Source organism: Haliotis asinina, chromosome 13 (assembly GCF_037392515.1).
Source record: "Haliotis asinina isolate JCU_RB_2024 chromosome 13, JCU_Hal_asi_v2, whole genome shotgun sequence".
Classification (NCBI taxonomy): Eukaryota; Metazoa; Mollusca; class Gastropoda; order Lepetellida; family Haliotidae; genus Haliotis; species Haliotis asinina.
In genome coordinates this window covers 23,904,340-24,048,518 of record NC_090292.1, presented here as the reverse complement: position 1 = coordinate 24,048,518, position 144,179 = coordinate 23,904,340, and the positions used below count along the sequence as shown (strand labels likewise).

The 144,179-nt window shown below is 38.8% G+C and overlaps 2 protein-coding genes across 2 annotated transcripts; both read left to right on the top strand.

Moving 5' to 3' along the window:
* The first annotated feature begins 33,832 nt into the window (after positions 1-33,832).
* LOC137259446 (ankyrin-3-like) lies at positions 33,833-118,594 on the top strand. Its single transcript, XM_067797102.1, has 3 exons — positions 33,833-35,799; positions 116,855-117,086; positions 118,529-118,594. Exons 1-3 carry the CDS (start codon positions 33,833-33,835, stop codon positions 118,592-118,594), a joined length of 2,265 nt encoding a protein of 754 aa, XP_067653203.1.
* An 83-nt stretch (positions 118,595-118,677) lies between these two features.
* On the top strand, positions 118,678-120,390 carry LOC137259445 (putative ankyrin repeat protein RF_0381). The gene has a single exon (XM_067797101.1). It carries the CDS (start codon positions 118,678-118,680, stop codon positions 120,388-120,390), a length of 1,713 nt encoding a protein of 570 aa, XP_067653202.1.
* Positions 120,391-144,179: the final 23,789 nt, after the last annotated feature.

Below are 144,179 nucleotides of genomic sequence, written 5' to 3'. Positions count from 1 at the left end.
TAAACATTCTTCCTCTTTAAATTATGTACCAAAATTCCAGCACTATCAAAAACAACAACAAAACTCTCCTAAATATGTTTAATGATATTTGGACATCGGGTAACTATCCTTCTTCATGGCGTGACGCCATAGTAGTACCGATACCTAAACCTGGACGTAATCATACCGATCCATCCAATTATCGTCCCATTTCGTTAACTAGCTATGTTTGCAAGACCATGGAACGCATGATAAATAATCAACTAGTTTCGTACTTGGAAACAAATAACCTTATGACTGATATACAATGTGGTTTCCGCAAAAACAGAAATACCGTCGAAAACTTAGTGCGTTTAGAATCATTTGTTAAAAACGCACTAATTAATAAACAACATTGTGTGTCTATCTTTATTGATCTAGAAAAAGCATATGACACAACCTGGAAATACGGTATTTTAAGAGACTTACATGACTTCGGTTTGCGGGGCAGTTTACGTCAATTTATAGCCAACTTTTTAAATGACACTGTTTCAAGTTCGAGTGGGTTCTACCCTGTCTGATCATTAGAATCAGAATCAGGGTGTTCCGCAGGGCAGTATTTTTTCTGTCACACTGTTTAGCATCAAGATAAACGGTTTATCAAAAGTTTTAAACGATTCAGTTCATGGATCATTATTTGTGGATGATTTTAATATTTGTTGTCGTGAGGAAAAATATGCATACTATTGAACGGCAACTGCAGCCTTGTTTAAACAAAATAGGTAAATGGTGTCTTTAAAACGGCTTTAAATTTTCTAAACCAAAAACTAATTGTATACATTTCTGCAGAAAATATCAGCCACATTGAAAGTTGAAGTTGAAAGTTGTTTCCAACTCAAAGTGGTGAGGGGATCAAGCAACCCTCTTACACCTATATCGATCACTGGTCCGTTCGAAACTCGATTATGGCTCCATGGTATTTGGTGGAGCCTGCAAAAGCAACCTTAAACTTCTTGATTCTGTCCGCCATCAAGGCTTAAGACTTTGTCTTGGGTCTTTCAGAACTTCAGCTATTGATAGTCTCTACCTTGATGCCGATGAAGCATCTCTTACTCAACGTCGTATAAAATTGTCTTTACAATACATTACTAAATTATATTCTAATGAATCACACCCTGACTATAACTGTGTGTTCAATCCGCATTATGGGGATTTGTTTCACAAAAAGGCTTCTCTTGTTCCGCCTCTTGGGCAAAGAATTAAAACCGCTTACATGTGGCATCGCCCTTGTTGGCGCTCCGTGGCGGGCAGGGAGCAGGAATGCTGAACCACAATACATATAACCATGGGAAAACTAAATCCAAAAAAACCAAAGCGGCAATTGTCTGACTCAGATTCAGAACTAGATTCCTCTGATGATGAAACAGTTACCAAATTACTTTATTCTGAGAGGGATACTTGGCCTCGGTTTCTAGTCATTGAAGCTAAGGGTGAACGTACCCTTACTTCTTATTCACCATTTCTTTTGGAAAAAGGACTTCAAGGTAAAGCTGGAGATTTAAAGGATGTGACAAAACTGCGTTCAGGAGGACTTTTGGTGGAATGTGCTAGGAAGTCTCAAGCAATTAATCTTATGACTTCAACAGGATTGGCTGATATTCCAATTACCTGCTCTGCTCACAAGACCTTAAATTTTTCAAAAGGTCTAATACGTGATAGAGACCGAAGCCTTGCCAATGAATCAATTGAAGATATTGTGTCCGAACTCAGATGTCAAGGTGTCATCGATGCAAAACGTTTCACCTTTCGAAAAGATGACCGTGTGTTTCCATCAAACACATATCTACTAACTTTTGATTCTCCAGTGCTACCTAGTTCTATTAAAGTAGGATGTTTTAATATGCGTGTGGAACTTTTCATCCCACGACCAACACGCTGCTTTAATTGTCAGAAGTTTGGTCATGGGCAAAAGTCTTGCAGGAATAAGCTCACTTGCTACAGGTGTGGAGAATGTGATCATGATGGTAAAACTAACAAAGTCAAGTGTTTGCATTGTGATGGCGACCACATGGCTTCATCCAAGGAATGCTCAGTGTTTAAACATGAGGCAACTGTTCAGAAACTGAAATGTGAGAAAAGAATCAGCTATGGTGAGGACCGAAAACAAGCACGTTTACTCACATCTGAAACCATCAGTCGTCCTTCTTATGCCGCTGTAGCTAAAAAGGTAACGGCATCAGTTCCTTGCCAAACAGATCTGACTTGGATAACGTCAGAACACCCAACAAATGTTTCTGCAGTGGTACCTAGTGCGTGACATTCAGAAAGTAGTTCCAATCATACATCACAGAGTAAACACAGAGAATCGTCATCATCGACGCAGACTGAATCAAAGATTAAGCCATCTACATCCACCAAAGTGGACTCTAAAAAACAACAAATTCAATCAGATCGTGTGCCAAAGGCCCTGAAAGATGTCGTGCAACTCCATAACAGATATGGGTTGCTTGAGGACATGGATATGGAGGTATCCGCCCATGTCAGCACCAACGTCCATACCAATGGCCACTCACCCAAAAAGAAAGGGAGAGCATTGTCACCTGTTACTGCCCCTTAAATGACTAACACATCCTTAATTCAGTGGAATTGCAGGGGACTACGGACTAATTTCAATGATTTACAGCTTTTAGTGCAAGATTTTACACCGTCAGCAATCTGTCTACAGGAGACATATCTCAAACAGTCTGATGTTTTTGACCTGCGTCATTTCAATGCCTATCACTCTTTTTCCCCTCCAGGTATGAGAGCGACTGGAGGATCTTCCATCCTTGTTAAGCAAAATGTTATTCACAGCCCTGTTACGCTCAGAACTAATCTCCAAGCTGTTGCAGTGCGGCTTACGTTGCACGTTACTTTCACGTTATGTTCTCTATATATACCACCCTCTTCTGCTCTTCAACCGAATGATCTACAAGCTCTTTATGATGAACTTCCTAAACCCTGCATTATTATGGGTGATCTAAATGGCCACAACCCGCTCTGGGGTGGTTCAGCTACAAACAATAAAGGCACAGTACTGGAAGCTTTCATTTTAAATAATGATTTGTGCATTTATAATGACGGTTCAAACACGTATTTACATCCCGGCACAGGAACATATTCAGCCCTCGATATTTCAATCACAGACCCAAACCTATTAAATGAATTTGAATGGTCAGTCCATGATGACCTCTGTGGTAGTGACCATTTTCCAACACTATTAAAACCTGTAACCCCGTCAGATGTTTCTTCATCATCCAGATGGAACTTCAAAAAGGCTAACTGGGCTTTATATGAAATGTTGTGTGCAGACAAGCTTAAACCTGAACTTTTTATCAATATTCCTGATGCTATACAACGTTTTTCTGATGAACTGAATATCATTGCTGACGAATGTATACCACAGTCCTCTGCTATTCCACATATTCGGAAACCATGGTTCAACAATAATTGCAAACAGGCCAGAAAGGATCGGAAAAAGGCGGAACACTATTTCCGTCGACACCCCATGGTGCATAATTTAAATAAATTTAAAATTTTAAATGCTAAAGCACGGCGTACTTTTAAACAAAGTAAACGCCAATCCTGGCAACATTATGTATCGAACATTAATTCGCGTACGCCAATGTCTAAAGTCTGGAACATGATCCAAAAAATCAAAGGTAAGGGCTCCAAATCTAGCATTCAACATCTTAAAGATGGAAACCAGTTGTTAACTAGTAAACCCGACATTGCAAATAAACTTGGTGAAACTTTAGCAAAACATTCTTCCTCGTCAAATTATGAACCTAAGTTCCAAAAATACAAACTACAACAAGAAAAGAAAGCTATTAATTTCAGTTCCGATAATGGGGAAGATTACAATGAAACCTTTTCCATACACGAGCTTTATACCGCTCTTGACCAGGCTCACGATACTGCTTCGGGAGCTGATAACATACATTATCAGCTCCTGAAGCATTTACCAGAATCATGTCTAGAAACTCTGTTACATATTTTTGATGATATTTGGACATCTGGAAAATTTCCTACTTCATGGCGTAATGCTATAATTGTCCCTATCCCTAAACCTGGACGTGATCATACTGATCCTTCAAACTATCGACCAATTTCACTTACTAGCTGTGTTTGCAAAACCATGGAACGCATGATCAATAATCGGCTCGTTTGGTACTTGGAAACCAATAATCTTCTAACTGATATACAATGTGGTTTCCGTAAAAACCGTAGTACCATTGATCATTTAGTGCGTCTTGAATCTTTTGTTAAAAATGCCATAGTTAATAAACAACACTCAGTGTCGATCTTTTTCGATCTAGAAAAAGCATACGACACCACCTGGAAGTATGGTATTTTAAAAGATTTACATGATTTTGGATTACGGGGTCGTTTGCCTCAATTTATCTCAAACTTTTTAAATGATAGGCAATTTCAAGTCCGCGTGGGTTCTACCCTGTCTGATAATTACAATCAGGATCAGGGTGTCCCACAAGGCAGTATATTGTCCGTTACACTGTTTAGTATAAAGATAAATAGTTTGTCAAATGTTTTAAATGATTCAATCGACGGATCATTATTTGTGGATGATTTTAACATTTCTTGTCGTGGCAAAAACATGCATACTATTGAACAGCAACTGCAGTTGTGTTTAAACAAAATAAATAATTGGTGTCTTGAAAACGGCTTTAAATTTTCTAAATCCAAAACAAATTGTATCCATTTCTGCCGTAAATACAAACCACATAAAGATCCTGAACTATATCTAAATGGTAACCCTATCAAAGTTGTCAAGGAGGCCAAGTTCTTGGGTCTTATTTTCGATTCACATTTAACCTTCCTGCCACATATTAAGTCACTAAAAGCTAAATGCCTGAAGGCACTCGATTTGTTAAAGGTTGTTTCCAATTCAAAGTGGGGACGGGATCAAACTACTCTCCTTCATCTATATAGATCACTCATTCGTTCCAAACTTGATTATGGCTCCATTGTATATGGTGGAGCCTGCAAAAGCAACCTTAAACTGTTAGATTCTATCCATCACCAAGGTCTAAGACTTTGTCTTGGTTCCTTTAGAACTTCTCCCGTTGACAGTCTCTACGTTGAGGCAGATGAACCATCTCTTGAACAGCGACGTATAAAACTATCCTTACAATATATTACAAAGTTATATTCTAACAAGTCTAACCCTGCTTTCAGCTGTGTCTGTAGCCCCCACTACGAGGATTTATACAACAAGCAATCTTCTCTTGTTCCACCTCTTGGGCATAGAATTAAACCTTTCCTTTTTGATGCCGGCATTGAGCTGGAAAATATAGCTCCTTTGCGTTTGCTGTCTTCTCCTCCTTGGCAGTTGGTTAGGCCACAGGTTGACCTAACTCTAACACGGTTTAAAAAATCAGAAACTAATGAATTACAATATAAACAGGAATATCGTCAATTAAATAGTAAATATGTCCATTACAAAACCTTATTTACAGATGGGTCCAAGGGTGGTGGCACAGTCTCTTCTGCCACTGTCATTGGATCCAGAACCATCTCTTCTAGATTACCCGATGACAGCTCAATTTTTACAGCTGAAGCAAACGCCATATTCACAGCTCTTAAATATATTCAAAGACATCCAAAACATAAACAATATGTTATTTATTCTGACTCGCTTTCTTGTCTTCAGGCTATCAAAAACATCTCTTGTAAACATCCACTTTTAATTGAAATTATTGAACTGTATAATACTCTTGCTACTGGCCAATACGACATCGTCTTTTGTTGGTTACCCAGCCACGTAGGCATTTCTGGGAACACAATGGCCGATCTTGCTGCTAAGGCAGCACTCAACAAATCTGTGACACCACTTCTTATTCCATACCCTGATTATAAAGCCGGCATTAGAGCCTACATCCGTGATCTGAAGCAGAAGAAGTGGGACACCCAAGTAGGTATAAATAAATTACACGAAATAAAACCATATATCGGTTACACCTACTTGGGTTGTCAGTCCAGATTTGAAGAGGTCATCATGCGACGATGTCGTATTGGACATACGAGATACACTCATAACTACTTATTGAAAGGTGAGGATCCTCCATTTTGCATCCCTTGTGATGAAAGAATCACAGTCAAGCATGTCTTGCTTGACTGTGTTGAATATTCCATCACAAGGGCTAATTATTTCAAATCACGTTCTATGAACGATCTTTTTAGCAACATAAGTTCTCATTTAATTTTTGCATTTTTAAAAGACTTAGATTTGTTGGCTGATTTGTAAATATATCAATATTTTATGATTGGAGGTTTGAATTAGTAACTTAGATTGTTAGTGGCTGTATCCTCGAGGGGGGTTAAAGTACTGTAAAATTATTGTCCTCCTGAGAGGGTACGTAAGTCCCAGGACATTCCAAGTACATTTAAACGTTCCACTTTTTTAATCGTAGAATATGTGTAGTTTTAATTTATAGCTAGATGTGTCTCAATTGCTAACGACTGAGGGGATGATGTAAATCCAGCTAGGGTCCATGCAGGAAGCAAATGCACTGTAAGTCCCCATGGCCTTAGTGTGGTGATCGACCTTCAGTCGTTGGCAATATATAGCTGGCTTTTACCTTGTATTGTACTGTATGGTTAAACGTTTTTAGATCTAGTTGCTAGTTTTACATTAGAATCTGTGATAATCTAGTTGTTTTACTGTCCTTCGCTGACAGGTTTATACAAATTACCATTACTTATTATGTAGGAAATTAATTGTTCTCGTCACGGTATGGCCGAAATATTGCCGATGTGACGATAAATTTTAACTCACTCCCTCACTCACAGAATTAAACCCTTTATTTCGTCTGCCGGGATAGAGCTGGAAAATATAGCTCCTTCCCGTCTTCTTTCTTCTCCTCCTTGGCAGTTGGTTAGGCCACAAGTTGACCGAACATTAACATCATATAGAAAAAATCAGAAAGAAATTACAATATAAACAAGAATATCATCAATTAAAATATAAATATAGCAATTACGAACCCGTATTTACCGATGGATCCAAGGACGGCGGCGCAGTGGCTTGTGCCACTGTCATTGCATCCAGAACAATATCTTCTAGATTACCAGATAATAGTTCTATTTTTACAGCTGAAGCTAACGCCATATATAACAGCTTTCAAATATTTTCAAAGACACCCTAAACATAAACAATATATAATCTCTTCCGATTCTCTTTCTTGCCTTCCAGCTATTAAAAATATTCCTTGCAAGCATCCACTTTTAACAGAAATTATTGAATTGTATAATGATCTTGCAACTGGCCAATACGACATCGTCTTCTGTTGGTTACCCAGCCATGTAGGCATTTCAGGTAACACAATGGCCGATCTTGCTGCCAAAGCAGCACTCAACAAATCCGTGACACCACTTCTTATCCCATATTCTGATTATAAAGCTAACATTAGATCTTATATCCGTGATCTGATGCAGAAGAAGTGGGACACCCATGTAGCCATCAATAAATTACATGACATAAAACCTTATATTGGTTATTCCTACTTGGGATATTAGTTTTAACTTTCCACACTAGTTTTAATCCCATTTGCGATGTTAGGGTTGTTTTACTGTCCCTCGTTGACAGGTCTTTATGGTATCCATATATTTCATTTCAGTATTTAACGTTCTCGTGATGATATGGCTGAGATATTGCCGATGTGACGTTAAATATTAACTCACTCACTCACTCATTATCTCCGGGTTCAGCAGGTTCGACACCATCAGCGATGTTGTCTGTATCATGACCATCGGTAACTTCGGGATAAGAAATGTCTGTAGCTGATGAAACTGACTGCTGAAGACTGAAAAAATGACCTTTCCAGGTGATTTCGCAAGACAATTCATCATTGCCTTGTTCACCTTTAACTAAGCCAATCTATGTGTCAAGCATTATGAAGAAATATTGAACGGGTTTGGAGTTCTGCTCCGGAAAACATAAATGTGCACAGACGTTTCTTACGTGGTTTATTTCAGTTTGGAGTGAGTGAGTGAGTTTTGTTTTACGCCTCACTCAGCACTATTGCAGCCATGTGGCGGTGGTATGTAAATAATATAGTCTGGACCAGACAATACAGTGATAGCAACATGAGCATCGATCTGCGCAATAGGGAACCGATGACATGCGTCATCCAAGTTAGTCGCCTCTTACGACAAGCACAGTCGCCTTTTATGGCAAGCATGGGTTTCTGGGGCCTACTCTACTCCGGGACCTTCACGGGTCCTATTTCAGTTTGGAGATGGTCAGAGTCGCAGACGGATTTGGCTCGTCTGGCTATGGTGGACACAATTCCACGTTTGATCCGGGGGATGATGGTTGGAGAGGTAGTGAACATACTGGTCGGTGTGGGTGGGTTTTCTGTAGACGGAGGATGTTGTTGGGGGTTCTGTCTGCAAGGACACATCTAGGAACAGTAGTTTCCGTTGTAGTGAGACTGTCTACATGACATGTTTAACTGAAATTCTGACCAGGGGAAGAATACATTTACCCCCGTGTTTGACACATTTAGACGAACATATTTGCCCCACAGGGCCCCTAGGTTTTTCCCCTTGGTTATTTTACCGCCGGGTGCAGAAGGGTGCATGTAAACAAGGCTATATATCCTCAAAGAGAGTTAAGAGTACTGTACTCAGGTCCTCCTGAGAGGATACATAATGCCCAAAACATTCCAAGTAAAAATAAAAGCACCATCCTTTTAATCGTATTATATTCGTCATTTTAGTATATGGCTAATCCTCAGCAAAATTGCCAATGGGTGAAGTTATGGTGTGAATCCAGGTAGATTCCATGCAGGTAAAAGTAAGGTAAATCCGTTTTGACCCTTGTATGGTGATCTCCGTTCACTTGTATTGTCCAAAATAAGTGTTTACGTTTAGAAATGTTAGCTTGTTTTAACTGATTAAATGATAATGTAGTAGTATTACTCTCCTTTCGTTGACAGGGTTTTATAAATTATGTGTATTTACTATGAAAACATAATTTGTTTCAGTCAAGAGACTTACTCAAAAGGTATTGGATCAGATGGAATTTAGTAATACATAACCGCCATAGACATTATACTCCTTAAATGTTGTATATGGTCTTTCTGACGTTTAACATATTCCCTCACTTGAGACGCTCTGACATTTAATACATTGTGCAATGACATGGATACTCTATCTCCATTAAAGTGAGTGATTTCAGTATTACGCCACCAATATTCCTGCTATATGATGGCGGTCTCTAAATAATCGAATCTGGACGAGACAATCCGGTGATCGACAACGTGAGCATCGATATGTGCAACTGGGAGTTTGATTTTACGCTGCGCTCAGCAATATTACAAACATATGGTGGCGGTATGTAAATAATCGAGTCTGGAACAGATAATCCAGTGATCAACAACATGAGCAACGATCTGCGCAACTGGGAACCAATGCCATGTGTCAACCAAGTCAGCAATCCTGACCTCATGATCGCGTTAGTTGCCTCGTACGACAAGCATTCACGGGTGTCTGCATTTAAGTCTCTGCTCCTGTCGACGTAAATGTTTACAATCATTATCAGCTCCTACCGTTTCATTAATTCATTAAATAGCCGTGATAGCACGCCCGCTAAAAGTGAAAGGACACTTATCTAAAAGATAACACACATCAGTTAGGTTTGGGTGGCAATATGCACGATTCTCTTTGATAGCTTTCTTTATGATAGTTCTAGGCGAACTTTCCACCAGAATCTCGGAATATACAGAAATTGGAATCTCAGATCCATCCAGTGCAATATCTCTAAGGATGTGGCTCACACCCTATCACCTAACAATCTTCCTGATATTCGTAGTGTCAATAGACCAACTGCGGCTTTGCCATTCTCTAAGCTTCGCGAACATTGGCATCAAGCTATGTCAATGCAAGTCTGCAGAGTACGGCTGTCGCCGTATTCGATACACTATTGAGACTCTAACTTGTCATCTATCAGACATGGACTCTAATCAACTGATGGAGGAGACTGGGCACTTCGTTGGACATTTGCACCTTTCAAATGTAAGATTTCCGATGACTGTCTTTACGTTTGATTGATACAACTTTCGCATTTATTATATTCCAGTCCTGTCCAGTGATAAATAGGATCCAAGAAGCCATCGCAAGTAATAAGTATTTTATTGCAAAAAAGGTGAAATATCTGTTCAACAATATTAACCATCAATTAGTTAGAGAAATATAGGTGCAATTGAACTATTTCATACATTTTGATTCATGCGTTTGTAGAAAGGTGCTGGTAGTTACAATATCAATTTAGATTATTAGTCCTTCCTCAAGGGAGGTTGAAGTACTGTAAAATTATCGTCCGCCTAAGAGGATCCGTAAGTCTCAAAACATTCAAAGCAATATACTGTTTCACATTTTTACTCGTATCATTGTCATTTTAATTTTGGCTAAAGTTGCCTACTGTTGCCAGCAGATGGGGACATGGCTTGAATCCAGCTAGTGTCCATGCAGTGCAGTCAGTAAGTGAGTTAATATTTAACGTCATATCCTCAATATTTCAGCCATATCGTGACAGGAAAAAACTCTGAAATGGAATACATGTGTATTATAAAAACCTGTCAACAAAGTACAGTAAAACAACTGCATGAGAACATGGATGTAAGGTCTAATTCTCTCTTTGTAATCAGTGTATGGAACAAGAAGTGGTGTCACAGATTTGTTGCCTTAGCAGCACGATCGACCACTGCGTTACCGGAAATGGCTACGTGGCTGGGTAATCAACAGAACACGATGTCGTATTGGCCAGTACCAAGATTACTATACAATTCAATAATTTCAGTTAAAAGTGGATGTTTGCGAGAAGTATTTTTAATAGCTGGAAGGCAAGAAAGAGAGTCGGAATAGATTATATACTGTTTATGTTTAGGGTGTCGTTGAATATATTTAAAAGCTGTTAATACGGCGTTAGCTTTAGCTGTAAAGATAGAATTGTTGTCTAGCAATCTAGAAGATATTGTTCTGGATTCAATGACAGTGGAACAAACCTCTGCGCCACCTTCATTGGACCCATCTGTAAATAAGGTGAGTGAGTTAACATTTAACGTCACATCGGCAGTATTGCAGCGATATCGTGACGAGAACATTCTTGAAAAAAGTAATCTTTGTATATGATAAAAAACCTGCCGACGAGGGACAGTAAAACAACTAGAACATCACAATAAGAAATAAAACTAGCGTGAAAGTTAAAACATATATCCCTATTCAGACAATACAATATGAAAACAGGCTATATAGATCACCACCAACTGAAGGTAGATCACCATACTAGGGGCGATGGGGACCTCAGTACTTCTGGTACCTGCATGGTCCCTAGCTGGATTTATACCATCAACTCAGCTGCTGGTGATTGTATGCAAGATTAGCCACAAATTAAGATGACAGAAATACTGCGGCTAAAAATGAGTGAGTGAGTGACTGAGTGAATATTTAACGTCACATCGGCAATATTGCAGCCATATCGTGACGAGAACATAAATGACAAAAACGAATATATATGCATGTTATGAAGACCCTGTGGACGAAGGACAGTAAAACCACTAGACTATCACAGTTAGTATTAAAACTAGCGTCCTTCATAGTTCTTGATTTAAAATAATTGTCCCTTGTGATGGAATATTCAACACAGTCAAGCAAGACTGTATCACAAGGGATACAGTGAGTGAGTGGGTGAGTTAATATTTTACGTCACATCGGCAATATATCAGCCATATCGTGACGAAAACAACTAATATCAAAATCAATTATATGTCTACTATAAAACCACAAGGGATACAGAAAGGAGGATCCACACCTTTCAAAACATATTCGTGCGTATACCTAGTGTGGCCAATACGACATCGTCGTATAATGACCTCTTGAAATCTGGACCGACATCCCAAGTAGGTGTAAGCAACAAATGGTTTTATTGTATGTAATTTATTAATACCTACTTGTGTGTCCCACTTCTTCTGCATCAGGACACGGATGTAAGATCTAATGGTGGTTTTATAATCACTGTAAGGAATAAGAAGTGATGATACAGATTTGTTGAACGCTGCTTTAGCAGCAAGGTCAGCCAATGTGTTATCAGAGATTCCAACATGCCTGGGTAACCAACAGAAGAAGATGTGTTATTGGCCAGTAGCAAGAACGTTACACAGTTCAATAATTTCAAGTAAAGGTGGATGTTTACATGCTAGGTTTTTAATAGCCTGAAGGCAAGAAAGAGAGTCTGAATAGATTATGTACTGTATATGTTTAGGATGTCTTTGGATATATTTAAGAGCTGTTAATATGGCGTTAGCTTCTGCTGTAAAAAAAATATATATTTTCTGGTAATCTAGAAGATATTGTTCTGGATCCAATGACAGTGGCACAAGCCACTGCACCACCGTCTTTTGATCCATCAGTAAATAAGGGTTTGTAATTGCTATATTGATGTTTTAATTGTTTATATTCTTGTGTATATTGTATTGTTTAACTTGTGGCCGAACCTATTGCCAAGGAGGAGAAGAAACAAGACGGGAAGGCGATAAACTTTCCAGATCAAGAAATAAATGGTTTAATTCTTTGCCCAAGAGGTGGAACAAGAGAAGACTTTTTGTTATACAAATCCTCATAAGGGGGTTTGAACACACAGTTATAGGCAGGGTTAGATTCGTTAGAATATAATTTAGTAATGTATTGTAAAGACAGTTTTATACGACGTTGAGTAAGAGATGGTTCATCGGCATCAACGTAGAGACTATCAAAAAAAGTTCTGAAAGACCCAAGACAAAGTCTTAGACCTTGATGGTGGACAGAATCAAGACGTTTAAGGTTGCTTTTGCAGGCTCCACCATATACGATGGAGCCATAATCAAGTTTCCAACGGACCAGTGATCGATATAGGTGTAAGAGGGTTGTTTGATCCCCTCCCCACTTTGAGTTGGAAACAATTTTCAACAAGTGACGACCCTTCAGGCATTTAGTTTTAAGGGACTTAATATGAGGCAGAAATGTTAAATGGGAGTCAAAGATTAGGCCTAAGAACTTGGACTCCTTTACAACTAGAGAGAGTTCAGGGTATTTATGTGGCTTATATTTTCTGCAAAAATGTATACAATTACTTTTGGATTTAGAAACTTTGAAGCCGTTTTCAAGACAGCATTTATTAACTTTCTTTAACCAAATAGTATGCTTAATAGAATGCATATATTTCCCACGGCAAGAAATATTAAAATCATCCACAAATAACGATCCATCAATTGAATCATTTAAACCTTTTGATAAACTATTTATCTTTATGCTAAAAAGTGTGACAGACAAAATACTGCCTTGTGGAACACCCTGATCCTGATTGTAATGATCAGACAGGGTAGAACCCACTCGAACTTGAAACTGTCTGTTATTTAAGAAGTTGCCTATAAATTGAGGTAAACGAGCTCGCAACCCCAAGTCATGTAAGTCTCTTAAGATACCATATTTCCAGGTTGTGTCATATGCTTTTTCAAGATAAAAAAAAGATACACACAGCGTGTTGTTTATTAATTAGTGCATTTTTAACAAATGATTCTAAACGCACTAAGGGATCAACAGTACTTCTGTTTTTCCGGAAACCACACTGTATATCAGTTAAAAGGTTATTTGTTTCCAAGTACCAAACAAGTCGATTATTTATCATGAGTTCCATGGTCTTGCAAAGACAGCTAGTTAACGAAATGGGACGATAATTGGATGGATCGGTATGATCACGTCCAGGTTTAGGTATGGGTACTACAATGGCATCACGCCATGATGGAGGAAAGTTACCCGATGTCCAAATATCATCAAAAATACTTCGGAGAGTTTCTAGGCACGATTCTGGTAAGTGCTTCAGGAGTTGATAATGTATGTTATCAGCTGCTGTAGCAGTATCATGAGCTTGATCATGAGCAGTATGGAGTTCATGAATAGGAAAAGTTTCATTATAATCTTCCCCATTATCTGAGATGAAATTAATAATTTTCTTTTCTTGTCAGAGGTCATCGTGGACTGACCATTCAAATTCATTTAGTATTTCTGAATTTGTCAATGACAAGACAAGAGCAGAATAAGTCCCTGTACCATGATGTAAATATGTGTTGGAACCATCATTATAAATACATAAATCATTGTCAGAACAAAAGTCCTCCAACAATTTGCCTTTAGTGTTTGTAGTTACACTACCCCAGAGTAGGTTGTGCCCATTTAAATCTCCCATTATAATACACGGCTTCGGGAGTTGGACATACAGAGCTTGAAGATCAGTTTTGGCAAACGTCAAAGCCGGCGAAATATTTAGAGAGAGCATAGCGTAAATGCAACATGTAAAGTAATTCTCACTGCAACAGCCTGCATATTAGTATTAAGTGGAACAGGGCTTTAAATAACGTTTTGTCTGACTAGAATGGATGATCCTCCCGTGGCCGTATCACCCGGAGGTGAAAAAATGATATGCATTAAATTGGCGAAGGTCAAATGTGTCTGTTTGTTTTAAATGTCTGTTGGAGACATATCACTGAAGGTGAACAAACCTTCGACTAATAGCTGTAATTCATGTAAATTAGTCCTCAATCCTCTCCAGTTCCAATGTACAATATTATTGGAATAAACTATCTTTTGGGGGGATTTATTGGGGATCTACCCCGCACTCTTTTGGAGGGCGACAAGCTAGGTTCCCTAGAATGGACGTTTTCAGAAACCTCCATGTCTTCAAGACACCCGTATTTATTGAACAATTGAATGTTGTTCTGTGACCCTTTAGGAGCTCTGCCACTTTGTTGTTTTGAAGCATCAGGCTTTGGCTTCGGTTTACTTTTCATCGTTTGTTGACTATCAGCTGTCGATTGAGACTTTGAGTGTGACTGAGATGATGATTTGTGATCAGAAGAAGACTTCGAGGTACTAGGAAGTGATTCCTCAGTCTGTGATGATATAGCAGGGTACAAAAGTTTAATTTATCCAAGTCAAGGTAGTTTGGCAGCCTGTGTTTAATGTTGTTTTTGGAGTTAGATCCCGATGATGTTTTTGCTACTCTAGCATAACTGTCTGGAAGATCAGATCTCTTTACCAGTTTTTTGGCCTCGGAAAAAGAGATATTTTGAGTAAATTTGATTTTTTTATCTCCATTTGCTCTTTCCAGATAGGACATTGCTTAGAAAATGAGGAATTATCGCCTGAGCAATTGGTGTTTTTTTTAATAATCACTGTCACAATCTTCTGTTGTGTGTGTTTTCTCACCACAGTGAGCACACACAACAGACAATGTGGAGGTATTTACACCGTGTTCATATTTCTGGCATTTAAAACATCACAACGGATCAGTTTTTTCATTCACAAACTATGGAGGATCTTTTTAGCAATATTAGCCCTCATTTAATTATTGCATTTTTAAAGGAACTAGAGTTGTTAACTGAACTGTAAATAGATAAATATTTTATAATTGGAAGATTGAATTAGTAACTCAAATAGTTAGTGGCTGTACCCTCAAAGGGGGTTGAAGTACCGTAACATAATTGTTCTCCTGAGAGGGTACTTAAGTGCAAAAACGTTTGAAGTAAATTTCAGTTTTCCAGCTTTTAATCGTAGGATAGGTGTTCTTTTACTATATGACTAGATATTTATAAATTGCTAACAGCTGAAGGGATGATGTAAATCCAACTAGGGTCCATGCAGGAAGCAAATGTAATGTAAGTCCCCATGGTCCTTAGTATGGTGATCCACCTTCAGTTGTTGGCAACCTATAGCTCATTTTATATATTACTCTCCTCTATAAATACATTGTTTTAGGTCTAATGACTAGTTTTACATTCTACTCTGTTATGTTCCAGTCAGTTTTACTGTCCTTCGTTGACAGGGTTTTACAATGTATGTGTAATTCATTTGTATTTTTATAATTAACCGTTCTTGTCACAATATGGCTGCAATACTGCCGATGTGACGTTAAATATTAACTCACTCAGACACTCACTTAAACCAAGAAGCAAAACAAGAGAAGATTTCTTATTGTATAAATCATCATAGTGAGGATTGACGACACAGTTTTATGCAGGGTGTGACGTGTTAGAATATAGTTTTGTTATATACTGCAAGGGTAATGTTATACGGACCTGATCAAGAGATGGTGCATCAGGCACAAGTAACAAGTGAAGTTCAAAAGGACCCAAGACAAAGTCTTACACGTTGATAATGGACAGAATCTGATAGTTTTAGGTTGTTTTTGCAGACCTGATCTGAGCTGTATACTAATTTCTTGGCCTCTACAAAACTAATGCTTTGTGTGAATTTTATCTTATTGACTGCCATCTGCTGTTTCCATACGGGACAGTCTTTAAGAGTAAAATGAACAATGTGCACGTATTTACACCATGAACGATCTTTAATCATTTGAAGGACCGAAGGTGATTGGGAATATACTTTCCTCACTGATATTACAGTGCCGTGATTTTGGAACAGTACGTGACTGGAAAGAAAACATAGGCATTAGTTTGAATATTTGCTTTGTTTTACGGGTTGAGAACTGTTTAACCTCTAGTTCACCCTGATCTCTCTTGTCAGAAAAGCCATCAAGTTCAGGCATGTCTACCAGCGATTGCTCACGATCTCGAATGATTCCCTTACTCGTGTTTAGCCTTTTGTCGGCCATGACTATAACGGAGTGTCAACAAAAGTGTCCGTGTTTAACCGGTTGGTTGACTGTTGCCTTTTGGCGCATTCAGTCAACAGCGCACCAGAACGTAATCTTCCGATGTTCTTTTCACCGCTGTCAGTGCTTTTGATACCCTATAGACACAGTAAAAGGGTTTAAATGTTTTGGTCTCAATGACAAGAAAATGTGTCCAGTAATGAATGTGTTTGGGCGGTCTGGAGTCGTCAACAGGATCATCTTCAAGAGGTTGTTTGCTCTTTTTAGTCGGGGAATTGTAAGCCATGGTACGTTATTTAGATTTTATCATCCGAGCTCCCCACCCACCACGGAGTATCACAAGGACAATGGTTAAGAAACACAAAGAATACCAAGTGGATCTCCAGCGTGCAGCACCAAGGATTCTTCCGATGATATGCTCCAGCAGAAAATTTAAAATTGTCAAGTGTGTGGCTTTTTTTAAGAGTATGTAGATCCCTATGCCATTTCAGGTTTCCTTTGTTGGCAAGCTGAAATGGCTGAGTTAGCATTAAATAGTCTGTTTATATCATAGGTCAATTAGTGATAAGCATGCATCACTAAAATGACATAATAATGGATATAGAAAGTCATTTACTTCAACTCGCATCTCTCTTCAGGTCAAGGCTGCCACTTGTACATTGGGCGCATGCCGAGGGATGAGATGCCTAGAGACGAATTGTGGGAAGGCTGTCTGTGTGAAAGGTACTTACCATGATTTATTGTTAAAACGCAAAGGTTGGGCCATTTTAATATTGCTTATTTTCAAAAATAGTTTTGCAATTACCCTCTCAGTTGAGTTTATTTTCAGCATATTTGTATATTTATTCAGAAATTGCAGGCACCATTTCGGTGGATGCTGGGTAAGGCTGATAGCTCTTGACCACCGTGTGGATCTAGGGGTATATAGGCCACAGTACAATCAACCCCGAATTGGGCAACCTGTGTGCTCTGGGTTGCGTCCCTATGTCAGTGTAGGAAGGGATTCTGGTGGTTGCGGGCATTGGTTCCAGGTATACAATGTCGGGCCCGACTTTACCTTACTTGGATGAAAACGAAACACTGTGTTACAACTACGTGATGCTCAACATTGTTCTGCACTTCACGCAGTGCTACAAACAAAACAACACATATGGTATGCCATTTGCAGCTTATATTTTCCACTAAACTTCATCAACATTATCATAATCGCCATCGTCGTCATCGCCCTCAACATCAAGACCACGTCACGGAAACTTAGTCACCATATCATATTCATCATTGCAAGTTTTACAAGTTATGACTCTGTTGTTCGTCTAATACAGAAACAGGATTAAATCAGCTCAGATCATATACACATGCTCACAGACATCATCATGGGTCATCAGCACATAAAATATACAGACGTGTCGTGAAGGCTCGCCACTACCCACAGCATACAGTCTTATTACCATAGCGCGACAGCATATATAATGTACAGATTTATATACCACTACCTGCACATATTATAATGACTCATCAGTGTATACTCTAAGCCAGTAAATGACATTATGGCGCTACAATAAACTGTTGAAACACAAGTGATCACCACATCGTGGCGGGCGCTGGGTAAGGCTAAGTGCTCAATCCCCTGTTGTGAACCCGTGGGCACATTTGGTCCACCAACCTGTTAGTCGAGGGTGACGGCCCTGTGTCTGTGGATCAAGCGATCCTAGTGGTTGAGGGTATAGGAGCAACACACCGCTTGGACCCTTACTTCACCTAGACGGGCCGTTGAATGGTCCCGGTTCAACCAGTCGGCTGGTCCTAAACCCCTTAGATGTTTTACATGCTAACAGTTTGGGCACGATGTTTAAATATTTGCATATCTGTTGTGTGTGATCACTGCAGTGAAAAGACACACTCAGCATGGATTGACAGTATTGATTGTGAGAGTAATGTAAAACAATACATATACTGCAAAGATGAACACCCGTCATTCTCAAATTATCCTGTTTGGAAAATGGACGAAAAATCAAATGGATGTCAATAGAATAGAAGTTACACAAACCTTTTGTTTTAAAGACAGAAAGAAACCGGTACAAAGCTAAGAACAAACACAAAGGTATGCTTCCATTGCCAGTACGTCAGCAGCCACTTCCACAGTTACTAAATTACGTGCAGTTTGTCAGACAAACGTAACATGGATGACAACAGATACTCCTCAACCTATTTCACCTGCCATGTCTACTGAAACAGCAGAACCACTTCCTAGTACATCCCAAATCCAGTCAGACACATCCTCTGATCATGAACCATCCCCTCAGTCAACAGTGAACTCTCAACAAATCGCTACAACCGAAGTTAAAAACCAGATTCCTCTCGAGACAGCTCAATAACATAATCCTTCAAGGATTTCAAAATAAAATTTCGTTGGTCAACATATATGGATCTCTTGAGAATATGAACTTGTGCGACAACGTCTGGTCTAGGACACACAGTTTCTCACCCACTAAAAATGTGCGGGGTAGATCCCCAGTAAATCCCCCTTAAACATGGGTTATCAGAATAACATTGCTTGGTGGAATTGGAGTGGACTAAGGTATAATTACAACAAATTACAGTTAGTAGTCCAGGATCATACGCCATCAGCATTATGTCGGCAGGAGACAGAACACAGAAAAATCCTTTGCGCCTATGTGGTTTCAATGTTTATCATTATTTCTCACCTTCGTGTGACAGGGAAACTGGAGGATCTTAGTGAAAACGAGTATTATAAATAGCCAAATTACATTTAATTCTAATCTTCAAGTAATTGCCTTCCTAATCGCTTTACATGGTACACTCACATTGTGTTCATTGTAAATCTCACCGTCTTCAACTCTTTAGAAGACTGAACTACGAATTCTATATGACCAACTCCCAGAACCGCGTATTATTATGGGAGATTTGAATGGCCAAAACCCAGTCTGTGGTGGAACAACTACTAATGCTAGAGGTAGTGAGTGAGTGAGTTAATATTTAACGTCACATCGGCAATATTTCAGCCATATCGTGACGAGAACATTTTGACATTGAAATGAAATATGTATACATTATAATCACCTGTCGTCAAAGGACAGTAAAACAACTAGAATATCACAGTTACAATTAAAACTAGTGTGGAGAGTTAAAACAAATACCACTATTTGGACAATACAACATAAAATACGGGCTGTAGATCGCCAACAACTGAAGGTAGATCACCATGCTAGGGACCATGGGGACTGACATTACTTTTGCTACCTGCATGGTCCCTAGCTGGATTTACACCATCCCCTCAGCCGTTGGTGATTGTAGGAAAATGTAGCCGAAATTTAAAATGACAAAAATACTACGTTTAAAAATTGGTCAGTTTAGATTTCACTTTGAAAGTTTTGGGACTTACGTATCCTCTCAGGGGGACAATAATTTTACTTTACTTTAACCCCCTTTGAGGGCACAGCCACTAACGATCGCAGTTGACAATTCTTACCACCATGGTTAAAATATCAGCTTTCTATTTACAATACCTATTTTTCAAAATTTATGTAATAATTCTATTTCCTTTAAAAATTCAATGATTAAATGATAATTAACATTAAAAAGATCCTTCATTGTTTTGACATTAAAATATGTATCCCTTGTGATGGCAAAATCAATACAGTCAAGCAAGATATGCTTGACTGTGATTCCCTCATCACAAGGGATACAAAACGGAGGATCCTCACCTTTAAGCATATATTCGTGAGTATATCTAGTATGGCCAATGCGACATCGTCGCATAACAACCTCCTCAAATCTAGACTGACAACCCAAGTAGGTGGAACCAATATAGGGTTTTATTTCATGTAATTTATTAATACCCACTTGGGTGTCCCACTGCTTCTGCATTAGATCACGGATATAAGATCTAATTGTAGCTTTATAGTCTGCGTATGGAATCAGAAGTGGTGTCACAGATTTATTGAGTGCTGCCTTAGCGGCAAGATCAGCCATTGTGTTGCCAGAAATGCCAACGCGGCTGGGTAACCAACAAAAGACGATGTCGCATTGGCCAGTAGCAAGAACATTATATAACTCAATAATTTCTGTTAAAAGTGGATGGTTACAAGATATGTTTTTAATAGCCTGAAGACAAGAAAGAGAGTCTGAAAAGATTATATACAGTTTATATTTAGGATGTCTTTGAATATATTTAAGAGCTGTTAGTATTGCGTTTGCTTCTGCTGTAAAATAGAGCTATCATTAGGTATTCTAGAAGAGATTGTTCTGGATCCAATGACAGTGCCACAAGCTACTGCGCCACCATCCTTGGACCCATCTGTAAAGAAGGATTTGTATGTATTATATTTATGTTTTAATTGAATGAATTCTTGTTTATATTGTAGTTCATTAGTATCTGATTTTTTAAACATTGTCAGTGTTAGGTCAACTTGTGGCCGAACCATTTGCCAAGGGGGAGAAGAAAAAACCGGGAAGGAGAAATAGTCTTCAACTCAATGCCAGCAGCAGAAATGAATTGCTGGATTCTGATCCCAAGAGGTGGAACAAGTGAAGTTTTTTTTATTATACAAATCCTCATAAAGAGGATTAAAGACGCAGTTGTGAGCAGGATTGGATTCATTAGAATATAACTTTGTGATATATTGTAAAGACAATTTGATACGGCGAAGTTTTAGAGATGGTTCATCGGCCTCAACGTAGAGACTGTCAATGGGAGATGTTTTGAAAGATCCAAGACATAGCCTCAGACCTTGGTGATGTACAGAATGTAATAGCTTTAGGTTGCTTTTGCAGGCTCTACCATAAACAATGGAACCGTAATCAAGTTTCGATCGAACCAGAGATCTATATAAGTGAAGGAGGGTAGTTTGGTCCCCTCCCCACTTTGAATTAAAAACAACTTTTAACAAATCGAGTGCCTTCAGACATTTGGCTTTGAGGTACTTAAAGTGGGGCAGAAAGGTTAGATGCGAGTCAAAGATGAGACCAAGAAATTTAGCCTCATTCACAACTTTGATGGGTGTGCCATTTAATGATAATTCGGGGTCTTTATGGGGTTTGTATTTCCTACAAAAATTTATACAATTGGTTTTAGTTTTAGAAAATATAAACCCGTTTTCCAGACACCATTTATGAATTTTGTTTAGACAAATTTGTAACTGTCTCTCAATAGTTCGCATATTGTTACCACGGCAAGAAATATTAAAATCATCCACAAATAATGATCCATCAATGGAATCACTTAAAACCTTTGAAAGACTATTTATGTTAATACTAAACAGCGTGACCGACAAAATACTACCTTGTGGGACACCCTGATCCTGATTATAATGAGCAGACAGGGTTGAACCCACTCGGACTTGAAACTGCCTGTCGGTTAAAAACTGTGATTTAAAGAGAGGCAAACGACCTCGTAAACGAAAATCATGTAAATCCTTTAAAATGCCATGCTTCCACGTAGTATCGTATGCTTTCTCAAGATAAAAAAATATAGATACTGCGTGTTGTTTGGTGATAATAGCATTTTTGACGAAGGATTCTAAACGTACTAAATGATCAATAGTACTTCGATTCTTCCGAAAACCACATTGAATATTTGTAATGAGGTTATTGGTTTCCAAATACCAAATTAATCTGTTATTTACCATTCGTTCCATGGTTTTACAGACGCAGCTGGTTAAAGATATCGGTCTGTAATTTGATGGGTCCGTGTGATCCCGGCCAGGTTTTGGTATTGGAACTACAATGGCATTACGCCACGAGGGAGGAAAAATTCCAGACGTCCATATTTGGTCAAATATATCTAAAAGTGTGACCAGACATGGTTCAGGCAAGTGTTTCAATAGCTGGTAATGAACATTGTCATCACCTGCTGCAGTATCATGAGCTTGATCAAGAGCCGTGTGGAGCTCATGTAACGAAAACACTTCATTATAGTCTTCACCATTATTGGAATCGAAATTAACTTTTGTCTTTTCCTGGTGTTTCTGATACCTCTGAAACTCAGGAACATAATTTGCTGATGATGAGTTTTTGGCAAGAGTTTCGCCAATTTTATTTGCAATGTCTGCTTTGTTAGTTACTAATTTGTCACCATCTTTAAGATGGTGAACAGCAGATTTTGAACCTTTGCCTTTTATTCGCTGAACCATGTTCCACACCTTAGACATGGGTGTACATGAATTAATTTTTGAAACATAGTTCCTCCAAGATTGGCGCTTGTTTTGCTTATACGTACGTCGTGCCTTAGCACTAGTAATTTTAACGTTGTTGAAGTTATGAACAGTAGGATGTCTGCGAAAATATTTTTCTGCTTTCTTCCTACGTTTTCTTGCCTGTTTGCATTCGTCAGTAAACCATGGTTTACTAATATGAGGAGTTGCAGAGGACTTAGGAATGGTTTGATCAGCAATTTCATTCAGTTGTGTTGAGAACATCAAGATGGGATCTGGTACATTACTGCAGTAATCAGGTGTTAATTTTTCAACGCATAATTGCTCATATACATGCCAATTTGCCTTAGTGAAATTCCACCGGGATGAAGGTGGATTGTCACCTGGTGCTATAAATTTCAGGAGCGTAGGGAAGTGATCGCTTCCGCAAAGGTCATCATGTACAGGCCATTCAAATTCATTGACAATGTTCGACTCTGTGAGAGTTAGATCAAGTGCAGAATACGTTCCAGTGGCTGGATGCAAGTAAGTATTGGAATCAGCATTAAAAACACATAAATTATTATCGGAAATAAAATCTTCAATAACTTCCCCTTTATTGTTTGTAGTTGTACTACCCCATAGAGGGTTGTGCCCATTTAAGTCGCCCATAATGATGCAGGGCTTTGGTAGCTGGTCATACAAACTTTGAAGGTCAGTTTGACGAAGAACTGATGAAGGTGGTACATACAGTGAGCACAAAGTAAGAGCAATGTGCAAGGTCAGCTGGATAGCAACAGCTTGAAGATTAGTATTCAGCGGAACGGCACGATGAATCATGTCCTATCTGACCAGGATACTAGATCCTCCTGTAGCTTTGTCCCCCTGGGGAGAAAATGAATGGTAGCCACTATATTGTCTTACGTTAAAAACATCAGTATGTTTCAGATACGTCTCCTGTAGACACAATGCTGAAGGTTTAAAGTCCTGTAACAATAGAAGAATCTCATTATAATTCTTCCTCTTCTAATTATTTACCTAAATTCCAGCAGTATCAAAAACAACAAGAAAAGAAAACTATTAATTTCAACTCAGTTAATGGGGAAGATTATAATGAAACTTTTTCTATTCATGAGCTCCATACTGCCCTTGATCAAGCTCATGATACTGCTACAGGAGATGATAACATACATTATCAACTCCTGAAGCACTTACCAGAATCCTGCCTAGAAACTCTTCTAAATATTTTTGATGAGATTTGGACATCGGGTAACTTTCCTCCCTCATGGCGGGACGCCATAGTAGTACCAATAACTAAATCTGGACGTGATCATACGGATCCGTCCAATTATCGACCTATTTCACTAACAAGCTGTGTTTGCAAGACCATGGAACGCATGATAAATAATCGACTTGTTCGGTACTTGGAAACAAATAACCTTATCGCAGACATACTATGTGGTTTCCGAAAAAACAGAAGTACAGTCGATCACTTAGTGCGTTTAGAATCATTTGTGAAAAATGCGCTGATTAATCAACAACATGCTGTGTCCATCTTTTTTGATCTTGAGAAGGCATATGACACTACTTGGAAATATGGCATTTTGAGAGATTTACATGATTTCGGTTTGCGAGGTCGTTTGCCTGAATTCATAGCCAACTTTTTAAATAACAGACAATTTCAAGTCCGAGTGGGTTCTACAATGTCTGATCATTACAATCAGGATCAGGGTGTTCCACAAGGCAGTATTTTGTTCGACTCTATGAGAGTTAGATCAAGTGCAGAATACGTTCCAGTGGCTGGATGCAAGTAAGTATTGGAATCAGCATTAAAAACACATAAATTATTATCGGAAATAAAATCTTCAATAACTTCCCCTTTATTGTTTGTAGTTGTACTACCCCATAGAGGGTTGTGCCCATTTAAGTCGCCCATAATGATGCAGGGCTTTGGTAGCTGGTCATACAAACTTTGAAGGTCAGTTTGACGAAGAACAGTGAGCACAAAGTAAGAGCAATGTGCAAGGTCAGCTGGATAGCAACAGCTTGAAGATTAGTATTCAGTGGAACGGCACTATGAATCATGTCCTGTCTGACCAGGATACTAGATCCTCCTGTAGCTTTGTCCCCCATGGGGAGAAAGTGAATGGTAGCCACTATATTGTCTTACGTTAAAAACATCAGTATGTTTCAGATACGTCTCCTGTAGACACAATGCTGAAGGTTTAAAGTCCTGTAACAATAGAAGAATCTCATTATAATTCTTCCTCTTCTAATTATTTACCTAAATTCCAGCAGTATCAAAAACAACAAGAAAAGAAAACTATTAATTTCAAATCAGTTAATGGGGAAGATTATAATGAAACTTTTTCTATTCATGAGCTCCATACTGCCCTTGATCAAGCTCATGATACAGCTACAGGAGATGATAACATACATTATCAACTCCTGAGGCACTTACCAGAATCCTGCCTAGAAACTCTTCTAAATATTTTTGATGAGATTTGGACATCGGGTAACTTTCCTCCCTCATGGCGGGACGCCATAGTAGTACCAATAACTAAATCTGGACGTGATCATACGGATCCGTCCAATTATCGACCTATTTCACTAACAAGCTGTGTTTGCAAGACCATGGAACGCATGATAAATAATCGACTTGTTCGGTACTTGGAAACAAATAACCTTATCGCAGACATACTATGTGGTTTCCGAAAAAACAGAAGTACAGTCGATCACTTAGTGCGTTTAGAATCATTTGTGAAAAATGCGCTGATTAATCAACAACATGCTGTGTCCATCTTTTTTGATCTTGAGAAGGCATATGACACTACTTGGAAATATGGCATTTTGAGAGATTTACATGATTTCGGTTTGCGAGGTCGTTTGCCTGAATTCATAGCCAACTTTTTAAATAACAGACAATTTCAAGTCCGAGTGGGTTCTACAATGTCTGATCATTACAATCAGGATCAGGGTGTTCCACAAGGCAGTATTTTGTTCGACTCTGTGAGAGTTAGATCAAGTGCAGAATACGTTCCAGTGGCTGGATGCAAGTAAGTATTGGAATCAGCATTAAAAACACATAAATTATTATCGGAAATAAAATCTTCAATAACTTCCCCTTTATTGTTTGTAGTTGTACTACCCCATAGAGGGTTGTGCCCATTTAAGTCGCCCATAATGATGCAGGGCTTTGGTAGCTGGTCATACAAACTTTGAAGGTCAGTTTGACGAAGAACAGTGAGCACAAAGTAAGAGCAATGTGCAAGGTCAGCTGGATAGCAACAGCTTGAAGATTAGTATTCAGTGGAACGGCACTATGAATCATGTCCTGTCTGACCAGGATACTAGATCCTCCTGTAGCTTTGTCCCCCATGGGGAGAAAGTGAATGGTAGCCACTATATTGTCTTACGTTAAAAACATCAGTATGTTTCAGATACGTCTCCTGTAGACACAATGCTGAAGGTTTAAAGTCCTGTAACAATAGAAGAATCTCATTATAATTCTTCCTCTTCTAATTATTTACCTAAATTCCAGCAGTATCAAAAACAACAAGAAAAGAAAACTATTAATTTCAAATCAGTTAATGGGGAAGATTATAATGAAACTTTTTCTATTCATGAGCTCCATACTGCCCTTGATCAAGCTCATGATACAGCTACAGGAGATGATAACATACATTATCAACTCCTGAGGCACTTACCAGAATCCTGCCTAGAAACTCTTCTAAATATTTTTGATGAGATTTGGACATCGGGTAACTTTCCTACCTCATGGCGGGACGCCATAGTAGTACCAATAACTAAATCTGGACGTGATCATACGGATCCGTCCAATTATCGACCTATTTCACTAACAAGCTGTGTTTGCAAGACCATGGAACGCATGATAAATAATCGACTTGTTCGGTACTTGGAAACAAATAACCTTATCGCAGACATACTATGTGGTTTCCGAAAAAACAGAAGTACAGTCGATCACTTAGTGCGTTTAGAATCATTTGTGAAAAATGCGCTGATTAATCAACAACATGCTGTGTCCATCTTTTTTGATCTTGAGAAGGCATATGACACTACTTGGAAATATGGCATTTTGAGAGATTTACATGATTTCGGTTTGCGAGGTCGTTTGCCTGAATTCATAGCCAACTTTTTAAATAACAGACAATTTCAAGTCCGAGTGGGTTCTACAATGTCTGATCATTACAATCAGGATCAGGGTGTTCCACAAGGCAGTATTTTGTTCGACTCTGTGAGAGTTAGATCAAGTGCAGAATACGTTCCAGTGGCTGGATGCAAGTAAGTATTGGAATCAGCATTAAAAACACATAAATTATTATCGGAAATAAAATCTTCAATAACTTCCCCTTTATTGTTTGTAGTTGTACTACCCCATAGAGGGTTGTGCCCATTTAAGTCGCCCATAATGATGCAGGGCTTTGGTAGCTGGTCATACAAACTTTGAAGGTCAGTTTGACGAAGAACAGTGAGCACAAAGTAAGAGCAATGTGCAAGGTCAGCTGGATAGCAACAGCTTGAAGATTAGTATTCAGTGGAACGGCACTATGAATCATGTCCTGTCTGACCAGGATACTAGATCCTCCTGTAGCTTTGTCCCCCATGGGGAGAAAGTGAATGGTAGCCACTATATTGTCTTACGTTAAAAACATCAGTATGTTTCAGATACGTCTCCTGTAGACACAATGCTGAAGGTTTAAAGTCCTGTAACAATAGAAGAATCTCATTATAATTCTTCCTCTTCTAATTATTTACCTAAATTCCAGCAGTATCAAAAACAACAAGAAAAGAAAACTATTAATTTCAAATCAGTTAATGGGGAAGATTATAATGAAACTTTTTCTATTCATGAGCTCCATACTGCCCTTGATCAAGCTCATGATACAGCTACAGGAGATGATAACATACATTATCAACTCCTGAGGCACTTACCAGAATCCTGCCTAGAAACTCTTCTAAATATTTTTGATGAGATTTGGACATCGGGTAACTTTCCTCCCTCATGGCGGGACGCCATAGTAGTACCAATAACTAAATCTGGACGTGATCATACGGATCCGTCCAATTATCGACCTATTTCACTAACAAGCTGTGTTTGCAAGACCATGGAACGCATGATAAATAATCGACTTGTTTGGTACTTGGAAACAAATAACCTTATCGCAGACATACTATGTGATTTCCGAAAAAACAGAAGTACAGTCGATCACTTAGTGCGTTTAGAATCATTTGTGAAAAATGCGCTGATTAATCAACAACATGCTGTGTCCATCTTTTTTGATCTTGAGAAGGCATATGACACTACTTGGAAATATGGCATTTTGAGAGATTTACATGATTTCGGTTTGCGAGGTCGTTTGCCTCAATTCATAGCCAACATTTTAAATAACAGACAATTTCAAGTCCGAGTGGGTTCTACAATGTCTGATCATTACAATCAGGATCAGGGTGTTCCACAAGGCAGTATTTTGTCAGTCACTCTTTTTAGCATCAAGATCAACAGTCTATCTAAAGTTTTAAATGATTTAATAGATGGATCGTTATTTGTGGATGATTTTAATATTTCTTGTCGTGGTAAAAATATGCATACCATTGAACGGCAATTGCAGCTGTGTTTAAACAAAATAAATAAATGGTGTCCTGAAAACGGCTTTACATTTTTTAAATCAAAAACCAATTGAATACACTTCTGTCGTAAATACAAACCCCATAAAGACCCAGAACTATATCTCAGTGGTACGCCAATCAAAGTGGTCAAGGAGGCCAAGTTCTTGGGACTTATTTTCGACTCACATTTGACCTTTATGCCGCATATTAAATCCCTTAAAGCCAAATGCCTGAAGGCACTCGATTTATTAAAGGTTGTTTCAAATTCAAAATGGGGAGGGGATGAAACTACCCTCCTTCACTTATATACATCACTGATCAGATCTAAACTTCATTACGGTTCCATTGTATTTGGTGGCACTTGTCAAAGCAACCTAAAACTACTTGATCCTGTGCTCCACCGAGGCCTAAGACTTTGTCTCGGTTCTTTTAGAACCTCTCCTATCGACAGTCTATACGTCGAAGCTGATGAGCCTTCTCTCAACTTACGTTGTATCACACTATCTTTACAATACATAACAAAATTAGCTTCTAATGAGTCTAACCCCGCATCTAATTGTGTTTTTAATCCTCTCTATGAGGATTTGTATAACAAAAAGTCTTCCCTGAGCCTCTTTGGCTCAGAATTAAGCAATTTCTTGCTGCTTCTAGCATTGAGCTGGAAAGTATAGCTCCTTCCCGTCTTCTTTCTTCTCCTCGTTGGCAGTTGGTTAGGCCACAAGTTGATCTAACATTAAGTACATTTAAAAAATCAGAAACCAATCAATTACAGTATAAAGATGAATATAACCAATTCAAAACATAAATATAGCAATTATAAATCCTTATTTATAGATGGGTCCAAGGACCATGGCGCAGTTGCTTGTGCCACTGTCATTGGATCCAGAACAGTATCTTCTAGATTACCCGATAATAGTTCTATTTTTACAGCTGAAGCTAACGCCATATTAACAGCTCTTAAATATGTTCAAAGACACCCTAAACGTAAACAATATATAATTTATTCAGACTCTCTTTCTTGTCTTCAGACTATTAAAAATATTTCTTGTAAACATCCACTTTTAATAGAAATTATTGAATTGTATAATGTTCTTGCTACTGGCCAATACGACATCGTCTTCTGTTGGTTACCCAGCTATGTAGGCATTTCTGGTAACACACTGGCTGACCTTGCTGCTAAAGCAGCACTCAACAAATCTGTGACGTCTCTTCTTATTCCATACACTGTTTACAAAGCTGCATTAGAACGTATATCCGTGATAAGATACAGAAGAAGTGGAACACCCAAGTAGGTATAAATAAATTACATGAAATAAAACCGTACATTGGTTACACCTACTTGGGTTTTCAGTCCAGATTTGAGGAGGTCATCATGCGACGATATCGCATTGGCCACACAAGATATACACATGGATATCTGCTTAAAGGTGAGGATCCTCCTTTTTGTGTCCCTTGTGATGAAAGAATCACGGTCAAGCATGTCTTGCTTGACTGTGTTGAATATTCCATCACAAGGGACACACATTTCAAATCCCGAACTATGAAGGATCTTTTTAATAATGTCAGTTATCATTTAATTATTGCGTTTTTAAAAGAAATAGATTCATTAAGTGACTAAATAAATAATTAGTAAATAATTATATATTTTATTATTGATAGTGTAGATTAGTAACTGATATTGTTAGTGGCAGTACCCTCAAAGGGGGTTGAAGTATTGCAAAATTATTCTCCTCCTAAGAGGGTACGTAAGTCCGAAACATTCAAAGTGAATTTAAGGTTACCAGGAGTTTTAAATGTACATTCTGTTTCTTTATTAGCCAAAACTAAAATTTCTGTTATTTTAGTTTTGGCTAAGATTTCCTACAATCGTCAGCAGCTGAAGGGGTGGTGTAAATCCAGCTAGGGTCCATGCAGGTAGCAAAGGCACTGTAAGTTCCCATGGTCCCTAGTGTGGTGATCTACCTTCAGCAGTTGGCGATCTGTAGCCTGTTTTATACTGTGTTGTCCCTTCTGGGTAAACTGTTTTATATATAATTACTACTTTTGCATGTGTATCTGTTATATTCTAGTTATTTTACTGTCCTTTGACGACAGATTCTTTAACATATGCATATATTCCATTTAAATGTGAAATGTTCCCGTCACGATATGGCTGAGATATTGCCGATATGACGTTAAATATTAACTCACTCACTCCGACATATCATCAAGCAATCGGTCTCGATCTCGAACGATACCTTTGCTTGACTTCAAGGTTTTGTGTGGAGAGACCATGACCGGAATGCCAACGAAAGATTTGATGTTCAGCAAATTAGCTGCTTGCTGCTTCTTCCCGCACTAGCAGGGCACCCGAACGTAAGCGTCTTATGTTCTTCACATCCCCAGCAATACCTGGAATACTATTGGATACAGCAAAGGGGTTCAGTTTTAACGGTGTCTTGTCTCAATCACAATGAAACGCTGCCAATATTCAATCGATGCAGACGGTGTATGGTCAGTATCAACAGGATCAGTATCAAGTGGACGTTTTGGGTTTTCTTCGTTGGGTTTTCATAAGCCATAGTTAGTGTAAATTGTTCATCATCCGAGCTCCCCACCCACCACGGAGTATCACAAGGACAATGCTAAAGGAAGCGGGCCTCCAGCTTGCAGCACCCAGGATACCCGGATGATATACTCCAGCAGAAGAGTTATAAATAATTAATCTAACAGATTGGCCCATGAGCCACCACGCTCTGGGCATAAGACTGTAGGTAAAAGTTCAGAACTTCACCAATGCAATCTAAAATCAGAAAAAGCTCAATGAACAAACAGACCTATAAAATTTGTGCAATGACATATATATATATATATATACTCCCTTGGCATGACCAACCGATTGCTCGAACCGGGCCCATTCAACCACCCGTCTGGGCGAAGTCAGGGCCAAAGTGGTGTATTGAGCAACAGGAACACAGAACACCACCAGGATCCCCTCCTCCACCCACACAGGGCCGCAACCCACGGCAAACGGGTTGTTGAACCAAATATCCCCCCGAGTTCACTACGGGGGTGTTGGCGAGCTCTTAGCATTACCCAGCACCCACCACAAGGAGGTGGTTCGGTTTCCGATGGTTAGTGGAGTTGAGCACCTCTGAAGATTAAACCTTTTGTTGTGTCCAAGGCTGATGAAGGGGTTCGTGGAGATGTCAAGAATGTAACGCGTCTCAGAAATGGATCTCTGCTTGTCGACTGTTCACTACATCAACAGCCAATTAATCTCCACAAAGCAGATCATTTTGAAACTACTGAAATCGGAGTCTCTGTTCACAAATATCTAACTTCGTGTAAGGGTGTCATCCGTGATCGTGCGTTTGTACTTCCCAAAGTACCATCATCAATTAAGGCTAGTTATTTCAACATCGGAGTGGATGTATATACACCAAATCCACTATGATGTTATAATTCTAAAAAGTTTGGGCATGGGGCCAGGTCGTGTACTAAGTCCCCAACTTGCTCCCGTTGCAGTAAAGATCACGAAGGCACTACCTGTACAGATGCCATTAGGTCTGCTAACTGCCACGGCGAGTACTTCTCCTCATCAAAATCCTGTCCTGTCTATCAGAAACAATCACGAATACAGAAACTCATGTATACCAATAATATTTTTTACACAGGAAGCGAACGCCCTAAACATAAACAATGTATAATCTATTCTAGACATCAATAAATTACATGCTATAAAACCCTATATTGGCTACACCTACTTGGGTTGTCAGACAAGATTTGAAGAGATCATCATGCAACGATGTCGCATTTGCCACTGAAGATATACACATAAATATGTGCTTAAAGGAGAGGATTATCCGTTTTGTACCCCTTGTGATGAAAGAATCACAGTCAAGCATATCCTGCTTGACTGTGTTGAATATTCCATCACAAGATATCAATATTCACGAACGATGAAGGATCTTTTTAGCAATATTAGTCCTCTTTTAATTTTTGTATTTTGAAAGGAATTAGATTTGTTAACTGAACTGTAAATAGATAAATATTTTAAAATTGGAATATTTTATCAGTAAGTCAAATCGTTAGTGGCTGTACCCTCAAAGAGGGTTGAAGTACCGTAAAATAATTGTCCTCCTGAGAGGGTACATAAGTCCAAAAACATTTGATGTAAATTTAAGTTTTACATCAGTTGATGGGATAATGTAAATCCAGCTAGGGTCCATGCAGGAAGTAAATGTTCCGTAAGTCCCAATGGTTCTTAGTATGGTGATCTGCCTTCCGTTCTGGCAAAGTATAGCTCATTTTTATATTGTATTGTCCTTTATACATACACTGATTTAGGTCTAATCACTAGTTTTACACTACATTACTCAGTGATGTTCTAGTTAGTTTTCTGTCCTTCGTTGACAGTTTTTAGGTGCTATTAATTTATTTGCAATTTTTATAATGAATAGTTCTCGTCACGATATGGCTGCAATATTCTCGGTATGACGTTGAATATTAACTTACTCACTCACTCACTCAAATAACTATTGAATCCCTGTATACCTCTGTTTCAGCTCTGTAGATGTACAGCATTTTGGGGTGCGTGGAGCGTAATGGGTTAAATTAACATGGGTCTAAAACTGAAAACTGTGTCATGTTTTCATCGTTTCTTTCAGATGAACATCATCAAACACATAACCGGGCCTTCGTTAACACTACTCTTATTGATGCCTGCAGAATAGGAGACTTGCATCAAGTTAAATACTTATTGTCTCATGATCCTGCCAACGTCAACTCGAGAGGACAAGCTGGTAGGACGCCAGCAATGATAGCGGCAGTAGCAGGACACAGGACATTGCTGGAATTACTTGTGGAGAAAGGCGCAAATTTGACCGTATTAGATGATGCGAATAATAATATCTTACACGTCGCCTGTATGGAGGGAAATCTGGGGATAGTGAAGTACATCCACTCACTGAAGATCATAGACATTGAAAGTAGGGGAGGAAACGGGACAACGGCTTTGATGTCAGCAGCACTGTTTGGGAAGAAGGACGTGTTTTGTTTCCTTATGAAAATAGGAGCTGATATATCAAAAGAGAACGATCATTGTGAAAATATCCTCCATGTATCCTGTCAGGGAGGAAATGTAGATATAGTGAAATATGTCCTAAAACATAACGTTCTGTATATAAACAGTACAGATGACAAGGGCATTGCACCATTGTTGTTGGCAGCTGGTTATGGGATTAAAGTTGTGTTTCACTTTCTGATAGAGAGAGGAGCTGACACCTTAACAAAGGATAGTACAAACAGAAATATTCTTCACTGGGCCTGTCAAGGAGGAAGTGTGAATATTGTGAAATATATCCTGACACAAAACATTGTTGACATTAACGGCAACGATGAAAATAACATGACTCCATTGTTGTTAGCCGCATATCATGGGAAAAAAGATGTGTTTGGGTTATTGATAGAAAAAGGTGCGAATACTTTAGCAGTGAACCAGAAAAGTAGAAACAGTCTCCATCTTGCCTGCATTGGAGGACATGTGGACACAGTGAAGTATGTTCTGAACCAGACCAGTGTGGACATAAATAGTAAAGATTGTGAAGAAATGACTCCAGTGCTACTTGCAGCATATCATGGGAAAAGAGAACTATTTGATATTCTTGTCAAAAAGGGAGCTGATCTGTCAGTAATTGACGAGGATGGCGACAACATCCTTCACTGGGCTTGTCGAGGAGGAAATCTAAAGATAGTGACTTACATCCTGATGCAAAACATTGTGGAAATAAATGGTAAAGGGGATGAAGAAATGACACCAGTGATGCTTGCAGCATATCATGGGAAAACCGAAGCATTTGATATCCTTGTCCAAAAAGGAGCTGATCTGTCAGAAATTAACGACGATGGTGACAACATCCTTCATTCGGCTTGTCGAGGAGGAAATGTTAAGATAGTGACTTATATCCTGATGCAAAACATTGTGGATATAAACTCTAAAGGGGATGAAGAAATGACACCAGTAATGATTGCGGCATGTCTTGCAAAAAACGAAGCATTTGATATTCTCGTGAAAAAAGAAGCTGATCTGTCAGTAATTGACGGGGATGGAGACAATATCCTTCATTTGGCTTCTCGAGGAGGACATGTTAAGATAGTCAATTATATCCTGATGCAAAATATTGTGGATATAAATGCAAAAAACAATGATGGAGTGACACCAGTGATGATTGCAGCATGGTGTGCGAAAAGAGAAGTATTTGATAATCTGGTGAGGAAAGGAGCTGATCTGTCAGGATTTGAAAATGATGGTAAGAACATCCTTCATTTGGCCTGTGAGGGAGAAGATGTGGAGATAGTCAAGCGTATCCTCAGGTTACACATTGTGGATATAAACTGTAGATTTAATGATATGACACCACTACTGTTAGCGGTAAAATATCAGTCACGCAATGTGTTTCAGTTGCTACTGGAAAGCGGAGCGGATCCTTCTTTAGTAAATAGAGATGGTGACAACGCCCTTCATTTGGCCTGTATGCGAGGGGATGAGGAGATAGTGAAGCATGTCCTGAAGCTACACACTCTGGACATAAACTGTAGAGGATCGAAAGGGAGGACACCACTGCTGTTAGCAGCAAAGTGCAGCACATATGGCGTGTTTAAATTGCTACTAGAGGGTGGAGCGAATCTTTCAGCAGTAGATAATGATGGTAACAGCATCCTTCATTTCGCCTCTATGGGAGAAAATGAGGAAATAGTGAAGCATATCCTCAAGCTACACACTCTGGACACAAACTGTAGAGGATTTAAAGGGAAAACACCACTGCTGGTAGCAGCAGAGTACAGTACATATGGCGTGTTTAAATTGCTACTAGAGGGTGGAGCGAATTTTTCAGCAGTAGATAATGATGGTAACAGCATCCTTCATTTCGCCTGTATGGGAGAAGATGAGGAGATAGTGAAGCATATCCTCAAGTTACAGGTTGTTGATATAAACTGTAGAGGGTCGAAAGGGATGACACCACTGCTTTTAGCAGCAAGACAAAGTACATTCGGTGTGTTTGAATTGCTACTAGAGAGTGGAGCGAATCTTTCAGTAGTAGATAGTGATGGTAACAGCATCCTTCATTTCGCCTGTATGGGAGAAGATGAGGAGATAGTGAAGCATATCCTCAAGTTACAGGTTGTTGATATAAACTGTAGAGGGTCGAAAGGGATGACACCACTGCTGTTAGCAGCAAGACAAAGTACATTCAGTGTGTTTGAATTGCTACTAGAAGGTGAAGCGAATCTTTCAGTAGTAGATAGTGATGGTAACAACATCCTTCATTTCGCCTGTATGGGGGAAGATGAGGAGATAGTGGAGCATATCCTCAAGTTACACGTTGTTGATATAAACTGTAGAGGGTCGAAAGGGATGACACCACTGCTTTTAGCAGCAAGACAAAGTACATTCGGTGTGTTTGAATTGCTACTAGAGAGTAGAGCCGATCCTTCAGTAGTAAATAGTGATGGTGAAAATGTCCTTCATATCGCCTGTACACACGGAGATGAAGACATGGTGAATTATGTACTGTCAAAGCGAATTGTAGATTTAACCACGAGGAATAATCATGGCTTAAATGCTAGCGAGGTAGCGAGTAAATGTGGGTACGTGTCTATAACAAAGCTACTATTACAAGCCTGCCAGTCAGAGCGTGAGTGAGGGACTACGAATGCCATATCAGTCATATCGTGCATATAAAAGCTATATAAAAACGCATAAAATGTTTGCCTGTATCAAGAACTTTTAGAAAAAAACATCGAAATGGATAGAATATCATAGGTGTATATTTAAACTTGTCCAGTAAAAAAAACAACTGATAGTTATTACAGTGGGAGTCAACCAGTGACGCAGAACGATATATTCTGCCGTGATGCATAAAAGAATGTTTCCGATAACAGGCAACAATACGTTCTATAAAAAAGTTGATGATTGCCAACAGTCTTCATATCACATTTAATACCGAAACTTCTTTCAAAACAGTGTGCCCAACAGTGTGTCTGTATAAGAAGAGCTTTGTTCAGTGTTTATGTCCAAATAACCAAGAACTGATTTCAGTCACCGAAATATTACACATGAACAGGTGAACAATTTGAAATCTATACAGGTAAATATAGTTTAAGGTAAATGGCAATAATTTAGGCGTCTTTCATTCTTCGATAGTTATTTGGTTCATGACAGCTTCCTTTGTTAGAGTAGAATGCCAACAGTAAAACTGCCAGGGAAAATGCCGCAATCTAGAATAGCTTTAAACAAGTTTACTATGAGCACGTTTGTATAAATCGGGTGGTGTTCCATCAATATATATGGATTTATCAGATTTCAACATTTTGATTGTATTTTCTATGTCCGTTCTTGAAACTGACGCAGACAAAAAGTCAGTATTGTCACAGTCCGTAATGTGTTTCCACTCCATGACTCAAGAAGCAGCAACAGCCTATTCTTCCCTTCGTGTTTGGCTATAGTAAACTTTTTGCATACGTAGACTCCTTCCAGGACGTCGGCAGCTTTTCGATGTTCACTGCATGGTGGTGCTGCTACTTCCAACCCCTTTGGCCCACCGTAGTTCCGTAATTGGCGCGGTATAATTTCCAAATTAAACCCTTGAGCGGGTTCTGATTCTCCTGATAGTAGCCGGTAAATACATTGATCATTCCTACACATGCTGTTCTTTGCTAAATTTCTAACGAGTTTTGTATATCGTAGGGCCCATCCAACACAGGCCTGATCATATAAATTTCCAATATTTTGGAGAAACTCGTGTATGATTAGGCATTCTGCAACCTCAAGTGGGAGGCGGCCCTGATGTTTGTAGTCTACGTCTATATTTTTTAATAAAACACATTGCTTTCTTCCAACGGGGTGATCAGTTGCACTAACATGTTAAGTTGTCTCAGGCTCCGAGCAGTTTGAGAGCATAACTAGCAGTTTTCCATTAAATGCGTGAAATTGGTTTTTTGGAAGAGGTGAACGAAATCAATTGTTTTGAAATTTGGTATCGTTCGTAGAATATGTATCCTGATCGCTCAAGGATTTGCTTCTCGCGGTCAGAGAGAAATACATGTGAAACACCTACATTTTTTCCACTTTAGAAGCGGCCCTTATTGGGGGTAGTGAGTGAGTGAGTTAATATTTAACGTCACATCGGCAGTATTGCAGCCATATCGTGACGAGAGCATTCTTAAAAAAGAATCTATGTATATGATAAAAAGCTGTCGACGAAGGACAGTAAAACAACTAGAATATCACAATACAAAATAAAACTCAGCGTGAAAAGTTAAAACTAATATCCCTATTCAGACAATATAATATAAAAATAGGCTATATAGATCACCATCAACTGAAGGTAGATCACCATACTAGGGGCGATGGGGGCTTACAGCACTTCTACTACCTTTCATGGTCCTTAGCTGGATTTACACCATCCCCTCAGCTGCTGGTGATTGTATGTAAGATTAGCCACACATTGAAATGACAGAAATACTACGAATAAAAGAAATGGCAGATCAAATTTGACTTCAAATGTTTTTGGACTTACGTACCCTCTGAGGAGGACAATAATTATACAGTCTTTTAACCTCCCTCAAGGATACAGCCACTAACATACTAAGTTCCTAATTCAAACTTCCAAGCATAAAATATTTATCTATTTACAATTCATTCAGCAAATCTAATTCTTTTAAAACTGCAATAATTAAATGAGAGTTAACATTATGGCATGCTTGACTGTGGTTCTTTCATCACAAGGGATACAAAACGGAGGATCTTTTAATAGATAATCGTGAGTATACCTCGTATGGTCAATGCGATATCGTCGCATATTGACCTCCTCAAATCTGGACTGACAACCCAAGTAAGTATAACCGATATAATGTTTTACTGCATGTAATTTATTTATACCTACCTGGGTGTCCCACTTCTTCTGCATCAGATCACGGATAGAAGATCTTACTGTAGCTTTATAATCTGAGTATGGAAAAAGAAGTGGTGTCATAGATTGTTGAGTGCTGCCTTGGCAGCAAGATCGGCCGTTGTGTTACCAGACATGCCAACGTGACTATGTAACCAACAAAGGACGATGTCGCACTGACCAGTAGCAAGATTATTGCACAATTCAATAATTTCAATTAAAAGCGGATGTTTACAAGAAATATTTCTAATAGTCTGAAGGCAAGAGTGAGTGAGTTAATATTTAACGTCACATCGGCAATATCTCAGCCATATTGTGACGAGAACATTCAACAATGAAAAAGAGCATATATACATTATAAAAACCCGTCAACGAAGGATAGTAAAAAAACTAGAATATCACAATTTCAATTAAAACTAGCATGGAAAGTTAAAACTAACATCACTATTCGGACAATACAACATAAAATCAGGCGAGCGATTGACAACAACTGAAGGTAGATGACCATACTAGGGGCCATGGGGACTTACAGTACCTTTGCTACCTGCATGGACCCTAGATGGATTTACATCATCCACTCAGCTGCAATTTAGTCACATCTAGCCAAGAATTAAAAATACACATATTCTACGATTAAAAACAGTTGAAGACTAAACCTACAGGAAATGTTTTGGGACTTACGTACCCTCTCAGGAGTACAATTATTGAACAATATTTTAACCCCCTTTGACTGTACAGCCACTAACAATTCACGTTACTAATCTAAACTACCATGAATTAAAATGCAACTACCTACAGAACATAATAATCAAAACTCAATGATGAAGTCAATTTCTTTTAAAAATCCAAGAATTAAATGAGAACGAACGGTGTTAGAAAAGCCCTTAATTGTCTTGACATTGAAATATTTATCCCTTGTGATGGATGATTCAACACAGTCAAGCAGAATATACTTGTCCGTGGTTCTCTCATCACAAGGGATGCAAAACGGAGGATCCTCACCTTTCAATAGGTATGAATGAGTATATCTAGTAAGGCCAATACGACATCGCCGTATGATCACCTCTTCAAATCTGGACTGACAACCCAAGTAGGAATAACCAATATACGATTTTATTACATGTAATTTATTGATGCCTACCTGGGTGTCCCACTTCTTCGGCATCAGATCACGGATATGAGATCTAATGTTAGCTTTATAATCAGTGTATGGAATAAGAAGTGGTGTTACAGATTTGTTGAGTGCTGCTTTGGCAGCAAGATCGGCCATTGCGTTACCAGAAATGCCCACATGGCTTGATAACCAACAAAAGACGATATCATATTGGCCTGTAGATTATTGTATAATTCAATAATTTCAATTAAAAGTGGATGTTTTCAAGAAATATGTTTAATAACCTGAAGGGAAGAAAGAGATTCGGAATATATTATATACTGTTTATGTGTAGGGTTTCTTTGTATGTATTTGAGAGACGTTAGTGTGGCGTTAGCTTCTGCTGTAAAAGTAGAACTATAATCTGGTAATCTAGAAGATATTGTTCTGGATCCAATGACAGTGGCACAAGCCACTGCGCCCCATCCTTGGACCCATCTGTAAATAAGGATTTATGATTGCTATATTTCAATTAATGCTATGTTTCAATTAATGATATTCTTGTTACACTGTAATTCATCCGTTTCTGATTTTTTAAAATGTAGTTAATGTAGTTAATGTAAGGTCTACTTGGGGCCTAACCAACTGCCAAGGAGGAGAAAAAAGAACACGGGATGGAGCTATGTTTTGCAACTCAATGCCGGGCGAAGAAAAAAAGGGTTTCATTCTGCGCCCTAGAGGTGGTACAAGAGAAGACTTCTTGTCGTACAAATCCTCATACAGTGGATTGAACACACAGTTATATGCAGGGTTAGATTCATTAGAGTATAATTTAAAAATGTAGTGTAAGGATAATTTAATACGACGTTGTGTAAGAGATAGTTCAACATAGAGACTGTCAACAGGTGAAGTTCTGAAGGAACCAAGACAAAGTCTTAGACCTTGGTGATGGACAGAATCTAATAGTTTCAGGCTCCTTTTGCATATACGATGGAGCCATAATCAAGTTTAGAGGGGACCAGTGATCTATATAAGTGAAGGAGGATAGTCTGATAACCTCACCGCTTTGAATTAGAAATATCCTTTAATAAATCGAGTGTGTTCAAGCATTTGATTTTAGGGATTTAATACGGGGCAAAGAGGTCAAATGTGAATCGAAAATAAGTCCCAGGAACTTGGCCTTCTTGACCACTTTGATTGGAGTATCACGTAGAAATAGTTCTGGGTCTTTATGGGCTTTGTATTTACAACAGAAGTGTATGCAATTGGTTTTTGAGTTAGAAAATCTGAAGCCGTTTTCAAGACACCATTTATCTATTTTATCTAAACACAACTCAAGTCTTTGAAGGGCATTTAGAAGTGAAATGCATAAGAATGAAGATTTTATGGATATCAACTTCTTTATATGAGAACACAACGTTTCGGAGTTAATGCTTACTCCTTCATCGCTAAGGCATTTCAAAATCAAATTTAACACAAATATATTTTAAAAACTAAATTGATTGTTTATTTCTTTGTAAATGTTTGTAACGTTCTCAGGCAAGATATTCTTATACGATGCTGTATTAGCAGTATTCGACTTTATTGAAGACTTTAGTTGTAATACCTGCTAGTCATGTTTTTAGGTTAGGTTTTTCAAAATGCTAATTGCATTTTTCCCATGAATTTACTTTCACATACAACTGTGAGGCAGACTCTACGGAATGATGAGTCTGTAAGAGGAATGACCCTAAATCCACAACAGACGTAAGAATATGCTTTAATATGATTTAAATACAGTAACTGCAAGAGTTTCAATGCATTAAACCATTCAACAAGTAAAACTTCAGGTGTTTCTACAATAACCTCGACATGAATTTTTCTTCATTGTGCTGACAATAGTTTAGAATTGTATTTTTTCTGGTTGGAAACAGGACAGAATATGAGGACGCTAAGGCAGCTCTCCCTGTTATTCCGCACGCTGAGTTTCAAGGTATTGCAGTTCTGCTTAATGCTCTGTCGTATACGCATCAGTGTACAACAAAAAATGAGCACAACCCACTGTCATTTAATTAAGAATGCTCATTTCTTGAGCTCCAAACGTGACTTTTGTTGCACAGAAAAATTATGCACCTAAATGTGATGTTCATAGGCGATTTTGTTCAACCGCTTGAATCGTGTGCATGTGTTTGGTAACGACTTCTTGTTATAATTTTGTAATCACCCTATAATATACGTCAGTTTTGTTGAAACATAAAGTTTCTGTCAGGGTATTGTATTTTGTTTGTTGCAGTGGCTACGACAAGATTTTTCCAGACAAAAAAGGAAACCGTCTCAAGAAAGTGAGTGAGTGAGTTAACATTTAATGTCACATCGGCAGTATTGCAGCCATATCGTGACGAGAGCATTCTTAAAAAGGAATCTATGTATATCATAAAAACCTGTCAACGAAGGACAGTAAAACAACTAGAATATCACAATAAGAAATAAAACTAATATTCCTGTTGAGACAAAACAATATAAAAACAGGCTATATAGATCACCAGCAACTGAAGGTAGATCATACTAGGGGCCAGGGGGACTTACAGTACTTCTGCTACCTGCATGGTCCGTAGCTGGATCCCCTCATCCCCTCAGCTGCTGGTGATTGTATGCAAGATTAGCCACAAAATAAAACGACACATATTCTACGGCTAAGACAAAATGGAAGATCAAATTTGACTTCAAATGTTTTGGGACTTACGTACCCTCTCAGGAGGACAATAATGTTACAGTGCTTTAACCCCCCTCGAGGATACAGCCACTAACACTCTAAGTTACTAATTCAAACTTCCAAGCATAAAATATTTTTCTATTTACAATTCATTTAGCAAATCTAATTCTTTAAAAAATGCAATAATTAAATGAGAGCTAACAGAATTAAAAATATCGTTCAAAGGTCGTGAATTAAAATATTTATCCCTTGTGATGGAATATTCAACACAGTCAAGCAGGACATGCTTGACTGTGATTCTTTCATCACAAGGGATACAAAACGGAGGATCTTCACCTTTTAATAGTATACCTCGTATGGCCAATGCGACATCGTCGCATAATGACCTCCTCAAATCTGGACTGACAACCCAAGTAAGTATAACCGATATAAGGTTTTATTTCATGTAATTTATTTATACCTACACTTGAGTGTCCCACCTCTTCTGCATCAGATCACGGATATACGTTCTAATGCAAGCTTTGTAATCTGAATATGGAATAAGAAGTGGTGTTACAGATTTGTTGAGTGCTGCCTTGGCAGCAAGATCGGCCATCACATTCCCAGAAATACCTACGTGACTGGGTAACCAACAAAAGACGATGTCGTATTGGCCAGTAGCAAGAGTATTATACAGGTCCATAATTTCTATTAAAAGTGGATGTTTACCGGAAATATTTTTAATAGCTTGAAGGCAAGAAAGAGAGTCTGAATATATTATATACTATTTACGTTTCGGGTGTCTATATTTGTGGCCATTGTGTTCCCTGAAATGCCTACATGGCTGGGTAACCAACAGAAGACGATGTCGTATTGGCCAGTAGCAAGATTATTATACAATTCAATAATGTCAATTAAAAGTGGATGTGTACATGATAAATTTTTAATCACCTGAAGACAAGAAAGAGAGTCTGAATAGATTATATATTGTTTACGTTTTGGTGCCTTTGAATATATTTTAGAGCTGTTAATATGGCGTGAGCTTCTGCTGTAAAAATAGAACTATTATCTGGTAATCTAGAAGATATTGTTCTGGATCCAATGACAGTAGCACAAGCAACTGCACCACCGTCCTTGGACCCATCTGTAAATAAGGATTTGTAATTGTTATATTTATGTTTCAATTGATTATATTCTTGTTTATACTGTAATTCATTGGTTTCTGATTTTTTAAATGTAGTTAATGTTAGGTCAACCTGTGGCCTGACCAACTGCCAAGGGGGAGAGGAAAGAAGACGGAAAGGAGCTATATTGTTCAGCTCACTGCCAGCAGCAGCAATAAACGGCTTTATTCTGAGCCCAAGAGATGGAACAAGAGAAGACTTTTTGCTATACAATTCCTCATAAAGAGGATTGAAGACACAGTTATATGCAGGGTTAGATTCGTTAGAGTATAGTTTTGTTATATGTTGTAAAAATAATTTGACACGGCGTTGTGCAAGAGATGCTTCATCGGCCTCAACGTAAAGACTGTCAATAGGTGAAGTTCTGAAGGACCCAAGACAAAGTCTTAGACCTTGGTGATGGACAGGATCAAGAAGTTTAAGATTGCTTTTGCAGGCTCCACCATATACGATGGAGCCATAATCAAGTTTAGAACGAACGAGTGATCGATACAGGTGGAGAAGAGTAGCTTGATCCCCTCCCCATTTTGAATTTGAAACTACGTTCAACAAGTCAAGAGCTTTGAGGCATTCAGTTTTAAGTGATTTAATATGTTATAAAAACGTTAACTGTGAATCAAAGATTAGACCCAAGAATTTGGCTGCCTTCACAACTTTAATGGGCATCCCATCTAGAGACAGTTCACCACATTGTATCTCTGTGATAAGGTTATTAGTTTCCAAATACAAAACAAGTCGATTATTTATCATGCGTTCCATGGTCTTGCAAACACAGCTAGTTAACGAAATCGGCCGATAATTGGACGGATCCGTATGATCACGTCCAGGTTTAGGTATTGGTACTACTATGGCATCACGCCATGAAGAAGGAAATTTCCCGGAAGTGCAAATGTCATCAAATATATACAAGAGCGTCTCTAAACAGGATTCTGGTAAGTGCTTCAGGAGTTGATAATGTATGTTATCATCTCCTGTAGCGGTATCATGAGCTTGATCAAGAGCAGTATGGAGCTCATAAATAGAAAAAGTTTCATTGTAATCTTCCCCATTATCTGAGTTGAAATTAATAGTTTCCTTTTCTTGTTGTTTTTGATATTGCTGGAATTTAGGTAAATAATTTGAAGAGGAAGAGTGTTTAGCGAGGGTGTCGCCCAGTTTATTTGCGATATCTGATATATCAGTAAGTAACTGATCTCCATGTTTAAGATGATGGACAGTAGACTTAGTACCTTTGCCTTTAATTTTTTGGACCATGTTCCATACCTTGGACATGGGTGTCCGAGAATTTATTTTGGATACATAATTTTGCCAAGATTGGAGTTTGTTCTGTTTAAAGGTACGCCGTGCTTTAGCATTTAAAATTTTAGATTTATTTAAATTATGCACCATAGGATGGCGACGGAAGTAATGTTCTGCTTTTTTCCTTGCCTTCCTAGCTTGTTTACACTCATCGTTGAACCATGGTTTTCTTATGTGTGGAACTGCAGAGGACTTTGGTATACACTCATCAGCTATGGAATTCAGTTGATCAGAAAAGCATTTAATAGCATCGGGAACGTCAATAAAACCTCCAGGTTTAAGTTTTTCAGCACACAGTGTTTCATATAAAATCCAGTTAGCTTTTTTTAATTTTCGTCTTGATGATGGAGGAACATCGGATGGTGTTACAGCTTTTAATACAGTAGGAAAATGGTCACTTCCACAGAGGCCATCATGGACTGACCATTCGAATTCATTAAGTAGTTCTGAATTTGTCAATGGCAAGTCAAGAGCAGAATAGGTCCCTGCCCCAGGATGTAAATATGTGCTGGAACCATCATTATAAATACATAAATCATTGTCAGAACAAAAGTCCTCCAACAACTTACCTTTAGTGTTTGTAGTTACACTACCCCAGAGTGGGTTGTGCCCATTTAAATCTCCCATTATAATACAGGGCTTCGGGAGCTAATCATATAGAGCTTGAAGATCAGTTCTGGCAAACGTCGAAGACGGAGAAATATAAAGAGAGCATAGCGTAAACGCTACATGTAACGTAATTCTCACTGCAACAGCCTGCATATTAGTATTAAGTGAAACAAGGCTTTGAATAAAGTTTTGTTTGACTAGAATGGATGATCCTCCAGTGGCCCGATCACCCGGAGGTGAAAAACAATGATATGCATTAAACTGACGAAATTTAAATGTATCTGTTTGTTTTAAATATGTCTCTTGGAGACATATCGCTGAAGGTATAAAATCTTGGACTAATAGCTGTAATTCATGTAAATTAGTCCTTAATCCTCTGCAGTTCCACTGTACAATATTACTGGAATAAACTATCTTTTGGGGGGATTTATTGGGGATCTACCCCGCACTCTTTTGGAGGGCGACAAGCCATGTGCCCTAGAATGGACGTTTTCAGAAACGTCCATGTCTTCAAGAGACCCGTATTTATTGAACATTTGAATTTTGTTCTGTGACCCTTTAGGAGCTTTGCCACTTTGTTGTTTTGAAGCATCAGGCTTTGGCTTCGATTTATTTTTCACCGTTTGTTGACTATGAGCTGTGGATTGAGACTTTGAGTGTGACTGAGATGATGATTTGTGATCAGAAGAAGACTGTGAGGTACTAGGAAGTGATTCATCAGTCTGTGATGATATAGCTGGTTACAAAAGCTGTGGAGAATCGCAATTTACCCAAGTCAAGGTAGTTTGGCAGCCTGTGGTTGATGTAGTGTTAGATTTAGATCCCGATGATGTTTTTGCTACTGTAGCATAAGTTTGTGGAAGATCAGATCTCTTTTTATCATTTTTTTGGCCTCGGAAAAAGAGATATTTTGAGTAAATTTGATTTTATTGATTTCCATTTGCTCTTTCTAAATAGGACATTGCTTACAAAATGAAGAATGGTCGCCTGAGCAATTGGTGCATTTTTTATAATCACTGTCACAATCTTCTGTTGTGTGTGTCTTCTCGCCACAGTGAGCACACACAACAGACAATGTGCAAGTATTCACGCCATGTCCATATTTCTGGCATTTAAAACACCTGAGCAGGTTGGGGATGTAGGTATCAACTTGTATGTTACAATAGCCTGCCTTCACTGATTTAGGAGCATTTGGACATGAAAAAGTGAGTGAGTGAGTGAGTTAATACTTAACGTCACATTGGCAATATTTCAGCCATATCGTGACGAGAACATTTTGATACTGAAATGAAATATGTATACATTATAAAATCCTGTCGTCAAAGGACAGTAAAACTACTAGAGCATCACATTTACAATTAAAACTAGTTTGGAGAGTTAAAACAATTACCACTATTCGGACAATACAACATAAAATACGGGCTGCAGATCGCCAACAACTGAAGGTAGATCACCATACTAGGGGCTATGGGGACTTACAGTACCTTTGCTACCTGCGTGGACCCCAGATGGATTTACACCATCCCCTCAGCCGTTGGCGATTATACTGAAAGTTAGCCATTATTAAAAACAACAAATATACTACGATTAAAAGTTTGGTCGTACTAAATTTACATAGAATGTTTTGGACTTACGTACCCTCTCAGGAGGACAATAATTTTACAATACTTCAACCCCCCCCCCCTCGAGGGCACAGCCACTAACAATCTCAGTTATTAATCTAGACTACCAATAATAAATTTTTTTATCTATTTACAATTCTGATAACAAATCTAATTCTTTTAAGAAGGCAATAATTAAATGAGAGCTGGTATGAGTAAAAATATCCTGCATAGTTCGTGAGTTAAAATACTGATCCCTTGTGATGGAATACTCTACACAGTCAAGCAGGATATGCTTGACTGTGATTCTTTCATCACAAGGGATGCAGAACGGAGGATCCTCACCTTTCAAAAGGTATTCATGAGTATATCGTGTATGGCCAATACGACATCGCCTCATAATGACCTCCTCAAATCTGGACTGACAACTCAAGTGGGTATAACCAATATAAGGTTTTATTGCATGTAATTTATTCATACCCACTTGGGTGTCCCACCTCTTTTGCATCAGGTCTCGGATGTACGATCTGATTGTAGCTTTATAATCAGAGTATGGGATAAGAAGTGGAGTCACGGGTTTCTTGAGTGCTGCCTTGGCAGCAAGATCAGCCATTGTATTGCCAGAAATGCCTACATGGCTTGGTAACCAACAAAAGACGATGTCGTATTGGCCAGTAGCAAGATTATTAATTAATTCAATTATTTCTATTAAAAGTGGATGTTTACAAGAAATATTTTTGATGGCCTGAAGGCAAGAAAGAGAGTCGGAAAAGATAATATATTGGTTATGTTTAGGGTGTCTTTGAATATATTTGAGAGCTGTTAATATGGCGTTCGCTTCTGCAGTAAAAATAGAGCTGTTATTTGGAATTCGAGAAGATATTGTTCTTGATCCAATGACAGTGGCACAAGCTACTGCACCACCGTCTTTGGAACCATCTGTAAATAAGGGTTTGTAATTGCTATAATTAATTTTTAATTGATTATATTCTTGTTTATATTGTAATTCATTAGTTTCTGATTTTTTAAATGAAGTTAATGTTAGGTCGACTTGAGGTCTAACCAACTGCCAAGGAGGAGAAGAAAGAAGACGGGATGGAGCTATGTTTTCCAGCTCAATGCCGGCCGAAGAAAGAAATGGTTTAATTCTATGTCCTAGGGGCGGGACAAGAAAAGACTTTTTGTTGTATAAATCCTCATAAAGGGGATTGAAAACACAGTTATAGGCAGGGTTAGATTCGTTAGAGTATAATTTAGTAATGTACTGTAAAGCTAACTTTATACGGCGCTGCTCAAGAGATGGTTCATCAGCCTCAACGTAGAGACTTTCAACGGGAGAAGTTCTAAAGGACCCAAGACAAAGTCTTAGACCTTGGTGGTGGATAGAGTCTAGAAGTGTTAAGTTGCTTTCACAAGCTCCACCTTATATGATGGATCCGTAATCTAGTTTCGAACGGATAAGTGATCTATATAAGTTAAGCAGGGTAGTTTGATCTCCTCCCCATTTAGAATTTGAAACAACCTTTAACAAATCTAGTGCCTCCAGACAGTTGGCCTTAAGGGATTTAATATGCGGCAAAAACGTCAAGTGGGAGTCGAAAATAAGACCCAAAAACTTGGCCTCCTTTACAACTTTGATAAGTGTATTGTTTAAATACAGTTCAGGGTCTTTATGCGGTTTGTATTTGCGGCAAAAATGTATGCAGTTAGTTTTGGACTTTGAAAATTTAAAGCCATTTTCTAAACACCATTTATTTATTTTGTTTAAACATAACTGCAGTTGCCGTTCAATGGTATGCATATTTTTACCACGACAAGAAATATTAAAATCATCCACAAAAAGTGATCCATCAACTGAATCGTTTAAAACCTTGGATAAACTATTGATCTTAATGCTAAACAATGTGACAGACAATATACTACCCTGCGGAACACCTTGATCCTGACTATAATGGTCAGACAGGGTAGAACCCACTCGAACTTGAAACTGTCTGTCATTTAAAAAGTTCGATATAAACTGAGGCAAACGGCCTCGTAATCCAAAATCATGTAAATCTTTTAAAATCCCATGTTTCCATGTTGTGTCATATGCTTTTTCTAAATCGAAAAAGATTGACACTGCGTGTTGTTTATTAATTATGGCATTCTTAACAAAAGACTCCAAACGCACCAAATGATCGATAGTACTTCTGTTTTTACGGAAACCACACTGTATATCTGTTATTAGGTTATTGGTTTCCAAGTACCAAACAAGTCGATTATTTATCATGTGCTCCATGGTCTTGCAAACGCAGCTAGTTAGTGAAATGGGCCTATAATTGGAAGGATCAGTATGATCACGTCCAGGTTTGGGAATGGGAACAAATATAGCATCTCGCCAAGACGAGGGAAAGTTTCCAGACGTCCAAATATCATCAAAAATGTTTAAGAGCGTTTCTAAACATGATTCTGGTAAGTGCTTCAGGAGTTGATAATGCACGTTATCAGCTCCTGTAGCAGTATCATGAGCCTGGTCAAGAGCAGTACGAAGCTCATGGATCGAAAATACTTCATTGTAATCTTCCCCATTATCTGAAGTGAAATTGATAGGTGTCCTTTCTTGTTGGTTTTTATACTTTTGAAACCGGGGTACATAATTCGACGAGGAAGAGTGTCTGGCCAAAGTTTCTCCAAGTTTATTTGCAATGTCAGATTTACTAGTTAATATTTGGTCTCCGTCTTTAAGATGTTTAATGCTAGATTGTGAGCCCTTGCCCTTGATTCTCTGGATCATGTTCCATACTTTTGATATCGGCGTACGCGAATTGATTTTCAACACATAGTTTCGCCAAGATTGACGTTTATTTTGTTTGAAGATACCTCGTGCTTTTGCATTTAATATTTTGAATTTGTTCAAATTATGGACCATAGGGTGGCGACGGAAATAATGCTCAGCCTTTTTCCGTGCCTTCCTAGCCTGTTTGCAGTCGTTGTTGAACCATGGTTTTCGTATGTGTGGAATCGTAGAGGACTTTGGAATGCAGTCATCGGCTAATTTGTTCAGTTCATCAGAAAAGAGTTGGACGGGGTCAGGAACTCCCATAAACAGTTCAGGCTTCAATCTGTTGGATGAAAGTGATTCAAACAAAAGCCAGTCAGCTTTGGTAAAGTTCCTTCGTGACAAAGGAGGGACGTCAGATGGACATATAGCTTTAAGAATAGTTGGAAAATGGTCACTTCCACACAAGTCATCATGGACTGACCATTCAAACTCACCCAGCAGAGTAGAGTCAGTAATTGATAAGTCAAGGGAAGAATATGTTCCTGTACCAGGATGTAAATAAGTGTTGGAATCATCATTAAAGAGACAGATATTGTTGGCAGAAAGAAAATGTTCTAGTATGTTACCTTTGCTGTTTGTATGTGTACCTCCCCACAAGGGATTGTGTCCATTCATATCGCCCATGATGATACAGGGCTTAGGAAGTTGGTCATAAAGTGCCTGCAGATCGCCAGGCTGCACAGAAAAGGAAGGAGGAAGATAGAGAGAGCACAATGTAAAAACAATGTGCATCGTTACACGGACAGCAACGGCTTGAAGATGGGTATTTAGAGGAACAGGACTGTGAATGGTGGCCTGTCTCACTAATATTGAAGAACCTCCAGTTGCTTTCGGCCCAGGAGGAGAAAAGCAGTGATATGGAGTATACTGTCGTATATCGATGTGATCGTTTTCTTTAAAATATGTTTCTTGTAAACAAAATGCCGATGGCTTAAAATCTTGTATAAGTAAATGTATATCATTAAAATTGTTCTTCAGTCCCCTACAATTCCATTGAATAATAGTATTGGAAGTGTTCATGGAGGCTTAACTGGAGATCGTGATTGGGAGGAGTGTTCACTCCTATGAATTGGTTGTGAAGGAGGAACGTCTATCTCCAGAGGTTTATTCGAGTTATGAACCTCAACAGATGCAAGAACTTGAGTGGGCGTCTCCACGTTAGTGAGCGCCTTTCGTCTTTTCTGTACTTTCTTTTTCTCTTTTCTAGTTAAAGTTGCATCATCGGTATGTGTACTTTCCATGGAGTGAGATGGTACATCACGAGTAGGATTGTCTGTTTGTGAAGTGGTTGATTTCATATTACTTTTCTGAGATATGTCAGAGGGTTGGTGCAGTACAGTCTGGTCATCCTTGACCCAGGAGATGTCGGTCTGACATGACACGGAGACTGTCTTACAAACTCGAGTGGAGGATGCAATTGCTGCGGAATATGTTTTTACATATGTTTGAGCAGGAGATGGTACTAGTTTTTTTTTTTGCTTCTTGGTAGGTTATGTTGTTTGTGTGCTTAATTCTTAAGATTTGGGCTTCAAATTCAAACGATGGACAGGATTTAGAAGACGCCATGTGATCACCATTGCAGTTAGCACATTTGAGGTCATTTGTGCACTCAGAGCTATCATGGGCTCCAGTGCAACGGCAGCATACTACCATCTTGCTACGGCAGAACTTAGCACCATGACCAAACTTTTGACACTTAAAACATCGGAGTGGATTTGGTACATAAACCTCCACCCCGATGTTGAAATATCCAGCCTTTAGTGATTTAGGTATTACAGGTTGAGAAAAAGTGAAAAGATAGGTGTTGGTTCTAACAAAGACACCATCTTGTGCTTTTCTGGAAAAACGTTTTACATGTGTGACTCCTTGAGATTTTAATTCAACAGCAATTTCCTCCTCGCTCATATCAGAAAGACAGCGAGCAACATCTCTCGCAATGCCTCTGCTCGTGTTCAGTGTCTTGTGCACTGAAACAACAACGGGAGTATTAACAAATTGTTGTAAACCCAACAGATTGACTGATTGTTGTTTCCTCAAACACTCCACTAGTAAGGCACCAGTCCGTAGTCGTGTGACATTCTTAACATCTCCACAGACACCTCTAATGCCCAGTGAGATAGCAAACGGGTTTAGTTTTAAAGGACTTCTGTCAACTGATGCAATTGTGATAAACCGTGGCCAAGAATCAGAAATATCTGGAGCTACCTCCTCATCAGACGAGAGCACATCTACATGTCTGCGTTTAGTTGCTTTGCAGGAACCAGGTGAATTGTATTGAGACATGGTATAACATACGAATTCAGCACCCCTGCTCCCCACCCACCATGCAGTGTCAACAAGGACGGTGTCAATTTGCACCGGATCTCCAGGATGCTAACACCAGGGATACAGGGGTGGTATACTCCAGTAAATATGACATGAATAGCTATATTTGTCCAAAAGATTAGTTGTCAGGCTGGTTCGGCCCATAACAATAATCCAAAGACATATAGAATTCAGCAGTCAACATCACCAGATTGGCCCATGAGCCACCGCCTTCTGGCATAAAATCTGACTTTGAACAAGACCCAAGACCCAACAGTACAGTGAAAATGTGCAAAAATAATCCCCATGCACAGGGCCTGGCGTGACCAGCCAATTGATAGAACCGGGCCCATTCTACCACCCGTCTAGGTGAAGTCAGGGCCAAAGTGGTGTGTTGAGCAATAGGAACACTGGTCCTGCTCCTATGCCCTCAACCACCAGGATCCCCTTCTCCACCGACACAGGGCCGCAACCCAAGGCAAACGGGTTGGTGGACCAAATATGCCCCGGGTCCACAACGGGGGGTTGGCGAGCACTTAGCGTTACCCAGCACCCACCACAAGGAGGTGGCTCGCCACGGGTGCCGACATGAAAAAGTAAACAGATAGGTATTAGTTTGAAATGTTTCATTGTTTTTTTCGGGTTGAAAAGCGCTTCATATACAGTACACCTTGATCTTTCATTTCTGATCCTATGTCAATTTCGGACATATCAGCAAACAATCGATCACGATCTCTGATGATACCTTTACTAGTATTCAAGGTCTTGTGAGCAGAGACCGTGACCGGAATGCCCACGAAAGATTTCATGTTCATCAGGTTCGTTGCTTATTGCTTTTTCCCGCATTCGACTAGCAGGGCACCCGAACGCAAGCGTCTAATGTTTTTCACCTCTCCAGCAACACCTTGAATACCCTTGGATACAGCAAAGGGGTTCAACTTTAACGGTGTCTTGTCAGGAGTCTCAATAACAACGAAACGCGGCCAATATTCAATCGATGCAGACGGTCTATGGTCAGTATCAACAGGGTCAATATCAAGTGGACGTTTTGTTTTTTTGGTTGGGGTTTCATACGCCATAGTTAGTGTAATATGGTTCATCATCCGAGCTCCCCACCCACCACGGAGTATCACAAGGACAATGCTAAAGCAAGCTTGCCTCCAGCTTGCAGCACCAAGGATACCCGGATGATATACTCCAGTAGAAGAATTACGAAGAATTAATCCACCAGATTGGCCCATGAGCCACCGCCTTCTGGGATAAGACTCTAGGCAAAATTCAGAACTTCAAATACATTCCAAAACCCGAAAAGTCGATAAATAATTCGGCCAAGACCGAAATTAAAAGTACAAATAAAATTTGTGCAACGACATACATATATAATCCATGCACAGGGCTTGGCATGACCAGCCAATTGGTTGAATCGGGCCAATTCAACCACCCGTCTAGGTGAAGTAAGGGCCAAAGTGGTGTGTCGGGCAAATGGAAAGCAGTTAAAAAGCCCAAATGCCCTCAACCACCAGGTTCCCGTCCACCACCGACACGGGACGCAACCCACGGCAAACAGGTTGCCCAATTAAGTCGCCTAGCAATGGGGTGCTGTGGACACATTCTGTCCCGGGTCCACACGGGAGAAGAGCACTTAGCATTACCCAGCACCCACCACCAGGAGGTGGCTCTTCATGGGTGCCTCTCAAGAAAGAACAAACAACCAAAACAAACACAATGATGTCATGAGAAAATAGTCCAGAAAAACTACAGTAAGTAAGCATGAAAACCAATTTAACTAGCTTTCGGGAATCAAGAATTAGATGAAACTAAGACAACACCTGTGTTCTAATGCACTAAATACACAAGTATCAATTGTATTTTGTTTGTAGCAGTGGCTATGACAAGATGTTTGCAGACAAAAAAGGAAACCGTCTCAAGAAAGAAAAACAACCAAAACATGAGAAAATGTTCCAGAAAAACTGCAGTAAGTAAACATGAAAACCAATTTAACTAGCTTTCGGGAATCAAGAATTCGATGAATCTGTTTTAAGAGGATGCATTATGTAACTTGGCTTACCACCAACAAGGAAGAAGGCATGTTAATTGATGAATCTTAACTGAGATTAGGCCTTTAGTGAATCACTCACGTTTTTTTTCTTTATAGGTTGAATTGGCATTTCTATTTTTTATGTGTGTTCTAATTCAAGCTTTGTAATCTGAATATGGAATAAGAAGTGGTGTCACAGATTTGTTGAGTGCTGCTTTTGCAGCAAGATCGGCCATCACATTTCCAGAAATACCTGGACACCCGTGGCGAGCCACCTCCTCGTGATGGGTGCTGGGTAATGCTAAGAGCTCGCCAACACCCCCGTTGTGGACCCGGGGGGATATTTGGTCCACCAACCCGTTTGCCGTGGGTTGCGGCCCTGTGTCGGTGGGGGACGGGAGTCTGGGGGTTGAGGGCACTGGGGGCCTGTAATTGTGTTCCCTTTGCTCAACACACCCCTTCGACCCTTACTTCACCTAGACGGGAGGTTGAATGGGCCCGGTTCAACCAACCGGCTGGTCATGCCAAGCCCTGTGCATAGACTATAAGTTTATTTATCATTGCACAAGTATGATTTGGAACTGATTTTGATTGATTTTGGTCTTGGCTTTAATATCTAAAACATGTTTGATGTTGAATTATGTTGCTTTGAACTTTGCCTAGAGTCTTATGCCAGAAGGCGATTGCTCATGGGCCAATCTGCTAGACTAATTATTTCTAATTCTTCTACTGAAATATATCATCCGGGTATCCTTGGTGCTGCAAGTTGGAGACACACTTGTTTATAGCATTGTCCTTGTGATACTCCGTGGTGGATGGGGAGCTCGGATGATGAACCTTCTACACTAACTATGGAATACAAAACCCCCCAAAAACGAAGCAAACGTCAACTGGACAGTGATGATGATGACCAACGACCTTCTAACTCAACTGAATACTGGTCACGATTTTTAGTTCTTGAGACACTTGACAAGTCATCTTTTAAAATTAAACCCGTTTGCAGTGTCAAAAGGTATACACGGTATTGCAGGTGAAGTCCCAAACATCAAACGACTGAGATCAGGCTCTTTGCTCATCGAATGCAGCAGGAAACAACAAACAACAAATTTGATGTAAACACAGCTTTTGGTTGGAATACCGATTTCGGTATCTCCACATAGAACTTTGAACACTAGCAAAGGAATTGTCAGAGACCGGGATCAACTATTTGCCGATATGAGTGAATTAGATATAGCCACATAAATGAAAGAACAAGGAGTGATTTTTGTGAAACGATTCACAACCCGAAAAAACTCAGAAACTAAACCAACAAACACCTACCTATTCCATTTTTCTTCTCCAACTGCTCCAAAAGCAATTAAAGCAGGATATTGTCATCTCAATGTCGATACTTATATTCCTAACCCGTTGAGATGTTTCAAATGCCAAAGGTATGGTCATGGTGTTACGAACTGCACAAATGCTATTACATGCGCTCACTGCAGCGAAAAAACTCATGTTACTGAAGACTGTGACAGCAACTTTTAAAAATGCACCAACTGCTCTGGAACACATTCATCTTTTTCAAAAGAATGTCCGATCTGGAAACAACAAATGGAAATTAATAAAATCAAATTCACAAGGAATCTTAGTTTTGCTGATGCAAAGAAAATTGTTGTTCACACATCAGAACCAAACGAGTCCTATGCTTCAGTTGCGGGAACATCAACAAATCAAACTGTAACTTTAACAGTGTCCACTTCATCAACGAAATGCCAAACTGATTTCACATGGGTTGACACTGTTGCACCCGAAATCTACAGTCCTGACCTGTCAACGCAAACTGTTGTATCTACATCAACAACTGTTAGAGAAGAAGTTCAGTCTCGGCCATCTTCCCAGGAACAATCATCATCACAGTCCATTTCCAAGCCTTCAACTGGGAATAATGGGAAGCAACTACCAAAACAAAAAATCAAACCAATAAATGAGTACCATTAGGTCAGAACCTCAAACCGGCAGAAGATACAATCCAAATGTGTAATAAGTTTGGATCTCTTGAAGATATGGATGTTTCTGACAACATCCTGTGTAGAGCTCGTAGCTTGTCACCCACAAAAAGAGAAGGGGTAGATCCCCAATCACTCCCCCATAGAAACAGTTTCTCCATGTATTGTCCAGTGGAATTGTAGAGGACTAAAAACCAACTTGAATGAATTACAGCTGTTGACTCAGGATTTACAGCCATCAGCTTTCTGCTTAGAGGAAACTTACCTGAAGCAGGCAGACAATTTTAACTTACGTCAGTTCATTGGGTATCATTCTCTTTCTCCTCCAGGTGATAGGGCCACAGGAGGATCTTCAATCCTTGTAAATCAGAATGTTATACCTTTTTCAACACTTCAACTGTCTGATTTGCAAGCTCTCTATGACCAACTTCCAAAACCCTGTATAATAATGGGTGATCTCAATGGTCATAATCCACTGTGGGGTGGTACAAATATAAACACTAAAGGTAAAACACTGGAAGATTTTATTTTCAATACTGATTTGTGTATATGTAATGATGATTCGATCACATATCTGCATCCTGCAACCGGCACCTACTCTTCTCTGGATCTGTCTCTTGCAGACTCTAATCTATTTAATGAATCTGAATGGTCAGTCCACGATGACCTTTATGTGACCATTGTCCTACTATACTAAAATCTGTCACTCCATCTGCTGTTCCTTCATCATCAAGGCGCAATTTTAAGAAAGCTAACTGGGCTTTATATGAAACACTGTGTGATGAAAAACTTAAACCTGAACGTTTTATTGACGTTCCCGATGTTATTAAGTGCTTTTCTGTTGAATTGAACTCCGTAGCTGATGAGTGTATTCCAAAGTCCTCTGCAGTTCCACATATTCGAAAACCATGGTTCAACGATGAATGCAAACAAGCTAGGAAGGCAAGGAAAAAAACAGAACATTATTTCCGTCGCCATCCTATGGTGCATAATTTAAATAAATTTAAACTTTTACTTTTACTTTTAAACAGAACAAACGCCAATCTTGGCAAAATTATGTATCTAAAATAAATTCTCGGACACCCATGTCCAAGGTATGGAATATGGTCCAGAAAATTAAAGGTAAAGGTACTAAATCTACTATCCATCATCTTAAACATGGAGATCAATTATTTACTGATAAATCAGATATTGCGAATACACTGGGCGAAACTCTCGCTATACATTCTTCCTCTTCTAATTATATACCGAAAATTTCAGCAGTATCAAAAGCAACAAGTAAACAAAACTATTAATTTCAATTCAGATAATGGGGAAGATTATAATGAAACGTTTTCCATTCATGAACTCCATACTGCTCTTGATCAAGCTCATGACACTGCTACTGGAGCTGATAACATACATCATCAACTCCTGAAGCATTTACCAGAATCCTGTTTAGAGACGCTCTTGTCAATTTTTGATGATATTTGGACTTCCGGGAAATTTCATAGTAGTACCAATACCTAAACCTGGACCTGATCACACGGATCCGTCCAATTATCGTCCGATTTCACTAACTAGCTGTGTTTGCAAGACCATGGAACGCATGATAAATAATCGACTTGTTTGGTACTTGGAAACAAATAACCTTATCACAGATATACAATGTGGTTTCCGTAAAAATAGAAGTACTGTCGATGACTTAGTGCGTTTAGAATCATTTGTTAAAAACGCACTAATTATTAAACAACATGCTGTGTCTATTTTTTTTTATCTTGTAAAGGCTTATGAAACAACCTGGAAGTATGGCATTTTGAGAGATTTACATGATTTCGGTTTGCGAGGTCGTTTGCCGCAATTCATAGCCAACTGACAGACAATTTCAAGTCCGCGTGGGTTCTACCCTGTCTGATCATTACAATCAGGATCAGGGTGTTCCACAAGGCAGTATTTTGTCAGTCACACTTTTTAGTATCAAGATAAATAGTTTGTCAAAAGTTTTAAGCGATTCATTTGATGGATCTTTATTTGTGGATGATTTTAATATTTCTTGTCGTGGTAAAAATATGCATACTATTGAACGGCAACTTTTTGACTTGCATTTAACGTTTCTACCACACATCAAATCCCTCAAAACTAAATGCCTGAAGGCACTTGACTTGTTGAAAGTCGTTTCGAATTCTAAGTGGGGAGGGGATCAAGTTGCCCTCCTGCAGCTCTATCGATCACTGATCCGGTCAAAACGTGATTATGGCTCCATTGTATATGGTGGAGCCTGTAAAAGCAACCTAAAACTTTTAGATTCTGTTCACCACCAAGGTCTAAGACTTTGTCTTGGCTCATTTCGAACTGCACCTGTTGACAGCCTGTACGTTGAGGCTGATGAGCCATCTCTTGAGCAGCGACGTGTAAAACTAGCTTTACAGTATGTAACAAAATTATATTCCAGTGAGTCAAACCCTGCATATAACTGTGTTTTCAGTTCTCTGTATGAGGATGTATACAAGAAGAAATCTTCTCTTGTTCCGCCTCTTGGTTTAAGAATTAAACCCTTTCTTTCTTCAGCCGGCATTGAGCTGGAATATATAGCTCCTTCCCGTCTTCTTTCTTCTCCTCCTTGGCAATTGGTTCGACCACAGGTTGACCTAACATTAAGTACATTTAGAAAATCAGAAACGAATGAATTACAGTATAAACAAGAATATAATCAATTGAAACATAAATATAACAACTATAAATCCTTATTTACAGATGGGTCCAAGGACGGTGGCACAGTTGCTTGTGCTACTGTCATTGGATCCAGAGCAATATCTTCTAGATTACCAGATAACAGTTCTATTTTTACAGCAGAAGCTAACGCCATATTAACAGCTCTAAAATATATTCAAAGGCACCAAAACGTAAACAATATATAATCTATTCAGACTCTCTTTCTTGTCTTCAGGTGATTAAAAATTTATCATCCACTTTTAATTGACATTATTGAATTGTATAATAATCTTGCTACTGGCCAATACGACATCGTCTTCTGTTGGTTACCCAGCCATGCAGGCATTTCAGGGAACACAACGGCCGATCTTGCTGCCAAGGCAGCACTCAACAAATCTGTGACACCACTTCTTATTCCATACTCAGATTACAAAGCGAACATTAGAACTTATATACGTGATCTCATGCAAAAGAAGTGGGACACCCAAGTAGGTATAAATAAATTACATGAAATAAAACCGTATATTGGTTACACCTTCTTGGGCTGTCAGTCCAGATTTGAAGAGGTCATTATGCGACGATGTCGTATTGGTCACACCAGATATACGCATAAATACCTTTTGAAAGGTGAGGATCCTCCGTTTTGTATCCCTTCTGATGAAAGAATCACGGTGAAGCATGTCTTGCTTGAGTGCGTGGAATATTCCATCACAAGGGATACCTATTTTAAATCACGTAGTATGAAGGACCTTTTTACTAATATCAGTTCTCATTTAATTATTAGATTTTTAAAAGAATTAGATTTATTAAATGAATTGTAAATAGATAAGTTTTTATTATCGGAAGTTTAAATTGGTAACTGTGCTCAAAGGGGATTGAAGTACTGTAAAACTATTGTCCTCCTGAGAGGGTACGTAAGTCCACAAACATTCAAAGTAGATTCAAAATTTCCATGTTTTTAATCGTAGAATAAGTGTCTTTTTACTGAATGGCTAGATTTCCCGAATTGCTGACGCCTGAGGGGATGATGTAAATCCAGCTAGGGTCCATGCAGGTAGCCACGGTACTGTAAGTCCCCATGGTCCCTAGTATGGTGATCTACCTTCAGTTGTTAGCAATCTATAGCCCATTTTTATCTTGTATTGTCCTCTATAGATAAATTGTTTTAGGTATAGGTACTAGTTTTATATTTTACTCTGTGATATTCTAGTTGTTTTACCGTCCTTCGTTGACAGGTTTTATAATACGCATATATTTCGTTTGAGAATTAAATGTTCTTGTCACGATATGGCTGAGATACTGCCGATGTGACGTTAAATGTTAACTCACTCACTCACTCACCAGAAATACCTACGTGACTGGGTAACCAACAAAAGACGATGTCGTATTGGCCAGTCGCAAGATAGTTATAAAGTTCAATAATTTCTATTAAAAGTGGATGTTTACATGTTATGTTTTTAATAGATTGAAGGCAAGAAAGAGAGTCTGAATAGATTATGTATTGTTTATGTTTAGGATGTCTTTGGATATATTTAAGAGCTGTTATCTGGTAGTCTAGAAGATATTGTTCTGGATCCAATGACAGTGGCACAAGCCACTGCGCCACCATCCTTAGACCCATCTGTAAATAAGGATTTATAATTGTTATATTTATGTTTCAATTGATTATATTCTTGTTTGTATTGTAATTCATTAGTTTCTGATTTTTTAAATGTAGTTAATGTTAGGTCGACTTGTGGCCTAACCAACTGCCAAGGAGGAGAAGAAAGAAGACGGGAAGGAGCTATGTTTTCCAGCTCAATGCCAGCCGAAGAAAGAAAGGGTTTAATTCTGTGCCCGAGAGGGGGAACAAGAGAAGACTTTTTGTTGTACAAGTCCTCGTAGAGAGGATTGAAAACACAGTTATATGCAGGGTTAGATTCGTTAGAGTATAGCTTTGTTACATATTGTAAAGATAATTTTATACAGCGTTGTGTAAGAGATGGTTCATCGGCTTCAACATACAGACTGTCAACAAGAGAGGTTCTAAAGGACCCAAGACAAAGTCTTAGACCTTGATGATGAACAGAATCTAATAATTTTAAGTTGCTGTTGCAGGCTCCACCATATACGATGGAGCCATAATCAAGTTTAGAACGGAGAAGTGATCGATATAGATGGAGGAGGGTAGCTTGATCACCTCCCCATTTAGAATTTGATACCACTTTCAACAAATCAAGTGCTTTCAGGCATTTAGTTTTCAGAGATTTAATATGAGGCAGAAACGTTAGGTGTGAGTCAAAAATTAATCCCAAGAACTTGACCTCCTTGACAACTTTAATGGGAGTGTCATCTAGAGATAGTTCAGGGTCTTTGTGTGGTTTATATTTACAACAAAAATGTATGCAATTAGTTTTGGATTTAGAAAATTTAAAGCCGTTTTCAAGACACCATTTATTTATCTTGTTTAAACACAACTGCAACTGCCGCTCTATGGTATTCATGTTTTTACCACGACAAGAAATATTAAAATCATCCAGAAATAAGGATCCATCAATTGAATCGTTTAAAACTTTTGATAAACTGTTGATCTTAATGCTAAAAAGTGTGACTGACAAAATACTTACTTGTGGAACACCCTGATCCTGATTGTAATGATCAGACAGGGTAGAACCTAAGCGCACTTGGAATTGTCTGTCATTTAAAAAGTTGGCTATGAATTGCGGCAAATGACCTCGCAAACCGAAGTCATGTAAGTCTCTTAAAATACCATATTTGCAGGTTGTGTCATATGCTTTTTCTAAATCAAAAAATATAGACACAGCGTGTTGTTTTTTAATGAGTGTGTTTTTAACAAATGATTCTAAACGCACTAGGTGATCGACAGTACTTCTATTTTTGCGGAAACCACATTGTATATCAGTGATAAGGTTATTAGTTTCCAAGTACCAAACAAGTCGATTATTTGTCATACGTTCCATGGTCTTGCAAACACAGCTAGTTAGTGAAGTAGGTCGATAATTGGACGGATCAGTATGATCACGTCCAGGTTTAGGTATTGGTACCACTATAGCGTCACACCATGAAGACGGAAATTTACCTGAGGTCCAAATATCATCAAAAATAGATAAGAGTGCCTCCAAACAGGACACTGGTAAGTGCTTCAGGAGCTGATAATGGATGCTATCAGCTCCAGTAGCAGTGTCATGAGCTTGATCAAGAGCAGTATGGAGTTCATGAATAGAAAAAGTTTCATTATAATCTTCCTCATTATCTGAGTTGAAATTAATACTTGTTTTTTCTTGTTGTCTTTGATACTGTTGGAATTTAGGTACATAATTAGAAGAGGAAGAGTGTTTAGCGAGGGTTTCACCCGGTTTAATAGGAATATCTGATTTATCAGTAAGCAATTTTGTTTCCATGTCTAAGATGATGGACACTAGATTTAGTACCTTTACCCTTAATTTTCTGGACCATGTTCCATAACTTGGACATGGGTGTCCGAGAATTTATTTTGGATACATAATTTTGCCAAGATTGGCATTTGTTCTGTTTAATAGTACGCCGTGCTTTTGCATTTAAAATTTTAAATTTATTTAAATTATGAACCATAGGATGACGACGGAAATAATGTTCTGCTTTTTCCCTTGCCTTCCTAGCTTGTTTGCATTCATCACTGAACCATGGTTTCCGGATACGTGGAACTGCTGAAGACTTTGGTATATATTCATCAGCTATGGAGTTCAGGTCATCAGAAAACCATGTAATAGCATCGGGAACGTCAATAAAAAGTTCAGGTTTAAGTTTTTCAGGACACAGTGTTTCATATAAAAAACCCAGTTAGCCTTTTAAAACAAATTCCGCCTTGATGATGGATGAACATCAGATGGAGTTACAGATTTTAGTATAGTAGGGAAATGGTCACTTCCACAGAGGTCAACGTGGGGGACTGACCATTCGAATTCATTTAGTAGTTCTGATTTTGTGACTGACAAGTCGAGAGCAGAATAAGTTCCTGTACCAGGATGTAAATATGTATTGGAGCCATCATTATAAATACATAAATCACTATCTGAACAAAATTCCTCCAGTACTTTACCTTTACCATTTATTGTTGCACTACCCCAGAGTGGGTTGTGTCCATTTAAATCTCCCATAATAATGCGGGGGTTTGGGAGTTGATCATATAAAGTTTGAAGATCGAGTTTGTGAAAAGTTGAAGACGGAGAAACATACAGAGAACATAATGTAAACGCAACGTGCAAAGTTAGTCGCACTGCAACAGCCTGAAGATTAGTAATAAGTGTAACTGGGCTATGGATAACCATCCGTTTAACTAGAATGGAAGACCCTCCAGTGGCCCTGTCACCCATAGGCGAAAAACAATGGTATGCACTGAACGAACGTAGGTTAAGAACATCTGTCTCTTTCAAATATGTCTCCTGCAGACAAAACGCTGAGGGTGATAAATCTTGGATTAAAAGTTGTAATTCATGGAAATTTTTCCTTAGTCCCCTACCGTTCCATTGTATAATAGGATTATGATAATCTGTCGTTTGGAAGTATTTCTTGGGGATCTTCCCCGTACCTTTTTGGATGGCGACAAGCTGTGTGCCCTGGAGCGGACGTTTTCAGTCACGTCCATGTCCTCAAGGGATCCATATTTTTTGAATAAATTGATTTTATTGTCTGACCCTTTGGGGGCTCTACCACTAAGTTTTTTTCAAAGAATCTGGCTTTGCCTTTAGAGAGTTGTTTAGACTTTGTAGGCTGAGATGATGCGTTAAGATCAGAGGATGTTTCACATAGGCTTTGAGATGTACTAGGAACTGATTCTGTTGTTTGGGTAGATATTGCAGGTGAGAATATCAGAGGAGATTCCGTTTTAACCCAGGTCAGGTTTGTCTGACAGCATACAGATGTCGTTGTTGTTTTAGCGGTTACTGCTTCTGACCGTGTTCTGGTGATAGAAACATAGGTCTCCTTATGTTCTGAGCTTTGAACTAGCTTTTTAGCTTCCGCAAAACTAACGTTTTGAGTGAATTTTATCCTATTTATATCGATTTGATGTTTCCAAACAGGACAACTTTTAGAGTAGGAGGAGTGGTCACCCGCACAGTTTGTACATTTTTTAACATTACTGTCACAATCTTCTGTTGTATGTGTCTTTTCGCCACAGTGAGCACATACAACAGACAATGTGCAAGTATTGACGCCATGACCGAACTTTTGACATTTAAAACACTGCAAAGGGTTTGGAATGTACGGTTCCACATTGATGTTTCAATAATCTGCTTTAAGAGATTTTGGAGCAGTTGGTGAGGAAAAGGAGAACAGGTAAGTATTGGTGTTAGTTACAACATCATTCTTCCGGATTGTGAAACGTTTTACATTGAGTACACCCTGATCTTTCATCTCAGTGATAATGTCAAGCTCTGTCATATCCGCAAACAATCGTTCACGATCTCTGATGATTCCCTTGCTCGTATTGAGTGTTTTATGAGCCGTAACCGTGACTGGAACGCCGACAAACAATTCTGTGCTCATAAGGTTTGTGGCTTGTTGCCTTTTCCCACATTCAACCAACAAAGCACCGGAACGCAAACGTCTAATATTCTTGACATCACCTGCAAGGCCCTGTATACCCTTGGATATGGCAAAAGGGTTCAACTTTAATGGAGTCTTGTCAGCAGTTTCAATTACAAGAAATCGTGGCCAGTATTCAATTGACGTGGGCAGTCTTTGATCAGTATCAGTTGGATCAGTGTCTAGTTGTCGTTTGTTTTTGTTTTTTTTCAAAAGCCATGGTTAATTTCCAATAGTTCGTCATCCGAGCTCCCCACCCACCACTGAGTATCACAAGGACACACAATGCTAAAAAGAAGTGGGTCTTCAACTTGCAGCCCCCATTATACTAGGATGATATACTCCAGCAGAAGAGTTATTAATAACACATCTACCAGATTGGCCCATGAGCCACCGCCTTCTGGCATAAGACTCTAGGCAAAGTGCAAAACATCAAACATCAAAATCATAACCATGTTTAGAGAACAATTCTGCCAAGACCACAAGTAACACATTTTCCAAACAGATTAGTGTATTGAGAAAAATTGAAGTCCATACACAGGGCTTGGCGTGACCAGCCGATTGATAGAATCGAGCCAATTCTACCACCCGTCTAGGTGAAGTAAGGGCCAAAGTGGTGTGTTTGGCAAATGGACGCAGTTTAAAGCCCATCTGCCCTCAACCACCAGGATCCCGTCCTCCACCGACACGGGACGGAACCCACGGCAAACAGGTTGCCCAATTTAGTCGCCTCTTACGACAAGCAATGGGGTGCTGTGGCCACATTCTGTCCCGGGTCCACACGGGAATCGTTCCATGAGATAACCTATCAAAATACTACAACATATCAATAATGCCCTTTGTTCCAGGGTGGGCAGTTCTCTCTGGAGGTCTTGATATTTCTTTTTCTTTGGGAGCAGTGTCTGGCCAGCACTATGTTGCACCATGTTCAGTTTATTAATTTGCGTCTCCAGTCCAACATGAAATTTATCATCTCGAAAACGTTGGGATGGGCTTTTCCAACAAGTTACTTTAACCTCCCATGCCAACCTCCAACCTGTTATTTGTCCAGGGCACATTTCTGTCATGGGGTTCCATTACTGAAGGTTATTGTTTAGTTATGTTAAATATAGCAGTATGTGGTAACTGCAACTAGCCCGTGTACAAAAGGTGTAGTCCCACGAAGCCTAAAATTATTCAGTTAGGTACAGTTCATTCGGCTTATGGAACTTCATGCCTCAATGATTTTATGGGATTATGGTGGAGTGAGTGAGTTAATATTTAACGTCACATCGGACCCGTGAAGGTCCCGGGGTAGAATAGGCCTTCAGCAACCCATGCTTGCCATAAAAGGCGACTCAGCTTGTCGTAAGAGGCGACTAACGGGATCGGGTGGTCAGGCTCGCTGACTTGGTTGACGCATGTCATCGGTTCCCAATTGCGCAGATCGATGCTCATGTTGTTGATCACTGGATTGTCTGGTCCAGACTCGATTATTTACAGACCGCCGCCATATAGCTGGAATATTGCTGAGTGCGGCGTAAAACTAAACTCACTCACTCACTCAATCACTCACTTAACGTCACATCGGCAATATCTCAGCCATATCGTGACGAGAACATTTATTACTGAAATGAAATATATGTATAGTAAAAACCAGTCAACGACGGACAGTAAAACAACTAGAAGATCACAAATGGGATTAAGACTAGTGTGGAAAGTTAAAAGTTATATCACTATTCGGACAATGCAATATACAATCAGACTATAGATTGCCAACAACTGAAGGTAGATCACCATACTAGGGACCATGGGGACTTGCAGTGCCTTTGCTACCTGCATGGACCCTAGTTGGATTTACATCGTCCTCTTAGCTGTTAGCAATTTAGACACATCTAGCCACAAATTAAAAATACACATATGCTACGACTAAAAACAGTGGAAAGTGTAAATTTAGTGTAATGTTTATGGACTTATATACCCTCTCAGGAGGACAATAATTTTACTTTACTTCAACCCCCTTCGAGGATACAGCCACTAACAAGCAGCTACGAAATTAAACTTCCAATAATTAAAATACATCTATCTACAGAAGACATCATTCAAACCTCAACCACAAAATCAACTTCTTTAAAAAAAAACAATAATTAAATAAGAACTGACGTTTGTAAAAAGATACTAAACGGTTTTGACATTGAAATATTGATTACTGATTATGGTGGATTGTTGCTTGGCTGACCACAGAAATCAACAGAAACAACAAAAATCAAATATGATTGTGAAATATTCAAAAGGTGACCTATCCCATCTGTATCACTAGTACTATTGGTAAAAGTTGGATCGACCACATGATTCATAACAACATATACTGTCATGTGTTATGTTATCACAACACAATCTGTACCATTTAGCATATTATCAGAGGTGACAAGGTGATATTGTTTGTGGATATTGTTATTCACTGTTCCCAAACACAAAATAAGTGGGACACTGAGTCGGAATTCTTTTCTAAACAGCTTGCGCATAGTGAAAGAAACACCCATCTTCACTTCACCGAACACTGTAGTAAGAGCATCAGCATCCTACCCCTAACAGAGTGATCCCTGTCCACTGAACAGTGGTCTGTCCCACTCTTATTTCACGTCCCAGTTGCCTCATTAATTATGTCGAGGGGTCAAACTGTAATTAGCCTTTGGGATTTATTAGGTGTGAATTTCAGGCCTTGCAGACCGTTTTACTATCACCCACCAGTTATTTCTCCTTGTGTATCTTTCCTAATTGTAAATGTCTTGTAAACATCATCTTTCTAAAATTGTAAATGTCTTGAAAACATCATCTTTACAAAAGATTTACAAGCTTATAAAGGTGAACTATTTTCCAGTGACCCACGCGGACTTGAAATTATCTGTTATTCAAAAAGTTGGCGATGAATTCAGGCAAACAACCTCGCAAACCGAATCATGTAAATCTCTCAGAATGCCATATTTCCAGGTTGTGTCACATGCCTTCTCCAGATCAAAAAAGATAGACACAGCGTGTTGTTTATTAATCAGCGCATTTTTCATAAATGATTCTAGGTGATGGACAGTATTTCTGTTTTTACGGAAACCACATTGTATATCTGTTATGAGGTCATTTGTTTCCAAGTACAAAACAAGTCGATTATGTATCATGCTTTCCATGGTCTTGCAAACACAGCTAGTTAATGAAATCGGACGATAATTGGATGGATCCGTATGATCACGTCCAGGTTTAGGTATGGGTACTACTACGGCTTCCCGCCATGAAGAAGGAAATTTCCCGGAAGTTCAAATATCATCAAAAATTTATTCTGGTAAGTGCTTCAGGAGTTGATAATGTATGTTATCAGCTCCAGTAGCAGTGTCATGAGCCTGATCAAGAGCAGTATGGAGTTCATGAATACAAAACGATTCATTATAGTCTTCCCCATTATCAGAATTGAAATTAATAGTTTTCTTTTCTTGTTATTTTCGATATTGCTGAAATTTAGGTTCATAATTAGAAGAGGAAGAATGTTTAGCGAGAGTTTCTCCCAGTGTATTCGCAATATCTGATTTATCAGTAAGTAATTGATCTCCATGTTTAAGATGATGGACAGTAGTTTTAGTACCTTTACCTTTAATTTTCTGGACCATGTTCCATACCTTGGACGTGGGTTTCCGAGAATTTATTTTGGATACATAATTTTGCCAAGATTGGCGTTTGTTCTGTTTAAAAGTACGCCGTGTTTTAGCATTTAAAAGTTTAAATTTATTTAAATTATGCACCATAGGATGGCGACGGAAATAATGTTCTGCTATTTTCCTTGCCTTCCTAGCTTCTTTACATTCATCGTTTAACCATGGTTTTCGAATATGTGAAACTGCAGAAGACTTTGGTATACACTCATCAGCTATGAAATTCAGTTCATCAGGAAAGCATTTAATAGCATCAGGAGCGTCAAAAAAAAGCTCAGGTTTAAGTTTTTCAGGACACAGTGTTTCATATAAAGCCCAGTTAGCCATCCGCCTTGATGATGGAGGAACATCAGATGGAGTTAGAGTTTTAATATAGTAGGAAAATGGTCACTTCCACAGAGATCATCGTGGACTGACCATTCGAATTATTTTAGTAGTTCTGAATTTGTGAGTGACAAGTCGAGAGCAGAATATGTCCCTGTACCAGTGTGTAAATATGTATTGGCACCATCATTATAAATACATAAATCATTGTCAGAACAAAAGTCCTCCAACAATTTCCCTTTAGTGTTTGTAGTTACACTACCCCAAAGTGCGTTGTGCCCATTTAAATCATTATAATACAGGGCTTCGGCAGTTGGTCATACAGGACTTGAAGATCAGTTTTGGCAAATGTCGAAGACGGTGAAATATAAATAGAGCAGAGCGTAAACGCTACATGTGAAGTAATTCTCACGGCAACAGCCTGCATGTTAGTATTAAGTGAAACAGGGCTTTGAATAACGTTTTGTCTGACTAGACTGGATGACCCGCCAGTGGCCCTATCACACGGAGATGCAAAACAATGATATGCATTAAATTGACGAAGGTCAAATGTATCTGTTTTAAATATGTCTCTTGGAAACATATCGCTGAAGGTGTAAAATCTTGGACTAACCGTTTGTTGACTATGACCTGTCGTTTGAGACTTTGAGTGTGACTGAGATGATGATTTGTAATCAGAAGAAGACTTTGAGGTACTAGGAAGTGATTCCTCAGTTTGTGGTGATATAGCAGGGTACAAAACCTGTGGAGAATCACAATTTACCCAAGTCAAGGTAGTTTGGCAGCTTGTGGTTGATGTTGTTTTAGAGCTAGACCCCGATGATGTTTTTGCCACTGAAGCATAACGTCTTTACAATCACTGTCCCAATTTTCTGTTGTGTGTGTTTTCTCACCAAAGTGAGTACACACAACAGACAATGTGCAAATATTTACACCGTGTCCATATTTCTGGAATTTAAAACACCTGAGCGGGTTGGGAATGGAGGTATCAACTGGAATGTTACAGTAGCCTGCCGTCACTGATTTCGGAGCATTTGGACACGAAAAAGTAAAAGGATACGTGCTCGTTTTGATGGTTTCATTGTTTTTGCGAGTTGAAAATCGCTTGAAGTAGAGTACGCCTTGATCCTTCATTTCAGATCCTATATCAAGTTCCGACATATCATCAAACAATCGGTCTAGATCTCTAACAATACCTTTGCTTGAGTTCAAGGTTTTGTGTGCAGAGACTGAGACCGGAATGCCCACAAAAGAATTGATGTTCAGCAAATTAGTTGCTTACTGCTTTTTCACGCACTCTACTAACAGGGCACCTGAACGTAAGCATCTTATGTTCTTCACATCCCCTGCAATTCCCTGAAAACCCTTGGGTACAGCAAAGGGGTTCAACTTCAACGGTGTCTTGTCACAATGAAACGCGGCCAATACTCAGTCGATGCAGACGGTCTATGGCCAGTATCAACAGGGTCAATATCAAGTGGACGCTTTGTTTTTTTGGTTGGGTTTTCATAATCCATGGTTAGTTTAAATGGTTCACCATCCGAGCTCCCCACCCACCGCGGAGCATCACAACGACAATGCAAAAGTAAGCGGGCCTCCAGCTTACAGCACCAAGGATACTCGGATGACATACTCCAGCAGAACAATAAAATCATTAATAATTCCACCAGATTGGCCCATGAGCCACCGCCTTCTGGGCATAGGACTCTAGGTAAAAACATGAATTAGTAAAATTTTAAATTCAGAAGATCCAAAACTCGGCCTAGACCTAATTGTATACATATTACAATTCTCAAAATTTTGTGCAACATTACACATAGTAATTCTCAGGGTTTCACGTGACCAGCCGATTGGTTGAACCGGGCCCATTCAACCTCCCGTGTAGGTAAAGTCAGGGCCAAAGTGGTGTGTCCTGCTCCAATTGCCCTCAACCACCAGGATCCCCTCCTCCACCGACACAGGGCCGCAACCCACAGTAAACTGGTTGGTGGACCAAATATCCCCCCGGGTCCACAACGGGGGTGTCGGCGAGCTCTTGGCGTTACCCAGCACCCACCACGAGGAGGTGGCTCGCCACGGGTGCCTAAAAATAAATAAAAATAAACAAATAAAATGATCTTTCCACTGGTCAATACGATATTGTCTTTTGCTGGTTACCCAGCCAAATAGGCATTTCTGGGAAAGCGATGGTCGATCCTGCTGCAAAGCAGCAGTCAAGAAATCTATGATACTATTTCTTACTCCATAAATTTGTTGTAAAGCTCTGATTAGATCATACATCTGAAGCCAAACTGGGACACTCAAATAGGTATTAATAAATTTCATGAAATAGAACGTATGATACCATTTCTTACTCCATACATTTGTTGTAAAGCTCTGATTAGATCATACATCTGAAGCCAAACTGGGACACTCAAATAGGTATTAATAAATTTCATGAAATAGAACGTATGATACCATTTCTTACTCCATACATTTGTTGTAAAGCTCTGATTAGATCATACATCTGAAGCCAAACTGGGACACTCAAATAGGTATTAATAAATTTCATGAAATAGAACGTAATAGTGTTCTTCGGTTGTCAGTGCTGCTTTCAAAATGTCGTCATGTGACATGTCGTACTGAGAGCGCAAGATATACTCATGAATGTCTATTGAAACAGTCCGGATCCTCCATTTTGTATTCCATGGTGATGAATGAGTCACGGTCAAGCTTTACTTGTTATCTTCTTATTCCATTACAAAGGAAAACCATTTTAAGTCATATACTATGAACAATCTTTTTAATAATATCAGGTTTCCTGTATTTATTACTTTTTAAAGGAAACAGATTAGGATGGTGAAAATTCAGCAAATGGTCCAGTAAAGAAAGTCTCCATGGACCCTAATATGGTGATGTATCTTCAATAGTTAATGCATTATCCAAAATAGTTAACTCACTAAGATACATGTTAACTAGTTTTAACTCCTCAAGTGGTAATCTAATAACTTTACTGTCCTTCATTGACAGGTTTTTACAAATATTGTGTGTTTATCCTGAACGTGTGTTTTAGACACGCTACTGATGGAAGAGAGTCGAGTGAGATATTGAAACTGCCTCAAATGGATTTTAGTGATGCACAAACCTCGTTGACGTTATATTCCTGAAATACTGCCTATGTTCTACGTGAAATTTAACTTTCTCTCCCGCTTGAAACACTTCCATCACAAGTAATAAATATTTCAATGTCAAAACTATCAAGGATCTTTTTACCAGCGTTAGTTCTCATTTAATCATTGTTTTTTTAAAAGAAATTGATTTTTTGGTTGAATTTTGAATAATATGTTCTGTATATAGATGTGTTTTAATTATTGGTAGTTTCGATTTGTAACTGGAATTGTTAGTGGCTGTACCCTCAAAGGAGGTTGAAGTATTGTAAAATTATTGTCCTTCGGAGAGGGTACGTAAGTCCAAAAACACGCATAGTAAATTTCCACTGTCCTTAATCATAGCATATTTGTTTCTTTATTTGTTTCTTTAATAACGTTTAAATTGCTAACAGGTGAAGGGATGATGTAAATCCAACTAGGGTCCATGGAGGTAGCAAAGGTACTGTAAGTCCCCATGGTTCCTTGTTTGGTCATCTACCTTCAGTTGTTGGCAATATATAACCTGTTTTTATATTGTCTTGTCCGAATAGTGCTATTAGTTTTAACTTTCCACGCTAGTTTTAATTCCATTTGTGATATTCTAGTTGTTTTATTGTCCTTCGCTGACAGGTTTTTTATAATGTGCATATGATCCTTTTTCATTGTTGAATGTTCTCGTCACGATATGGCTGAGATATTGCCGATGTGACGTAAAATATTAACTCACTCACTCTAACATTTTGAACTCTGTGTAATAGCATCAGCTGGATACTATGACAATTACTATCGGTCGTTACTGTTTCATTAATTCATTTAAACACTCTTGATAACATGCCTGCTAAAGGTGAGAGAAGACTTATCAAACTTTGGATGCAAACATGGTTCCTTTTGGTTTCTGAGAAAGATTTTATCACCAAAGATAACTCAGATCAGTGGGGTTTGGTTCACAATACACTCTATGCTCATATATAGCTTTCTTTATGTTAGGTCTGGTCGAATTTGCCTCCCGATACTGAATATACAAAAAATGTGGTCTGTCATGAATCTCATGTACACACATTGCAATGTATTTTAAGATGTGGCTCACACTCCAACACCTAACAGTCTGCTTGATATTAATAGTGTCAATATACCAACTGCAGTTTGTCGACTCTGTAAGCTTCACGAACACTGGCGTCAAACTATGCCAATACAAGTGTGTACAGTATGGCTGTAACTGTTGTGGATACACTATTGAGACTCTAACTTGCCATCTATCAGCAATGGATTCGGATCAACTCAAGGAAGGAACTGGACACTTCGTTGGACTTTTGCAACTTTCAAATGTAAGATTTCCTAGCCGTGACGGACTTTGATACAATAGGTTGATTGATTGGTTGACTGATACAAGAGGTTGATTGATACACTATCAGTATTATGTAACAACAGTATGTTGTTTCTACTCATGGACGTAGGTTGACCATGTAAGAAAGCCATCACTATAGTCAAAACTTCAATGTAAAGCAGTTAAGGGTAATTTTGGCAACATTAACTATCATTTAGTAACTGTTGTTGAACTTTTAGAGTAAATGGAACTGTTTCATACATTGTGATGCATAAGTCGTATACATGTACGTAATTTGCATTTTATTATATGCTTTACGCTAAATTATCAACGTAAATTATTAGTGTTTCCTCAAGGAAGCTGACATACCATGGAATTATTGTCAGGATGTGGAAATCGCACAACGTTTGAAGCAAAATACAAACTTACACATATTTCCTCATGCTATCATTGTTATTTTAATGTGGGCTATTTGTTTTCAATTAGCGGTTTTATATTTACATCAGTGACATTCTTACCGTTTTACTGTCCTAACTGACAAGTGTTTATAATTTGCCTTTAATTATCATGACATAGTAACTTGGTTTCGTCACGATATGGCTGAAATACTGTCGATGTGACTTAATATTGTTTCCTCAGTCACTATCTACTCACTATTCATCAGCACATTCAAATAAAGGTAACAGGATATCTTTATCCAGGATTGGCATTTATCTATTTCTGCCTCACGTTTTCTGTCGTTATACTCGAGATTTAAAACTGATTTTAACACAGAAAGATATATCACTTGTCTTCAAGACAAGTTTTTGCTATGTGTATTTTGTAAATTTAGAATAGCATTGAACAATCCGATGGTAAATACATAAAGGAAGGAGAAACATCTGCTGCTATAACATCTGTTGTGAATATTGTGCGAATCTCTATATCGAAGATGAAGTCCACATACTATTTAGCTGTCCAAAATTTTCTGCACTCCGAACGAAATATTTACCATGGTTAGCTTCTTTTGTGCCAAACAAATGTAACTTAATCAAACTTATTTGTTTACTATCATTATATTTAAAGCATATAATTGAAGCATGCCGTTCTTAATTGTTAGTTTATTCTTCATATCAATTCCACGTGGCAAAATAATATGCTGTTGTGTAATTGTACCCTAGGTCACATTGCATGCAGTATTGAAAAAAACAAGTCTGTCTGTCAAAACTACAAGACACCATTAGTGCACTGGCAGATTGAGGTTGTGTACTTGTACATGCACTGTTGTCATGTCAGTCAAGTTACTGAAGTTGATGAACTTATGCTGTATTGCATAATTATACTGTCTTCACCGTCAGTTTAATGTTGTATCGTGTCATCATCTTCAGTAAGCAAAAAACCTTGGATAAAGTCACAAACTCACCCATTTAGCACGACCGGGTCTGGTGGAAATCTGTGCATAGTGACACCATCACTGAGCAGCAATTGCCGGCAACACAACAATTCGGGATGTCTTTGTGTACGTCGAGAAATCAGCAAAATGACGAGCTACCTACACATTTTCTATGCAACTAAATGACAATCGTCATCATCAAATACCGTCACTGCAGGGCACGGGCGACAGAGTTAGTAAACTATCTGTTGTTTCTTTGCGGGTAAGAGTGAAGCAGACGGGTTTTTTTGGTTGCTTTTAAGCGCTTGTTATGAATTAACCCCACAAGTGTTTTATTTATTTTTTTTTAAAGAATGAGTCTGGTGTTCTGCTTAAGACTAACCACAGTACCGCCTGACACTCCATGGTGGGTTGGGAGTCAGGAGGACGAAACACTAATCTATTACCATGGCAAATCCAAACCCCAAGAAGCAAAAACGTTATCATTGATACTGATTATGAGACCAGACTTTGTTACTTTGAACGTACCACATGGCCTGGATTCATTGTCACTGAATCAAGTGAGAAAAAGTTAACTTCTAGTTCTCCCTTTCTACTAGAGAAATCAATTCAAGGAATTACTGTGACTGTCAAGAATGTTAACAAAACTAGATCTGGTTCAATGTTCTTAGAATGTCTAAAGAGAGAGCAAGCAGCTAATCTTCGGGAAGCAAAATCATTCACAAATATTTCTGTAAAATGCAATGCACACAAGTCTTTAAATTTCACTAAAGAAATCAACCGTGACGGAACTAAGAGTCGTGCTGATCTCTCCATTGCTAAAATTGTACGTCAGGGATGTATGTAAGGAGTGGTCGAGGCTTAGCGGTTCACTTTTAAGAAGGATGGAATATATTCACCCTCGAATACTTACTTGCTTATGTTTGGTGTATCCAGTTTACCTCACTCAATTAGAGTAGGATGCTTCTCTTTGAGAATTGACATGTATGTTGCAAATCCACTGAGGTGTTTTCACTGTCAGAAGTTTGTAAAAAAAAATCATGCTTCCCGTTCTTGCTGTGCTGCCGAAGATCACGACAGCAACACATGTTCGTCTGAAATCAAACGTATAACTTGTTCTGGCTCTCACATGTCATCTTTTAAAGAGTGTCCAGTATGACATTTTGAAATGAGTGTCCAACGTAATCAAACTGAAAAAAATGCAAGCTTTCCAGAAGCAAGGAAGCTGGCAACTTCAGGTACACCCTCTGGTAACACTTTATTGAGAGGTAAGTCAGCATATGCAGAGGTGACGAGACCTTCCACTAAATCTATTGACTGCCAAATAGACTTGACCTGGCTGACAGCTCGGACACCTATGAGTATTCAGGACCCTCTTTCTGTTTCTTCCTGTTGAAAAACATCATAATTCTCTGAAACTCAAACAGCACCTACACCAGTTAACAAAAAGAAGAATGTACACAAATTACATGAATTAAAACCGTGTATTCGTTACACCTACTTGGGTTGTCAGTCCAGATTTGAAGAGGTTATTTTACGACGATATCGTATTGGCCATACACGATATACTCACGCATAACTATTGAAAGGCGAGGATCCCCCTTTTGATGAAAGAATCACAGTCAAGCATATCCTACTTGACTGTGTTGAGTATTCCATCACAAGGGATCCGTATTTTGATTCACGAACTATGAAGGATCCTTTTAATAACACAAGTTCTCATTTAATCATTCCATTTTACAGGAATTAGATTTATTAACTGAATTGTAAACAGATACATATTTTATTATTGGAAGTTTAAGTTCATATCTGTGCCTGTTTGTGGCTGTATCCTCAAGGGGGGTTGAAGTAATGTAAAACTAGTGTCCTCCTAAGAAGGTACGTAAGTTCTAAATTTCCAGGATTTTAATCGTAGAATAAGTGTATGGCTAGATTTCAAAAATTGCTGACGGCTGAGGGGACGATATAAATCCAGCTAGGGTCCATGCAGGTAGCAAAAGTACTGTAAGTCCCCATGGTCCCTAGTATGGTGATCTACCTTCAATTGTTAGTTCCCGTGTGGACTCGGGACAGAATGTGTCCGCAGCACCCCGTTGCTTGTCGTAAGAAGCGACTAATTTGGGCAACCTGTTTGCCGTTGGTTGCTTCCCGTGTCGGTTGAGGACGGGATCCTGGTGAGGGCAGTTCTTCTTTTAACTGCGTTCCATTTGCCTAACACACCACTTTGGCCCTTACTTCGCCTAGACGGGTTGTAGAATCCGCCAGTTTCTATCAATCGCCTGGTCACGCCAAGCCCTTTGAACGGACTTAAATTTTTGTCACTACACTCATCTGTTTGGAAAATGTTGTTACTTGTGGTCTTGGCCGAATTGTTCTCTGAACATGTTTATGTTTTGATGTTTGATGTTTGCACTTTGCCTAGAGTCTTATGCCAGAAGGCGGTGGCTCATGGGCCAATCTGGTAGATGTGTTATTAATAACTCTTCTGCTGGAGTATATCATCCTAGTATCCTAGGTGCTGCAAGTTGAAGACCCACTTCTTTTTAGCATTGTGTGTCCTTGTGATACTCAGTGGTGGGTGGGGAGCTCGGATGACGAACTATTGGAAATTAACCATGGCTTTTGAAAAAAAACAAAAACAAACGACAACTAGACACTGATGCAATTGATACTGATCAAAGACTGCCCACGTCAATTGAATACTGGCCACGATTTCTTGTAACTGACTCCATTAACGTTGAACCCTTTTGCCATATCCAAGGGTATACAGGGCCTTGCAGGTGATGTTACGAATAGACGTTTGCGTTCCGGTGCTTTGTTGGTTAAATGTGGGAAAAGGCAACAAGCCACAAATCGAATGAGCACAGAATTGTTTGTAGGCGTTGCAGTAAAAACACTCATAAAACACTCAATACGAGCAAGGGGATCATAAGAGATCGTGACCGATTGTTTGCGGATATGACAGAGCTTGATATCATCTCTGAGATGAAAGATCAGGGCGTATTCAACGTAAAACGTTTCACAATCTGGAAGAATGATGTTGTTACAAACACAAATACTTACCTGTTCTCCTTTTCCTCACCAACTGCTCCAAAATCTCTTAAAGCAGGCTATTGTAACATCGATGTGGAACCGTACATTCCAAACCCTCTGAGGTGTTTTAAATGTCAAAAGTTCGGTCATGGCGTCAATACTTGCACATTGTCTGTTGTATGTGCTCATTGTGGCGAAAAGACACATAAAACAGATTGTGACAGTAATGTTAAAAAATGTACAAACTGTGCTGGTGACCACTCCTCCTACTCTAAAAGTTGTTTGAAAACATCAAATGGAGATAAACAGAATACAATTCATTCAAAACGTTAGTTTTGCGGAAGCTAAAAAGCTAGTTCAAAGCTCAGAACATAAGGAGACCTATGCTTCTATCACCAGAACACGGTCAGAAGCAGTAACCGCTAAAACAACAACGTCATCTGTATGCTGTCAGACAAACCTGACCTGGGTTAAAACGGAATCTCCTCTGATATTCTCACCTGCAAATATCGACCCAAACAGCAGAATCAGTTCCTAGTACATCTCAAAGCCAATGTGAAACAACCTCTGATCTTAACGCATCATCTCAGCCTACAAAGTCTAAACAACTCTCTAAAGGCAAAGGTACAAAGCCAGATTCTTTGTAAAAACTTAGTGGCAGAGCCCCCAAAGGGTCAGACAATAAAATCAATTTATACAACAAATATGGATCCCTTGAGGACATGGACGTGACTGAAAACGTCCGCTCCAGGGCACACAGCTTGTCGCCATCCACAAAAGTACGGGGAAGATTCCAAATAAATCCTCCCAAACGATAGCTTATCATAATCCTATTGTACAGTCGAAATGTAGGGGACTAAGGACTAATTTCCATGAATTACAACTTTTAATCCAAGATTTATCACCCTCTGCGTTCTGTCTGCAGGAGACATATTTGAAAGAGACAGATGTTCTTAACTTACGTCCGTTCAGTGCATACTATTGTTTTTCGCCTATGGGTGACAGGGCCACTGGAGGGTCTTCCATTCTAGTTAAACGGATGGTTATCCACAGCCCAGTTACACTTACTACTAATCTTCAGGCTGTTGCAGTGCGACTCACTTTGCACGTTGCGTTTACATTATGTTCTCTCTATGTTTCTCCGTCTTCAACGATTCACAACTCGATCTTCAAGCTCTATATGATCAACTCCCAAAGCCCCGCATTATTATGGGAGATTTAAATGGACACAACCCGCACTGGGGTAGTACAACAAAACATAAATTAAGCTGAAATACTGGAAGAGTGAGTGAGTGAGTTAACGTCACATCGACAATATTTCAGGCATATCTTGACGAGAACATTTAATACTGAAAAGGAAGATATGTATTTCATAAATAAACCTGTCGTCAAAGGACAGTAAAACAACTAGAACATCACAGTTACAATTTTATCTGGACAAAACAATATACAAACAGACCACAGATCTCCAACGACTGGAACCTTGGCTACCTGCATGGACCCTAGTTGGATTTACATCATCCCTTCAGCCGCTGGAGAGTGTATGAAATGCTAGTCAAGATTAAAATAACACGAATACTACGATTAAAAGCCTGGTAGACTTATGTTTACATCAAATGTTTGTGGACTTGCGTACCCTCTCAGGAGGACAATAATTTTACAATGTTTCAACCTCCTTTGAGGGTACAGCTACTAACAATTCAAGTTACTAATCTAAACTACCAATCATTAAAATATATCTATCTACAGAAACATATTGCTCGAAACTCGACCATGAAATCAATTTCCCTTAAAAAAACAATGATTAAATGACAACTAACAGTGGTAAATAGGTCCTTGATAGTTTTGACATTGAAAAATTTATCCCTTGTGACGGAGAATTCAACACAGTCAAGCAAGATATGCCTGACCGTGACTCCTTCATCACAAGGGATAAAGAACGGAGGATCCACACCTTTTAGTATATATTCTTGTGTGGCCAATGCGACATCGTCGCATGATGTCCTCTTCAAATCTGGACTGACAACCCAAGTAGGTATAACCAATACAGGGTTTTATCGCATGTTATTTATTTTTGCCTACTTGGGTGTCCCACTTCTTTTGCATCAGATCACGGATATAAGAGTGGGTGAGTGAGTGAGTTAGTATTTAACGTCACATCGGCAGTATTGCAGCCATATCGTGACGAGAACGATTAATTATAAAAATACAAATGAATTACTAGCACGGACATTGATAAACCCTGTCAACGAAGGACAGTAAAACTGACTAACTAGAATATCACAGAATAGAATATAAAACTAGTCAATAGACCTAAAACAATGTATCTATAGAGGACAGTACAATATAAAAATGAGCTATAGCTTGCCAACAACTGAAGGTAGATCACCATACTAAGGACCATGGGGACTTACAGTACATTTGCTTCCTGCATGGACCGTAGCTGGATTTACATCATCCCTTCAGCTCTTAGGAATTTAGACACATCTAGCCATAAAGTAAAAACACACTTATTCTACGATTAAAAAGCTGGAAAACTGAAATTTACTTCAAATGTTTTTGGACTTACGTACCCTCTCAGGAGGACAATTATTTTACGGTACTTCAACCCCCTTTGAGGGTACAGCCACTAACGATTTGAGTTACTAATTTAATCTTCCAATTTTAAAATATTTATCTATTTACAGTTCGGTTAACAAATTTAATTCCTTTAAAAATGCAATAATTAAATGAGGACTAACACTGTTAAAAAGATCCTTCATAGTATGTGAATTAAAATACTGATCCCTTGTGATGGAATACTCAACACAGTCAAGCAAGAGAGTATGTAATTTATTTATGCCCACTTGTGTGTCCCACTTCTTCTGCATCAGATCACGGATGTAAGTTCTAATGCTAGCTTTATAATCAGTGTATGGAATAAGAAGTGGTGTCACAGATTTGTTGAGTGCTGCCTTAGCAGCAAGGTCACCCAATGTGTTACCAGAGACCCCCACATGGCTGGGTAACCAACAGAAGACGATGTCGTATTGGCCAGTTGCAAGATCATGATACAATTCAATCATTTCTATTAAAAGTGGATTTTTGCTAGAAATATTTTTGATAGCCTGAAGGCAAGAAAGAGAATCGGAATAGACTATATATTGTTTACGTTTAGGGTGTCGTTAGCTTCAGCTGTAAAAATAGAACTATTATCTGGTAATCTAGAAGATATTGTTCTGGATCCAATGACAGTAGTACAAGCAACTGCGCCACCGTCCTTGGATCCATCTGTAAATAAAGGTTTGTAATTGCTATATTTATGTTTTAATTGATGATATTCTTGGTTATATTGTAAATCATTTGTTTCTGATTTTTTAAATGATGTTAATGGTAGGTCAACTTGTGGCCTAACCAATTGCCAAGGAGGTGAAGAAAGAAGACGGGAAGGCGATATACGTTCCAGCTCAATACCGGCAGAAGAAATAAATGGTTTAATTCTGTGACCAAGAGAAGCCTTTTTGTGATACAAATCCTGATAAAGCGGATTGAACACACAGTTATACGCAGGATTATATTCATCAGAATATAATTTAGTAATGTATTGTAAAGACAGTTTTATACGACGTTGTGTAAGAGTTGGTTCATCGGCCTCAACGTATAGACTTTCAATGGGTGAAGTTCTGAAAGTCCTCAGACAAAGTCTTAGGCCTTCTACTTACTGATAAATCAGATATCGCAAATAAACTGGGCGAAACCCTCGCTAAACACTCTTCCTCTTCTAATTATTTACCTAAATTCCAGCAATATCAAAAACAACAAGAAAAGAAAACTATTAATTTCAACTCAGATAATGGGGAAGATTACAATGAAACTTTTTCTATTTATGAACTCCATACTGCTCTTGATCAAGCTCATGATACTGCTACAGGAGCTGATAACATACATTATCAACTCCTGAAGCACTTACCAGAATCCTGTTTAGAGACGCTCTTGTATATATTTGATGATATTTGGACTTCCGGGAAATTTCCTTCTTCGTGGCGTGATGCTATAGTAGTACCAATACCTAAACCTGGACGTGATCATACGGATCCGTCCAATTATCGGCCGATTTCGTTAACTAGCTGTGTTTGCAAGACCATGGAACGCATGATAAATAATCGACTTGTTTGGTATTTGGAAACAAATAACCTTATCACAGATATACAATGTGGTTTCCGGAAAAATAGAAGTACTGTCGATCACTTAGTGCGTTTAGAATCATTTGTAAAAAACGCACTAATTAACAAACAACACGCTGTGTCTATCTTTTTTGATCTTGAAAAAGCATATGACACTACCTGGAAATATGGCATTTTACGAGATTTACATGACTTCGGTTTGCGAGGTCGTTTGCCTGAATTTATTGCCAAGTTTTTAAATAACAGACAATTCCAGGTCCGTGTGGGTTCTACCCTGTCTGATCATTACAATCAGGATCAGGGTGTTCCACAAGGCAGTATTTTGTCAGTCACTCTTTTTATCATCAAGATCAACAGTTTATCAAAAGTTTTAAACGATTCAATTGATGGATCCTTATTTGTGGATGATTTTAATATTTCTTGTTGTGGTAAAAATATGCATACCATTGAACGGCAATTGCAGTTGTGTTTAAACAAGATTAATAAATGGTGTCTTGAAAACGGCTTTAAATTTTCTAAATCGAAAACTAACTGCATACATTTTTGTCGTAAATACAAACCACATAAAGACCCTGAACTGTCTCTAGATGGGACGCCCATTAAGGTTGTGAAGGAAGCCAAATTCTTGGGTCTAATCTTTGATTCACATTTAACGTTTTTACCACATATTAAATCACTTAAAACTAAATGCCTGAAAGCTCTTGACTTGTTGAAAGTAGTTTCAAATTCAAAATGGGGAGGGGATCAAGCTACTCTTCTCCACCTGTATCGATCACTCGTTCGTTCTAAACTTGATTATGGCTCCATCGTCTATGGTGGAGCCTGCAAAAGTAATCTTAAACTTCTTGATCCTGTCCATCACCAAGGTCTAAGACTATGTCTTGGGTCCTTCAGAACTTCACCTATTGACAGTCTTTACGTTGAGGCCGATGAACCATCTCTTGCACAACGCCGTATCAAATTATCTTTACAATATATCACAAAACTATACTCTAACGAATCTAACCCTGCATATAACTGTGTCTTCAATCCTCTTTATGAGGATTTGAATAGCAAAAGGTCTTCTCTTGTTCCACCTCTTGGGCTCAGAATAAAGCCGTTTATTGCTGCTGCTGGTATTGAGCTGAACAATATAGCTCCTTTCCGTCTTCTTTCCTCTCCCCCTTGGCAGTTGGTCAGGCCACAGGTTGACCTAACATTAACTACATTTAAAAAATCAGAAACCAATGAATTACAGTATAAACAAGAATATAATAAATTGAAACATACATGTAACAATTACAAATCATTGTTTACAGATGGGTCCAAAGACGGTGGTGCAGCTGCTTGTGTTACTGTCATTGGATCCAGAACAATATCTTCTAGATTACCAGATAATAGTTCTATTTTTACAGCAGAAGCTAACGCCATATTAACAGCTCTTAAATATATCCAAAGACACCCGAAACGTAAACATTATATAATATATTCCGACTCTCTTTCTTGCCTTCAAGCTATTAAAAATATTTCCGGTAAACATCCACTTTTAATAGAAATCATGGAACTGTATAATACTCTTGCTACTGGCCAATACGACATCGTCTTTTGTTGGTTACCCAGTCACGTAGGTATTTCTGGGAATGTGATGGCCGATCTTGCTGCCAAGGCAGCACTCAACAAATCTGTGACACCACTTCTTCTTCCATATTCAGATTACAAAGCTTGCATTAGAACGTGTATCCGTGATCTCATGCAGAAGAGGTGGGGCACTCAAGTAGGTATAAATAAATTACATGAAATAAAACCTTATATCGGTTATACTTACCTGGGTTGTCAGTCCAGATTTGAGGAAGTCATTATACGCCGATGTCGCATTGGCCATACGAGGTATACTCACGAGTATCTATTAAAAAGTGAAGATCCTCCGTTTTGTATCCCTTGTGATGAAAGAATCACAGTCAAGCATGTCCTGCTTGACTGTGTTGAATATTCCATCACAAGGGATAAATATTTTAATTCACAAACTTTGAAGGATCTTTTTAATTCTGTTAGCTCTCATTTAATTATTGCATTTTTAAAAGAATTAGATTTGCTAAATGAATTGTAAATAGAAAAATATTTTATGCTTGGAAGTTTGAATTAGTAACTTAGGGTGTTAGTGGCTGTATCCTCGAGGGGGGTTAAAGCACCGTAAAATTATTGTCCTCTTGAGAGGGTACGTAAGTCCCAAAACATTTGAAGTCAAATTTGATCTTCCGTTTTGTCTTAGCCGTAGAATATGTGTCATTTTAATTTGTGGCTAATCTTGCATGCAATCACCAGCAGCTGAGGGGATGATGTAAATCCAGCTAGGGACCATGCAGGTAGCAGAAGTACTGTAAGTCCCCATGGCCCCTAGTATGGTGATCTACCTTCAGTTGTTGGTGATCTATATAGCCTGTTTTTATATTGTTTTGTCTCAATAGGAATATTAGTTTTAACTTTTCACGCTAGTTTTATTTCTTATTGTGATATTCTAGTTGTTTTACTGTCCTTCGTTGACAGGTTTTTATGATATACATAGATTCCTTTTTAAGAATGCTCTCGTCACGATATGGCTGTAATACTGCCGATGTGACGTTAAATGTTAACTCACTCACTCACTCACTCTTAGGCCTTGATGGTGGACAGAATCAAGAAGTTTAAGGTTGTTTTTGCAGGCTGCACCATATACGATTGAGCCATAGTCGAGTTTTGAACGGACCAGTGATCGATATATGTGTAAGAGGGTAGTTTGATCCCCTCCCCACTTGGAGTTGGAAACAATTTTCAACAAATCAAGTGCCTTCAGGCATTTAGCTCTGAGGGATTTAAAGTGCGGTAAGAAGGTTAAATGAGAATCGAAAATTAAACCCAAGAACTTGGCCTCCTTGACAACTTTGATGGGAGAGCCATTTAAAGATAATTCGGGGTCCTTATGCGGCTTATATTTTCTACAAAAATGTATACAATTAGTTTTGGATTTAGAAAATTTAAATCCGTTTTCAAGACACCATTTGTTTATTTTATTTAGACACAACTGTAGTTGTCGTTCAATAGTATGCATATTTTTACCTCGACAAGAAATATTAAAATCATCCACAAAAAGTGATCCATCAATGGAATCGTTTAAAACCTTCGACAAACTGTTGATCTTAATACTAAATAATGTAACAGACAAAATGCTGATTATAATGATCAGACAGGGTTGAACCTACTCGGACTTGAAATTGCATGTCTTTTAAAAACTCTGATATAAAAAGAGGCAGAGGGCCTCTCAAGCCAAAGTCATGTAAATCCTTCAAAATACCATGCTTCCAGGTCGTATCATAAGCTTTTTCGAGATCAAAGAAAATCGATACTACGTGTTGTTTATTGACCATAGCATTTTTCACGAAGGATTCTAAACGGACCAAATGATCAGTGGTACTTCGATTTTTTCTGAAACCACATTGAATATTTGTGATCAGGTTATTGGTTTCAAGATACCACGTTAGTCTATTATTAACCATACGTTCCATGGTTTTACAGACACAGCTAGTGAGAGATATCGGTCTATAAATTGATGGATCTGTATGATCCCTGCCAGGTATGGGTATCGGGACTACAATGGCATTACGCCATGAAGGAGGAAATTTTCCAGACGTCCATATTTTATCAAATATGTCTAAACGTGTGACCAGGCATGGCTCAGGTAAGTGTTTCAGTAACTGGTAATGTATATTATCATCACCCGTTGCAGTGTCATGAGCTTGCTCAAGAGCAGTATGTAGCTCATGTAATGAAAACACTTCATTATAATCTTCACTGTTATTTGATTCTAAATTAAGTTTTGTCTTTTTCTGTTGTTTCTGATATCTCTGAAACTGAGGAACATAATTTGCTGATGAAGAATTTTTGGCAAGAGTTTCGCCAATTTTATTTGCAATTTTACATTTATCCGTAATTAAATTTTCACCATCTTTAAGATGGTGAACAGCCGATTTTGTGCATTTGCCTTTTATTCTCTGAATCATGTTCCATACTTTGGACATAGGCTTTCGTGAATTAATTTTGGAAATATAGTTCCTCCAGGATTGCCGTTTGCTTTGCTTGAAGGTACGACGTGCCTTTGCATCTATTATTTTAAATTTATTTAAGTTATGGACAGTTGGGTGTTGACGAAAATATTTCTCTGCCTTTTTCCTTGCTTTCCTAGCATTTTTGCAGTCTGCATTAAACCATGGCTTCCGTACATGTGGAGCTGTAGAGGACCTTGGTATACACTCATCAGCAATTTTATTTAAGGCATCAGAAAACACCTGAATAGGATCAGCAATATCCAAGAAACATTCGGGTCTTAGTCTAGATGTGCATAAGGTTTGAAATAAGGACCAATCTGCTTTGGAAAAATTCCATCGTGTGTGAGATGCAGAATCAGTTGGAGAAGTTCCTGATAGTATCGTAGGAAAGTGATCACTTCCACAAAGGTCATTGTGGACTGACCATTCAAATCCATTAAGTACAGTAGAGTATGCAAGAGACAAATCCAGAGAAGAGTAGGTGCCGGTTGCAGGATGCAGGTAAGTACTCGAACCATCGTTGTATATACACAAATCGTTATTGGAGATAAAATCTTCCAGTGTTTTACCTTTAGTGTTGGTATTTGTATCACCCCAGAGTGGATTATGGCCATTAAGATCACCCATTATAATGCAGGGTTTCGGAAGTTGATCATAAAGAGCTTGAAGATCGGACAAATGAAGTGTGGAAGAAGGCGGAATATACAGTGAGCATATTGTAAAAGCAATATGAAGAGTTAGTCTCACTGCAACGGCTTGAAAGTTAGTTTTTAGTGTTACTGGGCTGTGAATAACATTCTGCTTAACAAGGATCGATGATCCACCGGTGGTTCGATCACCCGGAGGTGAGAAAGAATGATATGCATCAAACTGACGTAAAGTAAAAGTATCTGTCTGTTTGAGGTACGTCTCCTGTAGGCAGACAGCTGATGGTGCAAAGTCTTGGACTAGTAGCTGTAATTCATTAAAATTAGTCCTTAATCGTCAACAATTCCACTGTACAATATTGTTGGAAGACATTATCTTTTAGGTGGGTTGATCAGGGATCTACCCCGAACTTTTTTGAGGGCGACAAACTGTGGGCCCTAGAATGGACGTTTTCGGAGACGTCCATCACTACAAAAATGACTTGGTTTCCAGAAACCTGGAAACCATCCGTAATGTGGGTAATTGCGGAATCCAGTTCGTTTCCATTCCCTGAAACTCACTAACTGAGTTTCCAACTAGATTCCATTTTGGAAATGTGATTTTGGTATTTCTGTAAATGGAAACCAAAATGAAACTAAGTTCAGGGGTTTCATGTTGGTTTCCATACCTGCAATTTGCAACTCTCAGATCTCACTAAGTGGAAATCAACATAAAAGTAGAAAATGTAGTTTCATGTTGGTTTCCATTGCGCTGTTTTGAACTAAGTAACATAAAATGTGTAATTGTTTACCATCCTGACATCCTGACATCCTGACGTCCAGTTGGTATCCATTCAGTAAAACTGGGTGACCTAGTTTCCAAATAGAATCCATAATGTATACTCTAAGCTCCGGTGATGGAAACTGACACGAAGCTATGGTCATGTGTTGGTTTCCATTCCTGACTGAAACTTAGCTTTCACGAGGTATTATAATTCAATCTGAATGTGCCTGGGGAAGGAATAGTAGATTCGTATCATTGCTTAGATGACAAGACAACAAAAGTAAATTGTTGACGCATCATTCTGTGGATATCACAATGTTAAATGTGGCTTCAAACTGATGATACAAGAACAAACTATACACTTTTTTCCTTCACATTCTTGTTTATTCGTAATGTAATGATTAAATGCTAAAGCAAGGCGTACTTTTAAACAAAATAAACGCCAGTCATGGCAAAATTACGTTTCAAAAATAAATTCACGTACGCCAGTTTCAAAGGTATGGAACATGATCCAGAAAATAAAAGGTAAGGGCTCTAAATCTAGTATTCACCATCTTAAAGATGGGAATCAGTTATTGACTCATAAATCAGATATTGCTAATAAACTTGGTGAGACTTTGGCGAAAAATTCTTCCTCGTCAAATTATGTACCTGAATTCCAAAAATATCAAAAACAGCAGGAAAAGAAATATATTAATTTTACTTCGGAGAATGGGGAAGATTACAATGAAACCTTTTCAATACATGAACTTCATACTGCTCTTGACCAAGCTCACGATACTGCTTCTGGAGCTGATGGTATACACTATCAACTTCTGAAGCACTTGCCAGAATCCTGTTTAGAGACACTTTTACAAATGTTTGATGACATTTGGACAACTGCAAAATTTCCTCCTTCGTGGCGAGATGCCATAATTGTACCCATCCCTAAACCTGGACGTGATCATACTGATCCATCGAATTATAGACCAATTTCGCTAACCAGCTGCGTTTGCAAAACCATGGAACGCATGATAAATAATCGACTTGTTTGGTACTTGGAGACTCGTAACCTAATAACAGATATACAATGTGGTTTCCGTAAAAACAGAAGTACCATCGATCATCTCGTGCGTTTAGAAACTTTTGTTAAGAATGCCATAATTAATAAACAACATATTGTGTCAATTTTTTTCGATCTAGAAAAAGCATACGATACGACATGGAAACATGGGATTTTAAAAGATTTACACGACTTTGGATTACGAGGCCGCTTGCCTCAATTTATATCCAACTTTTTAAATGACAGGCAATTTCAAGTCCGAGTGGGTTCAACCCTGTCTGACCATTATACTCAGGATCAGGGCGTCCCACAAGGCAGTATTTTGTCTGTCACTCTGTTTAGTATTAAGATCAACAGCCTATCAAAGGTTTTAACTGATTCAATCGATGGATCACTATTTGTGGATGATTTTAATATTTCTTGTCGTTGTAAAAATATGCGCACCATTGAACGGCAATTACAGTTGTGTTTAAATAAAATAAATAAATGGTGCCTTGAAAACGGCTTTAAATTTTCTCAAACAAAAACTAATTGTATACACTTTTGTAGAAAATATAAACCGCATAAGGACCCAGAGCTATCTTTAAATGGCACTCCCATCAAAGTTGTAAAGGAGGCTAAATTCTTGGGTATAATTTTCGATTCTCATTTAACCTTCTTACTACACATTAAATCTCTTAAAGTTAAATGCCTGAAGGCAACCTTCAACAGATCGAGAGCCTTCAGGCATTTAGTATTAAGGGACTTCTTATGAGGCAGAAATGTTAAATGGGAGTCAATGATTAGGCCCAAGAACTTGGTCTCCTTTACAACTTTGATGGGAGTGCCATCTAGAGATAGTTCTGGGTCCGTATGTGGCTTATATTTTCTGCAAAAATGTATACAATTAGTTTTGGATTGAGAGAATTTGAAGCCGTTTTCAAGACACCATTTATTTATTTTCTTTAAACACAACTGCAGTTGCCGTTCAATAGTATGCATATTTTTCCCACGACAAAAAATATTAAAATCATCCACAAATAACGGTCCATCGATTGAATCGTTTAAAACTTTCGATAAACTATTTATCTTGATGCTAAAAAGTGTGACAGACAAAATACTGCCTTGTGGAACACCCTGATCCTGATTGTAATGATCAGACAGGGTAGAACCCACTCGAACTTGAAACTGTCTGTTATTTAAAAAGTTGCCTATAAATTGAGGCAAACGACCTCGCAAGCCGAAGTCATGTAAGTCTCTTAAGATACCATATTTCCTGGTTGTGTCATATGCTTTTTCGAGATCAAAGAGATCACAACATGTTGTTTATTAATTAGTGCATTTTTAACAAATGATTCTAAACGCACTAAGTGATCGACACAGTACTTCTGTTTTTTTCCGGAAACCAGACTGTATATCAGTTATAAGGTTATTTGTTTCCAAGTACCAAACAAGTCGATTATTTATCATGCGTTCCATGGTCTTGCAAACACAGCTAATTAACGAAATCGGCCGATAATTGGATGAATCGGTATGATCACGTCCAGGTTTAGGTGTGGGTACTACAATGGCATCGCGCCATGATGGAGAAAAGTTACCCGATGTCCAAATATCATCAAAAATATTGAGAAGAGTTTCTAGGCAGGATTCTGTAAGTGCTTCAGGAGGTGATAATGTATGTTATCAGCTCCTGTAGCAGTATGATGAGCTTGATCAAGAGCAGTATGGAGTTCATGAATAGAAAAAATTTCATTATAATCTTCCCCGTTATCTGAGATGAAATTAATAATTTTGTTTTCTTCTTGTTTTTGATACAGCTGGAATTTAGGTAAATAATTAGAAGAGGAAGAGTATTTAGCAAGGGTTTCACCCAGTTTATTTGCGATATCTGATTTATCGGTAAGTACTTTATCTCCATGTTTAACATGATGAACACTAGATTTAGCACCTTTACCTTTAATTTTCTGGACCATATTCCATATTTTGGACATGGGTGTCCGAAAATGTATTTTAGATACATAGTTTTGCCAAGATTGGCGTTTGTTCTGTTTAAAAGGTACGCCGTGCTTTAGCATTTAAAATTTTAAATTTATTTAAATTATGCTCCATAGGATGGCGACGGAAATAATGTTCTGCTTTTTTCCTTGCCTTCCTAGCTTGCTTGCATTCATCGTTGAACCATGGTTTTCTTATGTGTGGAACTGCAGCGGACTTTGGTATACACTCATCAGCTATGGACGTCAGTTCATCAGAAAAGCATTTAATAGCATCAGGAACGTCAATAAAACGTTCAGGTTTAAGTTTGTCAGCACACAATGTTTCATGCAAAGCCCAGTTTACCTTTTTAAAACTTTGCCTTGATGATGGAGGAACATCGGATGGAGTTACAGCTTTGAATACAGTAGGAAAATGGTCACGTCCACAGAGGGCATCGTGGACTCACCATTCAAATTCATTTAGTAGTTCTGAATTTGTCAATGACAAGTCACAGCAGAATAAGTCCTTGTACCAGGATGTGAATATGTGTTGGAACCATCATTATAAATACATAAATCATTGTCAGATCAAAAGTCCTCCAACAATTTACCTTTAGTGTTTGTAGTTACACTACCCCAGAGTGGGTTGTGCCCATTTAAATCTCCCATTATAATACAGGGCTTCGGGACTTGGTCATATAGAGCTTGAAGATCAGTTTTGGCAAACGTCGAAGACGGCGAAATATAAAGAGTGCATAGCGTAAATGCTACATGTAAAATAATTCTGACTGCAACAGCCCGCATATTAGTATTAAGTGAAACAGGGCTTTAAATAACGTTTTGTCTGACTAGAATGGATGATCCGCCCGTGGCCCTATCACACCGAGGTGAAAAACAATGATATGCATTAAACTGACGAAGGTCAAATGTATCTGTTTGCTTTAAATATGTCTCTTGGAGACATAACGCTGAAGGTGTAAAATCGTGGACTAATAGCTGTAATTCATGTAATTTAGTCCTCAATCCTCTGCAGTTCCACTGTACAATATTATTGGAATAAACTATCTTTTGGGGGAATTTATTGGGGATCTACCCCGCACTCTTTTGGAGGGCAACAAGCTTTGTGCCCTAGAATGGACGTTTTCAGAAAAGTCCATGTCTTCAAGAGACCCATATTTATTGAACAGTTGAATTTTGTTCTGTGACCCTTTAGGAGGTCTGCCACTTTGTTGTTTTGAAGCATCAGGCTTAGGCTTAGATTTACCTTTACCTTTACCTTTACTTTTCACCGTTTGTTGACTATGAGCTGTCGATTGAGACTTCGAGTGTGACTGAGGTGAATATTTGTGATCAGAGGAAGACTTTCAGTTACTAGGTAGTGATTCCTCAGTCTGTAATGATACAGCAGAGTACAAAAGCTGTGGAGAATCGCAACTTACCCAAGTCAAGGTAGTTTGGCAGGCTGTGGTTGATGTTGTTTTGGAGTGAGATCTCGATGATGTTTTTGCTACTCTAGCATAACTGTCTGGAAGATCAGATCTCTTTACCAGTTTTTGGGCCTCGGAAAAAGAGATATTTTGAGTAAATTTGATTTATTGATCTCCATTTGCTCTTTCCAAATAGGACATTGGTTAGAAAATGAGGAATGGTCGCCTGAGCAATTGGTGCATTATTATAATCACTGTCACAATCTTCTGTTGTGCGTGTTTTCTCACCACAGTGAACACACACAACAGACAATGTGCAAGTATTTACACCGTGTCCACATTTCTGGCATTTAAAACAGCTGAGCGGGTTGGGGATGTAGGTATCAACTTGTATGTTGCAGTAGCCTGCCTTCACTGATTTCGGAGCGTTTGGACATGAGAAAGTGAACAGATACGTATTTGTTTTGATGGTTTCGTTGTTTCTGCGAGTTGAAAAGCCCTTGACATATAGTACACCTTGATCCTTCATTTCAGATCCTATATCAATTTCCGACATGTCATCAACCAATCGATCTCAATCTCTCACGATACCTTTACTTGTATTCAAGGTTTTGTGTGCAGAAACTGTGACGGGAATGCCCACGAAAGATTTAATCATCAGATTTGTTGCTTGCTGCTTTTTCCCGCATTCGACTAGTAGGACACCCGAACGTGAGCGTCTGATGTTCTTCACATCACCAGCAATGCCTTGAATACCTTTGGATACTGCAAAGGGGTTCAACTTTTAAGGTGTCTTGTCAGGAGTCTCGACAACAAGGAAACGTGGCCAATACAATAATCGATGTAGACGGTCTATGGTCAGTATCAACAAGATCAATATCAAGTGGACGTTTTTGGGTTTTTTGTTGGAGTTTCATAAGCCATGGTTAGTGTAATATGGTTCATCATCCGAGCTCACCAAACACCACTGAGTATCACAAGGACAATGCTAAAGCAACCGGGCCTCCAGCTTGCAGCACCAAGGATACCCTGATGATATACTCCAGCAGAAGAATTATAAATAATTAATCTACCAGAGTGGCCCATGAGCCACCACCTTCTGGGCATAAGACTCTGGCAAAAGTTCAGAACTTCAAGAATGCATTTTATAATCAGAAAAGCTCAATGAAGAAGTAGACCAAGACCGAAAGTAAAAATCCAAATAGAATTTGTGCAATGATATATATACACCATGCACAGGGCTTGGCATGACCAGCCGATTGGTCGAACCGGGCCCATTCGACCACCCGTCTAGGCGCAGTCAGGGCCAAAGTGGTGTATTGAGCAACAGGAACACGTTTGCAAGCCCCTATTGCCCTCAACCACCAGGATTCCTTCCTTCTCCGACACAGGGACGCAACTCACGACAAACGGGTTGGTGGATCAAATATCCCCCCAGGTCCACTACGGGGGTGTCGACGAGCTCACGAGGAGGTGGTTCGCCACGGGTGCCGGATACAATAGAGAGGCACTTACAAATTTGTCTCAATAAAATTGAAAACTGGTCACTTGAAAACAAGTTTAAATTTTCTGGAACAAAAACAAATTGTTTGCATTTCTGCAGAAAGTATAAACCGCATAAAGATCCTGAATTATATTTAAATGGCACAGCCATCAAAGTAGTATAGGAGGCTAAGTTCTTGGGTCTTATTTTCGACTCACATCTAACTTTTCTACCCCACATTAAATCCCTTAAAACTAAATGCCTGAAGGCACTTGATTTGTTAAAAGTTGTGTCCAATTCAAAGTGGGGAGGAGACCAAACTACCCTACTCCATTTATACAGATCTCTCATCCGTTCGAAACTTGATTATGGCTCCATCGTTTATGGTGGAGCCTGTAAAAGCAACCTCAAACTTCTTGATTCTGTCCACCATCAAGGTCTAGGTCTATGTCTTGGGTCATTTAGAACTTCTCCTATTGACAGTGATGAGCCATCTCTTACTCAACGACGTATAAAACTCTCCTTACAGTATATAACAAAACTATATTCTAATGAGGCCAATCCTGCATTTAACTGAGTTTTTAATCCTCTTTATGAGGATCCACACAATAAAAAGCCCTCTCTTGCTCCGCCTCTGGGACTTAGAATGAAACCTTTTCTGTCTGCTTGTGGCATTGAGCTAGCCAATATATCTCCTTCCCGTCTACTTTTGTCTCAACCTTGGCAGTTGGTTAGACCCGAAGTTGACCTAACACTGACGAGGTTTAAAAAACCAGAAACAAATGAATTACAATACAAACAAGAATATAATCAATTAAAAAGTAACTATAATACATACAAATCTTTATTTACAGATGGGTCCAAGCATGGTGGCGCAGTGGCTTGTACCACTGTCATTGGATCCAGAACAATATCTTTCAGATTACCGGATAATAGTTCTATTTTCACAGCAGAAGCAAACGCTCTTAAATATATTGAAAGACATCCTAGACATAAACAGTATATTGTCTATTCCGATTCTCTTTCTTGTCTCCAGGCAATTAACATCCTCTCATGTAAACATCCACTTTTAATAGATATAATTGAATTATATGATAACCTTGCTACTGGCCAATACGACATCATCTTTTGTTGGTTACCAAGCGATATAGGCATTTCTGCCAAGCAACACTCAACAAATCTGTGACTCCACTTCTTATTCCATACTCTGATTATGAAGCTACAATTAGATCGTATATCCGTAATCTAATGCGAAAGAAGTTGGACACCCAAGTGGGTATCAATACATTACATGCAATAAAACCTTATATTATACCCGCTTGGGATGTCAGTCCAGATTTGTCTAGGTCGTATTGGCCATACGAGATATACTCATAAATACCTTTTGAAAGGCGAGGATCCTCCGTTCTGCATACGTTGTGATGAAAGAATCACATTCAAGCATATCTTGCTTTACTCTTTTGAGTATTCCATCACAAGGGATCAGTATTTTAATTCACAAACTATGATGGATCGTTTTAGCAATATTAACCCTCATTTGTTTATTGCATTTTTAAAGGAACTAGATTTGTTACCTGAACTGTAAATAGATAAATATTTTAAAATTGGAAGATTGAATTAGTACCTCAAATCGTTAGTGGCTGTACCCTCAAAGGGGGTTGAAGTACCGTGAAATAATTGTCCTCCTGACCTGAGAGGGTACTTAAGTCTCAAAACATTTGAAGTAAATTTCAGTTTTCCAGCTTTTAATCGTAGAATAGGTGTTCATTTACTATATGGCTAGATTTTTCTAAATTGCTAACAGCTGAAGGGTTGATGTAAATCCAACTAGGGTCCATGCAGGAAGCAAATGTACTGTAAGTCCCCATGGTCCTTAGTATGGTGATCTACCTTCAGTTGTTGGCAACCTATAGCTCATTTTTATATTGTACTGTCCTCTATAAATACATTGTTTTAGGTCTAATGACTAGTTTTACATTCTACTCTGTTATGCTCCAGTCAATTTTACTGTCCTTCGTTGACAGGGTTTTACAATGTATGTGCAATTCATTTGTATTTTTATAATTAACCGTTCTTGTCACGATATGGCTGCAATACTGCCGATGTGACGTTAAATGCTAACTCACTCAGACACTCACTTAAACCAAGAGGCAGAATAAGAGAAGACTCTTTATTGTATAAATCATCATAGTGAGGATTGACGACACAGTTATATGCAGGGTGTGACTTGTTAGAATATAGTTTTGTTATATACTGCAAGGGTAATTTTATACGAACCTGATCAAGAGATGGTGCATCAGGCACAAGTAACAAGTGAACCTCACAAGCACCCAAGACAAAGTCTTACACGTTGATAATGGACAGAATCTGATGGTTTTAGGTTGTTTTTTGCAGACCTGATCTGAGCTGTGTACTAATTTCTTTGCCTCTACAAAACTAATGCTTTGTGTGAATTTTATCTTATTGACTGCCATCTGCTGTTTCCATACGGGACAGTCTTTAAGAGTAAAATGAACAGACAATGTGCACGTATTTACACCATGAAAGATCTTTAATCATTTGAAGGACCGAAGGTGACTGGAATATACTTTCCACACTGATTTCACAGTGCCGTGATTTTGGAACAGTAGGTGACTGGAAAGAAAACATAGCCATTAGTTTGAATATTTGCCTTGTTTTACGGGTTGAGAACTGTTTAACCTCTAGTTCAGCCTGATCTCTCTTGTCAGAAACGACATCAAGTTCAGGCATGTCTACCAGCGTTTGATCACGATCTCGAATGATTCCCTTACTCGTATTTAGCGTCTTGTCGGCCATGACATAACGGAGTGTCAACAAAAGTGTCCGTGTTTAACCGGTTGGTTGACTGTTGCCTTTTGGCGCATTCAATCAACAGCGCACCAGAACGTAATGTTCCGATGTTCTTTACATCGCTCTCAGTGCCTTGGATACCCTTAGACAGAGTAAAAGGGTTTAAATGTTTTGGTCTCAATGACAAGAAAATGTGTCCAGTAGTAATCAATGTATTTGGACGGTCTGAAATTGTCAACAGGATCATCTTCAAGAGGTTGTTTGCTCTTTTTAGTTGGTGTTTTGTAAGCCATGGTAAGTTATTTAGATTTCATCATCCGAGCTCCCCACCCACCTCGGAATATCACAAGGACAATGGTAAAGAAACAAAAAGAATACCAAGTGGATTTCCAGCGTGCAGCGCCAAGGATTCCTCCAATGATATGCTCCAGCAGAAAATTTAAAAGTGTCAAGTGTGTGGGTTTTTTAAGAGTATATAGATCTCTATGCCAGTTCAGGTTTCCTTTGTTGGCAAGCCAAAATGGCTGAGTTAGCATTAAATAGTCTGTTTATATTATAGGTCAATTGGTGATAAGCATGCATCACTAAAATGACTTAATAATGGATATAGAACGTCATTTATTTCAACTGGCATCTCTCTTCAGGTCAAGGCTGGCATTTGTACATTGGGCGCATGCCGAGGGTTGAGATGCCTAGAGACGAATTGTGGGAAGGCTGTCTGTGTGAAAGGTACTTACCATGATTTATTGTTAAAAAGCAAAATTGGGCCATTTTAATATTGCTTCTTTTCAAAAATAGTTTTGCAATTACCCTCTCAGTTGAGTTTATTTTCAGCATATTTGTATATTTATTCAGAAATTGCAGGCACAATTTCGGTGGTTGCTGGGTAAGGCTGATGACCACCGTGTGGATCTAGGGGCATATAGGCCACAGTACAATCAACAGCGAATGGGGCAACCTGTGTGCTGTGGGTTGCGTTCCTATATCAGTGTAGGAAGGGATTCTGGTGGCTGCGGGCATTGGTTCCAGGTATACAATGTCGGGTCCGACTTCACCTCAGTTGGATGTAAACGATGCTCAACATTGTTCTGAACTCCACTCAGTACTACTAACAAAACAACATATATGGTATGCCATGTGCAGCTTATATGTTCCACTAAACTTCATCAACATTATCATAATCACCATCGTCGTCATCGCCATCGCCCTCAACATCAAGACCGGGCGGCACCCGTGAAGAGCCACCTCCTCGTGGTGGGTGCTGGGTAACGCTAAGTGCTCTTCTCCCGTGTGGACCCGGGGCAGAATGTGTCCACAGCACCCCATTGCTGGTCGTAAGAGGCGACTAAATTGGGCAACCTGTTTGCCGTGGGTAGCGCCCCTGTGTCGGTGGAGGAGGGGATCCTGGTGGCTGAGGGCATGGGAGCAATGAATAGTGTTACTGTGCCCAACACGCCACTTTGGCCCTAACTTCACCTAGACGGGTGGTAGAATGTTCCCGATTCTATCAATCGGCTGGTCACGCCGAGCCCTGTGGTATGTAATTTTGTTATATCTTGACTCGGTACCTTCACTCTGAATACTCAGAACGTTCATGAATTTGTTTTATGTTCTTGCCTAGAGCTTATTCCCAGGAGGCGGTGGCTCATGGGCCAATCTGGTTGATCCTTTGGATTAACTGGAGTATATCATTTCTGTAACCCTTTGGTGTCAGTTTGCTGGAACTCCGCTTACGCATGACACCGCCCTTGTAGGCGCTCCATGGTGGGCAGGGAACAGATTTGATGAACCATTCTACTATTCATTATGAGTAAGCAAAATCCCAAAAAACCAAAACGGCAACTTTCAGAATCTGATTCTGAGCTTGACTCTGATGAAGATGATGTTGTGACGAAATTGTTATATTCTGAGAGGGCCACGCTTTCTTGTTTTGGAAGCAAAAGGTGAACGAACCCTTGCTTCCTATTCCCCATTTCTGTTAGAAAAAGGCCTACAAGGTAAAGCTGGTGAGTTGAAGAATGTTTCCAAATTACGGTCTGGGGGTCTTCTGGTTGAATGTGTCAGGAAGTCACAGGCCATTAATCTCATGACGTCAACCAAACTAGCTGACATTCCAATTACATGTTCAGCACACAAGACACTTAACTTTTCCAAAGGACTAATCCGTGACAGAGACCGAAGTCTCGCTGACATTTCTGTTGAAGACATTGTCTCTCAACTCAGAAGTCAAGGTGTCATTGAGGCAAAAAGATTCACATACCGTAAAGATGACCGTGTATTCCCGTCCAATACATATCTTTTGACTTTTGACACCCCAGTTCTGCCTCCTTCTATTAAGGTTGGATGTTTCTCCATGAGTATACATCTCTTTATCCCACGCCCTACTCGTTGTTTTAACTGTCAGAAGTTCGGCCATGGGCAAAATTCTTGTAGGAATAAGCTAGCTTGCTTTAGATGCGGAGAACCTGACCATGATGGGAAAACATGTACCAACACCATCAAGTGTTTAAATTTCAAAGGAGACCATATGGCATCTTCTAAAGACTGTCCTCTTTAGAAATATGAGGCCACTGTGCAGAGATTAAAAAGTGAAAAACGACTGAGTTACTCTGATGCCAGAACACAAGCCAGACTTCTTGCACCTATTTCAGAAAGTCCATCATATGCTTCAGTAGCTAAAAAGGTCACGGTGTCTATACCCTGTCAGACAGATCTTTCCTGGGTACATTCCGACCATCCCAAATCCTTTTCAGATCAATTACAAAATACCGTAAGTTCCAAACAGGTCACAGATCCATCACCAAAACAGAAAGGAACATCTTCTACACAGACAGACTCAAATCAAATCAAACCGTCCAAATCTACCAAAGTGGATACAAAGAAAAACATGTTCAGTCTGACAGATTGCCAAAAGCACTAAAAGATACAGTGCAATTTCATAATAAATATGGATTGCTCGAAGATATGGATACCGAAGTATCCACCCGTGTGAGCGCTGGTGGCCATTCAAATGGTCACTCACCCAAAAAGAAAGGTAGAGCACTATCTCCTGTTACTGCTCCTTAGATACTTATCCCTCCATGAGCCATTCAGCTAATCTAGTACAATGGAATTGCAGAGGACTTAAACATAACTTTAATGAACTACAGTTGTTAGTGCAAGACCTTAAACCGTCAGCACTATGTCTCCAAGAGACGTATCTCAAACATACTGATACATTTGATTTAAGGCAGTACACTTGTTACCACTCTTTTTCTCCTCCAGGGGATAAAGAGACTGGAGGTTCATCGATATTAGTTAGACGTAACATCATTCACAGCATGTTAATTTGAATACCAATCTCCAAGCCGCAGCTATTCGCCTCAGCCTGCACATTGCGTTTACTCTGTGCTCTTTGTACATTCCACCTTCATCTGTTCTCCGACAAACTGATCTCCAAAATCTCTATGATCAATTACCAAAGCCCTGTATCATCATGGGCGATTTGAATGGGCACAACCCTCTATGGGGAAGTACGAGCACAAACCATAAAGGTCATATTATTGAGGATTTTATATTTGATAATAGCTTGTGTGTTTTTAATGACGAATCAAACACCTATTTACATCCTGGAACAGGAACCTATTCTGCACTTGATCTGTCCCTCGTTGATTCGAATGTTTACAACGAATTTGACTGGTCTGTTCATGATGACCTTTGCGGAAGTGACCACTTCCCAACTGTCCTAAAAGCTATCAAACCCGATGATGATCCCCCTTTATCACGGTGGAATTTTAATAAAGCTAATTGGCCTTTATATGAAATAATGTGTATGGAAAAATTAATACCGGAAAACTTTATGAATGTATCAGATCCGATAGAGTTAAATGAAATCGCTGACCAATCAATTCCTAAGTCCTCTGAAATTCCACACCTTCGTAAACCATGGTTCAACAAAGAATGTAAACAAGCAAGAAAGTGTAGGAAGAAAGCAGAAAAATACTTTCGCAGATATCCTACCGATCACAACTTAAATACTGTTAAAATTACGAGTGCCAAAGCACGACGAACTTATAAACAAAACAAGCGCCAGTCTTGGAGGAAATATGTTTCCAACATTAATTCGCGCACACCCATGTCTAACGGGTAGAATATGGTCCAAAGAATAAAAGGCAAAGGTTCCAAATCCTCTGTTAAACATCTTAAAGAAGGTGATAAATTGATAACTGGTAAGGGTGATATTGGCAATAAAATTGGTGAAACTCTTTCCAGAAATTCATCATCATCAAATTATATACCTGAATTTCAGAAATATAAAAATCGACAAGAAAAACAAAGAATTAACTTTGACTCTAATAACGGTGAAGATGATAATGAAGTATTTTCATTACATGAGCTACATACTGCTCTCGAGCAAGCTCATGATACTGCAGCTGGTGATGACAACATTCATTACCAATTACTGAAACATTTACCTGAGACATGTCTTTTGACACTTTTGGAAATATTTGACCGTATTTGGATTTCAGGAAATTTTCCTCAGTCGTGGCACAATGCCATTGTAATCCCCATACCAAAGCCTGGCCGGGATCATACAGATCCCTCAAATTACCGCCCTATATCGTTAACCAGTTGCGTTTGTAAAACCATGGAACGAATGGTAAACAATAGATTAGTCTGGTATTTGGAAACGAATAATCTTATCACAGATATTCAATGTGGTTTCCGGAAAAACCGAAGTACTATTGATCATTTAGTACGATTAGAATCCTATGTTAAGAATGCTATTGTAAATAAACAACACGTTGTATCAATTTTCTTCGATCTGGAGAAAGCATATGATACCACTTGGAAGTATGGCATTTTAAAGGATTTATATGATTTCGGTTTGAGAGGTCGTTTGCCTCGTTTTATCTCACAATTTTTAAAAGACAGGCAATTTCAAGTCCGAGTGGGATCATCCCTGTCTGACCATTATAATCAGGATCAGGGTGTTCCCCAAGGCAGTATTTTGTCTGTAACACTCTTTAGTATCAAGATCAACAGTTTATCCAAGGTTTTAAATGATTCAATCGATGGATCACTTTTTGTGGATGATTTTATTATTTCTTGTCGTGGAAAAATAATGTATACTATTGAACGGCAACTGCAGTTGTGCTTAAACAAAATTAACAAATGGTGTCTTGAAAACGGCTTTAAATTTTCTAAATCGAAAACCAATTGTATACATTTCTGTAGAAAATACAAACTGCATAAAGATCCAGAATTGTTTTTAAATAACACTCCCATCAAAGTCGTCAAGGAGGCAAAGTTCTTGGGTCTGATTTTCGACTCACATTTAACGTTTCTCCCCATATGAAATCTTTAAAAAATAAATGCCTTAAGGCGCTGGATTTATTAAAAGTCGTTTCTAATTCAAAGTGGGGAGGTGATCAAGCTACCCTCCTACACTTATATCGATCACTTGTCCGCTCAAAACTTGACTATGGTTCCATCGTGTATGGCGGAGCCTGCAAAAGCAGCCTGAAACTATTAGATTCTGTCCATCACCAAGGTCTAAGACTTTGTCTTGGGTCCTTCAGAACTTCACCTATCGACAGTCTCTACGTTGAAGCAGACGATCCATCTCCTACCCAACGCCGTATAAAATTATTCTGATGAGTCTAATCCTGCATTTCACTGTGTCTTTAATTCCCCTTATCAAGATTTATATAACAAGAAATCATCTCTTGTTCCACCTCTTGGGCTGAGAATGATGCCTTTCATTACTGCTGCCGGCATTGAGCTAGATAATATAGCTCCTTCCCGTCTTCTTTCTTCGCCTCCTTGGCAGTTGGTTAGACCACAAGTTGACTTAACGTTAACTACATTTAAAAAATCAGAAACTAATCACTTACAATTTAAACAAGAATATCATCAATTAAAAAACAAATATAACAATTACAAATCCTTATTTACAGACGGATCCAAGGACGATGGTGCAGTAGCTTGTGCCACGGTCATTGGATCCAGAACAATATCTTCTAGAATACCATATAACAGCTCTATTTTTACTGCAGAAGCAAACGCCATATTAACAGCTCTCAAATATATTCAAAGACGCCCTAAACATAAACAGTTCATAATTTTCTCTGACTCTCTTTCGTGCCTTCAGGCTATTAAAAACCTATTATGTAAACATCCACTTTTAATTGAAATTATTGAATTGTATAATTATCTTGCCACTGGTCAATACGACATCGTCTTCTGTTGGTTACCCAGCCATGTTGGAATCTCTGGTAACACTTTGGCTGACCTTGCTGCTAAGGCAGCACTCAACAAATCTGTGACACCACTTCTTATTCCCTATACTGATTATAAAGCTACCATTAGATCTTACATCCGTGATCTGATGCAGAAGAAGTGGGACACCCAAGTAGATATCAATAAATTACATGAAATAAAACCATATGTTGGTTACACCTACTTGGTTTGTCAGTCCAGATTTGAAGAGGTCATTATACGGCGATGTCGTATTGGCCACACCAGGTATACGCATGAATATCTTTTGAAAGGTGAGGATCCTCCGTTCTGTGTCCCTTGTGATGCGATAGTCACAGTCAAGCATGTCCTGCTTGACTGTGTTGAATATTCCATCACAAGGGACAATTATTTCAAGCCAAGAACTATGAAGGACCTTTTTAGTAACGTAAGTTCTCATTTAATTATTGCATTTTTAAAAGAATTGGATTTATTGACTGACATGTAAATAAATATGTATTATGATTGGAAGTTGAATTAGTAACTGAGATTGTTAGTGGCTGTATCCTCGAGAGGGGTTGAAGTACCGTAAAATTATTGTCCTCCTGAGAGGGTGCGTAAGTCCAAAAACATTTGAAGTCAAATTTAGTCTTCCATTTCCTTTTAGCCGTAGTATTTCTGTCATTTTAATTTGTGGCTAATCTTGCGTACAATGGCCAGCAGCTGAGGGGATGGTGTAAATCCAGCTAGAGACCATGCAGGTAGCAGAAGTACTGTAAGTCCCCATGGCCCCTAGTATGGTGCTCTACCTTCAGCTGTTGGCAATCTATAGCCTGTTTTTATATTGTATTGTCTCAATAGTGATATTGTTTTTTAATTTTTGACGCTAGTTTTAATTCTTATTGTGATATTCTAGTTGTTTTACTGTCCTTCGTTGACAGGTTTTTACCATATACATAACTTCCTTCTTCCAAGAATCTTTTCGTCACGATATGGCTGCAATATTGCCGATGTGACGTTAAATATTAACTCACTCACTCACTCACTCAAGACCACGCCACGGAAACTAAGTCACCATTTCATGTTCATCATTGCAAGTTTCACAAGTTATGACTCTGTTGTTCGTTTAATACAGAATCAGGATTAAATCAGTTCAGTCCATATACACATGCTCACACGTATCATCATGGCTCATCAGCACATGAAATATACAGACGTGACGTGAAGGCAAGCCACTACGCACAGCATACAGTCTTATTACCATAGCTCGACAGCATATATAATGTACAGATTTATATACCACTACCTGCACATATTATAATGGCTCGTCAGTGTATATTCTAAGCAAGTGACATTGTGGCGCTACAGTAAACTGATGAAACACAAGTGATCACCACATCGTGGAGGGCGCTGGGTAACACCAAGTGCTCAATCCCCTGTTGTGAACCCGGGGGCATATTTGGTCCACCAACGTGTTAGCCGAGGGTGACGGCCCTGTGTCTGTGGATCAAGGGATCCTGGTGGTTGAGGATATAGGAGCAACACACCACTTGGACCCTTACTTCACCAAGACGGGCCGTTGAATGGTCCCGTTTCAACCAATTGGCTGGTCCTAAACCCCTTAGATGTTTTAAATGCCAAAAGTTTTGGCACGATGTTTAAATATTTGCACATTGTCTGTTGTGTGTGATCACTGCAGTGAAAAGACACACTCAGCATGGATTGACAGTATTGATTGTGACAGTAATGTAAAACAATACACTTACTGCAAAGGGGAAAAACCATCATTCTGAAAAAAGATTACCCTGTTTGTAAAATGGATGAAAAATCAAATGGATGTCAATAGAATAGAATTTAAACAAAGCATTTGTTTTAAAGACAGAAAGAAACCGGTACAAAGCTGAGAACAAACAGAAAGGTATGCTTCCATTGCCAGTACGTCAGCAGCCACTTCCACAGTTACTAAATTACGTGCAGTTTGTCAGACAAACGTAACATGGATGACAACAGATACTCCTCAACCTATTTCACCTGCCATGTCTACTGAAACAGCAGAACCACTTCCTAGTACATCCCAAATCTAGTCAGACACATCCTCTGATCATGAACCATTCCCTCAGTCAACAGTGAACTCTCAACAAATCGCTACAACCGAAGTTAAAAACCAGATTCCTCTCGAGACAGATCAGTAACATAATCCTTCAAGGATTTGAAAATAAAATTTCGCTGTTTAACAAATATGGATCTCTTGAGAATATGAACGTGTCCTACAACGTCTGGTCTAGGACACACAGTTTCTCACCCGCCCAAAATGTGCGGGGTAGATCCCCAGAAAATCTCCCTTAAAGATGGGTTATCAGAATAATATTGCTCGGTGGAATTGCAGTGGACTAAGGTATAATTACAACGAATTACAGTTAGTAGTCCAGGATCACACGCCATCAGCATTATGTCGACAGGAGACTTATTTGAAACAGAAAATCCTTCCGACCTATGCGGGTTCAATGTTTATCGTTATTCCTCACCTTCGTGTGACAGGAGGATCTTCAGCCTCATTCAAAAAGAGTATTATACATAGCCAAATTACACTTAATACTAATCTTCAAGAAGTTGCCTTCCTAATCGCTTTACATGGTACACTCACATTGTGTTCATTGTATATCTCACCGTCTTCAACTCTTTAGAAGACTGAACTACGAAATCTATAAGGCCAACTCCCAGAACCGCGTATTATTATGGGAGATGTGAATGGCCAAAACCCAGTCTGTGGTGGAACAACTACTGATGATAGAGGTAAACTACTGGAAGAGTTCTGTTCAGTTAATGATTTAGACATATATACTGACGGTTACAATATATATTTACATCCTGGCTCGGGAATCTATTTACCTCTACCTTATATCACTTACACACTCAGACCTATTGAGTGATTTCAAATTGTCAGTGCATGATGACTGATGGGGAAGTGACCATTTTCCAAGTGGGTGAGTCAATATTTAACGTCACACCGGCAATATTACAGCCATATCGTGACGAGAACGATTATCTATAAAATACAAATGAATTAATAGCACACACCCATTGTAGAAACCTGTCAACGAAGGACAGTAAAAATAACTAGAATATCACAGAGTAGAATAAAATTAAAGATTAGACCTAAAACAATGTATCTATAGAGGACAGTAGAATATAAAAATGAGCTATAGGTTACCAATAACCGAAGGTAAATCACCAAACTGGGTACCATGGGGACTTACAGTACATTTGCTTCCTGCATGGACCCTATTTGGATATACATCATCCATTCAGCTGTTAGCAATTTAGACAAATCTTCCCGTGTGGACCCGGGACAGAATGTGTCCGCAGCACCCCATTGCTGGTCGTAAGAGGCGACCAAATTGGGCAACCTGTTTGCCGTGGTTTGCGTCCCGTGTCGGTGGAGGACGGTAGTCTGGTGGTTGAGGGCAGTAGGAGAATGAACCATTTTGCTCTTATTGCTCAACTCACCACTTTGGCCCTTACTTCACCTAGACGAGTGGTCGAACTGGTCAAGTTCTATCAATCGGCTGGTAACGCCATGCCCTGAGCTATAACTATTTCATGCTCAAAATTTAAAAAAAAGATAGACACACCATGTTGCTTATTAATCAGCACGTTTTTCAAACATGATTCTAAACGCACTAAGTGATCGACAGTACTTCTGTTTTTACGGAAACTACATTGTACATCTGTGATAAGGTTATTTGTTTCCAAGTACCAAACAAGTATATTATTTATCATGCGTTCCATGGTCTTGCAAACACAGTTAGTTAATGAAATCGGACGATAATTGGATGGATCCGTATGATCACGTCCAGGTTTAGGTATTGGTACTACTATAGTATCACGCCATGAAGAAGGAAAAATCGCGGAAGTCCAAATATCATCAACAATTGATAAGAGCGTCTCTAAACAGGATTCAGCTCCTGTAGCAGTGTCATGAGCTTGATCAAGAGCAGTATACAGTTCATGAATAGAAAGGCACCCGTGGCGGGCCACCTCCTCGTGGTGGGTGCTGGGTAACGCCAAGAGCTCGCCGACACCCTCGTAGTGGACCCGGGGGGATATTTGGTCCACCAACCCGTTTGCCGTGGGTTGCGGCCCGTGTCGGTGGAGGAAGGGATCCTGGTGGTTGAGGGCAATAGGTCCCTGCAACTGTGTTCCTGTTGCCTAATACACCACTGTGGCCCTGACTTCACCTAGACGGGAGGTTGAATAGGCCCGGTTCAACCAATCGGCTGGTCATGCCAAGCCCTGAGCATTGTCATTGTTTTTGCTCAAATGTGACTTTTTCAAATGTTTGTAAATGGGCCTTTGTCATATAGCTTGTAGACCAGTAACATCTATTGATATATTGATGCCACATTAACCAAACTGTTATTACCTAGAGTCTAATGCCCAGAAGGCGATGGCTCATGGGTCAATCTGGTGGATTTATTGATCTTGAATTGATACTTCTGCTGGAGTATATCATCCCAGTATCCTTGGTGCTGTCAGTAGGAAACCCACTGGCATATAGCATTGTCTTTATGATACTCCGTGGTGGGTGGGGAGCTGGGATGATGAAGTTCTATGACTTTACCATGATACCCCCAAAACAACTCAAACGTACATTAGAGGATAGTTCATCTTCTGATGATGACACAGTCTCCAAAGGCAAATCTGACCATTGGTCTCGTTATTTAGTGATTTCTTCTTCAGATGATGGTCCGTTGAAACTGAATCCGTTTGTCCTGTCAAAAGCGATTTATGGCATTGCTGGTGACGTTGTGTCAATGAAAAAGATGCGATCTGGTCTTATATTACTTGAATGCAAATCAGCGTTTCAATCATCTACACTCTTAGCTGTTAAGCATCTCATGTCCGTACCCGTTACTGTGTCTCCACACAAAACTCTCAACAGTTCTAAAGGCATTGTCAGAGACCGAGAACGTTGTCTGCTAGACATGTCTGAAGATGAGATAGCGTTTGAACTAAAAGACCAGGGTGTAACAGGTGTAAAACGTTTTACAAGTCGGCAAAATGGTCAGATTGTAAACTTAAACACGTATCTGCTCAACTTTTCTGTTCCTGTTCCACCGTCATCCATCAAAGCAGGGTACTGCAATATCAATGTTGATAAGTACATACCGAACCCGCTTCGGTGTTACTCATGTCAAAAGTTTGGTCATGGTGCTAAATCTTGTACCAACAGCAAGAAATGTCATCGCTGTGGAGAACTTGCTCATGACACGTTAGATTGTCCAAACAACCCTAAATGCGTTAATTGCTCTGGCGATCATGCTGCCTCATCAAAATCTTGCCCTGTCTGGCAACAACAACATCAGATAGTGAAACTTAAACATGAAAGAAACATTACTTTCGCAGAGGCTAAACGTTTGGTTGCACATGACAACACTCCAGTTGCAACTGTGTCATACTCTGCAGCTGTTACCCGTCAATGTACTAAGACTGTTAAATCAGTTGAATGCCAGACTGAAATCACTTGGGTGAATACTGAGACTTATTCTACGTGTGAAATGCAAACTGTTGCTTCCACGCAAACAGCATCACAATCCCGTCCACCATCACCTGTTATCGTGAATGCTAGCAAGACAGTGAACTATTCAAAAAAGTCAGATCGGGTTCCAAAGAGTCAACGGAATCCGGTACAAATATTTAATAAATATCAACTTCTGGAAGATATGGATGTCACTCCTCACCACCGTGTGCGCCAAAAAAGTCATTCGCCACGGTCCAGGAACAGATCGCCCGTGTTGCCACCTAATGTAACATGAATAATACACTTATCCAGTGGAACTGCAGAGGCCTTAGGATCAACTTAAATGAAATACAATTATTAGTACAAGATTTTCAACCATCAGTTTCCTGTTTCCAGGAAACATATCTTAAGCAGACTGATAAATTTGACTTACGTCAGTACAGCTCTCACCATTCCTTTTCTCCTCCGGGTGACAAAGCCACTGGAGGCTCCTCTATCTCGGTGAGGCAGGGTATAACACACAGCCCTGTTGATCTCACTACTAACCTTCAAGCTGTTGCAGTTCGGATTTCGTTACACATTGCGTTTACTTTATGCTCTTTGTATATCCCTCCATCTTCAAACCTCCAGAAATCTGACCTTCAAGCTCTGTATGATCAGCTTCCTCATCCCTGCACACTCATGGGTGATTTGAATGGACATAATCCCTTATAAGGGAGTAATGTTATCAATACCAAGGGGGAAATAATAGAAGATTTTCTTTCTGACAACAGTCTCTGCATATTTAATGATGGTACACACACATATTTACAATCTGCTACAGGTAGCTATTCTGCCTTGGACGTTACACTCACAGATGCAGATCTTCTGAATGAATTTTCATGGTCAGTTCATGATGATTTATGTGGAAGTGACCATTTCCCAACACTTCTCTCAGTCAATAACCCGTCTGATGTTCCACCCTCATCAAGGTGGAATTTTTCAAAGGCTAACTGGTCTAAATTCACATCATTGTGTACTGAGAAACTCAAACATGAAACGTTCCAGAATATTGCTGACCCCATTCAATTGTTTTCAGATACACTGCATACTGTAGCTACCGAAACGATTCCTAAGTCCTCTGTGCATCCACGCATTCGTAAGCCATGGTTTGATGGCGATTGCAAACAGGTTAGGAAAAACAGGAAGAAGGCGGAAAAATATTTTCGCAAACATCCAACTGTACATAATTTGAATAATGTTAAAGTAACCAGAGCTAAAGCTCGACGTACATTCAAGCAAAATAAACGGAAGTCATGGAGAGCCTATTTCTCCAAGATTAACTCCCGCACACCTATATCAAAGGTGTGGAATATGGTACAAAGGATCAAGGGCAAGGGTTCCAAAACAAGCGTTAAACACCTTAAAGACGGAGATCACATTTTGGAAGATGCTTCAGACATTGCAAACAAACTTGGTGAAACATTAGCTAAACATTCGTCTTCATCAAACTATCTTCCTGAATTCGAGAGGTACCAGAAGTTAGAAGAAAAGAAAATCATTAATTTCACCTCTGACAATGGTGAAGACTACAACGAAGTATTTTCCTTACATGAACTACAAACTGCTCTAGTGCAAGCCCATGATACAGCAACAGGGGCTGATAATATTCACTATCAGCTCTTGAAGCATTTGCCTGATTCATGTCTTGAGGTACTTTTAGACATATTTGATGAAATTTGGAAAGATATCAAACGATTGCGATCAGGTTCACTGCTGATTGAATGTAGCAGAAAACAACAAGCTACCAACCTATTATCAACTGATATGTTTGTCGGAGTCCCGGTATTAGTTTCTGCCCACAGAACACTGAATACAAGCAAAGGCATAGTTCGAGACCGTGAGCGTCTTCTAGCAGACATGACTGAGCTCGACATAATGTCCGAGATGAAAGATCAAGGAGTATCTTTCGTCAAACGTTTCACAACACGGCGAAATAATGAGACTGTCCAAACCAACACATATCTGTTTTCATTTTCAGCTCCAACACCTCCAAAGTCAATCAAAGCAGGTTACTGCAATCTGAATGTTGACTTATATATTCCAAATCCTCGGCGCTGCTTTAAGTGTCAAAAGTACGGACATGGTGTTAATACTTGCACATTGTCTGTTACATGTGCTCACTGTGCTGAGAATACACATGTAACCGAAGATTGTGACAGTATTCACAAAAAATGTGCAAACTGTTCAGGAAACCATTCATCCTTCTCGAAAGAATGTCCCATTTGGAAAAGGCAAATGGAAATTAACAAAATCAAATTTTCCAGGAACGTCAGTTTTGCTGAAGCAAGAAAGATTGTACAATCTACTGAGCACACTGAAACTTATGCCCCTGTCACAAAAACATATGAAACCTTATCAAAAGGAACAACTACGCCAGTACTAACTTCGTCAAGCTCATGTCAGACCGACCTGACATGGGTAAATTCAGATATTCCTGAGTCTATCTCTCCTGATCCTCCACAGTCTATCTCAGAACAGTCTACTCAGACAGACACAGCTCAGTCTACACAAAAGACCATATCTCCTTCATCAAAGTCTTCTTCAGATCACACATCATCATCATCACCATCTCAGTCACACTCAAAGTCTCAATCGACAGCTGATAGTCAGCCACCTGTTAAAAGTAAACCGAAGCCTAAGCCTGATGCTTCAAAACAACAAAGTGGCAGAGCTCCTAAAGGGTCACAGAACAAAATTCAATTGTTCAATAAATATGGGTCTCTTGAAGATATGGACGTTTCTGAAAACGTCTATTCTAGGGCACATAGCTTGTCGCCCTCCAAAAGAGTGCGGGGTAGATCCCCAATAAATCCCCTCAAAAGATATTTTATTCCACTAATATTGTACAGTGGAACTGCAGAGGACTGAGGACTAATTTACATGAATTACAGCTATTGGTCCAAGATTTTACACCTTCAGCGATATGTCTCCAAGAGACATATTTAAAACAAACAGATACATTTGACCTTCGTCAATTTAATACATATCATTCTTTTTCACCTCCGGGTGATAGGGCCACTGGAGGATCATCCATTCTAGTCAGACAAAACGTTATTCAAAGCCCTGTTCCACTTATTACTAATATGCAGGCTGTTGCAGTGAGAATTACTTTACATGTAGCGTTTACGCTATGCTCTCTTTATATTTCTCCGTCTTCGACGTTCACTAAAACTGATCTTCAAGCTCTATATGACCAACTCCCGAAGCCCTGTATTATAATGGGAGATTTAAAAGGACACAACCCACTCTGGGGTAGTGTAACTACAAACACTAAAGGTAAATTGTTGGAGGAATTTTGTTCTGACAATGATTTATGTATTTATAATGATGGTTCCAACACATATTTACACCCTGGGACAGGGACCTATTCTGCTCTTGACTTGTCATTGACAAATTCAGAACTACTAAATGAATTTGAATGGTCAGTCCACGATGACCTCTGTGGAAGTGACCATTTTCCTACTGTATTAAAATCTGTAACTCCATCCGATGTTCCTCCATCATCAAGACGAAATTTTAAAAAGGGTAACTGGGCTTTATATGAAACACTGTGTGCTGAAAAACTTAAACCTGAACGTTTTATTTACGTTCCTGATGCTATTAAATGCTTTTCTGAAGAACTTAACTCCATTGCTGATGAGTGTATACCAAAGTGCTCTGCAGTTCCACACATAAGAAAACCATGGTTCAACGATGAGTGCAAACAAGCTAGGAAGGCAAGGAAAAAAGCAGAACATTATTTCCGTCGCAATCCTATGGTGCATAATTTCAATAAATTTAAGATTTTAAATGCTAAAGCACGGCGTACTTTTAAACAGAACAAACGCCAATCTTGGCAACATTATGTATCCAAAATAAATTCTCGGACACCCATGTCCAAGGTATGGAACATGGTCCAGAAAATCAAAGGTACAGGTACTAAATCTACTGTCCATCATCTTAAACATGGAGATCAATTGCTTACTGATAAATCAGATATTGCTAATACACTAGGCGAAACTCTTGCTTAACACTCTTCCTCTTCCTCACTCTTCCTCAGAAATATCAAAAACAACAAGAAAAGAAAACTATTAATTTCAATTCTGATAATGGGGAAGATTATAATGGAACTTTTTCGATTCATGAACTCCATACTGCTCTTGATCAAGCTCATGACACTGCTACTGGAGCTTATATCATACATTATCAACTCCTGAAGCACTTACCAGAATCCTGCCTAGAAACTCTTCTCAATATTTTTCATGATATTTGGACATCGGGTAACTTTCCTCCCTCATGGCGTGACGCCATAGTAGTACCAGTACCTAAACCTGGACGTGATCATACGGATCCGTCCAATTATCGACCTATTTCACTAACTAGCTGTGTTTGCAAGACCATGGAACGCATGATAAATAATCGGCTTGTTTGGTACTTGGAAACCAATAACCTTATTGCAGATATACAATGTGGTTTCCGTAAAAACAGAAGTACTGTCGATCACTTAGTGCGACTGGAATCATTTGTTAAAAACGCACTAATTAATAAACAACATCTTTTTTGATCTTGAAAAAGCATATGACACAACCTGGAAACATGGTATTTTGAGGGATTTACATGACTTTGGTTTGCGATGTCGTTTGCCTCAATTTATTGCCAACTTTTTAAATGACAGACAATTCCAGGTCCGTGTCGGTTCTACCCTGTCTGATCATTACAATCAGGATCAGGGTGTTCCACAAGGCAGTATTTTATCTGTCACTCTTTTTAGCATCAAGATCAACAGTTCATCAAAAGTTTTAAACGATTCAATTGATGGATCACTTTTCGTGGATGATTTTAATATTTCTTGCCGAGGTAAAAATATGCATACTATTGAACGGCAACTGCAGTTGTGTTTAAACAAAATAAATAAATGGTGTCTGGAAAACGGCTTCAAATTTTCGAAGTCCAAAACTAATTGTATACATTTTTGCAGAACATATAAGCCACATAAGGACCCAGAACTATCTCTAGATGGCACTCCCATCAAAATTGTAAAGGAGGCCAAGTTCTTGGGATTAATTTTTGACTCACATTTAACGTTTCTACCACATATCAAATCCCTCAAAACTAAATGCCTGAAGGCACTTCACTTGTTGAAAGTCGTTTCAAATTCTAAATGGGGAGGGGACCAAGCTACCCTCCTGCAACTTTATCGATCACTGATCCGGTCAAAACTTGATTATGGCTCCATTGTATATGGTGGAGCCTGTAAAAGCAACCTTAAACTTTTAATTTCTGTTCACCATCAAGGTATAAGACTTTGTCTTGGATCATTCCGAACTTCTCCTGTTGACAGTCTATACCTTGAAGAAGACGAACCTTCTCTTGGCCACCGTCGTATTAAATTATCTTTACAGTATCTCACTAAACTGTATTCAAATAAGTCCAATCCTGCATATAACTGTGTCTTCAATCCCCCGTATGGGGATTTGTACAATAAGATGTCTTCTCTTGTTCCGACTCTTGGACTGAGAGTTAAACCTTTTCTTTCTGCTGCTGGCATTGAGCTGGATAATATAGCTCCTTCTCGCTTGTTTTCTTCTCCTCCTTGGCAACTGGTTAAACCACAAGTTGACCTTACATTAAGTAAATATAAAAAATCAGAAACTAATGACTTACAATACAAACAGGAATACAATCAATTAAAAAGTAAGTATAGTACATATAAATCCTTATTTACAGATGGGTCCAAGGATGGTGGCGCAGTTGCTTGTGCTACTGTCATTGGATCCAGAACAATATCTTCTAGATTACCAAATAGCAGTTCCATTTTTACAGCAGAAGCACATGCCATATTAACAGCTCTAAACTATATTAAAAAAACACTTTAAATATAAACAATATATCATTTATTCAGACTCTCTTTCATGCCTCCAGGCTATTAAAAATGTATCTTCTCAGCATCCACTTTTAGCTGACATTGTTGAATTGTATAATGAACTTGCTACTGGCCAATATGACATCGTCTTCTGTTGGTTACCCAGCCATGTTGGAATCTCTGGTAACACAATGGCCGATCGTGCTGCCAAGGTAGCACTCAACAAATCTGTGACACCACTTCTCATACCCTATTCAGATTATTCAGATCATATATCCGTGATCTAATGCAAAAGAAGTGGGACACTCAAGTAGGTATCAATAAATTACATGAAATAAAGCCCTATATCGGTTATACCCACTTGGGTTGTCAGTCCAGATTTGAAGAGGTTGTTATACGACGATGGTCATACGCGATATACTCACGAACACTTGTTAAAAGGTGAGGATCCTCCGTTTTGTATCCCTTGTGATGAGAGAATCACTGTCAAGCATATCCTGCTCGATTGTGTTGATTTTGCCATCACAAGGGATAAATATTTCAATGAGAAAACTGTAAAGGATCTTTTTTATAACGTTAATCATCATTTAATAATTGAATTTTTAAAGGAAATAGAATTGCTACATAAATTCTGAATATGTTTTGTACATAGATAATATATCTTTTACGCATGGTATTGTAAATTAGCAACTGCAATCGTTAGTGGCTGTGCCCTCGAGGGAGGTTGAAGTAGCGTAAAATTATTGTCCTTCGAAGAGGGTACGTAAGTCCCAAAAACTTTCAAAGTCGATTTTGCTCAACCATACTTTTTAGTCGTAGTGTGTTTGTTGTTTTAAATTCTGGCTAAATCGTCCTATCATCGCCAGTGTCTGAAGCGCTGGTGTAAATCCAGCCAGGGTCCATGCAGGTAGGAAAGGTACTGTAAGTCCCCATGGACCCTGGCATGGTGATCTACCTTCAGCTGCTGGTGATGTGTATAGCCCGTGTTTTATCTTGTCTTGTCCAAATAGTTCTATCAGTTTTACCGTTCCACACTAGTTTTATCCGTAGCTGTGATATTCTAGTTGTTTTACTGTCCTTTAACGACAGTTTTTTTTTATAGTATGCACATTTCCCATTTCAATTCTCAATCTGTTCTCGTCACGATATGGCTGAAATATTGCCGATGTGACGTTAAATATTAACTCACTCACTCACTCACTCATGAATAGAAAACGTTACGCTATACTTTTCCCCGTTATCAGAATTGACATTAATAGTTTTCTTTTCTTGTTGTTTTTGATATTGCTGAAATTTAGGTATATAATTAGAAGAGGGAGAATGTTTAGCGTGAGTTTCGCGAAGTTTCTTCGCAATATCTGATTTATCAGTAAGTAATTGATCTCTATGCTTAAGATGATGGACAGTAGATTTAGTACCTTTACCTTTAATTTTCTGGACCATGTTCCATACCTTGAACATGGTGTCCAAGTCCAAGAATTTATTTTGGAAACATAATTTTGCCAAGATTGGCGTCTGTTCTGCTTAAAAGAACGCCACGTTTTATCATTTAAAATTTTAAATTTATTTAAATTGTGCACCATAGGATGTCAACGGAATTAAGGTCCTGCTTTTTGTCTTGCCTTCCTAGCTTGTTTGCGTTCATCACTGATCCATGGTTTACGAATATGTGGAACTGCAGAGGACTTTGGTATACACTCATCAGCTATGGAATTCAGTTCATCAGAAAAACATTTAATAGCATCAGAAACGTCAATAGAACGTTCAGGTTTAAGATTTTCACCACACAGTGTTTCATATAAAGCCCAGTTAGCCTTTTTAAAATTCCACCTTGATGATAGAGGAACATCAGATGGAGTTACAGGTTTTAATATAGTAGGAAAATGCTCACTTCCATAGAGGTCATCGTGGACTGTCCATTCGAATTCATTTAGTTGTTCTGAATTTGTCAGTGGCAAGTCGAAAGCAGAATAAGTCCCTGTACCAGGGTGTAAATATGTGTTGGAACCATCATTATAAATACATAACTCATTTCAGAACAAAAGTCCTCCAACAATTTACCTTTAGTGTTTGTAGTTACACTACACCAGAGAGCGTAGCGTAAACACTACATGTAAAGTAATTCTCACTGCAACAGCCTGCAGATTAGTATTCAGTGAAACAGGGCTTTGAAGAACGTCTTGTCTGACTAGAATGGATGATCGGCCAATCACCCGGGGGTGCAAGCTAATGATATGCATTAAACTGATGAAGTGTCAAATGCATCTGTTTGTTTTAAATATGTCTCTTGGAGACATATCTCCGAAGGTGTACAATCTTGGACTAATGGTTGTAATTCATGTAAATTAGTCCTCAATCCTCTGTAGTTCCACTGTACAATATTATTGGAATAAACTATCTTTTGGGGGAATTTATTGGGAATCTACCCCGCACTCTTTTGGAGGGCGACAAGCTATGTGCCCTAGAATGGGTGAGTGAGTGAGTGAGTTAATGTTTAACGTCACATCGGCAATATCTCAGCCATATCGTGACGAGAACATTTAAATTAAATATATGCATATGGAAAAATCTGTCAACGGAGGACAGTAAAACAACTAGCATATCACAATTTTAAGTAAAACTAGTATGGAAAGTTAAAACTAATAGCCCTATTTAGACAATACATAATAAAAACAGACTATAGATCGCCAACAAGTGAAGGTAGATCACCACACTAGAATGGACGTTTTCAGAAATGTCCATGTCTTCAAGAGACCCGTATTTATTGAACAATTGCATTTTGTTCTGTGACCCTTTAGGAGCTCTGCCACTTTTCACCGTTTGTTGACTGTCAGCTGTCGATTGACACTTTGACTGTGGCTGAGATGATGATTTGTGATCAGAAGAAGACTAGGAAGTGATTCCTCACTCTGTGATGATATAGCAGGACACAAAAGCTGTGGAGAATCGCAATTTACCAAATTAGTTTGGCAGCCTGTGGTTGATGTTGTTTAAGAGTTAGACCCCGATGATGTTTTTGCCACTGTAGCATAACTTTCTGAAAGTTCAGATCTCTTCACCAGTTTTTTGGTCTCGGAAAAAGAAATATTTTGAGTAAATTTTATTTTATTTATCTCCATTTGCTCTTTCCAAATTGGAGACTGTTTCGAAAATGAAGAATGGTCGCCTGAGCAATTGGTGCATTTTTTATAATCACTGTCACAATCTTCTTTTGTATGTGTCTTCTCACCACAGTGAGCACACACAAGAGACAATGTGCAGGTATTTACACCGTGTCCATATTTCTGGCATTTAAAACACCTTAGAGGGTTGGGGATGTAGGTATCAACTGGAATGTTACAGTACCTGCCTTCACTGATTTGGGAGCATTAGGACATGAAACAGTAAACAGATACGAGTTCGTTTAGATGGTTTCACTGTTTCTCCGAGTTGAAAAGTGCTTGACACAGACTACACCTTGATCCTTCTTTTCAGATCTGATGTCAAGTTCCGACATATCATCAAGCAATCGGTCTCGATCTCGAATGATACCTTTGCTTGAGTTCAAGGTTTTGTTGTGCAGAGACCATGACCAGAATACCAACTAAGATTTGATTTTGAAAGACCTAAAAAGTTTGTGCAATGACATATATATATATATATACTCCATGCACAGGGCTTGGCATGACCAGCCGATTGGTCGAACCGGGCCCATTCGACCACCCGTCTAGGCGAAGTTAGGGCCAAAGTGGTGTATTGAGCAAGAGGAACACGATTGCAGGCCCTTATTGCCCTCAACCACCAGGATCCCTTCCTTCACCGACACAGGGCTGCCACCCACGGCAAACGGGTTGGTGGACCAAATATCCCCCCGAGTTCACTACGGGGGTGATGGCGAGCTCTTGGCATTACCCAGCACCCACCACGAGGTGGTGGCTCGGTTTCCGGTGGTTAATGGAGTTGATGGAGCACCTCTGAAGATTAAACCTTTTGTTGTGTCCAAGGCTGATGAAGGGGTTCGTGGAGATGTCAAGAATGTAACGCGTCTCAGAAATGGATCTCTACTTGTAGAATGTTCACTACATCAACAGTCAATTAATCTCCACAAAGCAGATCATTTTGCATTACTGAAATACTGTCTCTGTTCACAAATATCTAACTTCGTGTAAAGGTGTCATCCGTGATCGCACGTTTATACTTCCCAAAGTACCATCATCAATTAAGGCTAGTTATTTCAACATCGGAGTGGATGTGTATACTGTCAAAGGTTTGGGCATGGAGCCAGGTCGTGTACTAAGTCCCCAACTTGCTCCCGTTGCAGTAAAGATCATGAAGGCACTACCTGTACAGATGCCATTAGGTCTGCTAACTGCCACGGCGAGTACTTCTCCTCATCAAAATTCTGTCCTGTCTATCAGAAAAAATCACGAATACAGAAACTCATGTATACCAATAATATTGTTTTACACAGGAAGAGAACGCCCTAAACATAAACAATGAATAATCTATTCTAGACATCAATAAATTACATGCTATAAAACCCTATATTGGCTACACCTACTTGGGTTGTCAGACAAGATTTGAAGAGATCATCATGCGACGATGTCGCATTTGCCACTGAAGATATACACATAAATATTTGCTTAAAGGAGAGGATTCTCCGTTTTGCATCCCTTGAGATGAAAGAATCACAGTCAAGCATATCCTGCCTGACTGTGTTGAATATTCCATCACAAGGGATCAATATTCACGAACGATGAAGGATCTTTTTAGCAATATTAGTCCTCTTTTAATTCTTGTATTTTTTAAGGAATTACATTTGTTAACTCAACTGTAAATAGATAAATATTTTAAAATCGGAATATTTCATTAGTAACTCAATTCGTTAGTGGCTGTACCCTCAAAGAAGGCGGAAGTACCGTAAAATAATTGTTCTCCTGACAGGGTACATAAGTCCCAAAACATTTGATGTAAATATAAGTTTTACATTAGTTGAGGGGATGAGGTAAATCCAGTTAGGGTCCATGCGGGAAGTAAATGTTCTGTAAGTCCCAATGGTTCTTAGTATGGTGATCTACCTTCCGTTCTGGCAACGTATAGCTCATTTTTATATTGCATTGTCCTTTATACATCCACTGATTTAGGTCTAATCACTAGTTTTACATTACATTACTCAGTGATATTCTAGTTAGTTTTCTGTCCTTCGTTGACAGTTTTTACAATATAGGTGCTATTAATTCATTTGTATTTTTATAATGAATTGTTCTCGTCACGATATGGTTGCAATATTCCCGATATGACGTTGAATATTAACTTACTCACTCACTCACTCAAATAACTATTGAATCCCTGTATAACTCTGTTTCAGCTCAGCAAACTCTATAGATGTACAGCACTTTTGGGTGCGTGGAGGGTAATGGGTTAAATTAACATGGGTCTAAAAATGAAAACTGTGTCATGTTTTCATCGTTACTTTCAGATGAACATCATCAAACACATAACCGGGCCTACGTTAACACTACACTTATTGATGCCTGCAGAATAGGAGACTTGCATCAAGTTAAATACTTGTTGTCTCATGATCCTGCCAACGTCAACTCGAGAGGACAAGCTGGCAGGACGCCAGCGATGATAGCGGCAGTAGCAGGACACAGGGCATTGCTGGAATTACTTGTGGAGAAAGGGGCAAATTTGACCCTATTAGACGATGAGGATAACAATATCTTACACGTCGCCTGTATGGAGGGAAATCTGGGGATAGTGAAGTACATCCACTCGCAGAAAATCATAGACATTGAAAGTAGGGGAAGAACCGGGACAACACCTTTGATGTCAGCAGCGATGTTTGGGAAGAAGGACGTGTTTTCTTTCCTTATGAAAATAGGAGCTGATATATCAAAAGAGGATGATGATGGTGAAAATATCCTTCATGTATCCTGTCAGGGAGGAAATGTAGATATAGTGAAATATGTCCTAAAGCATAATGTTCTGTATATAAACAGTACAGATGACAAGGGCATTGCACCATTGTTGTTGGCAGCTGGTTATGGGAACAAACTTGTGTTTCACTTTCTGATAGAGAGAGGAGCTGACACCTTCACAAAGGATAGTACAAACAGAAATGTTCTTCATTGGGCCTGTCGAGGAGGAAGTGTGAAGATTGTGAACTATATCATCACACAAAACATTGTTGACATTAATGGCAGCGATGAAAATAACATGACACCATTGTTGTTAGCCGCATATCATGGGAAAATAGATGTGTTTCGGTTATTGATAGAAAAAGGTGCTAATACTTTAGCAGTGAATCAGAAAAGTAGAAACAGTCTCCATCTTTCCTGCATTGGAGGACATGTGGAAACAGTGAAGTATGTTCTGAACCAAACCAGTGTGGACTTAAATAGTAAAGATTGTGAAAAAATGACTCCAGTTCTACTTGCAGCATATCATGGGAAAAGAGAACTATTTGATGTTCTTGTCAAAAACGGAGCTGATCTGTCAGTAATTGACGAGGATGGTGACAACATCCTTCATTGGGCTTGTCGAGGAGGAAATGTTAATATAGTGACTTATATCCTGATGCGAAACATTGTGGATATAAATTGCAAAGGGGATGAAGAAATGACACCAGTACTGATTGCGGCAGATCATGGAAAAAAAGAAGCATTTGATATTCTCGTGAAAAGAGGAGGTGATCTGTCAGTAATTGACGAGGATGGAGACAATATCCTTCATTTGGCTTGTCGAGGAGGACATGTTAAGATAGTCAATTATATCCTGATGCAAAACATTGTGGATATAAATGCAAAAAACAGTGGTGGAGAGACACCAGTGATGCTTGCAGCAAATAGTGGGGAAAGAGAAGTATTTGACATTCTGGTGAGGAAAGGAGCTGATCTGTCAGTAATTGACAATAATGATGACAATATCCTTCATTCGGCTTGTGGAGGAGGAAATCCTAAGATAGTGACTTATATCCTGATGCAAAACATTGTGGATATAAATTGTAAAGGGGATGAAGAAATGACACCAGTACTGATTGCGGCATATTATGCAAAACACGAAGCATTTGATATTCTCGTGAAAAAAGAAGCTGATCTGTCAGTAACTGACGGAGATGGAGACAATATCCTTCATTTGGCTTGTCGAGGAGGACATGTTAAGATAGTCAATTATATCCTGATGCAAAACATTGTGGATATAAATGCAAAAAACAGTGGTGGAGAGACACCAGTGATGCTTGCAGCATGGTGTGCGAAAGGAGAAGTATTTGATGGTCTGGTGAGGAAAGGAGCTGATCTGTCAGTAATTGACGAGGATGGTGACAACATCCTTCATTGAGCTTGTCGAGGAGGAAATGTTAAGATAGTGAATTATATCCTGATGCGAAACAGTGTGAATATAAATAGAAAAGGCCGTGGTGGATTGACACCAGTGATGCTGGCAGCATGGCGTGCGAAAAGAAAAGTATTTGATAGTCTGGTGAAAAAAAGTGCTGACCTGTCAGGATTTGGAAATTGTGGTAAGAACATCCTTCATTTGGCCTGTGAGGGAACAAATGTGGAGATAGTCAAGCGTATCCTCAGGTTACACATTGTGGATATAAACTGTAGATTTAATGAGATGACACCACTACTGTTAGCAGTAAAATATCAGCCACGCAATGTGTTTCAGTTGCTACTGGAAAGCGGAGCAGATCCTTCTTTAGTAAATAGAGATGGTGACAACGCCCTTCATTTGGCCTGTATGAGAGGGGATGAGCAGATAGTGAAGCAGGTCCTGAAGCTACACTCTCTGAACATAAACTGTAGAGGATCGAAAGGGAGGACACCACTGCTGTTAGCAGCAGAATACGATTCATACAATGTGTTTGAATTGTTAATGGAGAGTGGAGCTGATCCTTCAGCAGTTAATAGAAATGGTGACAATATCCTTCATGTGGCCTGTAGGGGAGACCGTGAGGAGATAGTGAAGCATGTCCTCAAGTTACACACTCTGGACATAAACTGTAGAGGAGATAAAGGGAAAACACCACTGCTGGTATCAGTAGAGTACAGTACATATGGCGTGTTTAAATTGCTACTAGAGGGTGGAGCGAATCTTTCAGCAGTAGATAATGATGGTAACAGCATCCTTCATTTCGCCTCTATGGGAGAAAATCAGGAAATAGTGAAGCATATCCTCAAGCTACACGTTGTCGATATAAACTGTAGAGGGTCGAAAGGGATGACACCCCTGCTTTTAGCAGCAAGGCAAAGTACATTCGGTGTGTTTGAATTGCTACTAGACAGTGGAGCAGATCCTTCAGTAGTAAATAGTGATGGTGACAATGTCCTTCATTTGGCCTGTGTACAAGGAGATGAAGACATTGTGAAATATGTACTGTCACGGTGTATGGTAGATTTAACTACAAGGAATAATCAGGGCTTTGATGCAACGGAGATAGCGAGGGAACGTGATTTCTTATCAATAACAAAGTTACTGTTACAATACTGAATATAGGCCATGTCGTGCATATGACGACTATATAGTAATGGATACATTAACCTATACCAAGACCTGTTAACAAGGATATACAGAACATTACAGATGTAGATTTAAATTGATCCAGTAAAAAAACAAAACAAATGATAGTTATTATAATAGACGCAGAACAACATGTTTGTGACATTTCCTGCCGTGATGCACAAACGTGTCCTTCGGATAACAGGCAACATCAACACATTCTTTGAAAAGATGATAACATCAAAGAGACTTCGTATCGCATTCGCTAGGGTCCATGTAGGTAGCAAAAGTTATGTAAGTCCCCGTGGTCGTTAGTGTGGTGATCTACCTTCAGTTGTTGGCAATCTATAGCCCATTTTCATATTGTATTGTCCTCTATAGTTGAACTGTTTTAGATCTGAACACTAGTTTTACATTTTATGTGATATTCTAGTTGGTTTTACTGTCCTTCGTTGACAGGCTGATGGAAAGTGGACTGAAACTTAAGTTTCCACTTAGAATCCAGTGAGTTTCTGTTCGTTTACACTGAGCTTTCACAATAACGGAAACTTCCAATTACCCACTTTCTAAGGGTTTCCGTACGGTATCCGTTACCCTCTTTCCAACAGGTTTCCCTTGAGTTACAAAAGATATAGCACTAATTAACAGATCAACATGTATAACAAAAATGTTTCCAAAAACATGCGATGGCTAACATTCACTTGCATCCATTTACAGTCATCCTCACACTGACAGAGACAAACACACCAAAGTCAGTCACTACTATTGCTAACCATATAATAACACACAGCTTGCAATACAATACAATAAGAAAATGTAATAAAGAACTCTGAAAACAAATAAAAGTGTATTTCAAAATAAATATAGGTCTATTTGAAAATAAACACAAATTAAGCCCACTCAGGGGCATCGTTGGGCGGATATCCCTCTGTCATTATGGTTTGGGTGCCTCATCCTGGCCTTCATGATGGCCTTGTAAATTGTGGATGAGTCCTGTGCAGACCTGTACGTCCTCACTTTACTGGATTCCCCGGTAAATGGGATCGAGAGCAATAAATTGGTATCTTCTTCATCACTCACAAATGGTGAAGTCTATTCCAAGGTGAGTATAGTTGAAACCTGGGGTTTTCATGCTTTTTGCACGTGTCTGAAAATCTATATGACACAAAAATCAATCAACATATAAACCTTAATGCCAAGAAGGATTATTATAATGCAAATTATTAAAAAGGAAGTTGTCATCAATTTCTTACTTGAATAATCACCCCCAACACAAATTCAGCAGTTCACACTTATCCTATTTCCTTATGAACAAGCAATCTGTTGCTCTGAAGTGACATGTAGTCACTGAAGTGTAGTAAGATGTTTATATGTTACATATCATTGACTGACATTTCTACTAATTATGGCTCACATTAATATTGTTCGCTCAATCATCTCCATCTAATTTTGTGTATAGAGACTGTAGGGATTGTGCAAATACGATGATTCTTATGTTACGATCTATGAAATAATCATCCAAATCATGCGTTACATGTCTTACAAATGTCAAAACAACAAATCCATAAATGTTTAAATGTATATGTTTGGAACATAGTATCTGTCATCAGACGTTGTGATGAGTGAGTGAGTGAGTTAATATTTAACGTCACATCGGCAATATTGCCGCCATATCGTGACGACAATGACTAATTATGAAAATACAAATGCATTGATAGCGCATATATTGCAAAACCCTATCAACGAACGACACTAAAACTAACTAGAATATCACAGAGTAGAAGGTAAAACTAGTGAAGAGACCTAAAACAATGTATCTATAGAGGAGAGTACAATATAAAAATGAGCTATAGGTTGCCAACAACTGAAGGTAGATCACCATACTAAGGACCATGGGGACTTATAGTACATTTGCTTCCTGCATGGACCCTAGTTGGATTTACATCGTCCCTTCAGCTGTTCGCAATTGAGACGAATTCTGCCATAAAGTGAAAACACATGATTAAAAGTTGGAAAACTGAAATTTACTTCAAATGTTTTGGGACTTATGTACCCTCTCAGGAGGACAATTATTTTACGGTGGTTCAACCCCCTTTGAGGGTACAGCCACCAACAATTCAAGTTACTAATTCAAATTTCCAGTCATTAAAATACATCTATTCACAGAAACATATTATTCAAAATTCAACCAAAAACTCAAGTTCTTTTAAAAAGCCTATAATTAAATGAGAATGAACGCTGGTAAAAAAGATCCTTCATTGATTTAACTGTGAAATACTTACTCCTTGTGATGGAGAATTCAACACAGTCAAGCAGAATATGCTTGACCGTGACTCTCTCATCATAAGGGATACAAAATGGAGGATCCTCACCTTTTAACAGGTACGCATGCGTATATCTAGTGTGGCCAATACGACATCGTCGTAAAATAACCTCTTCAAATCTGGACTGACAGCCCAAGTGGGTATAACCAATATAAGGTTTTATCTCATGTAATTTATTGAAACCCACTTGGGTGTCCCACGTCCTTTGCATCAGATCACGGATATAAGATCTAATGGTGGCTTTGTAATCACTATAAGGAACAAGAAGTGGTGTCACAGATTTATGGAGTGCTGCTTTCGCAGCAAGGTCAGCCAATGTGTTACCAGAAATGCCTACATGGCTGGGTAACCAACAGAAGACGATGTCGTATTGGCCAGTAGCAAGATCATTATACAATTCAATAATTTCTATTAAAAGTGGATGTTTGCAAGATATATTTTTAATAGCCTGAAGGCAAGACAGAGAATCAGAATAGATTATATATTGTTTACGTTTAGGGTGTCTTTGGATATATTTAAGAGCTGTTAATATGGCGTTAGCTTCAGCTGTAAAAATAAAACTATTATCTGGTAATCTAGAAGATATTGTTCTAGATCCAATGACAGTGGCACAAGCCACAGCGCCACCGCCCTTGGACCCATCTGTAAATAAGGGTTTGTAATTGCTATATTTATGTTTTAATTGATGATATTCTTGTTTATATTGTAAGTCATTTGTTTCTGATTTTTTAAATGATGTTAATGGTAGGTCAACTTGTGGCCTAACCAACTGCCAAGGAGGAGAAGAAAGAAGACGGGAAGGCAATATACTTTCCAGCTCAATACCAGCAGAAGAAATAAATGGTTTAATTCTGTGCCCAAGAGGTGGAACAAGAGAAGACTTTTTGTTATACAAATCCTCATAAAGGGGATTGAACACACAGTTATAGGCAGGGTTTCATTCATTAGAATATAATTTAGTAATGTATTGTAAAGACAATTTTATATGACGTTCAGTAAGAGATGGTTCATCGGCCTCAACGTAGAGACTGTCAATAGGTGAAGTTCTGAAAGATCCCAGACAAAGTGTTAAAGCTTGATGGTGGACAGAATCAAGAAGTTTAAGGTTGCTTTTGCAGGCTCCACCATATACGATGGAGCCATAATCGAGTTTCGAACGTACGAGTGATCGTTACAGGTGTAAGACGGTTGCTTGATCCCCTCCCCACTTTGAATTGGAAACGACTTTCAACAAGTCAAGAGCCTTCAGGCATTTAGTTTTAAGGGACTTGATCATCTAGAGATAGTTCCTTATGTGGTTTATATTTTCTGCAAAAATGTATGCAATTAGTTTTGGATTTAGAGTGAGTGGGTGAGTTAATATTTAACGTCACATCGGCAATATCTCAGCCATATCGTGACGAGAACATTTAATACTGAAATTTTATATATATATATATATATATATATATATATATATATATATATATATATATATATATATATATATATATATATATATATTATAAAACCTGTCAACGAAGGACAGTAAAACAACTACAATATCACAGATGAGAATATAAAACTAGTAACTATACCTAAAACAGTTTATCTATAGAGGACAATACAATATAAAAATGGGCTATAGATTGCTAACAACTGAAAGTAGATCACCATACTAGGGACCATGGGGACTTACAGTACCTTTGCTACCTGCATGGACCCTAGCTGGATTTACATCATCCCCTCAGCCATCAGGAATTTGGGAAATCTAGCCATGCAAATAAAACGACACTTATGCTACGATTAAAAACGTGAAAGTTTGAATTTACATTGAATGTTTGTGGACTTACGTACCCTCTCAGGGGGACAATAGTTTTGCAGTACTTCAACCCCCTTTGATGATACAGCCACTAACAAGCACAGTTACAAATTTAAAATTCCAATAACAAACTATTTATCTATTTACAATTCTGTCAATAAATCTAATTCTTTTAAAATTGCAATGATTACATGAGAGCTTGTGTTATTAAAAAGATCCTTCAGAGTTGGTGGATTAAAATACTGGTCCCATGTGATGGAATGCTCGACACAGTCAAGCAGGATATGCTTGACTGTGATTCTTCCATCACAAGGGATACAAAACGGAGGATCCTCACCTTTAAGCAAATACTTATGTGTATATCTTGTGTGGCCAATACAACATCGTCGCATGATGACCTCCTCAAATCTGGACTGACAACCCAAGTAGGTGTGGCCTATATACAGTTTTATTTCATGTAATTTATTGATACCTACTTGAGTGTCCCACTTCTTCTGCACGGATATACGTTCTAATGCAAGCTTTAAAATCTGAATATGGAAGAAGAAGTGGTGTCACAGATTTGTTGAGTGCTGCCTTGGCAGCAAGATCAGTCATCACATTCCCAGAATTACCTACGTGACTGGGTAACCAACAAAAGACGATGTCGTATTGGCCAATAGCAAGAGTATTATACAGTTCAATAATTTCAATTAAAAGTGGATGTTTACAAGAAATATATTTAATAGCCTGAAGGCAAGAAAGAGAGTCGGAATATATTATATACTGTTTACGTTTCGGGTGTCTTTGAATACATTTGAGAGCTGTTAATATGGCGTTAGGGCCTGGGGGAGAAGAATGCACTTCCAAGTTTTGTATGGCCCTAGCCTGTCTTCTCATTTGTTTCTTTTCTGTCTTCGACAATTGCGAGGGAGTTTCTCTTGTAACATTGTCTGATTCTGAGTGTTGTGTCAGTTGGACATCTGTTTGTGTTTCGGTTACTGATGTGTCTGCTTCAGAAGAAACTTGTTCCAGAATGATCTGATCATCATTCACCCAACTGATCGACGTTTGGCATTGAGTAGAAACTCTGGAAGGTTTGACAACAGGTAGAGGAGGAGAAGAAACTACAGCTGAGTAAGTAATAGACGAAGTCTGAGATGAAACAGAAACTAACCGTTTTGCTTCGTGATAAGAAACATCGTTTGTATGTTTAATTTTCAGTATTTTGGATTCTTGTTCAAAGACAGGGCAAGATTTAGATGAGGCTGCATGCTCCCCGTCACAGTTGACACAACTGTATGATTCATTTGTGCATTCAGAACTTTCATGAGTGCCACCACAACCGTAGCAAACAGAACTCTTTGCCTGACAAGACTTCGCACCATGCCCAAACCTTTGACATTTGTAACATCTGAATGGATTAGGCACGTATGCGTCCACTGCAATGTTGAAGTAACCAGCTTTAATAGACTTTGGAAAGGTCGGACAGTTAAATGTAAACAGGTAGGTATTTGTCTGTATTATAGTGTTGTCTTGCTTTTTGGTAAAACGCTTCACAGCTGTAACACCTTGGGTTTTCAGTTCAGCTACAATTTCCTCCTCACTCATAAACGAAAGACATTTCGCCCGATCTCGAACGATTCCTCTACTTGAGTTCAATGTTCTGTGCACTGATACGACAACCTGTGTATTAACAAACTGCTTAACACCGAGGAGATTGACAGATTGTTGCCTCGGAGCACATTCAACTGAAAATGAACCATTTCGAAGGCAGGTGACATTTTTCACTTCTCCGCAAGCACCTTCAATACCCTTGGAGATAGCAACTGGGTTGAGTTTCTGTGGGGTACCGTCAGCAGAAGCAACAACGATAAACCTAGGCCAAGAATCAGATTTTTCAGTCGATATTTCATCATCAGAATCAACATGTCGACGTTTGTTAGCTTTTGCAGAACCAGAGTGAATGTGGAGTGACATGATGGGATAAATACATTTGACAACTCTGCTCCCCACCCGCAATCGAGTGTCAACAAGGACGACATTACAGTGGAAACCAGCCTGTGCCACAGAGGCTACAGAGGTGTTATACTCCAGTGAATAAAGACATGAATAGCCATGATATCTAAAAGAACATATGCCAGGTTGGTTTGGCCCATGACACATTTCTCAAGAAACATAGAATTCAGGGGTCAATATCACCAGATTGGCCCATGAGCCACCGCCTTCTGGCATAGGACTCTAGGCAATTGTTATTTACAATAGAATACCCTCAATATTCAGTGTCAAAATACAATGTAAGGGATATATATTGTCAACATGTCCATGCGCAGGGCATAGCGTGACCAGCCGATTGATAGAAGCGGGCCAGTTCTACCACCCGTCTAGGTGAAGTCAGGGCCAAAGTGGTGTGTTAGGCAACAGGAACACGGTTCCAGGCCCCTATTGCCCTCAACCACCAGGATTCCTTCTTCCACCGACACGGGACGCAACCCACGGCAAACAGGTTGCCCAATTTAGTCGCCTCTTACGACAAGCAATGGGGTGCTGTGGAAACATTCTGTCCCGGGTCCACACGGGACCTCAATTTATAGCCAACTTTATAAATGAAAGACAGTTTGAAGTTCGGGTTGGTTCTACCCTGTCTGATCATTATAATCAGGATCAGGGTGTTCCACAAGGCAGTATTTTGTCTGTCACACTTTTTATCATAAAGATAAATAGTTTATCAAAAGTTTGAAACGATTCAATTGATGGATCGTTATTTGTGGATGATTTTAATATTTCTTGTCGTGGGACAAATATGCATACTATTGAACGGCAGCTGCAGCTTTGTTTAAACAAAAGAAATAAATGGTGTCTTGAAAACGGCTTTAAATTTTCTAAATCCAAAACTAATTGTTTACATTTTTGCAGAAAATATAAACCACATAAGGACCCTGAACTATCTCTAGAAGGCACTCCCATCAAAGTTGTAAAGGAGGCCAAGTCCTTGGCCTAATCTGTGACTCCCATTTAATATTTCTGCCTCTTATTAAGTCCCTTAAAACTAAATGCCTGAAGGCTCTTGACTTGTTGAAAGTTGTTTCCAATTCAAAGTGGGGAGGTGATCAAGCAACCCTCTTACACCTATATCGATCACTTGTCCGTTCGAAACTCGATTATGGCTCCATCGTATATGGTAGAGCCTGCAAAAGCAACCTTAAACTTCTTGATTCTGTCCACCATCAAGGCTTAAGACTTTGTCTTGGGTCTTTCAGGACTTCACCTATTGATACTCTCTACGTTGATGCCGATGAACTATCTCTTACTCAAAGTCCTATAAAATTGTCTTTACAATATGTTACTAAAATATATTCTAATGAATCTAACCCTGACTAAAACTGTGTGTTCAATCCCCTTTATGAGGATTTGTTTAACGAAAAGTCTTCTCTTGTTCCACCTATTGGGCACAGACTTAAACCATTTAATTCTTCGGTCGGTATTGAGCTGGAAAGTATATCGCCTTCCCGTCTTCTTTCTTCTCCTCCTTGGCCATTTGTTAGGCCACAAGTGGACCTAACATTAACATCATTTAAAAAATCAGAAACAAATGAATTACAATATAAACAAGAATATCATCGATTAAAACATAAATGTAGCAATTACAAACCCTTATTTACAGATGGATCCAAGGACGGTGGCGCAGTGGCTTGTGCAGCTGTCATTGGATCCACAACATCTTCAAGATTACCAGATAATAGTTCTATTTTTACAGCAGAAGCTAACGCCATATTAACAGCTCTCAAATATATTCAAAGACATCCCAAACGCAAATAAGATATAATCTATTCCGATTTTCTTTTTTGCCTTCAGGCTATTAAAAATATTTCCTGTAAACATCCACTTTTAATAGAAATTATTGAACTGTATAATGATCTTGCAACTGGCAAATACGACATCGTCTACTGTTGGTTACCCAGCCATGTAAGGATCTCAGTTAACACATTGGCTGACTTTGCTGCTAAAGCAGCACTCAACAAATCTGTGACACCACTGCGTATTCCTGACAGTGATTACAACGCCACCATTAGATCTTATATCCGTGATCTGATAGAAGAAGTGGGACACCCAAGTGCGTATAAGTAAATTGCATGAGATAAAACCTAATATCGGTTATACCTACTTGGGTTGTCAGTCCAGATTTGACGACGATGTCGTATTGGCCATACTAGATATACTCATGCATACCTATTGAAAGGTGAGGATCCTCCATTTTGTATCCCTTGTGATGAGAATCACAGTCCAGCATATTCTGCTTGACTGTGTTGAATTCTCCATTACAAGGAATCAGTATGTTACAGTTAAAACAATGAAGGATCTTGTTACCATCGTTAATTCCCATTTGATTATAGGTTTTTTAAAAGAAATTGATTTTTTGGTTGAATTTTGAATAGTGTGTTTCTGCAAATAGATGTATTTTAATGATTGGTAGTTTGAATTTGTAACTTGAATTGTTGGTGGCTGTACCCTCAAGGGGGGTTGAAGTATTGTAAAATTATTGTCCTTTTGAGAGGGTACGTAAGTCCAAAAACATTCATAGTAAATATAAGTCTACCAGGATTTTAATCGTAGTATTCCTGTTGTTTTAATTTTGGCTAGCATTTCGTACACTCACCAGCAGCTGAAGGGATGGTGTAAATCCAACTAGGGTCCATGCAGGTAGCAAACGTACTGTAAGTCCCAATGGTCCCTAGTATGGTGATCTACTTTCTGTTGTTAACAATCTATAGCCTGTTTTTATATTGTATTGTCTAAATATTGATATTAGTTTTAACTTTCCATGCTAGTTTTAATTCAAATTGTGATACTGTAGTTGTTTTACTGTCCTTTGTCGACAGGTTTTATAACACACATATATTCGTTTTCAGTGTTTTGTTCCCGTCACGATATGGCTGAAATATTGCCGATGTGACGTTAAATATTAACTCACTCACTCACTCTTTTAATAAAATTTAATATGTCATCGCAAGAGACGAATGTGTGATGATTTCGATATTTAAGCAGTTTTATTAATACACCCATCAGTTAAAACTAGTTGCAGCATAGATGCCTTTATAGATATCATGCAGAAATAAGCCAGTGTGATAGACAGCTTTATTCTGTGCATTCATAATGACAAAGGAGTAGCAAGGTAATAATAAAATTACAAATATAATTATCGTTAGATATATATGTATGCATCCCCTTTTAGTTGCAATATTGACACAATCTGTCATCTCTTCCATTACAGTATACCTGATCGCTTGTTTGTTTGCTAACGCCGCAATGTGCAATATTACGCCTCTCGGCAAATTATCGTCTGGACCAGATAATCCAGTGATTGAGGACATGGGCCCCGATCTACACCTAGTGGGATACGATGACATGTGTCACTCAAGTCAGCGAGTCCATCCGATCTGTTGGTAGCCTCTTACACGGGCAGCACTCACCATTTCTGATTCTCTCTAACACCCTTGGTCATTTGCTGAGTTGCATAAATTGGGAGAAGAAAGTCTATGGAGTAGGGTGATTAAAAGAACTCTCAGGCATTAACTCATGAACGACAGATTGTGTCCGTTAATTCTCCCACAGTAAGTTCGAAATCAAGCATCAGCGGAGTCATGTGCATCAGGGTGTGAATAAATCATGTTATTTGTCAGTGGAAATGTACTTCAAACAAGTTACTGTTATGGAGGCTAGTTGGCTATTCTTTAAACACGTCACTGCATTAGCAGCCGTTAGTTGAGCTTTCTGTTGGGACGTAGAAAGGGGAAACAGTGATGAAGTTTCTACTGCTGTCAGTTCTAACGAAGTGTTTATTACTAGCTGTCTATTACTACGTGAAATGACCCGACAGCCCAGAGGTTAAAGTGCTAAAGACTGGGCTCAGAGGTAAACAATGTCAAGCCCAATTCTGCTGCCATGTAGCTCTCTCTCTCTCTCTCACTCTCTCACTCTCTCCCACTCCACTCAGAACTCCGTCAATTTACTAAAGCAGAAATCTTAAAAGGTTTCTTGTTTCGGGTACGTTCAGATAACAGATTAAAAACTTCTCACTGGCGGAAACAGAGGTGTGTGGCTGTTGACGTAATATTGGCCATTTATCGCGATACATCGACAACACAATATTACCATGGATAGTTTCTTTTTTCCCGCAGAAATTTCTGGCAGAAAATTTTTTTTTTTCCGCACAAATTCCTGGCAGAAATTTTTTTTCCCGCAGAAATTTCTGGCAGAATTTTTTTTTCCCGCAGAAATTTCTGGCAGAATTTTTTTTTTTTCCGCAGAAATTCCTGGCAGAAATTTTTTTCCCGCAGAAATTTCTGGCAGAAATTTTTTATTTCACTACCAGAATTATCTTAATTTAACAAAATTAGAGAGTATAAGTAATGATACTGCTGCATGAGTGGTAGTTTCATGTTTATTCCAAGTAATAAGCACTTAGCGTGATCAACGGATCTGATATTTTTGTTGATACCAGAATTATCTTAGTTGAATAAGATTAAACACAATCGTTAAATAATTTAATATAGACTTTCTTTAAATAGTGTCGTTTTCCCTGTTTAAAGCCTATTAGTACCAGTACCAGTATTGGGTTGCATTTTCTAATCTCAATAAGCCTACATTGTTTTTGCATGCGACATGGGTTGAAGGCGAATAGAGACGAAACCGGACATATACTACATACATACAATATAATAACAATGTAAGACGTGTGAGCCATAATTTGAATTCATCAACATGCCCGAAAAGACCAGCGTACCAGATGAGATGATAAACAATACCTATGTGACAATGCATCAGTGTTCAAAGTGTCAATACCCGCGAAAATGTAATTGCCTCTTTGAAACAATGATTTTTGCCGAAGTGGCCACCGAGTTTTCCAACCTGTTAATCCCATTCAAGAATGACTAATGTGGTACAATATCCCCTTTATATTTGTTATTCCTACCTTTTTTTAACCAAGACCCTAGTGAGTGAATTATCGTCCCATCATGACAGAAGCTAGTGAGATAACTTGATTGGCGTGTTTTCGCAACAAAGGCCAGTGGTTGAAATGTTAAATTGTATAAATGTGTCTGTGATGATGGCAGTTTATATCACTGTTCTAGTGTACCGTCGGCATATTATCAGTTACATGTTTTTAAACAGGAATAGTAAGAACTATGCTGGTCACTCGTGGATTCGTGCAAAATACAGCGTTAAACAGTTTGAAAATATTCCAATCATTATGATTCATCCATCCACTTCAAAGCACACACAATAGAAGAACTTGTTATCCATAAATATTATATATTGAAATGTTGGGTTTTGTACATACAGACCTTGAAACTGACAATCTGAGTTTGCACTCAGTTCCGTCCGACCCAGTCATCCGGGAAAATGGAGGTAGTTTGTTTGCAACCCACAGACGTAATAACATGTCATGTGTACAGGAATCGCACCTGCGTGTCTGTCTAATTACATAATGTGACAGAGACAGACCCCAGGTGCACGAGCCATAAAGCAGTGTAGTTTGTTTACGGTGTATAGCCTGATAGGTGTTAAGTTGGTAAATGATTGAAGTTGAGTACTGCATATTGTCATTAGCAGACAAGCAGAGTGACAGGTGACAATAAACAGACGTTGCGCTTTGTCTATGACATAGACTGCTTGTCACAATCAATGTATTCTTTGTTTCCATATACATGATTTAAAACATTTCAGTTTTCAAACTGAACTATGAAATTAGCATTTCTAATACTATACATTTTTTTTCAAAAGCATGGGTTGCAAATATGCAGGTACTGTACCAGTGTATTGTTATTATTGCCGAACCAGGGTGCTTGTAACCACAAGAAACATCTCTTGGTCTCCCACTTCGACCGCAACGATAATCTTGCACACATCACTTCTGTTTATACGAGTTCAAGTTGCCTTTCCGGTTCAAAATAATCACTGCACATGTGCTATGGGTGGTGAAACCACTTTTTCCCCCCTGCGCTGGGGAAGCGTTTTTTCAATCGCGTTATTTTCAACTTCATAACTTTATTTTGCATTTTTGATAATTTGTTACCGAACCGATTCAGAATCTGCAAAGAACTGTTTTGTGTTGCATGTGACCTTGAACCGACAAGACGTACTGGATATACTCTATAAAACGTCTATTGTCCATGCAGCACCAACTGGCATTGTTTCGCTGTATTTCCCCAGTGGCCGGTCTCTGGCTTGCGCAATTATTAACCGCTGTGTCCACTCAAGGCCAACCGAACCGGAACGATGACCGCTTATAGAGACAACCTGATAAACCATGTTAACAGGTGTGAATACTCGGTGGCCACTCCGGCATAAATCATTGTTTCAACGAGGCAATTACATTTTCACGGGCATTGTCACTTTGAACACTGATGCATTGTTTATCATCTCATCTGGTACGCTGGTCTTTACGGGCATGTTGATGAATTCAAATTATGGCTCACACGTCTTACATTGTTATTACATTGTATGTATGTAGTATATGTCCGGTTTCGTCTCTATTCGCCTTCAACCCATGTCGCATACAAAAACAATGTAGTCTTATTGGGATTAGAAAATGCACCCCGATACTGTTAAATTAATCTTGCACGACGTGAATCCACTAAGAAGTTACAACTGTGTTATGATGAAACGGATGGGAATAATGCATAAGCCTTATAAATTGTAAAAGCTATAATGAAATACGGTTAAAATCAGACTGTAAAATTCTCGGTTGTCTGGTACTAATAGGCTTTAAACAGGGAAAACAACACCATTTAAAGAAAGTCTATATTAAATTATTTAACGATTGTGTTTAATCTTATTCAACTAAGATAATTCTAGTATGGAAACAAAAATATCAGATCCGTTGATCACGCTAAGTGCTTATTACTTGGAATAAACATGAAACTACCACTCATGCAGCAGTATCATTACTTATATTCTCTAATTTTGTTAAATTAAGATAATTCTGGTAGTGAAATAAAAAATTTCTGCCAGAAATTTCTGCGGGAAAAAAAAATTTCTGCCAGAAATTTCTGCGGAAAAAAAAGTTTCTGCAGAAATGCATTTTCAGAGCCAATTTGTGAGCTTATTAACACGTGAACACACTGGCAAATGAACGTTTCGTGTTCATCTCCTCGAGATCTTTCCAATGATATAAAATATGTCTTTGTAGCTTGCTCCCTTCTGTATGTCAAGTTAGGACTCGCTGGCCATTCCTAAGTTGTCCCGTTGTAACTTCTTTACATAATTGATCGATGCTCATGATGTTGCCCACTAGATTGTCTGGTCCAGACTCGATTAGTTAGGGAACACCGGCATAAAGGTACAATATTTCTGAGTGCATCATTAAGATAAACTCACTCACTCAGATATACTGTTTATAGAGGTCAGATACATGCTAACTTTGGTAGATTTAGATTACCGGGTGTCTTCAGTGTGGTTTGTGTAGCTTGGGGTTAAAGGTATTCTCTGGAATTATAAGTTTACAGATTGACTTGACATAAAATACTATATTTTCAAACTTCTGTATCAGCAATATTCGTTTATTCACAGCTTCAGTGATTCTTTCATTCAGAATCTCCAGTATAAAGAGTCATCCCTTTATGGTTTATAGTAGGAATGGGACTGGAAATTGTCTTGCATGATCCATAGATCAAAATGTCCAATGACCCGTGAAGACTGGTTATAGGTGGGCCTCAGTAACCGATGCTTGTCGTAAGAGGCGACTAACGGCTGACTAGACTCATGCATGTTATCGTATCCCAATACTGCCTACAGATCAATGCAAATGATGCTCATCACCGAATTGTCTGGTATGGCTGAACTAGTGAGTGAGTAAGTTTAGCTTTACGCCGCACACAGCAATGTTCCAGCTACATGGGTGGTCTGTAAATAATCGAGTCTGGACCAGACAATCCAGTGATCAACAGTATGAGTATTGATTTGCGCAACTGGGAACTGATGGCAGAGAGGCTGACCACCCGGTGCCGTTATTTTAGCCTGTTGTGTCGATTTAGTCTATTTTGTTTTGATTTTGCTCACATAAGGACAGCAGTAGTGCATTCTGAAGGCGGCAGCTTACTGCTTATTGCACTCTCGCATCAGTTCGTTGTGAATTGTTAAATACTGAATACCGAGCAGTTTGAATTCCTGTAGCGGCACTAATTAGAAGTTGGCGTTTTGAACAATGAGTAATGTTCTATGGATATGCAAATTATTATTACTGATAAAGAAGTTGTTCATCTATAGCTTTCTCCAGGCTGGTCACTTAAAATTCGGTAATGCAAAGTCAAATGCCCGTTCACACAACGACGAAGTCCATTTATAATTATAAGCTCATTTGTACAAGGTCATTGTAATAATAAGGAAAGAATAATCCATGATGTAACATACGTGAGTGAGTGAGTTAATATTTAACGTCACATCGGTAGTATTGCAGCCATATCGTGACGAGAACATTCTTGAAAAAAGAATTTATGTATATTTATGTATATTTATTTATATATAACAATGCCCCAAACACCCCTGTCGCGTCTGGTAGAAAATCCATGGCGTCAAAGTTTGCAAAGTAACAGGTGCTCGGTTAGGCCATACAACGCAGAATTTCTGTTTTCGGTTATCTGTCCTGTTTCAGCATCTAATACAAATCACTTTTAGCAGAATTATTCAACACTGAGTGTTTCTGTTACTGAAACAGCGCAACAGAAGAAGCCTGACACTGGACAAGGTTAGCTCAGTGGAGGGCATAACGGGAGTGGAGGTAATACTTGATTACAAGGAGCGCTACGGTTACTTTGGTATCCGGCTCCCAGGGGTAGTTAGACTTCAGTGTGGTTGGTTGTGTGGCCTACACCTCTTGGCAGCATTTAGACAGATTGAACCAGCACAAATTAGATGGCAATCTGAGTCACCTGTGGTACTGTTGGGGGTGTATAGAGCGAGTACCAATATAGTTAACCCCTCCCCAAGTTGTTATACAAGTACATGGGAACCGCTACGCAACGCCTTGGTCAACACAAATACATATTTGTTTTCTTTCTCTTCTCCAAATGTTCCAAAATCATTGAAAGCAGGATACTGTAACATCAACGTTGAAATGTACATTCCAAACCCTCTTCGATGTTTCAAATGCCAAAAGTTCGGCCATGGGGTTAATAACTGCACATTGTCTGTTGTTTGTGCCCACTGTGGTGAAAAGACACATACAACAGAAGATTGTGACAGTAACGTTAAGAAATGTACGAACTGCACTGGTGCCCATTCATCGTTTTCCAAAGAATGTCCTGTCTGGAAGTATCACATGGAGATCAACAAACTAAAATTCACCCGAAACATTAGTTTTGCAGATGCCAAAAAACTGGTCCAAAGTTCTGAACCTAAAGAAAGCTATGCTTCCATTACAAAAACATCGTCGGAAGCAAGTATAAAATCAACCGCAAGCTGTCAAACTGACTTGACTTGGATAACATCAGATGCTCCTCTGATTTTTTCACCTGCAATATCTACTCAAACGCCAGAGTCACTTTCGTCTCAAATCCAATCAGTAGCATCCTCTGATCATGAGTCTTCTCAATCAACTCCAAAATCTTCAGAAACTGTTAAAACTAAACCTAAAAGGCCAGATCCTATGAAAAAACTAAGTGGCAGAGCTCCTAAAGGGCCACAGAACAAAATACAATTCTTTAACAAATATGGGTCTCTCGAGGACATGGACCTTTCTGAAAACGTGCATGCTAGGGCACATAGCTTGTCGCCCTCCAAAAAAGTGCGGGGTAGATCCCCAATAAATTGTTTTTCCCCTCCGGGCGATAAGGCCACTGGCGGATCATCCATTCTAGTCAGACAAAACGTTATTCAAAGCCCTGTTTCACTAAATACTAATATGCAGGCTGTTGCTGTGAGACTTACTTTACATGTAGCGTTTAGGCTATGCTCGCTCTATATTTCGCCATCTTCGACGTTTGCCAAAACTGATCTGCAAGCTCTCTATGACCAACTTCCGAAACCCTGTATTATAATGGGAGATTTAAATGGGCACAACCCACTCTGGGGTAGTGTAAATATAAACACTAAAGGGAATTTGTTGGAGTACTTTTGTTCTGACAATGATTTATGTATTTATAATGATGGTTCCAGCACATATTTACATCCTGGTACAGGGACCTATTCTGCTCTCGACTTGTCATTGACAAATTCTAAACTACTAAATGAATTCGAATGGTCAGTCCACGATGACCTCTGTGGAAGTGACCATTTTCCTACTGTATTAAAAGCTGTAACTCCATCCGATGTTCCTCCATCATCAAGACGAAATTTTAAAAAGGCTAACTGGGCTTTATATGAAACACTGTGTACGGAGAAACTTACACCGGAAAGTTTTATTGACGTTCCCGACGCTATTAAATGTTTTTCTGATGAACTGAATTCCATAGCTGATGAATGTATACCAAAGTCCTCTGTAGTTCCACACATAAGAAAACCATGGTTCAACGATGAGTGCAAACAAGCTAGGAAGGCAAGGAAAAAAGCAGAACATTATTTCCGTCGCCATCCTATGGTGCATAATTTAAATAAATTTAAGATTTTAAATGCTAAAGCACGGCGTACTTTTAAACAGAACAAACGCCAATCTTGGCAAAATTATGTATCCAAAATAAATTCTCGGACACCTATGTCCAAGGTATGGAACATGGTCCAGAAAATCAAAGGTAAAGGTACTAAATCTAGTGTCCATCATCTTAAACAGGGAGATCAATTCCTTATTGATAAATCAGATATTGCTAATAAACTAGGTGAAACCCTTGCTAAACATTCTTCCTCTTCAAATTATGTATCAAAATTCCAGCAATATCAAAAACAAGAAGAAAAGAAAACTATTAATTTCAATTCTGATAATGGAGAAGATTATAATGAAACTTTTTCTATTCATGAACTCCATACTGCTCTTGATCAAGCTCATGACACTGCTACAGGAGCTGATAACATACACTATCAACTCCTTAAACACTTACCGGCGTCCTGTTTAGAGACGCTCTTATATATTTTTGATGATATTTGGACTTCAGGTAAATTTCCTTCTTCATGGCGTGACGCTATAGTAGTACCAATACCTAAACCTGGACGTGATCATACGGATCCATCTAATTATCGTCCGATTTCTTTAACTAGCTGTGTTTGCAAGACCATGGAACGCATGGTAAATAATCGACTTGTTTGGTACTTGGAAACAAATAACCTTATAACTGATATACAGTGTGGTTTCCGGAAAAACAGAAGTACTGTCGATCACTTAGTGCGTTTAGAATCATTTGTAAAAAACGCACTAATTAATAAAGAACATGCTGTGTCTATCTTTTTTGATCTCGAAAAAGCATATGACACAACCTGGAAATATGGTATTTTACGAGACTTACATGACTTCGGCTTGCGAGGTCGTTTACCTCAATTTATAGCCAACTTTTTAAATGACAGATAGTTTCAAGTTCGAGTGGGTTCTACCCTGTCTGATCATTACAATCAGGATCAGGGTGTTCAACAAGGCAGTATTCTGTCTGTCACACTTTTTAGCATCAAGATATATAGTTTATCAAAAGTTTTAAACGATTCAATTGATGGATCGTTATTTGTGGATGATTTTAATATTTCTTGTCGTGGGAAAAATATGCATACCATTGAACGGCAACTGCAGCTTTGTTTAAACAAAATAAATAAATGGTGTCTTGAAAACGGCTTTAAATTTTCTAAATCCAAAACAAGTTGTATACATTTTTGCAGAAAATATAAACCACATAAGGACCCTGAACTATCTCTAGATGGCACTCCCATCAAAGTCGTAAAGGAGGCCAAGTTCTTGGGACTTGTTTTTGATTCACATTTGACTTTTTTGCCCCATATTAAGTCCCTTAAAACCAAATGCTTGAAGGCACTCGATTTATTAAAGGTTGTTTCTAATTCAAAGTGGGGAGGGGATCAGACTACCCTCCTTCACTTGTATAGATCACTCATCCGCTCAAAACTTGATTATGACTCAATCGTATATGGTGGAGCCTGTAAAAGCAACCTGAAACTATTAGATTCTGTCCATCACCAAGGTCTAAGACTTTGTCTTGGTTCCTTCAGAACTTCACCTATTGACAGTCTCTACGTTGAGGCTGATGAACCATCTCTTGAGCAGCGCCGTATTAAGTTAGCTTTACAATACATTACTAAATTATACTCTAATGAATCTAACCCTGCCTATAACTGTGTTTTCAATCCCCTTTACGAGGATTTATACAAGAAAAAATCTTCTGTTGTTCCACCTCTAGGACACAGAATTAAACCATTTCTTGCTGCTGCCGGCATTGAGCTGGAAAATATAGCTCCTTCCCGTCTTCTCTCTTCTCCTCCTTGGCAGTTGGTTAGACCCTAAGTGGACCTAACACTGACCACATTTAAAAAATCAGAAACCAATGAATTACAGTATAAACAAGAATATAATGAATTAAAACATAAATATAGTAGTTATAAATCCGTATTTACAGATGGGTCCAAGGACGGTGGCGCAGTAGCTTGTGCCACTGTCATTGGATCCAGAACAATATCTTCTAGATTACCAGACAACAGTTCTATTTTTACAGCTGAGGCTAACGCCATATTAACAGCTCTTAAATATATTCAAAGACGCCATAAACATAAACAATATATAATCTATTCCGACTCTCTTTCTGGTTTTCAGGCTATTAAAAATCTTTCTTGTAAACATCCACTTTTAATAGAAATTATTGAATTATATAATGATCTTGCTACTGGCCAATACGACATCGTCTTCTGTTGGTTACCCAGTCACGTAGGCATTTCCGGTAACGCAATGGCCGATCTTGCTGCTAAGGCAGCACTCAACAAATCTGTGACACCACTTCTTATTCCTTATTCTGACTACAAAGCTAGCATTAGAGCTTACACTCGTGATCTGATGCAGAAGAAGTGGGACACCCAAGTAGGTATAAATAAACTACATGAAATAAAACCCTACATTGGTTATACATACTTGGGTTGTCAGTCCAGATTTGAAGAAGTCATTTTGCGACGATGTCGTATTGGCCATACAAGATACACATATGTATACCTTTTAAAAGGTAAGGATCCTCCGTTTTGTATCCCTTGTGATGAGAGAGTCACGGTCAAGCATATTCTGCTTGACTGTGTTGAATTCTCCATCACAAGGGATAACTTTTTGCAATGTCAAAACTATCAAGGACCTTTTTAGCACTGTTAGTTGTCATTTAATCATTGGTTTTTTAAAAGAAATTGATTTTTTGGTGGAATTTTGAAAATTATGTTTTGTAAATAGATGCATTTTAATGATTGGTAGTTTGAATTAGTAACTTGAATCGTTGGTGGCAGTACCCTCAAAGGGGGTTGAAGTATTGTAAAATTATTGTCCTCCTGAGAGGGTACGTAAATCCACAAACATTCACAGTAAATTTAAGTCTACCAGGATTTTAATCGTAGCATTCATGTTCTTTTAATTTCGGCTAACTTTTCATACAATCGCCAGCAGCTGAGGGATGGTGTAAATCCAGCTAGGGACCATGCAGGTAGCAGAGGTACTGTAAGTCCTCATGGCCCCTAGTATGGTGATCTACCCTCTGTTGTTGGCGATCTATGGCCTGTTTTTATATTGTACTGTCCAAATAGTGATACTATTATTTTTTAAGTTTCCACACTAGTTGTAATAATAACTGTGATAGTCTAGTGGTTTTACTGTCCTTCGTCGACAGGTCCTTCATAATATGGATATATATTCTTTTTGTCACGTATGTTCTCGTCACGATATGGCTGCAATATTGCCGATGTGACGTTAAATATTAACTCACTCACTCACCCCTATCTTAACCTACGGGGCTGAAGTGTGGTCTTTTGAAAACTTTGAAATTCTTGAGAAAATTCATTTAAATTTTTTAAGACTCATTACAGGATTAAGAAATTCAGCCCCTGGTTTCATGCTGTAAGGGGAACTAGGAAGATTCCCTATTAGAATTATGATATATAAACGTTTATTAAACTTTCGGCACAATCTAACTTACCAAGAAGGTGTTTTTTAAGCTTACCAACTTAATTTACAATTACCTATCATTCCAAAGAAGAACAAATAAAAAATGTAGTCCCCGGCTACAGCACTTTAAAAATATATTAGACTCTACTGGACTATCTTATGTTTTTGAAAATCCATCAACTTGGACACCCCAGAGGCTGGACGCAAAAGTTGATTATATTCTTAAGGATCAGTTTATCCAAAACTGGCACAATGACATTATTTCTAGCCCCAAGGGAATTTACTATCAACATCTACAGCCATTTCCTAATTTTGACGAATATTCCTTTCTCCCAAAACGTATTTCACTGCCACTGCTGAAATTTAGAACATGTAATCATAATTTACCTATTGGGACGGGCCGCTGGTATAATATTCCATGGGACGAGAGAACGTGCCAGCTATGTACTTCTTAAAACATTGGGGACGAGTATCGTTATATTTTCCATTGTAAAGCATTAGATACTTTGAGGAAGCAATATCAACCAACCCATCTAATCATTTTTCCTAATGAAATAAAGTTTTCGAAAATACTTTCTGTCAAAACTTCGCAAGATATAATGAATCTATCAGAATATAATGTAAACCTATCATCCCTTGTCAAAAAATATGTTAATGTGTTTACATGTTGTTTTCCTGCCATCTTTGATCTGAGCTGATTTTGTATTTGTATATGTGTCTAGATTATATGCTCTTGTACCACCAAGGTGGTTTTTGGAGAATAAAAAAAATGAAATTGAGATATAAACTACAGGGTCTCACCGGCGCAGATCTGGGTTAAGTTGTATGCAAGGTGATTAAGGAATGGTGTGGTCAGGTCCGCTGCTCTTAATCACTGGTGTGTCTGGTCTAGTGTTGATTATTTTACAGACCGTGTTATATAACTGGAGTAGGGCTTGGCGCGGCCGTAAACAATAACCTGGTAACAAACTAGAAGGTCACGACTTCATGTTTTGTTGGGACAGCCAGTTTCCCTTCACGGGAGACATCTATTGCGATATGCGGATTTACTGACCCGTCAAGACCTGGGTTAGAATTGATTTTGAACAGCTCAAACTTGCAGTAACCATATCGCATGTTCAAACATCAATCACCGGCTTGTTTTGTCCACACTCGGTAATTTACTCAGATCAGTGCCATTACACTAGATTATTGCCGAGCGGCGCTAAAGAGATACACAATTGATCAATAAAGGACGCGGTGAAATTTTGTAGTGCTGAGTGAGAGTGTGAGTGATTAAGTTGGTTTAAGTTTTGTTCTGTCACTCCCGTCACATTGCCTCCAATCAGAAAATGCTTACTCACAGAGTGGACATATCGGCTTTAATGGTCATTTCTTGCTTATTCCATCTTGGGGTCAAGGTGGATAAAATGCGGGAAAAATAAATGTTGAACATACATCAGCCAAACCGGTTGAACCTGCTTGTAGAATATAAGGTAATTATTTCATCATTGTTGACATTCATGTTATTTTACCGCAGGTTTTTTGACAGGTTTTCATATCGTTAAAGATCGTGTTTCTTATTAGTCTATAAGTTTCATATTCTGAAATATAGCCTATGTGACTTTTTAGTGTTCACTCGCTCACTCTCTTGTTGAAAACATAGTCTGTAAATATATACAAGTAGATGACAAACATCTAAAATTAACATGTTTATATTTCATAGACAATCGTCGGGTGGTCAGACTGGCTGAAACTATATCACATCCCAGTTGCGTAGACCGATGCTCATGCTGTTGAACACTGGATTGTCTTGTCAATTATTTAGAGACAATTCGACTGTTGCTTACCGCGGCCTCTATAGTTTTATAAGATGGCTTAGCTCCAAAGTTTGGCAGGATTTGAGCGGATTTTGTTGAGAGCATGTTTACCTTTTTCATTCGGCCTTACTTATTTAAAGCTCAACAACAATGGGCGCTTTGAGGGGTGAAAACAGTGAGGATTCGAAGTGATTGCAAGAGTATACAATGGGGAGAGTACAATGTATGCAACTGTAGCCCTTGCAATTCTCCCGACTGGGTGCGTTGTACTCAGACCACACCAGCATATATTGTAAGAATTTATCTCTCCAATGCTGTCTGCCCTAGTGAGCCGTGTCAATTTCACTCACGTGAATTTCGTCCAGCACAGTCGCTCCTACTCAGGGCGGACGAGATCCTATGTTGAGGCAACCTTAGCCAGGTTATAGAACTTGGACAGACTGTAGACAAGTGCCAGACGCCTTTAACGTTCGATACCAATGTTGATGTGGCCTCAGCCAGGTTATAGAACTTGGGCAGTTAGAAGCAAAACGTGAACTCACAGGTTCTCAAACAAATATATCCATAACGGCCCATGCAGGTATATAAGATGTGGCAAGTCTTGATCGCTACAGTTTCTGAAAATGAACTAAGTCACTTAGCTTGTTTTTTATTCCATATTATTC

Bases quoted from the DNA above. Each gene is read 5' to 3' on its own strand.
- LOC137259446 (XM_067797102.1), top strand. From the start codon at position 33,833: ATGACTCCATTGTTGTTAGCCGCATATCATGGGAAAAAAGATGTGTTT. The intron at 35,800-116,854 runs GTTACACGTTGT...CTCAACCACCAG, and splicing joins ATAGTGGAGCATATCCTCAA to GATCCCTTCCTTCACCGACA. The intron at 117,087-118,528 runs GTAACGCGTCTC...CGTTACTTTCAG, and splicing joins TTCGTGGAGATGTCAAGAAT to ATGAACATCATCAAACACAT.
- LOC137259445 (XM_067797101.1), top strand. From the start codon at position 118,678: ATGATAGCGGCAGTAGCAGGACACAGGGCATTGCTGGAATTACTTGTG.